This window comes from Salmo salar, chromosome 29 (assembly GCF_965601325.2).
Source record: "Salmo salar chromosome 29, fSalSal1, whole genome shotgun sequence".
NCBI classification, from domain to species: Eukaryota; Metazoa; Chordata; class Actinopteri; order Salmoniformes; family Salmonidae; genus Salmo; species Salmo salar.
The window spans coordinates 18,750,856-18,871,547 of record NC_138319.1 but is presented as its reverse complement, the minus strand read 5'-3'; the positions used below and the strand labels follow the sequence as shown (position 1 = coordinate 18,871,547).

Sequence of the window (120,692 nt, the reverse complement as noted above, 5' to 3'; positions counted from 1 at the left end):
TAAGTGGTTTCATTCGAAGGATACGCCAGGAGTTTTAATGTTGTAAAGTAATGTGTTATTTTGTTTACTAGCCCATAAATAAGTCCGTGCTGTGTTGTATTATGATGGTTTTAAAATGATCAAATAGCTTGAACTGGGGCTAGGCTATAGGCCCTATACAAAGACGCAGCGAACGTAGAACAAATCCAACCAGTCAAGTTCAGTTAGCATTAGGTCGCTGCCAGATGCTAAGAGATTTTATATAGTCTATACTTACATTTTGATTAAATGTATTGCCCCTTTGTGTACACAGGTTAATCATTATGGAAGGCTATATACTGTACAAAGAGACAGGTTGGAGGGTGCAGTAAGAGACTAATTTGCTCCATGACGAATCATTTTAGCTTAATTCAATTGATGTGATTGTCATATTTGCTCTGTATAGGTTTTTTAATCTGTAAAAAGTAAAAAAGTATATTATTATGTAATTGCTATTTTATATTCACTGGTGAGAACTTGACTTTCACCTCATTTGTCATTAATTTACTGTTATGTAACTGGCCTTGATGTGATTAAAATATCTGAAACCAATTTTAATGAGCTCCCATGTTTCTTGTTCTTGACTTATTTTTATCAACACACAAATGTTGTAAATGTTATGCAAAGGGTGTAAATAATACTTTACTCTCTCTCTCTAGCTCACAACACACATGCCATTAATGAATGAAGCAACTGCAAAGTAGATGAACACAAACATCTGTAAAGCAGATTTCAGATTAAAGCTTTATCCTCAAAAGGTTATCTTATAAAACATGGAATCTGACTTCCCAGAAATAGGAAAAATCCTATGTAGAAAATACACTTAGGAAGGCTTGCATGTGGAATCCAAAAAGAGGAAGGAAACACAGAGTGGATGAATGAATGAAGGAAGGATTCATCTTGTGAGGGTTCAACCACCATGTGTCTGTGTGATTTAAGTTAAGAGAGAGAGAGAAAGTGAACTCAAAGAGGAAGCTGGTAGGATACTGTACAAACCATTTAAACAATACAAGCTCACCTACTCTCCAGACAATGGCTTGCTTGACTGTAGTTCACATGGCTGCATATTATATCACCCTGTGGGGTGAGAGTGGGAACCATCTTCATGAAATAAAGATCTGCAACAGGAAGGACTTGGAGTGCAATGCTTGTCTTCTGTGACTTAAATCATGATAGACATTGGCTTCAGGGTGGTTTCCAGATGTTGACAGGGCCGGCTCCAGGCATACATTATTTTTTGTTGTTGAACAATTAAAACATTTTTTTTTCTTTTTACTCAGTCGAGGTCTCAACTTACTGTTCAGAATTAAAATAGTAGAATACACAAGGTGCAAGTTCCCGAAATGTGGTTATGTCAGCCATGTCAGCTAACAATTTTTAGATTGGTAAATTAGTCTTGCCAGCTATCTAAACTTGTAGTAATCATGGCTAAATACTGACCGGGCACGCAGGACACATGCCCAGGGGCCCTGAACTCTATGAGGCCCCTATTGATTTTGGTAGTCAGTCTCAACCATATATCATTAACATTGCATTAGTCATGGCAAAATGTGTAGAATGGCAGGAAATGTGTTATAAAATTGCTAAATGTTCTCTCTGCCTCATGGCAAAATGTGTAGAACTGCAGAAAAATTGCTTTAAACCTGCAACATTTTCTCTACACGCCATGGCAAAATGTGTAGAATTGCAGGAAATTAACTTTAAAACCAAAATTTCCCACCGCCATCATGAGGGGGCCACTAATCTAGCTTAGAGCATGTAGACCTTGCTGTCGCTGGACAGTTTTCCACTGTAGATTGCACTATATAAGGTGCAGTGTCTGGACCACTAAACAAACTACACTTCACTCCCCGAAAGGTTGTTTGCTGATAAGTCTGCCTTAAAGTACACTCTGGGCCCTCTGGCCCTGCTTGTGGTGGCTGCCTGGGCCGAGGAAGAGGAGCTCTCTGCCTCCGATGCTGCTGGAGAAGGCCAACAAGGACGTTGTCAGTATCCACAGCGAGCCCATGGTGGTGAATGACATCGCCTACGACAACGACGCTGACCCCTGCACATCTCGTGGCTGCATGTGGCCCAAGTCCAGCGACAGCATGGTCTACATGCACTACACCGTCACCAACGGGTACTCCTCCCGAGAGAGGTCCATCATCGAGCGTGGTCTGCAGTCTTTCGCCGGCTTCTCCTGCATCAACTTCGTCAAGCGCAACAACCCCAGAGACTACCTGTCCATCCCTCAAAGGGTGTCAATCCTACGTTGATTGTCACGCCAACGCCCAGACGTGTCTCTGGCACGTTCCGGGCTGTCTACCACGGCACCACCAAGGACGAGCTGCTTGCACGCCCTGGGCTTCAACCACGAGTAGACCCACAACGACGTGACAACCACATCCGCATCCTCCTGGAGAATGTCCAGTCTGACATGGCGCACAACTTCAGGAAGATTGCCACTCTGAACCAGGGAACCGGCTACGACTACATTTCCATCATGTAGTAGCACAAGTACGCCTTCTCCAAGAACAAGCCAAATGTGGCGCCCATCCCCAACCAGAATGGGGAGATCGGCAAGGTATACCAGATGAGCCAGAGAGACAACAGGCTATAGTGTTAAATAGACACCATCAGCGCCGGGTGATGACCTTGAAAAGTCAGAACAAACCCAAGAGGACGATCCACATTGAGGTTGTGACAGTGACTCTGTGTTGAAATAAACACAGGGTGATGTTCAGTCAACCGGTATTTATTCCAGTAGGATGCAAATAAACTTGAGTGAACTAATCACAAAAATAAATATATTCTTTAAATATTTAATACGTACAGTAGGAGAAGATCCGCATATTATTACACCAATTTGCATACTAAAAACAGATAGCACATGTTTAGTGATGCTCAGATGGCCCATCTACTGTGTTTTAGCCTGATAACCTTATAACCTACAGTATCTGCCAGTCAATGGGTGATACATCAATGTTGTGGCAGGTGGAGCCAAAGGGCCTCCCAACACAATCAGTCCCTGCCATAGCAGGCTTTAGAATCAATGTACAGTAAATCCCATTGCATCCTTAACCATAGTCCCTTTAAGATTAGTCTGGGCTCAAGCATTAGGAAGCTCGAGTCGTTGTAGCAGAAGCATGCCTTTTGCACACAACCTGGACAGCGCTCAGTGTATGGTTCTATACATGACATTAACCCATCTCATACTGCTGCCCCATTTTAAGCCAGCTGTCATCTGTTTTGAATGGTGAAGGGCTTCATTGATTAAGCCCTCATTTTGCATTGCCATGGATTTCAAGCTGAATGTTGTGACAAAACATTCAGTTCTAATAAACATGAATGAACATTTACTGTCTCATCAAATGCAATGCATTGCAACTGCCATTCCTAGTGACCCTCGAAAGGGACTTCGGAAGTTAACACTCATATTCGAAAACCCTTAACAACCCTGGCATATCACATCCGTGTATGTTTCTAACACACTTTGTCTTGAGATTATGCTGTAAAAGTGTCATTATGTTTCACTATTGTTTGATGTAATATATTCCGTTTTTTTGCAAGTTCTGTCTTCTCCCCCCTTCCACCAATCCAAACAGAGTGTGAGTCAGAGCACAGTGCATTGTGGGTTTTGATCTGAAAGTTGAAGTGTTCACACGATGGCACCCATTGGACAATGACAGTTGTGTAATCCTGTTTTGGAGCGGGTGAAGATTATGTCAGCAGACCAGTGCATGCTGTGACGTGACACACACACACACACACACACACACACACACACACACACACACACACACACACACACACACACACACACACACACACACACACACACACACACACACCCAGGGTACACCTTTATGACAACTTTCATAACCCATGTACAGTAGGGTGATTTCAGGAAAATCCTTTAGCATAATCCTTTTCTGGCAATAGTTTCCTCTCGGGCATCGTCGCGCTGATCTAGCATCACCCTATAGCAGTAGTTCTCAAGCTGTGGGTTGGGGGACAGGGGTCCAGGTGGGTTGCATGCTGGATTACATGTTTTGTGCATTGCAAAACATGTATTTATTTGAAATACAGTTTTGGGATGGAAAAACGCTTTCAGTGTAAACTGCCCTATGGGACTCACATAAGTGAATGCAGCAGCCTTGGGTTTGACATCTATCACTGTCCAGTGTAACTGACTGATTGAATATATTAGATAATCAAAAGTAGTAGGCTGCTCCAATTGCGGGCAGCAGCTAGGTAAACATTCTCTGCAGAACGAGTAAGTCAACATAGCACTATTGTGATGGTACAGGGACTCTATTTGTTATGCAATGTTGACTTACTCATTTGGGAAGTAATTATAAAGCACAGCAGCATCACCTGAGACATTTGCTGCAAGCATAGAGGCGTTTCTTACATTTTCTGAAATGAAAGGTTGACTGCAGCCAGCCAGAAGGCATTGGTGACATTCGCTCGGTTTCCATCCAAGTGGCGACAGATTTTCATGTAAATATTCTAAAATCTGCATTAAAATAATATGCAAATGTGCCCACCAGAGACGTGTTTCCATCAAACGGACTTGTTGCAGATAAATCTGTGCTGTGCGTGATGACGTACCGCACAGAAAAATTAATCTTGTGGTAAAATTAATGCACTGAAAAAAATATACAAGTTAAATCAGTTTCCATCACATTTTCAATTCTACTGATGGGTTTGGTACGCGCGCTCCCTAGCCAACAGCAGATATAGTGCGGGTATAGCCTATATTATGAGATTATTATGGGCAAAAGAGCGAAATCATTTGTATTTGTTAAACGGCATCCAAGAATCAATCATGTCACCAGAATAAGACCCTCAATATTTATTGGAAAGGAGAATCAAGCTCATCACCATACACTTTCCCCACCCGGTGGTTCATTATCATTACATGATTATTATTATGTAATCTGTTGCCTAATAAACTGCATGATTTCCAGAGTCATAGTGGGAGGACCACATAACATATCATCGCGTGACTCCAAGCTTAATTCGATATGATGGTTATTACGGTATATCAATATTTGCGCATAAAAGTGTTTCCACCGCCATTTCTTTCATAAGAAATGTTTAAGACACAAAAATATCCCAACTTGTTTAGCGTACTTCGTTTTTGTCAACATTTGGAAAGTTTACCAACAATTTGCTGTTTCCATCAGGCCTGTCGTGACATTCTTTTATCCAACACGTACTCGCATAAAAAGGTTGGATGGAAACCTGATGACTGTCTTCAAAGAACGTGTTACTAACATATTGTCCTCCAAAATCGAGGTCTTAACCTTTGAACACAAATGTCTAACTTCTGTAAAAATCCACATTTCCAGAAACAACCATTACTTGCTAGCCAGTCATCCACTGGTCAGCGGCAGACTTCAAAATGTTTAACTGGAGCTGAAAGGTCAGCGAGAGGTTGACCACTTCCTCTTCCCTTCATCTCTTTAATCTATTCAGTCACACAACTCAGTAAAAGAGGCCTGTATGCAAACTCACATCAACCAGCACTCTGCAGGAAACAGTTGGAAGAGAATGCACATTATCTTGTATCTTTAGTCTATATAGCCTCTGTTCTATTTCTCAACCTTTTTAGTTCCATTCTGTGTATTTGACCTCATGTCAAAATGAGTAGTGCACCCATGACGTAGAACAAGACAATGATCAAGACTAGAGATTCACAACCAAGGACAACGGACAGCAAAGCAACAAAGAATGACTTGTGACATCTCACAAAGTATTCACAGCCTCAATGATATCCTTTGAAAGAATGAAAGCAAACAAAATATCCACAGTACATTTATAAACTGATATTATATTCTACAGGCTTGTGATTGACCAAATGTGCCAGGAGCAACATAGTGGAAGTAAATCTCTAGATACAAGGTTAATGGGTTCAGTAAGAAACCTCAGGAGGGCATACACAATGTAGGGTCTAGTCTATAGACCAAGACTTTTCACTTCGAATTGACATTGAATAAATACCATTGGAATGACAAAAGAATAACTGACTAAATATGAAGAGAAATAGTTTAAATAGTTGTCAACATTTCACACACTATGTTTGCACACTTCTCTTTCATCTCTTCTTGTGTTGCAAGCCGGTTGCACTCTTTTGAATGGATCTAAGCTTCCCTACCAAAGACCTGGCGCTGACATGTTTTGTCTCACACGTTATCATCAAACAGACCACTGCATGCTGTGAAGTGGTACACACACAAACACACACACACGCTACAGGCTTTAAATATTTTGCTGTACGGCCACTCTCACTTACACACACACGCCACGCACGCACACACACACACACGCACGCACGCACGCACGCACACACACACACACACACAAACACACACACACACACACACACACACACACACACACACACACACACGCCACACGCCACACACACACACACACACACACACACACACACACACACACACACACACACACGCCACCCACACATGCTACAGGCTTTAAAGCTTTTGCCTCAGGTGCCGTGTGGTTTTAACTACATTGTCTAGTCCTGTTAGTGGCAGTCAGGCGTGGTAATAGAGGGGATCTTCCATTCTCAGGGTGTCTGTTTTGACACAGCACCGGGCCAAAATGCTAGGCAGTGCTCTGAGTACCTGGCACAAAGAGTACCTGGAACCTTTCAACACATTACTGTATACTACTGCTTTGAGATTCCAATTTGCTCTGCATGTCACCACCCAAATATTTTGCATCCCTAAAATCACAAAACACCATAACAGTGTGTGTTTGTGTGTGCTGTATATTTTTCTGTCTATCCTGTAGGGTGAGATAATGACTTCAATAAAGAACACACCTCTATTAAATGTGATAATTGTATGTGTGTTTCATGCACACGCACACACACACACACACACACACACACACACACACACACACACACACACACACACACACACACACACACATGGATATGAGCTCCAAGTGGCAGTTTACATTAGGTCATAACTCAGAAAGAAGAACCTAGGCTCCTGGGTCCTGACCCAGACAGACACCCAGTTTCCCTCCATCAGCACATTTTGCACTGACACACAAGACGACTTCCCCTAGTGGGTGACATCTTGGATCAAGTCGGAGGGGTCCTCCTAGTCGTGAAGTTGTAAATCTGGCAAATGAAAAACAAATGTGAGCGAACCATTAGAAAACAAACAAACTCAAACAGGGATGGTAGCAATTAAAGGAAGATCCATCCGGTGATGATGGTTTCTGTTGCTAATCTGCTCTGTTCAAAGCTAGATTTGGAGCAGTGGTTATATGTCTTAATAAACTGGTTTATCAATTTTATATCTGATATACCTCTGGGTTCACTATTCCCTTCAGAAGATCTGTCTCAACCACAAGGAACTTTAGCTAAAACTTAAATGTTAGATTTAAACGGTTGGTGTGTACTATGTCATACTATATTACACAGAAAAAACAACTGGCTCTTAAAAAGTAATGCACTACATAGCAAGAAAATACACTTTGAGGAGTGACTCATTACATTTGTATCCCATATGTCAGGAAGCCCATATGTCAGGAAGCCCATATGTCAGGAAGAAGCTAACTCATTCCAAATGTTTCTGGGCTGTCAATGGGGTCTTACCTCGCAAGATGATTTTGTATCCTAACACACCAGACGCTGAATGCTCAGAAGGAAACATTTTCGACACTAAGTCATTGTTTTCAATCAACACAACAGGCCATAATAGTATCCATGTCGTCTGAGAGTAAGACATCATAAACAATGAGACATAAGTGAAAACATGCCAGTAATCAGTATTAGGGTAACACTTTATAACAACTTTCATAAAAAAATAATTAATAGGCCTATTTCATAAATATTTTATTATTTGTACATATTTATAAACATTTATGAGCATGTATAAGGGTCATTCCACAAAATTTGTGCCTTTTGTGTCCCTTTTATATTTTAAGTAGAAATTGTGCATCAGTATATACTTTTCTAAGCCTGTTATATTAAATGAAGTGCTCTTTAATATAGAACACATGGAGAATGCAATAAAAAATGAATTTGAATAAAGGCTTGCTAAAGTGCCAAAATTCAGCATTTTGGCATGTCTCTCCGTCAACACTGTGTCACTTCCAGGAAAAGTTCAACCCTCTTAATCCAAAAATGTATCCATGTCTCACCATCATTGTAAAGCCCTCGTTATTTTGTTGCTTTGACAAAATCATCTCTGCAGATTATTATTTATTTCATGTTAGTGGAACAACCGATAAGCATTATAAGCGTTGCAATTTATAAGCATTTCTAATATAAAACATGTATAAAAATGTTGCTAAAATTGCATTTTTATGAAAGTTGTTATAAAATGTAACATTATTTCCATATGGAAATCTCTCATATGGCAATGACAAAAAAATTATGTTGGAGGGGTCAGGCAGTGACTAAAGCTATATGTAAGGTAACACTTTACTAAACTTCAACAACTGCAAAGACTATGTTATATCCTGACTACTCTGAATGAAACTCGAACTTCAAGTCAGGTAGAAAAGGTGACTTATGAAACACGTTAAAACTCTCACACATACAGTCGGATTATTGAAATGCCCTTGAAATACATTAACAGTAGCAACAGTGACTGAAAACATGGCTCCCAATCAAGCTGCTTTAGATGCAGAAAATTGCTTACACATCTTATACGGCGATTGGAGCCCAAAATGGACAAACCGCAGAGGATACATTCTCACAAACTGTGTGTCAGAGATTGGGGTATCCACAGCAGTGATGTCTGCACCTTTCCAAAACCAACCATCACGCCCATGCCCATGCTATGCATACTGGCTGCATACACTGGAGAGAATCCAAACCTCTTTTTAGTCAATGAACCACACATACTGTAGGACAAAAGGCATATGATGCCAAGAAAGCATGGCCATAGGCTTAAAGCAATGATTGGCACAGCTAGTGTGACTGTCCTGTCCATAATCCATTGCTATTGTCCTCTAACTAAGTCAGCATGAAGTTCAAATGAAGCCCCATGTTTTCATCGCCGTGCTTTACCCCATTTCACATGTTGAAATGTTTTCAATTTCCTACCAGACCACCTTTTCATCAGAATTGCATCAACTATTTTTCTCTTCATCAACAACTTGCACATGAATTAAGGTGGTGTTTAGCAATTTTTCCAGCTAAAAAAGTAATATCAAGTGAAAGACCCTCGGGAATAATAATGCCTTAGTTACTTTAATAATATTTACATACGGCTTTACTCATTTCATATGTATATACTGTATTCTATTCTACTGTATTTTAGTCAATGCCACTCCGACATTGCTCGTCCTAATATTTATATATTTCTTAATCCCATGATTTTACTTTTAGATTTGTGTGTTTAGTTGTGAATTGTTAGATATTACTGCACTGTTGGAGCTAGGAACACAAGCATTTCGCTACACCCACAATAACATCTGCTCAATATGTGTATGTGACCAATAACAAATTTGATTTGATTTGAAAGGCAAAAGGTTTTATTGATTGAAGTACTCCATCTAGTGGGCATTAATGGCCACGCAGTGCAACGATTAAGTAGGTTTTATCAGTCAATATCTTCAATAAATTCTTCAACCTGAATTCGCCCAATTATGCTTGACTATGAATTAAAGCTACTCGTGCATTTAATTTACATACATTTACATGTAACTTTACAGATAGGCGTTGGCCTACGTCACCAAAGACAGGATGTGATCTCATGAGAAATGTCTGAGCACTTTCATCCCACTCTCTTTAAAAGTCAGACATTAGGAAATATTGGCTTAAATAACCGATATATCACAAGGATATACTACTTCATCATTGTTAGCATGCTAACAGTCCAAACAGGTATCATCATCGAGCCAACTTGTTAAGGGACTTAACTTCAGGTTTGACATATATACTGTCTCTAAGTTATATAAGTCTAACTTGGAGTTAAGTCCCTTAGCTATGAGCCAACGAAACAATACTATTGTTGATTCTTCTAAAGCTGATGACATCCATCATAATTTCCCTCATCCCTACAGGAAGCATACGTATTTAATCTACTGTCCCATGCACAGGCCTATTTATTCAGCCAATTACTACACTACTATAAAAACATAATTTTGATTAATGGAGCATGCACAATTAATGAAGGAAGATTAGGAAACTAAACTGCTTGGAGTAACCCTGGATTGCAAACTGTTATTGGTCAAAACATATTGATGCAACAGTATCTAAGATGTGGAGAGGTCTGTCCATTATAAAGCGCAGCTTTGCCTTCTTAACAACGCTATCAACAAGGCAGGTCCTACAGGCCCTAGTTTTATTGCACCTGGACTACTGTCCAGTCATGTGGTCAGATGCCACAAAGAGGGGCTTAGGAAAATCACAATTGGCCCAGAACAGGGCAGCACGGCTGGCCCTTAAATGTACACAGAGAGCTAACGTTAATAATATGCATGTCAATCTCTCCTGGCTCAAAGTAGAGAAGAGATTGACTGCATCACTACTTGTATTTCTAAAAAGTATTGACATATGGAATGCACTGAGCTGTCTATTTAAACTACTAGCACACAGCTCAGACACCCATGTATAATCCACAAGACATGCCACCTGAGGTCTCTTCACAGTCCCCAATGTCCAGAACAGATTATGGGTGGCGCACATTACTACATAGAGCCATGACTACATGGCTATTCCGCATCAAGTAACTCATGCAAACCAGATTTAAAAAACTGATGAAATACACCTTATGGAACAGTGGAGACTGTGAAGAGACACACGCACACACGCACGCACACACACGTACACATAGATTTTTTTGTTGTAGATATGTGGTAGTAGAGTAGTGGTATGTGGGCACAGACTTAATGTGTTGTGAAATGTATATGTTTAAAAAATGATATCTGCCTTAATCTTTGCTGGACCCCAGGAAGAGCAGCTGCTGCCTTGGCTAATGGGGATCCATATTAAATATAAATATAAATACAACAAATGTTTGGTAGAAAATGTACCTTTATCTAAAAAACTATATTATTTCTATAAAAAAGTGTATTATATTCTTCTTCTTGTTGTTTCTTGTGGCCAGGTATCAGAATTGCCTCATGTCTCGTCAAAATCCAAGTATTGTATTTCCCTGCAACGATTCTATTGGCTAAAATCACCCATGTCACACAGTGACAGCCAATGAAACGTCTGCTTCCGCATTCATCAGAGTTACCTGCTAATGAGTAGAATTTTACTTTCGGCATGCTGTTGAAGCTTGGCTGTAAATCAGATACGAAATATTGGATGCAATTGCGGATGTATTGATTTCAATATAGGCGAATCAATTGAGGATTAAGAGCTCGGAATTATTTCACCACCGTCATTTGTAGCTCTGTTTCGAAATGCCGTTTGGGTGAGTATAGCGGCAATTATTTCAATTTTGTTCTGGCATAGGCAAATTTACTAACTTGTATCTATTTCACAACGAATTGTACCCGACCAAGAAGTACGTATAGTATAATCACTGAGCTGCTTATGTTGTGGAAAATATTTGTGTATAATGTTACATATGTTATCAAAACTGCCATAGCCTGGCTTGTTGGCATATGTGTGGATAATTACCTAACGTTATATTTCTCTAAAGTTAGCTCAACAGTGGTTGGAAAATTGTCTTTCCATTTAAATTCATTATCCTTGTAGGTAGAGTTGTTCCGCACTTCTTTATTATCAGGGGTCCACACCCTATGGCCTACTGAGTCATTGCAGAGGAAAAACGTGATTTCCCTCAATGTCTTAGAAATCTCTTCCGGAGAACATGGTCATCCACAGACAGACTTGATGGCAAAACAGTGCTCATAACTGGAGCCAACACTGGTATTGGCAAAGAGACAGCGCTGGACCTGGCAAAGAGAGGTAGGTCTACAGTGATACATAATCCTTGATATTGTTTCCATACAGGAATGTGTTGTAACAGTTATGCAAGATGTTTCACCATGACCTGTTGAATGTGTCTTGGGCTATTTCTCAATTGTTCTTTTCTTGATTCCTCAAATCCTCTCTCCTCGCTTCCTAGTCAAAACGCGTTGGGAGCCCATATTTGCTCATGTATGTTGGGGTGCCAAGCAGTAAAACACATGATCAACTGATCATAGTTTGCAATTTGTAGAATCAGTTGTATTACAGATTCACATCAATTTGCTGAAGCTTCTATGTAGTCATAATACAACACGTAGTAGTATGTCAACCTTTGTCCAACATGGCAGCAGGAGTGTAGTGCTGCTGGAGCGCGGAGGAGCGGAGCTGGTAAAACTATTTCTGGGAAATGAACTCTGATTCATTGTAAATAAATTATATTAATTACCACACATTTCATGACAAACTATATAAACCAAATAAATATGCGTAGTAGGTAGACGGTGGTTTCTTCTCTCTGGTGTCTGTGCAATGATTTATGTTCACTTCCTTTCAGCACCAGGAAGGGGTGCAGCTTGGCTGTAAAATGACACATGATCGGTTTCCTACTCCTAATAGTCATACTCATCAATTATTATTATTATTATTATTATTATTAATACAAATAGAAGATCATTATTATTACAAATAAATGACCACTTCTAACAATGGTGATCATTTAGTAAAATTAGATTAAAGCTGACTCAATGACTCGCACATAACGATTCATTAGCATTGTACATAACAGAACCAAATACCATAGCATAGTAGGCCTGTAACATTACTGTCACACCAAAAAACCCTCGTTTCTAATGAGATTTTAGGATGGTTAGCTGAAGCTGAATAGTTTTCTCATGTACCTGTTGTGGGGTATGCATGGGTGTCTGAGCTCTGTGCTGGTAGTTTAAACAGACAGCTCAGAGCCACTTGGCAGGATATTCAGTGCATTTGTAAAGTATTCAGACCCCTTCCCTTCCACATTTTGTTACGTTACAGCCTTATTCTAAAATGTATTCAATTATTTTTTTTCCTACACACAATACCCCATAATGACAAAGTGAAAAGATTTTTGTAAATGTTTTAAAAATAAAAAAACAGATACTGTTTCCATTGATAATCCTTGATGTTTTTACACCTTGATTGGAGTCCACCTGTGGTAAATTCAATTGATTGGACATGATTTGGAAAGACACACACCTGTCTATAAAAAGGTCCCACAGTTGACAGTGCATGTCAGAGCAAAACCAAGCCATGAGGTCAAAGGAATTGTCTGTAGAGCTCCGAGACAGGATTGTGTCGAGGCACAGATCTGGAGAAGGGTACCAAAAAATCTCTGCATCATTGAAGGTCCCCAAGAACACGGTAGCCTCCATGATTCTTAAATGGAAGAAGTTTGAAACCACCAAGACTCTTTCTAGAGCTGGCCAAACTGAGCAATCGGGAGAGAAGGGCCTTGGTCAGGGAGGTGACCAAGAACCCGATGGTCACTCTGACAGAGCCCCAGAGTTCCTCAGTGGAGATGGGAGAACTTTCCAGAAGGATAACCATCTCTGCAGCATTCCACCAATCAGGCGTTTATGGTAGAGTGGCCAGACGGAAGCCACTCCTCAGTAAAAGGCACATGACAGCCCGCTTGGAGTTTGCCAAAAGGCACCTAAAGGACTCTCAGACCATGAGAAACCAGGTTCTCTGGTCAGATGACACCAAGATTGAACTCTTTGGCCTGAATGCCAAGCATTGCATATGGAGGAAACCTAGCACCATCTCTACAGTGAAGCATGGTGGTGGCAGCATCATGCTGTGGGGATGTTTTTCAGCGGCAGGGACAGGGAGACTAGTCAGGATCGAGGGAAAGATGAAGGGAGCAAAGTACAGAGCTCCATGATAAACCTACTCTAGAGCGCTCAGGACCTCAGACTGGGGCGAAGGTTTTCCTTCCAAAGGACAACGACGCTAAGCACACAGCCAAGACAACGCAGGTGTGGCTTCGGGACAAGTGTCTGAATGTCCTTGAGTGGTCCAGTCAGAGTCTGGACTTGAACCCAATCGAACATGTCTGGAGAGGCCTGAAAATAGCTGTGCAGCGACACTCCCTGTCCAACCTGACAAAGCTTGAGGATCTGCAGAGAAGAATGGGAGAAACTCCCCCAAATACAGGTGTGCCAAGCTTGTAGAGTCATACCCAAGAAGACTCAAGGATGTAATTGCTGCCAAAGGTGCTTCAACAAAGTACTGAGTAAAGGGTCTGAATACTTATGTAAGTGTGATATTTTATAATACTTTTTTTTTTATATATACATTTGCTAAAATATCTGAACCTGTTTTTGCTTTGTCATTATGGGGTATTGTGTTTTAGCTTGATGCAGGGAAAATACCATTTTAATCCATTTTAGAATAAGGCTGTAACGTGACAAAGTCAAGGGGTCTGAACACTTTCCGAATGGACTATGCTTTGATTGAAACAAAATACAAGAAAGGCTAATAGTTTAACACCATCTGCTCTAATTCACTCGAGAAATAGTCATCCAAGGAGACATAAATGCTTATTCCCATGAAACTGATTGAGATATGTGTGGGCAGAGGATGCATTTTATGCATATTCTTTAATGATATGCTATTCAATTGGATACATCTGTCAGTACAAACTTTGAGGAAATGATGACACATTTACTTTTTTAAACGATTAATTACATCACCTAAAAAAATAGCAATACACCACTGGATAGCATCTTATGCCAGACAGCCTGGTGGTGTGTGTGACTGTCCAGCAGGGGTTGCTAATGGTTATTTTACACAGATATTTGTGAGATCCTTACATTTTTATAATCTTTTTTTTGTTTTTTTTAAATGTAGATATGAATGTTCTGTCCAATATCCTCCTGAAAAGCCTGTATGACTGACATCCTGAGTTTAATTCTGATTGGGCTGGAATAATTTAATAATATTCCCCCCCACAATTTCTTCATAGGGGCCAGGATAATCATGGCCTGCAGAGACATGGAGAAAGCTGAGGGGGCCCTGAAAGAAGTCATAGAAGGCTCTGGCAGCCAAAATGTTGTCATCAAGAAGCTTGATTTGTCAGACACCAAGTCCATCCGTGAGTTTGCAGAGACCATCAACAAGGGTGAGGGAAAATAAGACACGTCTTGAAACTTTTTTTCAGTTTCTTAGTTACTCCTCATGGTATCTCTATAGGGAAAATCCATTTGTATTCAATCACTTTTTGACAGCACCCCTTTTGATTTGAACAAAACCTTCCATACATATTTGCCCATTGTAGAAGTGCTCAGAAAGTGACTTTTTGGACCTGAATGACAACATTCACAAGAGAAAGATTTTCAAAGTTGACCCATTTTGCATACCTCACCATACCATGAGACATCCATGTTTTCATCACTGGAAAATATAAACAGTTCAGATTGGTATAATTTAAAGCTTACAAACAGGGTTGTCAAACTATTTAATAATATCTGGGAAAGAATGTTTTTAATCAAAATAGTAATTCTTTATCTAAAAATGTGTAAACTCAGATAAAAAAAAAAAAAAAATGTTTTTATATTTGCATATGTTGTAGCTTAGACCCTATTTTACATCAAGGTTTTTGTGTTGTGCCTGCCATTGGTTGCTCTTGAATACAGTGTGGGTGTCATGTTTTGACTGAAAAAAAAATGTAATTCCCATTTTAATACATTTTAAACTTTCCAATGGTACCACAATTCAACACTGGTCTGACCAATCGGAATCCATGCTTCAATATTGTTTTGATCACGCGACTGGGATGTGTTCCGGGTAACCTCCGAGAACAACATAGACGAATAAACTCTGTCACCGTATCAGTATATCAGGAAGTGTATAGGAGATGTTGTACCCACTGTGACTATTAAAACCTACCCTAACCAGAAACCGTGGATAGATGGCAGCATTAGTGCAAAACTGAATACGCGAACCATCGCATTTAACCATGGCAAGGTGACTGGGAATTTGGCCGAATGCAAGGCAATCAAACAGGCAAAACGTCAGAATAGAGACAGTGGAGTCGCAATTCAACGGCTCAGACACAAGACCTATGTGGCTAGATCTACAGACAATCGCGGACTACAAAGGGAAAACAAGCCACGTCACGGACACCAATGTCTTGCTTCCGGACAAGCTAAACGCCTCCTTTGCCCGCTATGAGGAGAACACAGTGCCACCGAAGCAGGCCGCTACAAAGGATTGTGGGCTTTCCTTCTCCGTGGCCGATGTGAGTAAGACATTTAAGTGTGTTAACCCTCGCAAGGCTGCCGGCCCAGACGGCATCCCTAGCCACGTCCTCCGAGCATGCGCAGACCAGCTGGCTGGAGTGTTTACGGACATATTCAATCTTTCCCTATCCCAGTCTGTTGTCCCCAAACGCTTCAAGATGTCCACCATTGTTCCTGTACCGAAGAAAGCAAAGGTAACTGAACTAAATTACTATTGCCCTGTAGCACTCACTTCTGTCATCATGAAGTGCTTTGAGAGACTATTCAAAGATCATATCACCTCCACCTTACCTGTCACTATAGACCCACTTTAATTTGCTTACTGCCCCAACAGATCCACAGACGATGCATCGCCATCGTACTGCACACTGCTCTATCCCATCTGGACAGGCGGAATACCTATGTAAGAATGCTGTTCATTGACTATAGCTCAGCATTCAACACCATAGTACCCTCTAAGCTCATCATTAAGCTCAAGGCCCTGGGTCTGAACCCTGCCCTGTGCAACTGGGTCCTGGACTTCCTGACGGGCCGCCCCCAGGTGGTAAAGGTAGGAAACAACATCTCCACTTCGCTGATCCTCAACACTGGGGCCCCACAAGGATGCTTGCTCAGCCCCCTCCTGTACTCCCTGTTCACCCTTGACTGCGTGGCCACGCACGCCTCAAACATTTCCTGGTACCGGGAAAATAACCGCTCACCCAACGTCAACAAAATAAAGGAGTTGATCGTGGACTTCAGGAAACGGCAGAGGGAGCACCCCCTATCAACATTGGCGGGACCACAGTGGAGAAGGCTGAAGAAATTTGGCTTGGCACCTAAAACCCTCACAAACCTTTACAGATGCACAATTGAGAGCCTCCTGTCAGGCTGTATCACAGCCTGGTATGGCAACTGCACCGCCCACAAACGCAGGGCTCTCCAGAGGGTGGTGCGATCTGCACAACGCATCACCGGGGGCAAACTACCTGCCCTCCAGGACACCTACACCACCCAATGTCACAGGAAGGCCAAAAATATTATCAAGGATAACAACCACCTGAGCCACTGCCTGTTCACTCTATCATCCAGAAAGTGTGGTCAGTACAGGTGCATCATCTCATATATACTGTATTCTGTCCTATTCTACTCTATCTTAGTCTATGGCACTCTGACATTGCTCATCTAAATATTTATATATTCTTAATTCCTTTACTTGGATTGTGTGTATTGTTAGATATTACTGCACTGTTGGAACTAGAAACACAAGCATTTTGCTACACCCGCAATAACATCTAAACACTTATGTGACAAATACATTTTGATTGGACAATGATGGTTGGAGGTCCACACATTAGAGAATGTTGATCTGAATGGGAATATTTGTTTTAAATGACACTGTCTATCCTCCATAAGAAACCTATTGAAATATAGACAATAGAATAGACATTACCATTTTAAATTGCTTTTCGACAGTGGGTGGACCGGCGGTCATCTTTGTGGTAGTACTTGTAAATTTAATGTACATTTTCAATGGTGCACCAGCTAAATTACAGTGGTCTGAATGTATAGGTCCATTATATGATTGAAATGACACCCACCCTGTATTCATTTTTGGGTCTCAACTGATGGCGGGGCACAATACAAAAACTTCAGATGTGAAATGGGGTCAAAGCTACAACATATGCGAATATGAAAAATATCTAAGTTTAGTTGTTTTTAGATGTCAATTTGTATGATTTTTTTTTTCTTCAATATATAAAATAGTTTGGCAACACTAAGCTTTTAAATGATGTCAAACTCAATCATTTCTCGTTTCCAGTGATAATGGATGTCTCATGGTATTGTGGGGAATACAAAATGGATCAACTTTGAGCACCTTCTCTCTTTTTGCAATTCTGACCACTTCTTCCATGGACAAACATGTATGGAAAGTTTTTTGTTGTTTAAATCCAAAAGGAATGCTGTTAAAAAGGGATGGAATTCAAATTGATTTACCCTATACTGTTGTTATTTTACCATAGCCACCTGCTTAATGCAAACCTCAGATGCTCTTTTCAACATATACAGGCTTGATTGTATCACAGCTTAATTGATACAATGGATTGATTCATTTGCACTCCTGACCAACAGTTAGATGTTTAACATTTGTAATACTCTTTTCTGTAGAGGAGACACAACTCCACATCCTCATCAACAATGCTGGTGTCATGGTGTGTCCGCATGGGAAAACGGCTGATGGATTTGAAATGCAGATTGGCGTCAACCACATGGGTAAGTGACTCTATGTAGCACAAGGAAGCAGAGTAAAATTCCCCTTCGGGCAGACCACATAATTCTAAAAGGGCACGGACGTACGACATATCATTGATAAATGAGATGAGTGTTTAACTGCGAAACGGCTGTACTAGTAACATTACCCATTCCCATAAGGAAGTGGCAATTTAGCTGCTTACTTCCTTGGGGACAGAAATGTGGTTATGTTTTGACAGACGTCTCACTAAATAAATGTATCATTTACTAATGATTAACCACACAGATGAATGCATGTGATTCACACCAAAGGCAGATGAGCAAAGTTCCATACCACACAGCATTTCATACAAGTTGTGACTTGTACGTACTGATCTCCCATTTATTTATATTTTACTACAGTTTTACACTTTATGTAAATCTCTGTCCAGGAAGCCGTGCAGCTGTAGACAGGTTGGTTTCTTTTTAGTAGCAAAACAGACGCAGGCGCAACTAATGGGGAACAACGAACTGGGTTGGCTTAGATTGTATACAACATGTAAGCTATTTTTCGTCTCCAATGTTTATTGAAAACGTAAATACATTTGCACAATGAGCACTTGTCTCTCAAATACATCGGTACAGTTGTTGGTTAGCTAGCTACTGCAGTGTATTTTTGGGCCATATTAACGTTGACATGAAATAAGTCAAAACGCCTCAAAACAAGTCTTGGTGTCAAGAACAAGATGAAACGAGCCAGTTACGATCCCCCACATGGCAGTTTCTTGCTAGCAACCTGGCCATCCAGAACCACAACAACAGGCTGACTTCTGCCCCGTGGAAGCGCACACATCTTTTTCGGGATGTTGTCAGCTAACCCACCTGTAACATAAGGAAGTGCGATAATGAATTCAGTTATTGTCTTTCTTATGATTATAAGTTCAGTCAACACATTTTAAAGTTTTATATAGAGGAGATGTAGTGAAAGGTCAGATCACAAGTGATACTAACTAATCCACTGGATTGAAGATGACCATCACCAGAACATGATTTTTGCACAATCACAGTTCAAATGCATGAATCCAATACAACTAATCAACATCAAATCTACCAATCAAAAGCTTTCAAAGCACCCCATCTTGTCACTTAGGTCACTTCCTGTTGACCCACTTATTGGTTGACCTGATCAAAAGGTCGACCCCGGCCAGGATCATCAATGTGTCCTCCATGGCTCATTCCTGGGGCACCATCAACCTGGACGACATCAACAGTGAGAAGGGCTATGACAAGAAGAAAGCGTACAGCCAGAGCAAGCTAGCTAACATCCTCTTCACCCGCTCCCTGGCCAAGAAGCTACAAGGTTTGGATTTGTCCACTACTACTGAGGCTTAAACTGTAGCTGTTTCTCTGGGTGTTTGTCATAGTTATAATCATGCAGTCCCAAAGAATCAAACAATAATGAATATTATGTTATTACTGCATGATTACCATTTTACCATGCAAGTTCATAACAAATGCGTGGTCTTATCTGTTACCGTAAAATAAAGTGCTACCACAGGATTTCCGAAGGGTGTTTTGAAGCTGCAACCCTTTTGTCAAAAGAATTGAATTGAATTGTCCTCTATCAGGCACTGGTGTGACGGCATACTCCCTCCACCCTGGCATGGTTCAGACTGACCTGTGGCGGCACCTGAGCACACCTCAGGCAGCTATCATGAAGATGATCAGTCCCTTCACCAAGACATCCGTGCAGGGAGCTCAGACCACTATCTACTGTGCTGTGGCACCTGAACTGGAAACCGAGAGTGGTGGATATTACAGGTGAGTGTGTGTGTGATATATATATATATATAACACAGACCCAGTCCAGCTGGCATCAGCAAGTACTAACACAGACCCAGTCCAGCTGGCTTCAGAAAATACTAACACAGACCCAGTACTGGCAGCTTCAGCAAGTACTAACACCAACCCAGTCCAGCTGGCTTCAGCAAATACTGTGTTAGTACTTGCTGAAGCCAGCTGGACTGGGTCTGTGTTAGTACTTGCTGAAGCTGCCAGTACTGGGTCTGTGTTAGTATTTGCTGAAGCCAGCTGGACTGGGTCTAACACAGACCCAATACAGCCGTCTTCAGCAAGTACTAACACGGACCCAGGTGAAGTACAGGCAGCCTCAGCCAGTACTAGCACAACCAGAGGTGTACAGCCAGCATCAGATACAAGCAGTTCAGACCCTAATAGAACAGTTGCTGCTCCACCAAATGACCCAGCAGACTGGCCCCCAGTCTTAACAGACTTTATGAGGACTGAGTTAGTGCCAAGAGGTCCATTCAAACCAGGACTGGTAAAGACAAGTCTAGAAGAGGTTTCCATTCAGGCTTATTACAGAGACAACTGTCAAATGGGGAAAAGATTACCAGGAGCTGGCTTTCACACTCAATCAAAAACAATGCTGTGTATTGTTTTTGCTGTCTCTTTTCTCCAAAAAGACTACAGAATAATAAAGGAAGGCGTGAATGACTGGTCAAATATCAACGCCATTCTGAAACACCATGAGAGTAGTCCTGACCACACAAACAATTTGATTAAGTGGAGAGAACTTGATCTGTGCCTAAGTTGGGGACAGACTCTTGACCAGATACAAATGACAATTTTGGAGGCTGAAATAAATAAATAAAATGAAAAAATACACGTTTAAGTATCACCCAGTCTCTGGCTGAAGGAAACCTAGCATTTAGGGGTTCATCAGACAAACTCTTCCAACCAGATAATGGAAACTTCCTTAGAGGTTGAATTACTGGCAAAATTTGACCCCGTTATGGAAAATCATCTCAGCAAAATTAAAGATGGAGAGACACATGCTCATTACCTTGGGAAGCGTACACAGATTGAGCTCATACAGATTGTGAGTGACAAGATTCTGGAAGCAATTATTGACTCAAGTAAGAGACTCAAAGTACTTCTCCATTATCTTGGACTGTACACCTGACATTAGTCACCAGAAGCAAATGTCCATTATTCTGAGAAGTGTGGCTTTTAAAGGGAAAGCCAGAGATCAAGGAGCACTTCAAGGAGTCATATGAAATCTGTAGATTGGGGCCTAATGAATTTATTTCAGTTGACTGATTTCCTCATATGAACTGTAACTCAGTAAAATCAATGAAATTGTTGCATGTTATATATGTTATTTTTGTTCTGTATAGGAAGGTATTCCTAATGTTAGGTATACTCAGTCGATATGCACATGCAGGATATTTAGTTTTAAAGAGTACATCGATGAGTGCGATTCTTCCAGCTTCATCAATACATATAATTTCTTCTAATATTATTGCATTTGTATGTAGTATTTTATATTAAACGGTGTTAGATACATGATCGTTTGTCTGTGTGCCCACAGTGACTGCGCACCAGCCAACTGCTCAAGCTCTGCTTCAGATGATGACACGGCCCAGAAACTGTGGGAGCTAAGCTGCCGGATGCTTTCTCTGTCATGGGATTGAATAACTCCGAAATAGTGTATGGTTTGCATTTGAGATGCATGAGCACTGAAGAATATAACAAATGTACAGCATTTTAAATGAAAGTCCTTTGTCCCATGGGTACATTCTAACATATCATATTATGATGTGGTATTTTAATTGAAATGATGTAGTTGACAGTACTTGTAGATGTAACATTAAACATTTTTGTTTTTTTAACATGGTTCATTGCCACTGGCATTTGAGATGGAATATATGGTTGATATTATTTTTTTTTACCGTACTATACATCTATATAGTCATATAATATTGCGCATTATTAGACTGCTTTTTATTGTCGATAAGTAATCACACCAACATTAAATCACTAATCTGTAACTGCTACATCAATTTTGGGACTTTTAAATTAATGATATATATATACCCATCGACATACAGTACCAGTCAAAAGTTTGAACACACCTACTCATTCAAGGGTTTTTCTTTATTTTATTATTTTATACATTGTAGAATAATAGTGAAGACATCAAAACTATGAAGTAACACATATGGAATCATGTAGGTATCAAAAAAGTGTTATTTTAGATTCTTCAAAGTAGCCACCCTTTGCCTTGATGACAGCTTTGCACGCTCTTGGCATTCTCTCAACCAGCTTGAAGGAGTTCCCACAAAAATTATGCTGAGCACCTGTTGGCTGCTTTTCCTGGGTTTAGGTTGGGTGATTGTGAAGACCAGGTCATCTGATGCAGCACTCCATCACTCTCCTTGGTCAAATAGCCCTCACACAGCCTGGAGGTGTGTTTTGGGTCATTGTCCTGTTGAAAAACAAATTATAGTCCCAGTAAGCGCTAACTAGATGGGATGGTGTATCGCTGCAGAATGCTGTGGTAGCCATGCTGGTTAAGTCGGTCTTTCAATTCTAAATAAATCAGACAGTGTCACCTGCAAAGCACCATCACACCTCCTCCTCCTCCATACTTCACGGTGGGAACTACACAGGCAGAGATCATTCACCTACTCTGCATCTCACAAAGACCCGGCGGTTGGAAGCAAAAATCTCATATTTGGACTCATCAGACCAAAGGACAGATTTCCACTGGTCTAATGTCCCATTGCTCGTGTTTCTTGTCCCAAGCAAGTCTCTTCTTCATATTGGTGTCGTTTAGTGGTTTCTTTGCAGCAATTTGACCATGGCCTGATTCACACCTTCTCCTCTGAACAGTTGATTTTGAGATGTGTCTGTTACTGAGGTGCAGTTAACTCTAATGAACTTATCCTCTGTAGCAGAGTTAACTCTGGGTCTTCCTTTCCTGTGGCGGTCCTCATGAGAGACAGTTTCATCATAGCGCTTTATGGTTTTTGCGACTGCACTTGAAGAAATTTGAAAAGTTCTTGAAATGTTCGGAATTGACTGACATTCATGTCTTAAAGTAATGATGGACTGTCGTTTCTCTTTGCTTATTTGAGCTGTTCTTGCCATAATATGGACGTGGTCTTTTTCCAAATACGGCTATCTTCTGTATACCACCCCTACCTTGTCACAACACAACTGATTGGTTCAAACTCATTAAGAAGAAAATAAATTCCACAAATGAACTTTTATCAAGGCACAGCTGTTAAATGAAATGCATTCCAGGTGACTACCCCATGAAGCTGGTTGAGGTAATGCCAAGAGTGTGAAAAGCTGTCATCAAGGCAAAGGGTGGCTACTTTAAACAATATCAAATAGAAAAATTGACTTTGATTTAACACTTTTTTGGTTACTACATGATTCCATGTGTGTCATTTCATAGGTTTGATGTCTTCACTATTATTCTACAATGTAGAAAATAGTAAAAAATTAAGAAAAACCCTGGAATGAGTAGTTGTCTCCAAACTTTTGAATGGTGCTGTATACCCAATATAACTTGAATGCCTAATGAGCTCAGTTCAACTGTCGTACCCCATCAAAACCCAAAATATGAGATTGCTTTACTCTATTGCTTGTAAACAATGTAATTGTAAACAAACACTGTATAGCGTTAAACCATGGTTAAAACTATAATATTGATATCATGGCTGGTCAGTCCTTGCAAATAGCTCTGAATTTGAGAGTGGTGACATTAACCCAGCCCCATCCCTCAGCTCTTTACTAAATTAGTGGCGGGATTGTCGCTTTGTTATTGTTTCAACTACAGATTTCCCCTTTAAGGGTATTTACCAACTCAGCATTTCATAATGAATTTCCACTCTACAGTGGCTTTCAAATAATATTTTTTACATTTAAGAAAAAAAACATTCTAACTAAAACAGTTTTCTAAAATTATACAATAATTTTTCTAAACCCTTACGATTACAAAGGGATGCCTTTAGCATCATGTAATTTCCTTGTTAAATGTGGTCTATTTTTCTATTATGATAGAACATTAAAATATCTATCTACCAACATGATTGTAAGTGTGTTTCCTTTTCTATAATTTATATTTTGTTGGATACAGTAAATTATACAAGTGATCAGATCTGGACAATTTGCAATATTTTGTTTAATTGTTTATTAAAGACCTCTGCTCCATTTTTAACATTCCAATCTTTAGTTTTGTAATATTTGACTGATATTTCATTGCTACTCCACCTGCTGCACACTACAAAAATGATTGAACACAACCAGAATAAACAAGAATAGCATGAGATGAAAGAAGCATTATATAGTACTTATAAGATTATCTAACATTGACTATGATACTCAGAAAGGTTGAAAGAAAAATGGCAGATTAAACTATCATCAAAACATAACAAAAGTTGATTATGTCAGAATAATACATATGTATTTTGTAAAAAATTAAAATATATATTTGAAAGGTTGTCAACGTTTTACCATAAAAGAAAAAGAGTGAAAATAATTCAGCCTGATATAGTATTTTTGTTTCGCAGAAGTATTTTGGACACTGTCTTCTCTTGTAAAAATCTCATATATTGCACTAGTTTTACATAAATCATTTTTATTCAAGTAACAATGTATGCAGAATTTATATTTAATCGTTCAAATAATATGAACATCTCTAAGGTTAGCCTTCTGTATGTCTAAACATCAAGACCAAATCAAGGTAAACTGAATGCAATGAAAGAGCGCTGACTGGGCAGTGCAGGCAAACATTTATATATTTTTTCACACTAAGAGGTCGAAATAACACTCTGAAATTGTGAAAATTATGATAATGTCCTTTTAGTTAAGATCTTTTTGGGGGGGGGGGGGGGGGGGGGACCACCTGGAATTTCAGCCTGTTCAGGTGGGAAGACGTTTTTGGCCCATGCATGACATCACAATCTGATCTGATTATTCCTACCAATGACCAGTCATATTTTATTTGCGTATGTATTCTCCTACTTTGAAGGGGTAAGCAGTCCAGACAGTGCTGTGTATGTAAATATATTTACATTTGTATCAACACGCCTACACAATCTGACTGAGCATTTCAATGGCAAAAGGAGGCTCAGGGAAATCAATGATTAAAAAAATATAAATTTGGAGTTATTGTCGTGAAATAAACACACACTGATTTATTAGACATACAGTGATTCAAAAAATGTAATCATAAAGACTGCATTGGGGCTTTAAATAATTCAAATTTGATTGAATAATCAAATTTGATTGATCTCTAAAGTACAGTAGACATGTAACTTTCTTCCTCATTCTTTTCCATCAGATCCAAAGCAAGGTCATCACCAAGCTCAGATTCCTGGTTTGCACCCTCTTCCAGCATTGCTACCAAAGTAGACAGTGTGCTGTTGGGGTCCAGTAATTTAACCAGGGGAACATTCACACTCCTGTCTTGAAAGAGAAGATTCTGCAAAGTCATGGCTAGCATTGAGTCTATGCCTAATGCGGTGAGAGAAGAATCGTCATTCAGCTCATCATTCTCAACACCAAGCGTTTCCCTGAGCACTGACTTGACGTATTCACTTGGTGACATGGACACGGTAGTTTGGTCATATCCTGCAACTTCCCCTTTTTCTTTTGTTATCCCCTCATTCACCAGTGCACCTAAACGTATGTTTAGAGAGGCATTATGAGCAAGAACATGACGCATCAGGTTTTTGAAACTGAACTTGCAGACAACCTGTTGTGGTCTGTTCAGCAGAAGGCATTGTTCTAGGCTCTCATGGATTTCTGCTACCCCCATGACCATCATCCCCTTTGCTGCCAGAAATCTTTGGAAATGGTCTTTGTCCAGCAAGAGACCAAGGTTCAAAGCTCCCCAGCTTATGGACTGTCCTGCTAGTCCAATGTTTCGCCTATACTGACAGAATGTGTCCAAGAAAGAGTTGGCTGCACAATAGTTTGTTTGTGCTGCATTGCCAATAAAGGCAGAGATGGAGGAGTAACACACAAAGTAATCTAACTTGCAGAGTTTTGTGGCGTGATGCAGATTCAAAGCCCCATTCACTTTGGGCTTCAGGACTTTCTCATAGAGAGATTTGTCAAGAGTTTCAATCAGGCCATCATGCAGGACGACGGCGCTGTGGAAGACCCCTCTGATTGGACAAGAGGGGAAACTTTCCTTAATCGCAATAATGGTATTCACTACTTGTGCAGAGATTGAAACATCACACTGCAAGCTAACAACTGTGGCGCCAGACTGACTCTTAATGTTGCTTATCTCCTGCTGTAAGTCGGTCGAGGGACTGCTTCTGGAAAGAATGACAATATACCCTCCTCCTCGCTGTGCAATAAACTTTACTGTTTCTAACCCTAGTCCAGTTAGACCACCTGTGACAATGTACACAGAGTTTTTCTGGAAAAGCTGGTTTGGTTTAGGCAACAACTTAATGTTGGACAGTGTGCCTTTGGAATCATCTTTACCCAGTGCCACAAAAGGCAGGGTTTTTGAGCTGAAGTACGATTCAGACTCTTCAACAGGCAGGAACTCAATGCTACCGGATGACACTCTCTGAAAGATGCTGGTTTCGAAATCTAAACACTTCTTGTCCAAATGCATTGATTTGAGCCAACGGTAAATGTGAGAATTCTCTGCTCTGATAGATCCCTTTTCCAATGCGCTAGACATTTGAACAGTCTTAATGCGAACATTGTCATTGCCACATCTGAAGCCATTTTGTGAGATGGAGGATTGCCACTCATTTTCACATACAGCAACAATGTGTCTCACACCGGAAACATTGCATGCTTTTTCAAACTGAGATTTGTCAAATGGAGGCAAAAGGACAAATGCATCAAGCTTGTTCACATTTTGAAGCTGATCACTAAACTGTGGCAGAACAATGTTATTCCATCCTGATTTGTTTGCAGTTTGGGCTAAGACCTTTGTCAAACCTGAGTCAGGAACGGATGAGATGATGCCCAACCTCTGTTGTTTGACTTTGGGTAATGCACGATGCAAGACTTCCCATGCAAGTACAAAGTAGGACACACAGGGTGCCTCCTTCAGAAATGTGAGCTTCTTTGTCTTGTAGCACGCTGCTTCAGGAATCACAATCTTAGAAGATGCAGCAGTTGGATAACATGAAACTACATGCTCCCCCACTTTCAGTTTGCTCACATTTTTCCCTACAGCTGTGACAGTGCCACTGAAGTCTAGAGCGAAAAGCTGGTGGTTCTGAGATGTGTGTTTGTTCCAGTACATTGTCGGGCCATAGTTCATATCAGAGACACTGACAGGAAAATAGTCAGAGGAATGAACACAAATCTTACTGAGCTGAATCTCAACTGAATTCTCCTCAATGTTCTTATGCTCAACATCACAGGGAATGGCAGACAAGCTAGTCATTCTGTATGGGTTAGCAGTCTGAAGGATGAACTCCTCAGACTTCAAAGAGTGGACGTTTTCCTGTGAGTTGTCACTGCTTTCAGTGGGAGTGCGTACTATGTAAGGTTTTAGAATCTGTCCATCTTTCACCACCAATTCTGGGTATTGGCTGCAGGGGAATGAGTCAAGAACCTGAGACAGAGCTCTGATGTCCTCTGTAGAGACAGAGCTAATGTCAATCAGCTGGAAGGAAAGATCTGCCATTTCTGCAGCACATGATCTAGTCATGCCTGACAGGACAAAGCCTGCACTGATGCAGTCCACTGTGTTCTCTGCTGACCGGTAGGTTATTGCTCTGATGGAATTTGGAAATTTCATAGCCTTCAGTTCCAGGACTATTTGTCGGAACATCTCACAGCAGTTTACCATGTTCTCCAGGATAGCCTCTGTTTCGTGGGAGGTAACATTGTCATTGCTCCACACAAACAAGATTTCTGCAAAGCTTTTCAATTCTGAGATTTTGAATTTTGACAACAGCGCTTTGAATCCACGGCTCAAGAGATCATTGGCATGTGTGAAAGAGATGTATTGCGACTGTGAGCTCAAATGTTTTTGCATGGCTTCAGATACACCCATCTGGTCAGCGAAAACCAATGCCTTGGGTTTATTAATGGCCTTGTAGTCATCAGACACAACACTGAAGTCATTGTGGAAGAAGTACTCTTCAACAACATTAGATTGGCTCCCAAGATACTTGACTATAACATGCTTCAGTTCAACCAAGACCCGACCTGTTTTGTCGGTGAAACAGCCAGATACTTCGAAATGGTCGGCTGCAACATTTGCGGCTCTCAAATAAAGAACCATTTCAGGCTGCAGGGGTTCGTGAACAGTCAAACTGCCTATTTCTGCAGGGAAGCCAGGCCTTGCCATGAATGCATTCACTATTGTGATTGGAGTCAGTTGTAGCAAGTAGTCTAGCACTACAGGGTGAATGCAGAAATCATGCAACTGAGGCAGTAGTTCTTCAGGGACAGTTACGACAGAGATGGCTTCCATCAAGTCTGCACCATAGTGCACATCTCCCCTGTTTCTGAAAACAGAACCATACTGAAACCCTCTCTTACTTAGGTAATCATAAAAGTAATCAGTACTCATAGTTGATGTGCATCGCTTGTAAACTGAGTCTAGAGAGATGTACTGTTCCTCAGCCAACCTCCTGTGCTTGCATGATATGCTGCCTGATGCATACGTTGCTGTAGGAGATTGTATCTTAAACGTTGTCTCGTTTTCAAAGTGATCCAGTTTGACACTCATCTCAGGAGAATTTGGTGCAATGAGAAATGGACTCTGAAAACTGACACTGAGTTGCAGCATGTTGAGTGGCACCTTTGATTTGGAACTTGCCATGAAGGCAGCCAAACCCAACTCAGCGTAGAGGGCACCAGGGACAATGGCAACATCATTGTTTCTATGGTCCTGCAGGTAAGCCACTGAGGCTGAGGCCAGATCACAACTGAAGGTTTTTCCATCATTGCCTGTCTGAGTTAACACAGGATGACTGCCCGATGTACCTTTCTGTGCTGCCTCAAAGATGACATCTTTCTTCACACAATCAAACTGATACCTTGGGGTAGGTGTTGGGGATGTCTCACAACCTCTGTAGAACTTGTCCCAATCTACCTGAACCCCAGACTCAAACAGTTTGGACACAGTGTCCAGCATTGTCTCATGATCTTTTTCTGGCTGCACTGAGGACATAACTATGGTGTCATTTCCCAGAGTCTCCTGGATGTTTCTTTGTAGAGCCCTTCTAGGACCTATCTCTACAAAGACCACATTCTTCTTGTCTTTGGTTGCTGATCTCACTGCCTGTTCAAATGCAACAGGCTCTCGAATGTTCCTGGCCCAGTACTTGCCTGTGCTGAAGTCTGGCTGCTCTACCTCCTTCCCTGTCACTGTGGAGAACAATTCTGTCTCAACATGATTCACCTGTAAAGAGCCAATACTGTCCTCTATTTGAGAGAGGATGGGATCCATCATCTGGCTGTGGTATGCAGCAGGGACGTCTAGAACATGGAGGAACAGATTCTTACTCTTGACTGAACTGCTTAGCTTTTGATGGAGACTGTCTATAGCATCAGCATCACCTGCAAGGGTGCAGGACTGTGGGCTGTTGGAGGCAGCCAGGCAAACCTTATTTAAGTAGGAGGGAAGGAGGTTCAAGACCTCTGACACGGCCATGTTACTGACCACAAGCATTTTGCCTCCTGTGACTTTATTCTGCAGAGTACTGCGGAAGTAAATCACCTTCACTGCATCCTCAAGGGACAACAGACCAGAGCAGTGGGCAGCAGCAACCTCTCCAACAGAGTGGCCAAGAATTGCATCTGGTTTGATGCCCCAGTGCTTGAAGAGACTGGCAATGCCAACCTGAATGGCAAAGAGTAGGGGCTGGACAACATCTGGTTTTGAAAAGTCGTCATCAACTGATGCACTTTCCAGTCTCTCTGTGATGGACATTCTTTGGTACATTTGAAAAAGTGCCTCAACCTCCTTGATCTTTTCTCTGAACACAGGTTCCTGTTTCAGGAGCTGCTTGCACATGCCTCGGTAGGCGACACCATTCCCACAGAAAACATACACTAACTTTGGATCTAGTTTGGAGGGGGCAATCTTTTTGTTCAAAGCAGATTTCAGCTGGTTTCTCAGATCAACCAGAGAGGATGTTGTGAATGCCTTCCTGTATTTATGTTTCATGTGGCTTCTTCTACAGGCTGATGTATATGACAGACCCTGGAGTTCCACTGTTTTGTCTGCACTTATCTGTTCAACTGTGTCCTGTACCATCATGGTAAGAGATTTTTCTGATGCTGCTGAGAGGATAAAATACTCATAAGACCTATCAACCCCGGCTGTTTGGGTGTGAGTGTTGTTGTACTGTTTGACAATTGTGTGGGCATTTGTGCCTCCAAAACCAAAATTATTGATCCCTGCAATCCGTTCGACCGAGCCTGCATTTCCCCACTTTTCTGCTTTAGTGGGAACTTTTACATTTAAGGCTTTAGCGTCTATACTGGCACTGTCCTCAGAGTAGAACAGTGAAGGAACAATGGTTTCATGCTTCATCATTAGGAGTACCTTGATTAGCCCTGCCACACCAGCTGCAGATTCTGTGTGTCCAATGTTGCCTTTCACAGAGCCGATGCGGAGTGTTTCTGAACCCGGGGGTCTGGCTTTGGCAATGACTTTGGAGATGCTGCCTGCTTCTATGGGATCCCCCACTGGAGTTCCAGTCCCATGAGCCTCTATGTACTGGACAGTTGACAGGTCAGACTGTGAATAGATTCTGCGGAGCAGCTCCTCTTGCTGGACCATGGATGGCTTGGTGATTGGAGTGACTGTGTGGCCATCTTGGTTTACTGCAGTTTTGCTTATGATGCCCCATACATGGTCACAGTCTTTCAAGGCCTGTAAAAGATTTGAAATTCAACGGAACATGTTTGATAGACCAGTGTCTGTGCCAACTTTTTATTGCATGGAACTGTTGGGCTCCACCCTAAATGGCTGTTGGTGCGTCAAATTGTACAGTATATGCAGATCTGCAAATAAAACTGTCAAGTAAAGTCATAAAACTAGAAACAAGAGCTTGTCTATTGCAGTCTAAGTCAAATTGGTGACAAGGGATGGTAAATACAGTATATGTAATATGTTAGTCGTATTCTAGAAGTTTTGACAAAGTTAAAGTTTGAGAGTTCAGTCATTGCATCAAATACTCCCAGACACATTGTATAGCCAACTGTGATAAATGTTTGGCCAGTTTGAATATGTTTGAACTGTACTGCAAAGAGTGAAAACTAAATCAATCGTAAGAACTCACTTGTTTCAGTGGCTTCAGCAGAATAATCCCGCAGCCCTCTCCTCTGCCATAGCCATCTGCTCTGCTGGAGAAAGGTTTGCTGGTGCCTTCAGGTGAAATCATCTTTGCCTTGCTGAGAGCGACAAAGACTTGTGGCTCTATGATACAGCTTACACCGCCACAGAGAGCCATTTCACAGTCACCTGGTAGGACAAACACATTTTTATATAATTGCAGGTGCCATTTTTTCATGTAGCTGAAACTGGGCTAATTAGTCAAACATATGATTCTAACTTTTGCTTTATTGTTTGTACATTTCCCTCTGGGCACAATTGGTAGGTAACAGGGGTAGTGTGCATGAAATCTAGGTTACATATTAAAAGAAGCAATGTAAAATAATATAGCAATCTATAAAAAAAAGATATATAATTTAACCAGGCAAGTCAGATAGGAACAAATTCTTATTTACAATGACGGCCTACCCCGGCCAACACTGGGCCAATTGTGTGCTGCTTATGGAACTCCCAATCACTGCCAGATTCAGCCTGGATTCGAAACCAAGGACTGTAGTGACGCCTCTTGCACTGAGATGCAGTGCCAGACCGCTGCGCCACTCAGGAGCCCATAATTATTAATGATTAGTAAAGCAATTATCTTACGCACAATTTGATAAGATTTGTACCTTGTTTTATGGCTTGACAAGCAAAGTGCAGAGCCACAAGAGATGATGAGCAGGCGCTGTCTATGGCAACTGATGGACCAGTGAGGTTGAAGGTGTAGGATATCCGGTTGGCTGCAATACTCATGGCTTTACCAGTGCCACTCCAATGGTTAGTCAAGCCTGGATTGTACTGGGCGGTTGTGAGATCGTAGTCTCTGTTCATTAGTCCTACAGAGTTTCATAGAGAATTGAACGTGCTATTAGTATCAATCATAGTGTCACGAATCACAACTTCACACTTATCTGTAAAGAAAAAAAAGTAACATTACCTAGGTATACTCCAGTCCTAGTTCCGCTAGCTTTCTCCATTGGAATCCCAGCATTCTCTAGTGCCCTATAGGTGCAGTGCAGCAAGAGTTTCTGCTGAGGGTCCATGTAGTCGGCCTCCGCATCGGTGACACCAAAAAACCTCAGGTCTAGTTCGTTAAAGCTAAGAATAAAAACATTAACCAGTAAACCAGAGTGGAAAATATTCAATACAACAAAGGCAATTAGAAGCTGGGAATTCAGGGACAAGAGCATTTGTTGGTCAACTGCACATGACCAGGAATATAATTCTGCAGTATACTGTAGTATAGCATCTTTGATTATTTGCAGTACATTATTAAATTATGAGTAACCGTAGCAGTGCAACAAAAAAAATGGTGAGGGTCAGGGAAACTTCATACTAACCCGTCTATGAGAGCAGCTTTGCTAGTGTGAGACTTTCCAGGTTTGCTATTGTCAGCATCATACCAGAAAGTACTGTTAAACCTCTCGTTAGGGATTGGCAATGTACAGTTCTTTCCTTCCAGAAGTACATTCCAGAAATTGTCAAGCCCCTCACCTGGAATTGAATATGTGTTGTATCAGAATGGGAAATACATTGGAATTGTTTTAACAAACCTATATATATATATATTATTGTATTTTTTTTAATTTTTTTTTTAACAAAATGTTTTTCATAACATTGTATATCAATTTTGAATCAAATTTCATCAAAAGCTTGTCTATAAATAAAACATAACAAGTTATAGCTACAGATGTTAAAGGTTTTTGATAAAAAATGATCTTTAGGTCATAGATAAACATTTCTACATTCATGTTATTGCATGTATCAATCCAAATTAGCTGATGTTTCGTAATAGTTGTAATCTCTGTAGTCTGGTGTCTTCATTGCTGGCATTGTAACTATTTAATTAATAAACCTAAATTAAGCAGCTTCATATCCCACAGGGCAAAAACTGTTTGAATCTACGTTGTGATGACATTGAATCAATGTGGAAAACTGATTGGATTTGAAAAAAATCATACATTTAACGGAATTTTGTATTTTTTTTCCACCAAACCTTTACCTAAATTCAATGACATGGTGAAATGTTTTGTTGATTTCTTGTTAAAATCAACTTTAGTTGACAACTCAACCAAATGTAAACCAAAACTAGACGTTGAACTGATGTCTGTGCCCAGTGGGATGGTGCTATAAGAAGTGAAAAGTTATTGATTGGAGAACACGTTGGAAGAGATCTTAGATCAAGTGGACCACTTGGCCACAAGTGGATCTTCCAGCAAGACAATAATCCCAAGCATTCATCAAAATCCACAAAGAAATGGTTATTTCAATAGCCATCTCAGTCTCTGGACTTGAAACCCTTTGAAAACCTGTGGTTTGAATTGAAGAGGGCAGTCCATAAGCGCAGACGAAGGATATCAAGGATCTCAAAGGATTCTGTATGGAGGAATGGTCTAAAATGTGTTCTCTAATCTCATAAAACATTTTAGAAAAAGGCTCAGTGCCGTTATCCTCGCAAGGTGAGGTATTGAAAGGTATTAAAAACAGGGGTGCCAATAATTATGACCCCTATCTTAAAATATATAAATATATATATTTAAATATATATGTTTCTTTGAGGAATTGCATTATTATAAAAATATAATGTTCTAAAATGTTTAAGAATGCAATATAGCTTTTTTGCTCATCTATCAAGAGTGCCAATAGTTTTCGACCTGACTGTATACCCATTGATTCTTGAAGAATATTACTTATAAATACCTCATAACCTTAGCTCAGCTGTCGTACCCCATCAGAACCCAAAATATAAGCTTGTTTTACTCCAATGTTTGAAAACAACGTAAATGTATATTAACACTTGTATAGCTTAAAAACATGGTTAAAACTATTATTTTTGATATCATGGTCAGTCCTTGCATCCATAGCTCTGTCTAGGAATTTGAGAGTGGTTACATTTCTCCAGGCACATCCCGCAGCTTTTCACCAATACAGAAGCAGGGTAACCGCTTTGTTATTGTTTCAACTGCAGAATCTAGCTTCAAAGTGATTGAAAATATAAAATGAAATTAATTACAATACTTGAGAGAACTAGCTTCATCACAAAAAAAGGTTAACTGTCAGACCTCCAGGGAAGCTGCATCCAATGCCAACCACTGCAATGGCTCTCTCTTCCTCCTCCATCCTGGCTGTCTGTCACACCAGCTGGACACTGAAATGCATGCAAATGTTTCTAAACTTCAAGTATAAACTCAGCTCAGATAGAAGGTGCTCGATTTGCCTCCTGTTCCTTTGGCTCGTTGTCTCACCTGTATTGCCTTTATATACGCAAGGACTGATAGCAGCCCTCTAAGGAAATGCTGATTCAGTTCCCCAGAAATACCGAAGTGCAATCACTGCTCTGAATGAAAGCCAGGATGTGAATGAGTTATTAATTTTGTCAAACAGTTCCTTGGTAAATTTATAACATTATCCACATTTTTATCACACAGGTTTTCCCTTTTCAGATACAGTTCCTTATTACTCATAACCTTAACTGGAAAGTCATCTCATCGTTCACAATAGTACACTCTACTCTAAGTCGCTCTGTAAGAGCGTCTGCTAAAAATTACTTAAATGTACACTACAGTTCAAAGATTTGGGGTCACTTACAAATGTCCTTGTTTTTGAAAGAAAAGTCCATTAAAATAACGTGAAATTGATCAGAAATACAGTGTAGACATTGCTAATGTTGTAAACGACTATTGTAGCTGGAAACAGCAGATTCTTTTATGGAATATATACATTTATGGAATATGTACTGGCAGCTTCATTAAATAATACCCGCAAAACACCAGTGTCAACGTCAACAGGCGACTCCAGGATGCTGGCCTTCTAGGCCGAGTTCCTCTGTCCAGTGTCTGTGTTCTTTTGCCCATCTTAATCTTTTCTTTTTATTGGCCAGTTTGAGAAATGGCTTTTTCTTTGCAACTCTGCCTAGAAGGCCAGCTTCCCGGAGTCGCCTCTTCACTGTTGGCTTTGAGACTAGTGTTTTGCGGGTACTATTTAATGAAGCTGCCAGTTGAGGACTTGTGAGGCGTCTGTTTCTCAAACTAGACACTCGAATGTACTTGTCCAATTGCTCAGTTGTGCACCAGGGCCTCCCACTCCTCTTTCTATTCTGGTTAGCGCCAGTTTGCGCTGTTCTGTGAAAGGAGTAGTACACAGCGTTGTACGAGATCTTCAGTTTCTTGGCAATTTCTCGCATGGAATAGCCTTCATTTCTCAGAACAAGAATAGACTGACGAGTTTCAGAAGAAAGGTCCTTGTTTTTGGCCATTTTGAGCCTGTAATCCAACCCACAAATGCTGATTCTCCAGATACTCAACTAGTCTAAAGAAGGCCAGTTGTATTGCTTCTTTAATTAGCACAACAGTTTTCAGCTGTGCTAACATAATTGCAAAAGGGTTTTCTAATGATCAATTAGCCTTTTAAAACGATAATCTTAGCTAACACAATGTGCCATTGGAACACAGGAGTGATGGTTGCTGATAATAGGCCTCTGTACACCTATGTAGATATTCCATAAAGAATCTGTCGTTTCCAGCTACAATAGTCATTTACAACATTAACAATGTCTACACTGTATTTCTAATCAATTTCATGTTATTTTAATGGACAAAAAATGTGCTTTTCTTTAAAAAACAACGACATTTCTAAGTGACCCCAAACTTTTGAACGGTAGTATAAAATGACAATTACATTTGTTTGAAAAACGGATTATCCAGCCACATTTGTTCAAAAGAGCTTATCTGAGATCCATTTTTCCTTTTCTTGATATAGAATATGTTAATTACGTTTAGAAACTAAAATATTTGGGGTGTAGTCAAGAACCATAAAGACAGTTCTGGTTAACATATTAACAATGTCTACACTGTATTTCTAATAAATTTGATGTTATTTTAATGGACAAAAAAATGTGCTTTTCTTTAAAAAAAACAAGGACATTTCTAAGTGACCCCAAACTTTTGAACGGTAGTGTAAAATGACAATTACGTTTGTTTGAAAAATGGATTATCCAGCCACATTTGTTCAAAAGAGCTTATCTGAGATCCATTTTTCCTTTTCCTGATATAGAATTAACATATTTTATATCAGGAAAAGGAAAAATGGATCTCAGATAAGCTCTTTTGAAGAAATGTGGCTGGATAATCCGTTTTTCAAACAAACGTAATTGTCATTTTACACTACCGTTCAAAAGAACTGTCACTGATCCCTCCTGTCTCAGCCTCCAGTATTTATGCTTCAGTAGTTTGTGTCGGGGGGCTAGGGTCAGTCTGTTACATCTGGAGTATTTCTCTTGTCTTATCCGGTGTCCTGTGTGTATTTAAATATGCTCTCTCTAATTCTCTCTTTCTCTCTTTCTGTATTTCTCTCGGAGGACCTGAGCCCTAGGACCATGCCTCAGGACTACCTGGTATGATGACTCCTTGCTGTCCCCAGTCCACCTGGCCGTGCTGCTGCTCCAGTTTCAACTGTTCTGCCTGCGGCTATGGAACCCTGACCTGTTCACCGGACGTGCTTGTTGCACCCTCGACAACTACTATGATTATTATTATTTGACCATGCTGGTCATTTATGAACATTTTAACATTTTAACATCTTGACTATGTTCTGTTATAATATCCACCCTGCACAGCCAGAAGAGGACTGGCCAACCCTCATAGCCTGGTTCCTCTCTAGGTTTCTTCCTAGGTTTTTGGCCTTTCTAGGGAGTTTTTCCTAGGGAGTTTTTCCTAGCCACCGTGCTTCTTTCACATGCTTTGCTTGCTGTTTGGGGTTTTAGGCTGGGTTTCTGTACAGCACTTTGAGAATATCAGCTGATGTACGAAGGGCTATATAAAAATACATTTGATTTGATTTGATTTGACTGTAATGATCGAATGAGTCATTACTAATTAGCTGTTCATTCCATTCTCCACGAACCTTTAGTAGTGTTGGTGATAATATGGGTGGTACTATTTTGTACTGAGGAGAGAGACATTTGCTGAGGGCATGGAAAACTCAAGGCGAGGTAATAGGGTGACAATCTGCCAATACCTGACTTACATGGTAGCCAATTTGAGGTTTACTGCTTAAATAGAATGCATCGGAAGGACAGTGCATTCTGCTATGGTCGTAAACTTTACAGGTGTAACACAACTTCCCGTGATAAGAAGTTTGATGCTGAGCATCAGAAAATGGGTGCTATCTGTTCGTAAGAATCCATGATCACATTAGTATGTACTGTAGAATACAACATCCTGGTAAACGGAGTCCTACCTTTTCAACTGGGAACATGCACCAACAAAGCTTATTTTCATGGCTCACATAGCCATAGACTGTAGGCCTAGTTCATGGAAGATGACAGCAAATGATATAAAGCAGTAACACATCAGGTTTAATAGTTAATGATTGGCCTGGTCATTTTCACAGATGCTCTTTACAGTTAGAACATGTTTCCATGACAACAAGTTCCTCTTTTTGAATGAGTATTTTAAGGTTGCAGCTCACAATATAGCTGCCAGTTAGTGAAGGGTTCCATTTGAAGCACCTGTGCTCATTGCAAGATCCTTACAGATCTTTTTCTCGACTATACATACAAAATAGTACATTTTGATAATAACTTCTTTAAATCTTAACCGGTGACCATGCCTTCGTGTCACACAGACTGCATTGAAAAATCGGTGTCAAATTGGTTTCATAAACTTGGAGGTTTTGTTGGGAGAAATCCATGGTGGTTTCTACTTGTCCCTTTGTTCATCTCTGCGGGGCTTGGGGCAGGATTTTACTTCCTCGAAGAGAGAGAGGCGCATGGCATAGAGGACCAGTTTACTCCAAAGGACGGGCCTGCAAAACAGGAGAGACATTTTGTCAAAGAACATTTTCCTCAGAATGATTCAGAGTTCTATCGTTTGCGGCTGTATACCGAGGGGAGCTATGGGTCTTTCATCGCTGTTTCAAAGTCATCCGATATCTTGAGTGAGAAGGCATTTGAGGAGATCATATATTTAGATGGAACAGTTAGAGAGATGGTAGGGCAAAAAGGAAAATCTTATGAAAAGCTTTGTGCCATGAAAAGTAACAGGTGCTTTTCAAATGACTTGTTAGATATCGTTAATGGCACAGCTAGTACAATTAAGAAGGCAAACTTGACCTTTCCTTATCATATTTCAACATCAAACACCATCTTTTTGGGGACAGAACTTGGTGGAGTAGTTTTGAATTCAAGTCTCATCGTTAGTGCAAAGGCTGTTCGACTCTTCTACTTTCTCAGAGAAAACAACAAGGCGGAAAATGATGATTGGCTACATGGGTTTACTCAAGTGTTTTCCAACTTGTCAGATGAATTGAATAAGGTAAGTACAGTTTATTATATTTTACAGATTCAGAACTGTCTGGGCATACTGCCAGGTTTGGTAAAATACTCTTGTCCATATGCACACACGTGGCTTTACTTATTTGAGCCATATATAATTAGAGTGCTCATATTCACTGAAATATAAAAATGTATGTTTTGTAAAATAATCTGTTCCTAAATGTAACCCTCTACAGTTTTCACTTAGTCTCACAGTTCTTGCATTTGTTTTTATAGCGGCAGATTCAAGTTTCATACTTCACATCTAATTCTAGAGAGGAGGAGTTTAAGGAAAACTCAAAATCTGTGATTCCTCTCTTCTCCGTCACATACTTCCTGGCCATAAGTTTTTCTATTATATCTTGCTTGAGGTAATTTGATGTCTTATGTGTCATCTTTTAAATGAATCAAAATCAGCAAATGTGTGCACCGTGTTAAAACACTAATTTAACTTACTATTTATTCATTGCTACATGTGATGTTCCGTACGAAGTAAGAATATTTTCATCTACAGGTTGGACTGTGTGAGGAACAAGGTGTGGGTGGCCATCTTTGGTGCTCTATCTGCAGGCCTAGCTGTGCTGTCCAGTTTCGGGTTGTTGCTGCTCTGTGGAATGCCCTTTGCCATGACTGTTGCAACTGCTCCTTTCTTAATACTGGGTCAGGTTTATTATCAGAAACCTTTCCATAGTAATCTTAACAACCCACAACCAAATCTCACATGATTTTAATGTTTTTGTCAGTCACAAGACTACGTAGACGGTAACACTTATGTTGCCCTTATACCTATGTAACTACACAGTAATAACTGTATTAACAACGTTGCATTAACATGTAGTAACATTGTAACTAATGAAGTTTGGTGATATTTATTACAGTGTTAATTCCCTCTAATGATCTATGATCTACTGATGTTCAATATACTCTATGTTGATCGCAGGAATTGGTGTTGACGACATGTTCATCATGATTTCCTGCTGGCAGCAGACTCAAGTTCATGACAACGTAGAGGACCGAATGGCAGCTACATACAAAGACGCAGCTGTCTCTATCACCATCACAACACTAACTGATGCCCTGGCCTTCTATATTGGTCTGTTAACTCCCTTTCGTTCTGTACAATCCTTTTGTATGTATACTGGTACAGCTGTCCTGTTCTGTTACTTGTACAATATCACCTTCTTTGGTGCATTTCTGGCATTGAATGGGAGTCGTGAAAAGGGCAACAGACACTGGCTGACATGCATGAAGGTTCCAGAACCAGAGGAGAACTCTAAAAAGTACAACCTCTGCTGTGTAGGAGGGGCATATGACCAGGAAACGGGGAAAGAGGAAGTTATGCCAATTAACAACTTCTTTAAGATGTACTATGGGCCATTTCTAACAAATACTTGGACCAAGGTGTTTGTGATCCTGCTCTATGCTGGATATTTGGGCTCAAGTATCTATGGTTGCTTCCAAATCCAAGAAGGCATAGACCTTAAAAACCTAGCAGCTGATAGCTCATATGTGGGTAGCTATTACGATAATGAGGACCAATACTTTTCAGAGTATGGTCCAAATGTTATGGTTGTTGTGACTGACAGTAAGTTTCAATATTGGGACAAAACTGCTCGAAAGCGTCTTGATACTTGTCTTGAACGTTTTGAGAGTCTAACGTTGGATGGTCGATCATTGGTTGCTAAAAATATGACCCTCTCTTGGCTTAATGAATATGTGAAACCAGGTCGAGTTTCAAATCCAAATAACGAAACCATTTTCATGGATAGTTTACCTACATTTTTACAACAATCAGATTTCACACAAGATGTGAATATTTTAAACAAAATCATAATTTCCTCACGTATGTTTATTCAGACAATCAACGTCAGTACAGCTGTTGATGAAAAGAACATGTTGAATAAGCTTCGAGAGACAGCTAATGGTTGTTCAGAAAAGTTGGTTGTTTACCACCCTGCTTTCATATACTTTGACCAGTATGCAGTCATTGTTAGTAATACCATCCAAAACATTGTAGTTGCCACTCTTGCCATGCTGGTGATCTCCCTCATGTTGATCCCCAACCCCATATGTTCTCTGTGGGTGACCTTTGCCATTGCCTCTGTCATAGTGGGTGTTGCTGGTTTCATGGCATTATGGGATGTCAATCTAGACTCTGTATCCATGATCAATCTTGTCATCTGCATTGGTTTCTCAGTGGATTTTTCTGCTCACATTTCCTATGCTTTTGTCTCTAGCAAAGAGGTCACCGCTAATAAGAAGGCTGTAGATGCTGTCTATCACTTGGGGTATCCCATCATACAGGGAGCTGTGTCTACTATCTTAGGAGTGGTGGTGCTGTCTGCTGCTGAGAGCTACATCTTCAGAACCTTCTTTAAGATCATGTTCTTGGTCATTTTGTTTGGGGTACTTCATGGCATCGTTTTCATCCCTGTGTTTCTGACCTTCTTTGGCATATGCAATTTTAATTGACCAAGATTCACACACACAACACACTAATCATGGTTGAAAGGGTTAGTAGAATAGTAGTTAAATTGTTTTAATGAACTGACTTTTTTATCTTACTTCTAATCTTGTGATTATGTCATACTTTGCTTTTATGGAATCAAAATATGTATTTTTATGAGTCATCTTTTTGTTTTTATTGAATAATTGTAGAAATAGTTTCTCATGTAAATGCTGTGTTGATTGTTACTACAGTGTGCTTATATTTACCTTTGTTGTAATTGTGTTTTAAAAAGCTAATAAAATTATCTTAAATTATATATTGTCTTTTATATATTTATTCAAACAGCAGATGCTCTCGGTTGTCATTATGACCACATCAATAATGGGAATTATTATTATGGTTAGTAACAGTGCAGAATTTGCATACTAAACTTATGATGTCATCTATTTATCTGTTCACCTATTCTAGAGAAACCCGCTCTTCATAAACTTTTCAAATGAACCTGTGCGTCAGTGTTCATCAACTTAACAATCAATCATTGCATGGCAATCAGTTTACTTCCTTCATCTTCAGAATACTTTGGGGGGAATACCTAGTCAGTTGTACAACTGAATGCCTCCAACTGAAATGTGTCTTCCGCATTTAACCCAACCTCTGAATCAGAGAGGTGCGGGGGGGGGGGCTGCCTTAATCGACATCCACGTCTTCGGCGCCCGGGGAACAGTGGGATTTTACCTTGTCCGCTCGGGGATTCGAGTAACCTTTCGGTTACTGGCCCAACGCTCTAATCGCTTGACTAATGGATGGACTATTATAAGGAAACCAGAGAAGTACTTTCCATAGCTACAATAAGTAAACTGGATAGGTAACCACCTTATTTGTTAATATGTAACCATATGAATTGCCCTGACGCAGTCATCGTGGTTGTTAAAGGATCACATCCAGTGCTGTCAGCTCTATTACTGATTAGAGCTCTTCAGAGGAACGTTATCGTGTTGCTATGTTCAGATGAAGTATAGTTTATGGCTGTGATATCAACAGAGATGCAGATATATTTCAAGCCAAGTTTTTTTTTCTCATAGTACGACTTGAAAAAGAGAATAGAAAATGGCTAGGTGCAAAACAGACTGCGTTGAAAAGCCTATAGCTAGGGGATTTGAAATACTTGGGGGCTTTGTTGGTAGACACCCCTGGTGGTTTTTGATTCTTCCCATGTTCATTTCTGCGGGTCTTGGTGGAGGATTTTACTTCCTTGCGGACAGAGAAGCAAATGGCATTGAAGAGATGTTTACTCCTATGGATGGACCTGCCAAACATGAACGACAAGTAGTCAAACAGTACTTTCCACAGAGTGATAGTAACTTCTCTCGTCTGCGACTCTATACTGAAGGGACCTTTGCATCTCTCATAATTGTGAAGCCTGGACAAAATATCCTCACATCTACTGCTTTACCAAACATATTTGAAATGGACAGAAATGTAACAGACATGACAATTGGTGCATTCGCTTTTAAAGATCTATGTGTTAAGAAAGGTGGTGGGTGTGTGTCAAATTCAATCTTTGATATTGTAAAAAATCCTGGTGATGTTACCACGACAACGATTAACTACCCATATAATGGCAGAATTTTCATTGCATCTGAAATTGGTGGTGTGAAACTGAAAAGTGGATTAACTGAAATTGAAAGCGCAGAGGCAATTAGACTATTTTACTTCTTAAAAGAAGACAACCAAACTAGAAATACCATGTGGCTAAAGAAGTTTATAGAGACTGCTTCCAAGATGACAAAAGAAGAAGGCGTGAGTACTCTGTTTTAGAGATGAAACAAATAAAGAAAATGGTCAACTTGTGTATGATGGGTGTCTTCTCACCAAGTGACCTGCAGAATTGATCACACTCCACATTAAGCTCCATATAAACCATGTAGTGTCATGAGGATTTGATTATTTGAATATCTTGAGTTGTTTTACTAATATGTTAACTGGATATCTGATATTTGTATATTCGTATTTGTCTTTGCAGATGACAATATCTTACTTTACATCCATATCAAGGGATGAAGAGTTTGAGAAGAGCTCTGACTCAATCATTCCTCTCTTCTCATTGACATATGCCCTGGCCATCAATTTTTCTATCATATCTTGTTTGAGGTAGGTTTTGTAACTTTTACATTTCAATACCATTCAAAATGATCAGTCAACATAGGACACCTCAATTGAAAATCATAATAACAGTGTTCATTAGGTCTAACTGAAGCTAGACTAATCCACAATGTGACTGCATTGCTGATGTTAAGGCATATCAGAGAGCACTAGGACTACTTATCAGCATTTACCTACAGGGACGAATGTTGTGTTTTTCTTCCCTAGGTTGGACTGTGTGAGGAACAAGGTGTGGGTGGCAACCTTTGGTGTCCTCTCAGCTGGTATGGCAGTGCTGTCCAGTTTTGGGTTGTTGCTGTACTGTGGGATGCCCTTCGCTATGACTGTGGCAACAGCTCCATTCCTGATTCTGGGTAAGCTTACAAACTCTCATTGTTATACAATAAACCCAGTTCTTAATTTGAGCCGGTGTGGTGATACTAAGGATTTGTCACCACAGATGGTTTGTTTACATAGCAGGTTAGGAAAACTAATGTAGCAGGTAAGGATAATTAACATGGCAGGTTAGGGGAATTAACATGGTAGGTTAGGAGAACTAACACAGCAAGTTAGGTGAATTAACGTAGCAGGTTAGGAGAATGAGGTTAAGGTTAGGGAAAGGGTTAGGTTTCGCTAGAATCCTACAGTTGTCAATGAAGCGGCCACTAGACAGAGCTGTAAGCCTACTCCATATAGCCACAATGGTAGAAACGTAAACAAACCATCTGTGGCACAAATCATCTATCATAACATCGGCCCGGGCTTATGGTTTGCGCAACATCGTAGCTAGCCTATGTTAAATTGAGACCAACGCATAGTCCTTGCTGTGTTGAGAGAGAGAAGCGTGCCTGTGTCTCTCACAGAACTAGAATGAGATTAACTTTCTATGATTGCTCTCCCTCTCTCTGCTCTGATAGACACGAGTCTGCAACATTTATCTCTCCAGTGTAGCACTTCATCATTTATTTCCTTATAGAATCATAGCCGCAGGAAGTGTGCTGGAAGTGCTACAGCACCCCTGATAAATTGAAATACATTTCCCAAAGTTATAGAATTACTGCTGTCTGTTCAGGAAGAAATGTAATAAATCATAATACTACTAATACTACAATACTAGTAGTATTAATAGTAGTAATAATAATACTACTAATAATAGTAACAATAGTAGTAATATTAGTAATACTACAGAGTAAAACTACAGAATACTACTAATAGGCCTATAATTTAGCCATAGAGGAGCAATAGCTTCTTTTTAAAAATAGCCTAGCTGTGAATTGTGTGTAGCCCAATCACAAAGCATAGCCTACAGTCAGGAACGTGCAGCAAATCTGTCAGTGAACAGCATACAGCCTAAACAGGCCTTTCGCAATATTTCAAATACAATTGCAGGAAACACAGGTTGGAAAGCAAATGGCTCCTGCTGAAAAGAGAAGACACTAATCTGTCTGTAGGCTACTAAAATATTTTAGCAACTTCCAAATAGGCCTATTGAGCAAACAGTAGCCTAGGTACAAAGTAAAACAAGAGGAAGATCCCACTGGGCACACACTGGTTGAATCAACATTGTTTGAACAGAATTTGTCTACATATTGTGATGTGGAATCAACGTGGAAAATACATTGGATTTGAAAAAAGTCATCAACCTGTTTTCATCTCATTTCAACCAGCGTTGTAAACATTGAAAATTCCACAAAAATCTTTTTCATTCTATATTCAAGATATATTGTGTGGTTGAAATGATATCGAATTTTAGATTTGATTAGACACATTTTATTTGAATCAACGTCATTGTTTCAATGTCATGCTATCAACCTAAATAATGAGGTATATTGAAATGAAACATGAAGCCACAATCCAATGATTTCTGCCTGAACATTGACTCCTACTGGTATATTTAAGTGCGGCAGGTAGCCTAGCGGTTAGAGCGTTGGGCCATTACATTAACCAAAAGGTTTGAATCCCTGAACTGACAAGACTTTTATCTTTGGATATTGTCTTGTATATGAAGGATGGTTGTTTGATTTCACATTGAATCTACAAGTTATTCACATCTCCATCCCAACCAATAATCTAAGTTGAAGAATAGGACTAAATAAAATCACATTTTAGGTTAAGATGGAGACATCAATCCAACATGTCAATCATTAATCTGAAAAACTGGATATTGAATTGTGAACGCAGCCAAATATCAATATTCAATATATTTGAAAGAGATGTACCTTCTGTTTGGATAGTGTACTGCATATTATTAATAACATATTAAATATTCAAAGGTAAAAGTGTATTGTTTTTAATATCTTGAATTTTGGGATCTTACTAAACTTCCAAATATCCAATAAAGCTTCAATATTTTAATGATGGTGTCCTTTGAGCAAATCAGATGTCAATGTAGCCTACAAAAACCCATCCTCACTCCGAATTTACTGAGCTTGATCAATTATGACAAAAACAATGAATATTTGTTTCCCTAAGAGTTGTGCAAGGTTGGTAGAATTTTATGGAAAACGATTCACAGCTGTAATGGCTGCCATTTGTGCTTCCACCGAGTATTAACTCTGGGGGTGTGAAGACATACGCAATTAATCTTCTTTAAAAATATATATTTTATGTTCTGTAGATTCTCTAGATCGGTAGGATCGGCAGAATTTTAAGACAGCAAATTGAAGAATGTGCAAGGAATGTTTAGACTTTCACTATTTAATATAGGATGAAAACAATTTTTGAAGTCTGTGTAATTTTCAACTCAATTTCAACATAAGTGCCATCCCAGTAAGTAATATTTCAACGTCTCCAGCGCCCACTTGATCGCTAGACATTCTTTCTCCACAGTGGAATATCTTTGTTCCCGTAGCAACAGCTTCCGACTAATGTATACGACTGGGTGTTCCTCTCCTTCTTGTAGCTGTGATAGGACGGCACCCACCCCTGTTTCGGACGCATCGGTCTGTACCACTAGTGGTTTGGAGAAGCCCGGGGTCACCAGCATGGGTCCAGAACACAGGGCTCCCTTTAGGTCCTGGAAGGCTTTCTCCGACTCCTCAGTCCACGTCACCTGGGTGGGCAGATGGCAACCTAGTCAGATCTGTCAGAGGGCTGGCTCGGGAGGCAAAGTGGGGGATAAACCTCCGGTAGTAACTAGTCAACCCCACAAATGTGCGTATCTGCTTCTTGGTGAGGGGGCGGGGCCAGTCCCGAATCACATCCACTTTCTTCACCTGGGGTTTTACACATCCCCTCCGGATCATGTACCCCCGGTACTCAGCCTCCCGTAGGCCGAGCCAACATTTCCATGGGTTGGCTGTTAGCCCTGCCCCTGTAAGGCCTGCAATACCACGTTCACCTGGTTTAGATGGGTCTCCCGCTCGCTCCCATGGATTACAATATCAACGAGGTAGGCCACCGTGTACTCGCGATGGGGACGGAGAACCCAGTCCATCAACCTCTGGAAGGTGGCCGGGGCCCCGTGCAACCCAAAGGGCAGCTTCCTGTAGTGGAACAGCCCGTCAGGGGTGGCGAAAGCAGTTTTCTCCCTTGCCTTGGGAGCTAAGGGCACCTGCCAATAACCCTTCATCAGGTCGAGCGTGCTGATAAATCGGGAGGTCCCTAGCTGTTCTATTAGTTCATCAATTCGGGGCGTGGGGTAGGCGTGGAAACTTTGATATTTCATTTAACTTTCTAAAATCATTACAGAAGCGAATGGTGCTGTCTGGTTTCGGCACCAACACTATGGGGCTGCACCACTCACTATTCGAGTCTTCGATGATTTCAGCTTCCAACATCGTTTTTACCTCGGTCCTGACGGTCTTTCTCCCTGCTTCTGGTATGCGGTAGGGTCTCAACTTCACCCTTTTCCCGGGTTTGGTGATGATGCTGTGCCAGATAGGTGTGTCCCGATTCATTGGAGAACAAACACATCCTGGTTCCGGCCGAGCAACTCCGTCAGCTCCTGCTTCTTGTCTCAGCTGCTCCCCCAGTGGCACCTCAGCCGGCTTGGTCTCTGTGTTGGCCTTCGGGAGGATAGAGTAGACTACATCACATGCATTCCATTTCTTTAACAAATTCACATGGTAAATTTCTCCCTATAAATAATGATTTTTAATTTAAATAATAATTGTGTCCTTCAAACTTTGCTTTCGTCAAAGAATCCTCCATTTGCAGCAATTACAGCCTTGCAGACCTTTGGCATTCCAGTTGTGAATTTGTTGAGGTAATCTGAAGAGATTTCACCCCATGCTTCCTGAAGCACCTCCCACAAGTTGGATTGGCTTGATGGGAACTTTTTACGTATCATACGGGCAAGCTGCTCCCACAACAGCTCAATAGGGTTGAGATCCGGTGACTGTGCTGGCCACTCCATTATAGACAGAATACCAGCTGACTGCTTCTTCCCTAAATAGTTCATGCAAAGTTTGGAGCTGTGCTTTGGGTCATTGTCCTGTTGTAGGAGGAAATTGGCTCCAATTCAGCGCCGTCCACAGGGTATGGCATGGCATTGCAAAATGGAGTGATAGCCTTCCTTCTTCAAGATCCCCTTTACCCTATAGAAATCTCATACTTTTACCACCACCAAAGAACCCCCAGACCATCACATTGCCTCCACCATGCTTGAAAGATGGCGTCAAGCACTCCTCTAGCATCTTTTCATTTTTTCTGCGTCTCACAAATATTCTTCTTTGTGATCCGAACTCAAACTTAGATTTGTCTGTCCATAACACTTTTTTCCAATCTTCCTCTGTCCAGAGTCTGTGTTCTTTTTCCCATCTTAATCTTTTATTTTTACTGGCCAGTCTGAGATACGGCTTTTTCTTTGCAACTCTGCCTAGAAGGCCAGCATCCCGGAGTCGCCTCTTCACTGTTGATGTTGAGACTGGTGTTTTGCGGGTACTATTTAATGAAGCTGCCAGTTGAGGATTTGTGAGGCATCTGTTTCTCAAACTAGACACTCTAATGTACAAGTCCTCTTGCTCAGTTGTACAACAGGGCCTCCCACTCCTCTTTCTAATCTGGTTGGAGCCAGTTGGCGCTGTTCTGTGAAGGAAGTAGTACACAGCGTTGTACAAGATCTTCAGTTTCTTGGCAATTTCTCACCTTCATTTCTCAGAACAAGAATAGACTGACGAGTTTCAGAAGAAAGTCTTTGTTTCTGGCCATTTGTAGCCTGTAATCAAACCCACAAATTTTGTTTAACTAGGCAAGTCAGTTAAGAACAAATTCTTATTTACCAGGGAACAGTGGGCTTACTGCCTTGTTCAGGGGCGTAACAACAGATCTTTTACCCCGTCAGCTCAGGGAATCGATCCAGCAACCTTTCGGTTACTGGCCCAACACTCTAACCACTAGGCTACCTGCTGCCCTGAAATGCTGATGCTCCAGATACTCAACTAGTCTAAAGAAGGCCAGTTTTATTGCTTCTTTAATCAACACAACAGTTTTCAGCTGTGCTAACATGATTGCAAAAGGGTTTTCTAATGATCAATTAGCCTTTTAAAATGATGAACTTGGATTAGCTAACACAATGTGCCATTGGAACACAGGATTGATGGTTGCTGATAATTGGCCTCTGTATGCCTATGTAGATATTCCATAAAAAATCAACTGTTTCCAGCTACAATAGTCATTTACAACATGAACAATGTCTACACTGTATTTCTGATCAATTTGATGTTATTTTAATGGACCAAAAAAATTGCTTTTCTTTCAAAAATGTCTAAGTGACCCCAAGCTTTTGAACGGTAGTGTACATAGTTCTTCTGACGATTATGTTGCAATTGAATTGATGTAACAACCTGTTAGTCAGGTTAAATCAATGTATTGAAGTTGAAGTTTTACCCTAATTTCAATGTTTACAACGCTGGTTGAAATGAGCTGAAACAGTACTGGTTGATTACTTTTTTCAAATCCCATGTATTTAACACGCTGATTCCACGTCACAATACGTTGGCGAATTGCGTTGAAACAACGTTGATTCAACCAGTGTGTGCCCAGTGGGATAGGTTTTCGGCATGAGCGCATCGGCCATCGCCGGTGAGTGAGCTGCACATCAGTGAGTGAGTCAGTGAAACTGGAAAGCTTTTTCAGGACTATATTTTCCTCCTCATATTGTACAATATGTGTGTATCCACACACCAATGCATTGGCTATTGACGGATTCAAGATGAGGTTGTTTTTATTGATCTCAGTTTGTCAGTATCAAAGTAGCCTGTCATTTCCATCCTTTGTTTGGCATAAAAAATATTCTGCTAAAGTCTCCAGTCATGTAAAATTATTTAGAATTGGATGAAATCCTTTTATTAAATGCTAATTCTTTTCCCGGACTTTATAGGCTTAAAATGTTCCCCATATGTGCCTCTACTCTACTGCTCTTTACGAAAATGCAATGATATGCATGCAATGCTTTATTATACAATAAATAAATATTTATGCATTCCGGTACCTCACTTTCTGTTCCGGCACCTCCCGATTTACCAGTACTCTGATGTGATCACAGGAGTGAACACCGGTATAAACTAGGTTTGACATTTTATAAGAGAGTGCATTTTCTCCACAGGAATTGGTGTTGACGACATGTTCATCATGATTTCCTGCTGGCAGCAGACTCAAGTTCATGACAACGTAGAGGACCGAATGGCAGCTACATACAAAGACGCAGCTGTCTCTATCACCATCACAACACTAACTGATGCCCTGGCCTTCTATATTGGTCTGTTAACTCCATTTGGTTCTGTACAATCCTTTTGTATGTATACTGGTACAGCTGTCCTGTTCTGTTACTTGTACAATATTACCTTCTTTGGTGCATTTCTGGCATTGAATGGGAGTCGTGAAAAGGGCAACAGACACTGGCTGACATGCATGAAGGTTCCAGAACCAGAGGAGAACTCTAAAAAGTACAACCTCTGCTGTGTAGGAGGAGCTTATGATCATGAAACGGGAAAAGAGGAGCCAATGCCCATTAACAACTTCTTTAAGATGTACTATGGGCCATTTCTAACAAATACTTGGACCAAGGTGTTTGTGATCCTGCTCTATGCTGGATATTTGGGCTCAAGTATCTATGGTTGCTTCCAAATCCAAGAAGGCATAGACCTTAAAAACCTAGCAGCTGATAGCTCATATGTGGGTAGCTATTACGATAATGAGGACCAATACTTTTCAGAGTATGGTCCAAATGTTATGGTTGTTGTGACTGACAGTAAGTTTCAATATTGGGACAAAACTGCTCGAGAGCGTCTTGATACTTGTCTTGAACGTTTTGAGAGTCTAACGTTGGATGGTCGATCATTGGTTGCTAAAAATATGATCCTCTCTTGGCTTAATGAATATGTGAAATCAGGTCAAGTTTCAAATCCAAATAACAAAACCATTTTCATGGATAGTTTACCTGCATTTTTACAACTATCAGATTTCACACAAGATGTGAATATTTCAAAACAAGTCATAATTGCCTCACGTATGTTTATTCAGACAATCAACGTCAGTACAGCTGTTGATGAAAAGAACATGTTGAATAAGCTTCGAGAGACAGCTAATGGTTGTTCAGAAAAGTTGGTTGTTTACCACCCTGCTTTCATATACTTTGACCAGTATGCAGTCATTGTTAGTAATACCATCCAAAACATTGTAGTTGCCACTCTTGCCATGCTGGTGATCTCCCTCATGTTGATCCCCAACCCCATATGTTCTCTGTGGGTGACCTTTGCCATTGCCTCTGTCATAGTGGGTGTTGCTGGTTTCATGGCATTATGGGACGTCAATCTAGACTCTGTCTCCATGATCAATCTTGTCATCTGCATTGGTTTCTCAGTGGATTTTTCTGCTCACATTTCCTATGCTTTTGTCTCTAGCAAAGAGGTCACCGCTAATAAGAAGGCTGTAGATGCTGTCTATCACTTGGGGTATCCCATCATACAGGGAGCTGTGTCTACTATCTTAGGAGTGGTGGTGCTGTCTGCTGCTGAGAGCTACATCTTCAGAACCTTCTTTAAGATCATGTTCTTGGTCATTTTGTTTGGGGCGGTCCATGGTATAGTGTTTATCCCAGTGTTTCTGACCTTCTTTGGAATCTGCGGAGGCAAAGTCAGTGATAAAAAAGATGATGGTAGGTCTAACACCTTGTCTCAAAGTGGTCACAGGTGGGTCACCCAAACCACAGGTGATTTCAACATGAAGAATACGCATGAATTAAGGGCTGTAGCAGCTAATTCAAAAGTATGGTCAATCAGTTCTAACCAAAGCTCACATTATTCTTCACATTGTGTCAACGGGAAAGCTAATAGTGTTTACGAAAACATTGAAGACTGCCCCTAAAACTGTTGTCTTGAGGCCAGATTTACAAGGCATTTCCACTGTACCTGTTTTTTTGTTTTTATGGAATTAATTAAATATTAAAGGTAGAACAAATGGGTTAAAAACTGTACAAATAACGTTTACAAGAGGGAATAACCTATTATGGTCAAGTGTAAATGAACACACATTCATGTTTTACCTTTGTTTTATTTCATTCAGCTCTATGCTGATGGGGCCAGTACAGTAGTTCAAATCAAATGTTAATTGTCACATCCACCGAATACAACAGGTGTAGACCTTACAGTGAAATGCTTACTTACAAGCCCTTAACCAACAATGCAGTTTTAAGAAAATCCCTAAAAAAGTAAGCGATAAGAGTAACAAATAATTAAAGAGCAACAGTAAATAACAATAGCGGGGCTATATACAGGGGGTACCAGTACAGAGTCAATGTGGGGGGGTCACTGGTGTCGAGGTACAGTAATTTAGGTAATTATGTTCATGTAGGCAGAGTTATTAAAGTGGCTATGCATAGATAATAACAGAGAGTAGCAGCAGCGTGGGGGGGGGGGGGGGGGGGGCAATGCAAATAGTCTAGGTAGCCATTTGATTAGCTGTTCAGGAGTCTTATGGCTTGTGGGTAGAAGTTATTTAGAAGTTTCTTGGACCTAGACTTGGCGCTCCGGTACCGCTTGCCATTCGGTAGCAGAGAGAACAGTCTATGACTAGGGTGGCTGGAGTCTTTGGCAATTTTTAGGGCCTTCTTCTGACACCACCTGGTATAGAGGTCCTGGCGAGCAGGAAGCTTGGCCCAGGTGATGTTCTGGGCCGTACGCACTACCCTCTGTAGCGCCTTGTGGTCGGAGGCCGAGCAGTTGCCATACCAGGCAGTGATGCAACCCATCAGGATGCTCTCGATGGTGCGGCTGTAAAACCTTTTGTGGATCTGAGGACCCATGCCAAATCTTTTCAGTCTCCTGAGGGGCAATAGGTTTTGTCATGTCCTCTTCACGACTGTCTTGGTGTGCTTGGACCATGATAGTTTGTTTGTGATGTGGACGCCAAGGAACTTGAAGCTCTCAACCTGCTCCACTACAGCCCCATCGATGAGAATGGAGGCATGCTCAGTCTTCCTTTTCCTGTAGTCCACAATCATCTCCTTTGTCTTGATCACATTGAGGGAGAGGTTGTTGTCCTTGCCCCACACGGTCAGGTCTCTGACCTCCTCCCTATAGGCTGTCTCATCGTTGTCGGTGATCACAGTGTTGTGTCATCAGCAAACTTAATGATGGTGTTGGAATTGTGCCTGGCCATGCAGTCATGAGTGAACAGGGAGTACAGGAGGGGACTGAGCACGCACCCCTGAGGGGCCCCTGTGTTGTTACCTACCCTTACCACCTGGGGGCAGCACGTCAGGAAGTCTAGGATCCAGTTGCAGAGGGAGGTGTTTAGTCCCAAGGTTCTTAGCTTAGTGATGAGCTTTGAGGGCACTGTGGTGTTGAACACTGAGCTGTAGTCAATGAATAGCATTCTCACATAGGTGTTCCTTTTGTCCAGGTGGGAAAGGGCAGTGTGGAGTGCAATAGAGATTGCATAATCTGTGGATCTGTTGTTGCGGTATGCAAATTGAAGTGGGTCTAGGATTTCTGGGATAATGGTGTTGATGTGAGCCATGACCAGCCTTTCGAAGCGTTTAATGGCTACAGACGTGAGTGCTATGGGTCAGTAGTCATTTAGGCAGGTTACCTCCTTGTATGTGACAAATTGAGCAAAGTTATATGAGAAATGATCATATTTATGGAAAGTACATTTTAATTGCATTAGCCTATATTTATTGGCCAATTCATTTTTCTCAGTCTTCAAAGGACGTACATTCCCATTATTCCACACCCAGGTTCTTAGGTCTTATAGTCAGACTTTTGCAGAGGCTTTTTTTTATACCTTGTGTTGTTTTGATTTTAAGTGTCATTTTATGTGTAAATATATGCAAAATATGCATCCGTCATACATGTGAATAGTGTTTTTTAAATAATTCCATGAAATGACAATATTTTGATGAACTGATCTGTAAAAGTCTGACCATTGAGTGTCTTATCACAATAAAAAAATAAAAAACATTCTGCCTTGAAGCAATGTGTTGAAAAACAGATTCTCATAATATGCAAATAATATGCACACACAACAGATTCTCATAATTAGCGCACATTTAAGGACGGTTTACCTAATTTGCATATTTTAATTTTAAAATAAATAAAACTTGTAATACAATAATATATTGTATTTATGTATACTTTCAACTGGTAAAGTTTCAGTCTGATGAGAGTAAAGGAAAAAATTATCCCTATTAGCCTGTGGTGCCTGGCCTTAAAGGTCTTACTCACATCGGCTGCGGAGAGCGTGATCACACAAGTTGTCCAGAACAGCTGATGCTCTCATGCATGTTTCACTGTTACTTGCCTCGAAGCAAGCATAGAAGTTATTTAGCTCATCTGGTAGGCTCGTGTCACTGGGCAGCCCTGCCACATCCGACGAGCATCAGAGCCGGTGTTGAACGATTCGATCTTAGTCCTGTATTGATGCTTTGCCTGTTTGATGGTGCGTCGGAGGGCATAGCGGGATTTCTTATAAGCTTCCGGGTTAGAGTCCCGCTCCTTGAAAGCGGCAGCTCTACCCTTTAGCTCAGTGCGAATGTTGCCTGTAATCCATGGCTTCTGGTTGGGGTATGTACGTACAGTCACTGTGGGGACGACGTCCTCGATGCACTTATTGATAAAGCCAGTGACTGATGTGGTGTACTCCTCAATGCCATGTTGTAAAGTGATGAAATTAATCTACAAAGTAACCAATTATAAATTACATCAATCATTGATGATTTACTGTGTTTCAAATCCCTAAATCATTGCACAACATTTCCACATGAAGTAATCGTAAATTGAAAAGGTAGGAAATATGTTCACTGATTCTGTCATTCATTTTTTCATGTAGAAGTACTGTAACATAAAATTGACTGTTAATTTGTTCATTTTGTGAAATTTCATTTTTATTTAGTTGACTCTAATTGTGAAATGTTATTGTAATATGTTTAAGGATAAAGATGTTTCTGTTGTGTTTTTAATAAAGAAATGAAGGAATTCCTCATTCTATGTTTCTTCTTTTCCTGTATTACCTACAAGCAGGTAGACTTTTTGATGATAGATTTAGGTAGCAAGAATGACTAAAGTCTTCTCAGTGACAGAGTGTTGCCAACATCCACACCATACGGCCTATACATTAGATGCAAATGCAGAATAATTTCATACACTTTAAATAAAGGTATTGACCATTAGGCCTTTTTTTTAAGGTAGATCCTTCCACACTTTCTTTAAAATGTGTAGTGAGGACAACATTTTTGTTTTATAACCAAAAGTTTTGTTAATCAAGGAAATGCATGATGATGTACGGTTGTATTTTGATCCAGTCTCACAAGTTAGTCAGCATACCACAGCAGGTCAAGACAGTTCACTCCAAAATCAAAGTCTTTCAGATGTTTTCAGACATCTGCAAAAGTGATGTTAAAATTAAAGCCATTCCCAAGGCCATCTGTATATTTCAATACAACATGAATGAAATGTTAGTAACTTACAACTTCCTGTTTTGAGTTTGTGCTTACCTTTTCCATTCATTTTGGGGTAAGGCATATTGATGAATTTACACGCAACCAATGGTGTGGGATGTTTATTCGTCTTGAGTATTTGAGGTTGTTAGACAAAAGCATCTGACTTTTTTGGATGTTTCAAAATGACAGAAAACAAACATTCCTTGTAACTAGTAGTTAGAGAAACTGAAGTTAGGGTTATATTGTGTGTGTGAAATAAGAGAGTAATGAAGCATTAAAAATAATGTGGCTTCACAGCAAAGTAGTTTCTAATTTGGACAATGACAATCACGCCAATACTTATAGAATGTAAATCCTTTATTGACTCATAGAAATACAACATTTACTCAAATCTGAAAATGATTCCAATTCCCAAAGTTGCAGTATCATATCACGTTCCATGTGTTTCCTATAAATACCAATCCTTATTGCCTTTGCATTGATATCATGTAATGTGGGTCAATAGAGATTAATAGCATAAACATAAATAGCATAAATGTCTAGATTGTATCATTTTTATTAATTACATCTCAGGGTATTCAAGCCACTGGGAAATGGAGGGATACATAAAACACTTGGTTAAGGATGTTACGCTTGTCATACATCCTCTAAAGACATCAAACCAACAATGATTCACTAAGGACAAGGACCTCATGTACTTTTTGGTGTTTGTGATAATACAGTGCCTTCAGAAAGTATTCATACCCCTTGACTTATTCCATACCTTGTTGTATTACAGCCTCAATTTGAAATGAATTAAATAAATAAAGATTCTCACCCATCTACACACAATACCCCATAATGGCAAAGTGAAAACATGTTTTTACAAATTTTTGCAAATGTATTGAAAATGAAATACAGAAATATCTTATTTGCATAAGTAATCACACCCCTAAGTCAATACATTTTAGAATCACCGTTTGCAGCGATTACAGCTATGAGTCTTTCTGGGTAAGTCTTTAAGAGCTACAATCTACATCTGAAGGCCTGGTACAAGCGGAACACCTCTCCAACTACAGACACCAGTGTTTCAGGTCAAGCAGTTTCTATCAAAAACACCTTTTAAGCCCAAGTCCACCTTTTGTCCCATTGTCAAGAATGCCACATTAAATACATTTGCCAAGAAGATTAATTTTGACGTGGAGAATCTGTTTAAGGGTAAAATGGACTGAGCGCCTCGTGATGCACCAGAGAGAGTGTATTTTGTTACAAAATACAGCACTGAAGCAGAGAACATTCAAGTAATCATTAAAAAGAACTGGGGAATCATCCAAAGTGATACGCTACTATGCAAAGTCTTCCAAAGCCACCAGTCATAAGCTTTAAGAGATGTCCTACCCTAAATTACAAATTAGTCCACAGCCATCTTCCTGGTGACTCTTTTAAATGCAACCAGTCCAACCATTGCAGAAAGTTTGCACAGAAAAAGTATTTTGTTGACACAGCTTCTAAAACGGAGTATCAAGTCAAGCATTTCATTAACTGCAAAACCACTTATGTCCAGCGGCGATTTTAGCATGTAAAAAAATGTGGGATGCATGCCAGCAAAGCCACTAAACAATACATTAATTGCACTATAACGGTGACAAATGGTGCCCACAAACTGTTAGGGCCTACACGAGTCCCAACAACAGTCCCAACACCTTACCACTGCTACACCTGGCTATCAGCGGAGCCTTGTCTGGCAGCGAAACAGTTCATTCAGCCTCGTTTACTGCATTTAAAAAAAACATAGCTGATATGGCTGACTTGCTTAAACAAATGTGGTTTCTACTGACAGTTGAAATGTACAAACTATGGCATAAGGGAACGACAAGCAGATAAGAGGCAATCCGTCATTTCGATTAAGACATTAATGAGCGAGCGACGACGGACGTAGTCATTATAACTATTTGTTCAGCACTTTTGAAATGTACAGTGATATAATTCAGAACTGGGCTGTTCTTACAGTGTACTCCCTGTACACCAAGTCAGAACCATAGGATAAATAAAGGGGGTATCTAAGCTGACAATGAAAGCTTTTACAATATTCAATTATTACATTTCTTTAAAACAGGATATAGGCTACATGTGCACCACCAACTTGGAACAGTAGGCCAAATTAAAATAGACCAAATTATTAGGGTGAGGCACATTGAACGCCGTTTGGGTCTTTGTGTTTAATAAGCTTTTAATTTGACACGTCAAATAACACAATTCTACTATAGAATGTTGTGTGTGCTGAATTTGCACGTGCAAGTCAAGCACCACCACTACTATCAGTAGCACTGTCAAAGCTGTACAAAAAAAGTATGCAAACAAGCACACACCGGCCACGAACGATGTGTTTACAATACCGCGTTGGTGAAAATAGACTAAATTATTAGGCTGAGGCACATGGGCTAACAGCTTACTACACAACATACACATAGTATATACATATCTCCCTTGCATATTACATCATTTATGCAGCAGCATAACGTTACAAGACATTTTTGGACTCACCTTGTGCTGTGCCCACTTAAACAGGAAAGTGGAGCGGCGGTCCTGGCGTTGGCAAATTTTGTCATCAAAGTCTGGCATTCTCTGGATTTATGGTGGGAACTCTGGAAAAAAACACACAGCCACTCCAATGACTAGCAGACTAGTGGTTGCTTTGCAATTCTAGCAGTTAGCCACTGATTCCTTCCAAATCACTCATTGTTGAATTTGCGATTTCCAACTTGTTGTGTAATGTTTATGTCCAATAGCCGATGAGCACCAATATGTTTTATCTATAATTTATCTCCATTATTTCTCTTCATATGACAAGGATTAAAAAGGATTTGCCAGTAGATTGTCGGCTTGATTCATGATGATGACTGCTAGCTAAGATTTTGAAATTAAGATGTTTACATGATCAGTCCAATCAAAGCTACTGTACATATAACATGATTTGACGTCATTTTATCTGTGGCCAATGACCTTGAGCCTTCTTGGAAGGGCTCTTCTAATGTAACTCTATGGTAGGATCCAAAGGGCTTAAATGTTCGATGTCTACCCTTACTAAGGAATTAGACTTGGCCTGTGACGTAGTGTCCCCATAAGTGACAGAAAACTGAGCCAATCACGGCGCAATGTTCTTAATTTCTCCTGGCTTGCCCCACCACCACAGAAAGCACTGAGCTAGGCTGAAACACCTGCATTTTGGAGTTGCCTTACTCTAGAAAACAAAAAAAGAGACCATGTTTGTATGCGGCTATATTAACTCAAATGAGTTATATATTTTTTACATTATTTGCAAACTGATATGTGACACGTATTAATGCCAAAATAACATGCAAAATAGGCAAGCCTCCACCCCCCCAAAAAAGAAAAAAAATATATATATAGATACATTTTTTTTGTGCTAAACATGTGGGGCTAAAAACAGGTGGGGCTCTGCCCTGAATGACGGGTCGCCACTGCTCATGTCATCTACAGATTGGAATGTCCACAGTGCAAGGTGTTCTACATTGGATGGACAAAGAGACCCCTTCAAGACCGCTTAGCGGAACACAAGTACGCCATACGGGTAGGCAATGAAGACTACCCCATGGCAAGGCACTACAAGTCCTTACACCATGGCAACCCTGCCTCCCTACAAGCTATGGGTATTGATCATGTTCCGGGCTCAATTAGAAAAGGGGACTGTCTTAAACAGCTAACCCAAAGGGAACATTTTGGGATTTACAAACCAGGCCACTAAGTACCCTGGTTGAAATCATTTCTCACCTTTCCTGTAGGGGCGTGAGAGGTCCATTTGCTCTAATCTAGTGGACATATTTCTCTATTGCCCTCAGCTATGTTTAGACTGCTGTGGTCCATGTCTGCTGTGATCTAGTGTACTGTAAAATAGATGGCTCTCCTGTTCATACCACTTTGCCCAGTCATATTCAAGGTTAGAACTACTTTTCTAGGGGTTCTTATGCTTCTAGCCTTGATTTGCATTTTGATAACATATCTACAGTACTTCACTTTTTAATGTGTATAGTATTGCTTATCAGGTTTGATTGGAAAAAGCTGTTCAAAAGAGGACATTGTATTATCATATCTTTGTAGACCCTGATGAAGGCCATGCAGCAGAAACGCGTCAGATCTTTGTTGTTTTAATCTTTGTTTCCATTGAACTTGCCATGAAGACATTTTTATTAAGTATATGAAGAGTGCCTTCTTAATATTTGCACATGATTCATTTTTAAATTCTTTAAGCTCTGTGAAGTTGGTTGTTGACCATTGCTAGACAGCCAATTTTAAGTCTTGCCATATATTTTCGAGCTGATTTAAGTCAAAACTGTATCTAGGCCACTCAGAAACATTCAACGTCATCTTGATAAGCAACTCCAGTGTATATTTGGCCGTGTGTTTAAGGTTATTGTCCTGCTGAAAGGTGAATTTGTCTCTGTGTCTGTTGGAAAGCAATATGAACCAGGTTTTTCTCCAGGATTTTGTCTGTGCTTAGCTCTATTCCACTTCTTTCCATCCTAAAAAACTGCCTAGTCCTTGCCGATGACAAGCATACCCATAACATGATGAAGCCACCATCATGATTGAGAATATGAAGAGTGGTACTCAGTGATGTGTTGTGTTGGATTTGCCCCAAACATTACATAGGTTTTAGGACATAAAGTTATGGTAGTTTTACTTTAGTGCATTTAAATAAAAACAATAAAAAAGAGCACATAAAGAACATGTACCATACATACACAACATATCTTTGCTGTCTTTACAAAGGAGCGTAATTACATTCACATGTTTTTTATTTAACCTTTATTTAACTAGGCAAGTGAGTTAAAAATTAAGAACAAGTACTTCTACCCCGGCCAAACCCAGGCCACGCTGGGCCAATTGTGCGCCGCCCTATGGGACTCCCAATCACGGCTGGTTGTGATACAGCTTGGAATCGAACCAGAGTCTGTAGTGACGCCTCTAGCACTGAGATGCAGTGCTTTAGACCGCTGCGCCACTCTGGGTAAATTTAGCCTGTATAGAGCAAATATTTCAAGAGTCTGAATAAGAATACAATTTGGATAAAGCCACAGAAAAACAACAGAAACAAACAATAAAAACAGAAATGATAGAATAAGACCAGTAAGATATGTCAGGAACTCTGACCAGACACCATACCTATGCTATCTTTTGAGGGTGCATGTTAATTATTCCAGCATTTTGTTACACATTTCCTTGCTGCTGCTAAAAGATAATCTACAAATTTAAGTGGAGAGGACTGGAGTGTATTCACAGGAACAATACCTAGGCGGAGATTCCATGGGTCTGGATGAATAATAATAGCTGTGATGTCCTGTATAACATGGAGAATTTTAGACCAAAAAGACTGGATTTTCAGACCTAGCCAAAATATATGTGATAAAGTACCTATTTGTCCACACTGCCTCCATCACGTAGCGGATATTTCTTCTTTCATTGTATTAAGTTTATCAGGGCTCATAAAAAAACAATGCAGTACTTTGAATTGAAACTCCCTTGTTCGGATACATGTCTTTATATAGGGTTTTCCATATATTCCCCCAACTCTCCTCTGATATCTGCACATGTAATTCAACCTGCAATGAGTTCCTAAGATTATCTAAAGATAATATTTGCATGTTAACAGGGTGATGGTTGCTTCACAACAGGTATCTGGGTATTTATCGTGCTCTATCACCTCATGAAGAACCCCTCTGATCAGTGGTATTAGTTATTTACTGAAAGTTTTATAGAACTCGCATGGGAACCGGTCAGGACCTGGACACTTACTATTTTGCATGCTTCTGGTGGGTACTTATATGTCTGAGTCAGTAATTGGAGCGTCTATCATTTCCTTACCTTCACGCGATAGCTCTGGAAGCTCCAAATGTGTGAGAAAGTCCTTCGGAGAAGAAGCATCTTTAGTTTTCTTATATTGGGTCTCGTAGTACTCGGCAAATGTCTTATTAATTTATTTGGGACAAGAAGTAACTTTGCCCAACACTGTTCTGATATTGGGAATACATTGTTCAGCTGCATCCTTTTTAAGTTGCAGTGCAAGAAGCTTCCCTGGTTTGTCTAGGGCAAATCGTATAGAACCCTCAGCTTTATAAGTAAGAAGCGTATTAAGCTCCCCTTTCGCTGCAGTCAACTAAATTAGAGTGTCCCCATCCCTTTGTTTCTTATGTCTTTCTTCTAATTGGGAGATTTCCCTCTCAATCTTATCTTGTTTTTGTATACTTATTTTTTGGAGCAGAGATGAATAGGCTATGATTTGACCCCTAAAATAAGCCTTAACACTCTCCCATAAAAGGGTTGGGCTAATAGCTTCTGTGGAGTTAAATTCCAAAAACGTAAGTTCAGCTTTAATAACCTTTTGAAAACAAGTTTCTCCAAGAAAAGAAGTGTTTAGCCTCCACCTGTATATATCAGGTTGTCAATCTTTTAACGTTTTAGGGATACCGGATTAGGATCTGAGATGGTGATGTTATTAATAATACTGTTTCTACCTGATGAGCTAAGAGATAAAAATATATCCTAGAGTAAGTGCCATGAGGATTTGAAAATCAAGTTTAATATTTTGTTGTTGGGTTTAACTTTCTCCTTTAAACCCCTGTTCGTCAGAGTGAAATTGAACTGCTCTAGACATTTTTAATATGGGACTACCTGGCCGTGACTTGTCCAAATGTGGAGATAATGTGCACTTTAAGTCACCTCCAACTACACAATGTGTATTTGAATGCTTAGCAATCTCTAAGAAACATATAATAAGAAATTGTGGGGAATCATCATTTGGTGCATACAAATTAGCAAAAGTACAATTTATGCCAAATAATAGGCACTGAATAATAACAAACCGACCCTCTGAATCAGTTACCTTAATTTTCGATGTAAAAGACAAACTCTTATTAACCAGTATACAAACACCATTTCTTTTTGAGGAGGAGTGAGAGGAGAAAAAAGTCTGACCTACCCATTCCCGTTGAACCTTTTTGTGCTCCTCATCTGATAAGTGGGTCTCCTGGAGGAGGGCAATGTCACAATACATTTTTTCAGCTTTATTTATCTAGGCAAGTCAGTTAAAAACAAATTCTTATTTACAACGACGGCCTACCAAAAGGCCTCCTGCAGGGACCCTCTGGGGCTGGGATTAAAATAAAAAATAAAATACAAAATAAAATACAAAATAAAATAAAATTATAGGACAAAACACACATAAAGAGAGACCTAAGACAACAACATAGTATGGCAGAAACACATGACAACACAGCATGGTAGCAACACAACATGACAACAACATGGTAGCAACACAACATGGCAGCAGCACAACATGGTAGCAGCACAAAAGATGGTACAAACATTATTGGGCACAGACAACAGCACAAAGTGCAAAAAGGTAGAGACAACAATACATCACGCGCAGCAGCCACAACTGTCAGTAAGTGTCCATGATTGAGTCTTTGAAGGAAAAGATGGAGATAAAACGGTCCAGTTTGAGTGTTTGTTGCAGGTCGTTCCAGTCACTAGCTACAGCGAACTGAAAAGACAAGGGACCCAGGGATATGTGTGCTTTGGGGACCTTTAACAGAATGTGACTGGCAGAACAGGTGTTGTATGTGGAGGATGAGGGCTGCAGTAGGTATCTCAGATGGGGGGAGTAAGGCCTAAGAGGGTTTTATAAATAAGCATCAACCATTGGGTCTTGCGACGGATATACAGAGATGACCAGTTTACAGAGAAGTATAGAGTGCAGTGATGTGTCTTATAAGGAGCATTGGTGGCAAATCTGACAGCAGAATGGTAAAGAACATCTAGCCGCTCGAGAGCACCCTTACCTGCCGATTACGTCACCGTAATCTAGCATGAGTAGGTTGGTCATCTGAATCAATATTCTTTTCTGTTTAATCACATGGTTTAAGCCCTTCATGTTATAAATCAAAATATGAAGTCATTTCATTGTCAGTATAAAGTGTCAATATAAAACACGACAGACCTTGATTTGAATTGACCTTTTCCTTGTACCATAACTGCAGACAGAAATACTCCTTTGTTTTTCATTTCAACACAAAACACATGCAGAAACAACAAGAACATCAATACAAATATAAGCGTCTCCACTAGAACGAAGGGAGCCCGAACAGTGAAATTAAAAGTAGAACACACAAGACTGCACCCTGGGTGGCAGATCTTGGTGGTGTGGTGATCTTTAAACAATGGGGTTTCCTCACAAGATCCAGTAGCGGGGAAATTGTGGAAACTAAGTGGTATTTCGGCATATATATTTTAGTATATCTGACCTAATATTTATCACTAGACAATTTCACTTCGGCGACCTATCATTTAATAAAGAGTAGCCTGGATTCAAAAATAAATAAATAAGAAAGAAAAAAGGGGAGGAGCCCAAAAACAAACCCGCATGGATGAGACATTCCCTGCACTCTGTTATAAACTAGGAAATATAGCCCCATAGCCTATTAAATGTTTTCCCAACTCAGATAATATTAGGCTATAAGAAAACGGAACGCCCCCCAAAAAAATACAAGCATATACGGGCAGGCATAGTAATAGGCATCTCATTAAAAACCAGGCAGTTTTTTTATTTTATTTCACCTTTATTTAACCAGGTAGGCTAGTTGAGAACAAGTTCTCATTTACAACTGCGACCTGGCCAAGATAAAGCAAAGCAGTTCGACACATACAACAACACAGAGTTACACATGGAATAAACAAACATACAGGCAATAATACAGTAGGAAAAAATGTATATATACAGTGTGTGCAAATGAGGTAAGATAAGGGAGGAAAGGCAATAAAATAGCCCATAGTGGCGAGGTAATTACGATATAGCAATTAAACACTGGAGTGATAGATGTGCAGAAGATTAATGTGCAAGTAGAGACACTAGGGTGCAAAGGAGCAAAATAAATAAATAAATACAGTATGGGGATGAGGTAGTTGGATGGGCTATTTACAGATGTACAGGTGCAATGATCTGTGAGCTGCTCTGACAGCTGGTGAGGGAGATATGAGTCTCCAGCTTCAGCGATTTTTGCAGTTCATTACAGTCATTAGCAGCAGAGAACTGGAAGGAAAGGTGGCCAAAGGAGGAATTGGCTTTGGAGGTGACCAGTGAAATATACCTGCTGGAGCGCGTGCTGCGGGTGGGTGCTGCTATGGTGACCAGTGAACTGAGATAAGGCGGGGCTTTACCTAGCAAAGACTTGTAGATGACCTGGAGCCAGTGGGTTTGGCGACGAGTATGAACCGAGGGCCAGCCAACGAGAGCGTACAGGTCGCAGTGCTGGGTAGTATGTGGGGCTTTGGTGACAAAACGGATGGCACTGTGATAGACTGCATCCAATTTGTTGAGTAGAGTGTTGGAGTCTATTTTGTAATTGACAATCGCCGAAGTCGAGGATCGGTAGGATAGTGTGTTTTACAAGGGTATGTTTGGCAGCATGAGTGAAGGATGCTTTGTTGCGAAATAGGAAGCCGATTCTAGATTTAATTTTGGATTGGAGATGCTCAATGTGGGTCTAGAAGGAGAGTTTACAGTCTAACCAGACACCTAGGTATTTGTAGTTGTCCACGTATTCTAGGTCAGAACCATCCAGAGTAGTGATGCTGGACGGGCGGGCAGGTGCGGGCAGCGATCGGTTGAAGAGCATGCATTTAGTTTTACTTGCATTTAAGAGCAGTTGGAGGCCACGGAAGGAGAGTTGTATGGCATTGAAGCTTGTCTGGAGGTTAGTTAGCACAGTGTCCAAAGAAGGGCCAGAAGTATACAGAATGGTGTCGTCTGCATAGAGGTGGATCAGAGACTCACCAGCATCAAGAGTGACATCAATGATGTATACAGAGAAGAGAGTTGGCCCGAGAATTGAACCCTGTGGCACCCCCATAGAGACTGCCAGAGGTCCGGACAACAGGCCCTCCGATTTGACACACTGAACTCTATCAGAGAAGTAGTTGGTGAACCAGGCAAGGCAGTCATTTGAGAAACCAAGGCTGTTGAGTCTGCCAATAAGAATGTGGTGATTGACAGAGTCGAAAGCCTTGGCCAGGTCGATGAATACGGCTGCACAGTATTGTCTCTTATTGATGGCAGTTATGATATCGTTTAGGACCTTGAGCATGGCTGAGGCGCACCCATGACCAGCTCGGAAGCCAGATTGCATAGCGGAGAAGGTACGGTGGGATTAAAAATGGTCAGTGATCTGTTTGTTAACTTGGCTTTTCGAAGACCTTTAGAAAGGCAGGGTAGGATAGAAATAGGTCTGTAGCAGTTTGGGTCTAGTGTGTCTCCCCCTTTGAAGAGGGGGGTGACAGCAGCAGCTTTCCAATCTTTGGGGATCTCAGACGATACAAAAGTGAGGTTGAACAGGCTAGTAATAGGGGTTGCAACAATTTTGGCAGGTAATTTTAGAAAGAGAGGGTCCAGATTGTCTAGCCCGGCTGATTTGTAGGGGTCCAGATTTTGCAGCTCTTTCAGAACATCAGCTATCTGGATTTGGGTGAAGGAGAAATGGTGGAGGCTTGGGCGAGTTGCTGTGGGGGGTGCAGGGCAGTGGACCAGTGTAGGGGTAGCCAGGTGGAAAGCATGGCCAGCCGTAGAAAGATGCTTATTGAAATTCTCAATTATCATGGATTTATCGGTGGTGACAGTGTTTCCTAGCTTCAGTGCAGTGGGCAGCTGGGAGGAAGTGCTCTTATTCTCCATGGACTTTACAGAGTCCCAGAACTTTTTTGAGTTTGTACAACAGAATGCAAATTTCTGTTTATAAAAGCTAGCCTTAGCTTTCCTAACTGCTTGTGCTTGGTTCCTAACTTCCCTGAAAAGTTGCATATCACGGGGGCTATGTGATGCTAATGCAGTACGCCACATGATGTTTTTGTGCTGGTCAAGGGCAGTCAGGTCTGGAGTGAACCAAGGGCTATATCTATTCCTGGTTGAACATTATTTGAATGGGGCATGCTTACTTATTAAGATGGTGAGGAAGGCACTTTTAAAGAATAACCAGGCATCCTCTACTGACGGGATGAGGTCAATATCCTTCCAGGATATCCGGGCCAGGTTGATTAGAAAGGCCTGCTTGCCGAAGTGTTTTAGGGAGCGTTTGACAGTGATGAGGGGTGGTCGTTTGACCGCAGACCCATTACGGAGGCAGGCAATGAGGCAGTGATCGCTGAGATCTTGGTTGAAGACAGCAGAGGAATATTTGGAGGGTAAGTTGGTTAGGACGATATCTATGAGGGTGCCCGTGTTTATGGATTTGGGGTTGTACCTGGTAGGTTCATTGATAATTTGTGTGAGATTGAGGGCATCAAGCTGAGATTGTAGGATGGCCGGGGTGTTAAGCATGTCCCAGTTTAGGTCACCTAGCAGCACGAGCTCTAAAGATAGATGTGGGGCTATCAATTCACATATGGTGTCCAGGGCACAGCTGGGGGCAGAGGGTGGTCGATAGCAAGTGGCAACGGTGACAGACTTGTTTCTGGAAAGGTGGATTTTTAGAAGTAGAAGCTTAAATTGTTTGGGCACAGACCTGGATAGTATGACAGAACTCTGCAGGCTATCTCTGCAGTAGATTGCCACTCCGCCCCCTTTGGCAGTTCTATCTTGTCAGAAAATGTTATAGTTTGGGATGGAAATTTAATGGTTTTTGGTGGTCTTCCTAAGCCAGGATTCAGACACGGCTAGGACATCCGGGTTGGCAGAGTGTGCTAAGGCAGTGAATAAAGCAAACTTGGGGAGGAGGCTTCTAATGTTAACATGCATGAAACCAAGGATTTTACGGTTACAGAAGTCAACAAATGAGAGCGCCTGGGGAATGGGAGTGGGGCTAGACACTGCTGGGCCTGGATTAACCTCTACATCCCCAAAGGAACAGAGGAGGAGTAGGATAATGGGTACGGCTAAAGGCTATAGGAACTGGTCGCTTGTGCGTTTGGAACAGAGAGTAAAAGGAGCAGGTTTCTAGGTGCGATAGAATAGATTCAAGACATAATGTACAGACAAAGGTATGGTAGGATGTGAATACAGTGGCGGTAAACCTAGGCATAGAGTGACGACGAGAGAGATATTGTCTCTAGAAACCTAATTTAAACCAGGTGATATCACCGCATGTGTGGGAGGTGGAACTGAAGGGTTAGCTAAGGCATATTGAGCAGGACTAGAGGCTCTTCAGTGAAATAAGACAATAATCACTAACCAGAACAGCAATGGACAAGGCATATTGACATTAGGGAGAGGCATGCGTAGCCGAGTGATCATAGGGGTCCAGTGAGTATTTAAGCTGGTTGGAGACACGGCGATTCAGACAGCTAGCGTGCTGGGGCTAGCAAGCTAGCAGAAGGGCCTTAGAGGGACAACGCGACGGAAGAAGTCTGTTGTAGCCTCCTCGTGCGCTCCCGTCGGCAGACCAGCCGTGATGGATTACTAGGGTTCCATGTAGTAAAGGTGCCCAGTCCAATTGGCAAAATAGGTATAGTGTCCCAAGAAATTGGCCGATGGATCGTTTCAGCTAACAGTCCGATATGCTCTAGACGGTTAGCAGGCTAGCAGATGGGCATTCAGGGGACGTCGCGACGGAGGGGCCTGTTGGATAAAGAACCCTCGGGCAGATTACGTCGGTAGTCGTGATGGATTAGCAGGGCTTTGTGTAGTAAAAGTGGTCCAGGCCAATTGGCAAAATAGATATTGTAGCCCAAGGAGTGGCTGATGGACCTCTTCAGCTAGCCGTGAGATGGGCCTAGCATGCGCTAGCTCCAGGCTAATTGGTGCTTGCTTCGGGACAGAGACGTTAGCCAGGAGAAGCCACTCGGATTGCAGCTAGCTAGCTGCGATGATCCAGGTGAAAAGGTTCAGAGCTTGCGGTAGGAATCCGGGGATATGGAGAGAAAATAAGTCCGGTATGCTCTGGTTTGAATCGTGTTGTGCAAACTGGCGAGAGATTTCCGAGCTAGAGGTTAGCTGATGACCGCTAGCAGTGGTTAGCTGACTACTAGCCAGTAGCTAGTTAGCTGGCTAGCTTCTGTTGGGGGATTCTGGTTCGAATGTAAAAAAATTAAAAAAAACTTTTGAAAATAGCAGATCTATACCACATTGGGTGAGGCGTGTTGCAGGAGAGTATATTGAAGTTGAGGTTTAGGAAAAATATAAAAAAGATATGCGAAGAAAAAGATATAAAAAGATATATACACGGGACACGACAGGACGAGAACAAAAAGACGTCTGACTGCTACGCCATCTTAGATAAGCTTAAACAGTAAGGGTTAAATGCTGGAAATTAAATGTAATCCTAAAGCATTGTCTAAATCAATAAAGGATCAGCTAATTTTAGGCTAATATGTTCAGTAACCTACACTTGGGTAGCCTATATATAATTGCCATAAAACAAAGTAAAAAACAATATCCTACTAAAAGAGAAAGTGGGAATGAGGAAAGGGGGTCGCTTCAGTAGTCAAGGTGGACTGGACAATGTTACGCGGTAGATTTAGGCTACTTCTTGGGTCTCGAGTCCTTCTGTCTCTCACTCCTTCAGGGCCCAACAATTTGCCACATATTTTTTCGGACCCTGTCCTCGGGTCTGGAGGGTGGTGTAATCCCAATGGAGCACAGGTAGGACTTGGCATCAGGTACAGAATCAGAGGGAACGTCAGAGAGTATGAGATGTTTTTGGCTGCGAATTCTCTCTTGATCCCGTCGTAATCTTTTCTCTTCCACAAGAGCTTTGCAGAATAGTCATTGAAGATACATATGCGCTTGTCTTTGTAGAATACTTCTACCTTGGTTCTCGACAGCTGCAGTATCTTCTGTTTCGTTTCGAAGTTGAGAAGGTGCACGATGATAGCGCAATCCCATGTGTCCTTCGCTCCGGGCATGCTCTGGGCTGCAGGTGCGATTCTGTGGGCCCTCTCCATGACCAAAGTTGAAGCAGCATCGATTTCCAAGACCTCCCTCAGCATCTTGTCCACAAATGTAGACATTTTATGCCCCCTTTCTGCATTGGTTTCGACCACAAAAATCAAATCAAATCAGATGGGAATATTATTACTACGCGAAAGGTTTTCCAACAAGTCTCCCTTATTTTGTAATTCCTCTACTTGGCCCATCAGGTAGTTAATAGCTTGGTCTTGTTGTATTAGCTTTTCGTCATGTTCCTAATTTTTCTTTCAATGTGGGTCATCCGTTTATAATGTTTCTCTAGCGTAGCCTTCATGCCATCGATAGAGGTTTGCATTTTGCCAAGTGAGGTGGCTGTTTCTCATTGAAATAACTTCAGTTCTGCCATGAGAGAGGAACCTCTGCCATCTCTGTCTTTGTTTTGAGTGTGATGGCAGCCTCTACCACCTCGTGGAGTTTGGCTCGGTGAGCGCCTTAAACACAGTGAAGATAGCAGAGTATCTTCTCTTGATGCCGTCTTTCACTTGAATACTTATCCTTATGTCACGTCCTGACCATAGAGAGCTCATATTTTTCTATGGTAGAGTAGGTCATGGCGTGACTGGGGTGTTTTGTCTAGTTTAGATTTTCTATGTTATGTTCTAGTTTCTTTTTTCTATGTAGGGGTTTTCGTATGATTCCCAATAAGAGGCAGCTGGTTGTTGTCTCTAATTGGGGATCATATTTAAGTAGTTGTTTTTCCCACTTGGTTTTGTGGGAGATTATTTTGAGTTAGTGCCTGTTGCACCTCTTTGTCACGGTTTGTTGTTTTGTTTATAGTTTATTGTATGTCTTGCATAGTTTCACATATATAATAAAGATGTGGAACGATACGTAGGCTGCGCCTTGGTCCGTTCCTACACACACATGTGACACCTTACTCATTGTCCATCCGATTTAGAAGGTCAAATATTTACTTTTAACTCGTGAAGTTCAATTTAGGCTAAAATTGTCACAGAACTTAATCAGCACTCAGGCTTTCCCCAGAATTCCATGCAGGATCCTCCTTTAGTTCCTTATTTCAAACAGGACGAATGTTTAGGAATATTTGTATTCTGTACAGGCTTCCTTCTTTTCACTCTGTCATTTAGGTTAGTATTGTGGACTGACTACAATGTTGTTGATCCATCCTCAGTTTTCTCCTATCACAGCCATTAAACTCTGTAACTGTTTTAAAGTCTCCATTGGCATCATGGTTAAATCACTGAGTGGTTTCCTTCCTCTCCAGCAACTGAGTTAAGAAGGACGTCGGTATCTTTGTTGTGACTGGGTTTATTGATATACCATGCTCAAAGAGATATTAATTGTCTGCTTGTTTTACCCATCTGCCTATAGGTGCCCTTCTTTGCAAGGCATTGTAAAACTTCCCTGGTCGTTACGGAAATGTTTACTCCTGAATTTATTTTGGCATGCCAAAGGGGTTGAATACTTATTGACTCAGCGTTTCATTTTTCATTAATAGGTAAAGCATTCTAACTTTAATTCTAACAATAATGTCCACTTTGACATTATTGTGTATTGTGTGTATGCTAGTGACACACAATCAAGATTTAATCCATTTTAAATTCAGGATGTAACATACCAAAATGTGGAAAAAGTCCAGGTGTGTGAATACTTGCTGAAGGCGCTGTATGTGGGTACAATAACGAGTCAATCATCTGATACTGAACTACACAACTGGACAAGGAAGTCCTCATGACACATGCTTCACAACATGACAATAAGGATGTATAAAGAGGATGTATATACTTTGAACTTATCTTTTTTTTATGTTCTCTTTATGTATACCCTGCAAACAATAATGAGTCGTTAGGACGTCCACATGACATCAGGAAATGGTCTCCTAAAGTCATCAGGACGTTGTGTCATGGTCCCAGGGATGTCCCTGAGGACATTTTTAGGTCATTCTTGGGACATTGTGTCATGGTCCCTGAAGGTTTTGTCAAGTTCCCGGTTTGTCCAGTGGACGTCCCCACTGACTTTCTTGGGACGATGTGTCATGGTCCTGATGACAATGTCCCAAGAACAAAGCGGGAACTAGAAAAAGGTCCCCCCCAGGGAACTATTAAAATGAAAGTCCAGAGAACATGCTAAAAAGCTCACGACATGGTCCTCTGTGATGTCCTGGGAACTTACAGGGAACTAGATAATGGTCCCCCATAGAACGTTCCCTTGGGACCATCTCATGACGTCCTAAGGACTAATAAAATGAACATCCTAAAAAGGTCCTGACATGGTCCTCTGTGAAGTCCTGGGAACTTACATGGAACAAGACAAAGGTCCCCGAGAACGTTCCCTTGGGACCATCACGTTACATTCTTAGAACGTTCTCAGAACATCAGACGTGTGTGTTTATAAGCCGGTATATCACTAGTTTAGAGTAATATATCACCATGCGTTATCACACTGGACTTCACAGGGAAGTCATCAACACAGGCTCAGCCTGTACTGAAATAGTATTTTGTAACATTATCCAAACAATGGCAATAAGGATGTAACCTTGCATCCTTAAAAATGAACAGCAAGACAAAGAGTATTGAAAATAGGCCAACAGATTACAGCTAATGATAGACTAGCTAAGTTCAACAAAGCGGCATCATATCATTCTAACACAAATATTTGCGAATATACAGTACCAGTCAAAAGTTTGGACACACCGACTCATTCAAGGGTTTTCTTTATTTTTACTACTTTCTACATTGTAGAATAATAGTGAAGACATCAAAACTATGAAATAACACATTTGGAATCATGTAGTAACCAAAAAAGTGTTAAACAAATCAAAATATATTTTAGATTTTAGATTTTTCAAAATAGCCACGCTTTACCTTGATGACCTATTTGCCTAGAGAGTTTTCAGCTATACTCTTCGTGGCTGTTTATTTACCACCACAGACGGATGCTGGCACTAAGACCACACTCAGTCAGCTGTATAAGGAAATATGCAAACAGGAAACCGCTCACAAAGAGGCGGCACTCCTAGTGTCCGGAGACTTTAATGCAGAGAAACTTAAATCAGTTCTATCTAATTTCTATCAACATGTTAAATGTGCAACTAGAGGGAAGAAATTTAGATCACCTGTACTCCACACACAGAGACGCGTACAAAGCTCTCCCTCGCACTCCATTTGGTAAATCCGACCACAATTCTATCCTCCTAATTCCTCCTTACAAGCAAAAATTAAAGCAGGAAGCACCAGTGACTCAGTCTATAGAAAAGTGGTCAGATGAAGCAGATGCTAAACTACAGGACTGTTTTGCTATTACAGACTGGAACATGTTCCGGGATTCTTCCGATGGCATTGAGGAGTACACCACATCAGTCACTGGCTTTATCAATAAGTGCATCGAGGACGTCGTCCCCACAGTGACTGTACGTACATACCCCAGCCCGGAAGCCATGGATTACAGTCAACATTCGCACTGAGCTAAATGGTAGAGCTGCTGCTTCAAGGTGCGGGACTCTAACCCGGAAGCTTATAAGAAATCCTGCTATGCCCTACGACAAACCATCAAACAGGCAAAGCATCAATACAGGGCTAAGATTGAATCCTACTACACCGGCTCCAACGCTGGTCTTATGTGGCAGGGCTTGCAAACTATTACAGACTACAAAGGGAAGCACAGCCAGAAGCTGCCCAGTGACACGAGCCTACCAGATGAGCTAAATCACTTCTATGCTCGCTTTGAGGCAAGCAACACTGAGGCATGCATGAGAGCATCAGCTGTTCCGGACGACTGTGTGATCACGTTCTCCATAGCCGACGTGAGTAAGACCTTTAAACAGGTCAACAGGTCAACAAGGCTGCGGGGCCAGACGGATTACCAGGACGTGTGCTCCGGGCATTTGCTGACCAACTGGCAGGTGTCTTCCCTGACATTTTCAACATGTCCCTGATTGAGTCTGTAATACCAACATGTTTCAAGCAGACCACCATAGTCCCTGTGCCCAAGAACACAAAGGTAACCTGCCTAAATGACTACAGACCCTTAGCACTCACATCCGTAGCCACTCCAATTTGCATACCGCCCAAACAGATCCACAGATGATGCAATCTCTATTGCACTCCACACTGCCCTTTCCCACCTGGACAAAAGGAACACCTACTTGAGAATGCTATTCATTGACTACAGCTCAGCGTTCAACACCATAGTACCCTCAAAGCTCATCACTAAGCTAAGGATCCTGGGACTAAACATCTCCCTCTGCAACTGGATCCTGGACTTCCTGACGGGCCGCACCCAGGTGTTGAGGGTAGGCAGCAACACATCTGCCACGCTGATCCTCAACACTTGAGCCCCTCATGGGTGCATGCTCATTCCCCTCCCTGTTCATCCACGACTGCATGGCTACGAACGACTCCAACACCATCATTGAGTTTGCAGACGACACAACAGTGGTAGGCCTGATCACCGACAACGACGAAACAGCCTATAGAGAGGAGGTCAGAGACCTGGCCGGGTGGTGCCAGAATAACAACCTATCCCTCAACGTAACCAAGACTAAGGAGATGATTGTGGACTACAGGAAAAGGAGGGCCGAGCACGCCCCCATTCTCATCGACGGGGCTGTAGTGGAGCAGGTTGAGAGCTTCAAGTTCCTTGGTGTCCACGTCACCAACAAACTACAATGGTCCAAATACACCAAGACAGTCGTGAAGAGGGTACGACTATTCCCCCTCAGGAAACAAACATTTTTTGGCATGGGTCCCCAGATCCTCAAAAGGTTCTACAGCTGCACCATCGAGAGCATCCTGACTGGTTGCATCACTGCCTGGTACGGCAATTGCTCGGCCTCCAACCGCAAGGCACTACAGAGGGTAGTACGTACAGCCCAGTACATCACTGGGGCTAAGCTGCCTGCCATCCAGGACCTCTACGGTGTCAGAGGAAGGCCCTAAAAATTTTCAAAGACCCCAGCCACCCCAGTCATAGACTGTTCTCTCTACTACGGCATGGCAAGCGTTACCGGAGTGCCAAGTCTAGGACAAAAAAGCTTCTCAACAGTTTTTACCCCCAAGCCATAAGACTCCTGAACAGGTAATGAAATGGCTACCCGGACTATTTTCATTGTGTGCTCCCCCCAAACACTCTTTTACACTGCTGCTACTCTCTGTTTATCATATACGCATAGTCACTTTAACTATACATTCATGTACATACTACCTCAATTGGCCTGACCAACCAGTGCTCCCGCACATTGGCTAACCGGGCTCTCTGCATTGTGTTCCACAACCCACCACCCGCCAACCCCTCTTTTACGCTACTGCTACTCTCTGTTTATCATATATGCATAGTCACTTTAACCATATCTACATGTACATACTACCTCAATCAGCCCGACTAACCGGTGCCTGTATATAGCCTCGCTACTGTTATAGCCTCGCTACTGTATATAGCCTCGCTACTGTTATTTTTCACTGTCTTTTTACTGTTGTTTTAATTTCTTTACTTACCTATTGTTCACCTAAAACTTTTTTATGCACTGTTGATTGGAGCCTGTAAGTAAGCATTTCACTGTAAGGTCTACACATGTTGTATTCGGCGCACGTGACAAATAAACTTTGATTTGATTTGACAGCTTTGCACACTCTTGGCATTCTCTCAACCAGCTTCATGAGGATTGCTTTTCCAACAGTCTTGAAGGAGTTCCCACATATGCTGAGCACTTCTTGGCTGCTTTTCCCTCAACTCATCCCAAACCATTTCAATTGGGTTGAGGTTGGGTGATTGTGGAGGTCAGGTCATCTGATGCAGCACACCATCACTTTCCTTCTTTGTAAAATAGCCCTCACACAGCCTGGAGGTGTGTTTGGGTCATTGTCCTGTTGAAAAACAAATGATAGTCCCGCTAAGCGCAAACCAGATGGGATTGCGTGTGCCTGGACACAGCCCTGGACACAGCCCTTAGCCATGGTATATTGGCCATATACCACAAACCCCCAAGGTGCCTTATTGCTATTATAAACTGGTTACTAACGTAATTAGAGCAGTATAAACAGACAATCAGCATTCAGGGCTCGAACCACCCAGTTTCTATTTGAAAATAAGTTTCTTAATTGAAAGCAGGGGTGTCAAACTCAGTTCCTGGAGGGTGGTGTGTCCGCTGGGTTTCACTCTTCCCCTGTATTTCATTGACCAATTAAGGTCCACATATTTCATTATAGTCATTGTGTTCCCCATGCTCTATATAATATATATGTTTATAGATATGTGTTGTGTATTTGATGTATTGATGTAGGGCTCTTCCGTAAAAGTATTGATGCAGGGCTCAACCCCTGCTAAAATAAAGGTGAAATAAAATACAGTGGGGGAAAAAAGTATTTGATCCCCTGCAGATTTTGTACGTTTGCCCACTTACAAAGAAATTATCAGTCTATAATTTTAATGGTAGGTTTATTTGAACAGTGAGAGACAGAATGACAACAAAAAAATCCAGAAAAAAAACGCATGTCAAAAATGTTATAAATTGATTTCCATTTTAATGAGGGAAATAAGTATTTGACCCCTCTGCAAAACATGACTTAGTACTTGGTGGCAAAACCCTTGTTGGCAATCACAGAGGTCAGACGTTTCTTGTAGTTGGCCACCAGGTTTGCACACATCTCAGGAGGGATTTTGTCCCACTCCTCTTTGCAGATCTTCTCCAAGTCATTAAGGTTTTGAGGCTGACGTTTGGCAACTCGAACCTTCAGCTCCCTCCACAGATTTTCTATGGGATTAAGGTCTGGAGACTGGCTAGGCCACTCCGGGACCTTAATGTGCTTCTTCTTGAGCTACTCCTTTGTTGCCTTGGCCGTGTGTTTTGGGTCATTGTCATGCTGGAATACCCATCCACGACCCATTTTCAATGCCCTGGCTGAGGGAAGGAGGTTCTCACTCAAGATTTGACAGTATATGGCCCCGTCAAATGATGCGGTGAAGTTGTCCTGTCCCCTCAGCAGAAAAACACTCCCAAAGCATAATGTTTCCACCTCCATGTTTGACGGTGGAGATGGTGTTCTTGGGGTCATAGGCAGCATTCCTCCTCCTCCAAACACGGCGAGTTGAGTTGATGCCAAAGAGCTCCATTTTGGTCTCATCTGACCACAACACTTTCACCAGTTGTCCTCTGAATCATTCAGATGTTCATTGGCAAACTTCAGACGGGCATGTATATGTATTCTTGAGCAGGGGGACCTTGCGGGCGCTGCAGGATTTCAGTCCTTCACGGCGTAGTGTGTTACCAATTGTTTTCTTGGTGACAATGGTCCCAGCTGCCTTGAGATCATTGACAAGATCCTCCCATGTAGTTCTGGGCTGATTCCTCACCGTTCTCATGTTCATTGCAACCCCAGGAGGTGAGATCTTGCATGGAGCCCCAGGCCGAGGGATATTGACAGTTCTTTTGTGTTTATTCCATTTGCGAATAATCGCACCAAATGTTGTCACCTTCTCACCAAGCTGCTTGGCGATGGTCTTGTAGTCCATTCCAGCCTTGTGTAGGTCTACAATCTTGTCCCTGACATCCTTGGAGAGCTCTTTGGTCTTGGCCATGGTAGAGAGTTTGGAATCTGATTGATTGATTGCTTCTGTGGACATGTGTCTTTTTTACAGGTAACAAGCTGTGGTTAGGAGCACTCCCTTTAAGAGTGTGCTCCTAATCTCAGCTCGTTACCTGTAAAAAAGACACCTGGGAGCCAGAAATCTTTCTGATTGAGAGGGGGTCAAAGGCCATCTAGAGGTGTGAAGAGGCCAGCCCAGAAGCGGAAGAGGGCCAGTCCACCAGCGGCAACTACCACCGAGGGAGAGGACCATTGCCACACTGTACTAGAGGATGAAAGCCAGGACCTCAGCTGGACATGACTGGAAATTACAGCCCCCTTCATCTTTTCCAGATGTTTTTCTCCTTGTCAGTTATTGGTTCGCTGGTGTCTAACATCAACAGGTATGGAGCTAAGAAGCAAGCAGGCAAGAAAGAGGCATAGAAGCCCATTTCCATCCAACACCATAGTACCCTCCTGGTGAAGGTAGGAAACAACACCTCAACTTCGCTGATCCTCAACACAGTGGCCCCACAAGGGTGCGTGCTTAGCCCCCTCCTGTACTCACTGTTCACCCATGATTGTGCGGCCACGCATGCCTCCAACTCAATAATCAAGTTTGCAGACCACTCAACAGTAGTAGGCCTGATTACCAATAATGACGAGACAGCCTACAGGGAGGAGGTTAGGGCCCTGGCGGAGTGGTGCCAGGAAAATATAATCCATAAGGCGAGGTCAGTGCAGGGGCATCAAAGCTGGGACCGAGAGACTGAAAAACAGCTTATATCTCAAGGCAGTCAGACTGTAAATTAGGTGTATGTGACCAATAAAAGTTTATTTTATTAGATGGGGCTTGTGAAGTTGAAAAAAAGCTATATTATTGCCATATTAAACTGGACTCTTCACAGGGAAGTCATTATCACAGGGGCAGCCCCTGAAATAGTAACAATGGCAATAAGGATGTAACCTACGCAAGGCATACAGTATTGAAAATTGCCCAACATTTTATGGCGAAGGATAGACTAGCTAAGTTTAACAAACAGGCATTATATCATTCTAACATTGTCTTACATATTTGAGAATATATATACAGTATCTGCTTAGTTTCAACTTCATGTTTTATACAAATGGTAGATTTGAAAAGAAGTTTCTTAATTCAAAGCAGGGGTGTCAAACTCAGGTCCTGGAGGGTGGTGTGTCCGCTGGGTTTCACTCTTCCCCTGTATTTGATTGACCAATTAAAGTAATTAATTAGTTAGAAATTCCCCTCACCTGGTTGTGTCTTAATTGTCAACCTCTCACCTGGTTGTGTCTTAATGTCTTAATTCAACACCAATGGAATTGAAATAACAAAAACCAGCAGACACCACCCTCCAGGAATTGAGTTTGACACTGCTGATTCAAAGGATCAATATGCTATATAATTCAACAATATCTCAACAGGGCGGAACATATCAAATTATGCTCAAAATTACAAATATACATTGGAAAATAGCAACTACATACATCATACAATTTAAAGACTTTAGAGTTAGTAGTATGTGTCTACATACTACATTGAGTGTACAAAACATTAGGAAAACCAGTTCCTACTATTGAGTAACACCCGCTTTTGAACAGCCTCAATTTGTCGGGCATGGACTCTACAAGGTGTTGAAAGCGTTCCACAGGGATGCTGGACCATGTTTACTCCAATGCTTCCCACAGGTGTGTCAAGTTGGCTGGATGTCCTTTGGGTGGTGGACCATTCTTGACACACAGGAAATTGTTGAGCTTGAAAAACCCAGCGGAATTGCAGTTCTTGACACACTCAAACCAGTGCGCTTGGTATCTACTACTATACTCCGTTCAAAGGCACTTAAGTCTTTTGTCTTGCCCACTCACCCTCTGAATGGCACACATACACAATCCATGTCTCAATTGTCTCTAGTGTTAAAAATCCTTCTTTAACCCATCTCCTCCCCTTTAACTACACTGATTGACGTGGATTTAACAGGTGACATCAATAAGGGATCATACTTTTCACTTGGATTCACTTGGTCAGTCTATGTCATGGGAAGTTCCTAATGTGTTGTACACTCAATGTTAAAATTACTTAGTTTTTCAGCAAAAAATGTCCAGCTACATATTTGGTTATTACAAGACAAAGTTGATGATACCCAACGTATTTACATCTGACAAATAATTATTGGCCAAAGGCATATATTCACAATTCCTCTGTATCTTTTGTTCTTTAAAGGTTGAGTAAGTTATCTCAACCACTTCAAATTCCAATAAAACTATATCACATTTTGAAGGTGACTTTCCTTTCTTTGTCTAAGACAGTATCATGAATCTAGCAACTAAGTTTTATGTTTCAGAGTGCAGTATTTATTTTGTTTCAAAGCGCAAACGTTTGCTAGCAAGTTTCTCACACTGGCTTTAGCTGTGGAGGGAGCAGGCATGCCCGAAGGAAGGCAACGTCTGCATATGACAAATCCATGATTCTACGTTAGATTCGGAGTGAACAATTAGCACAACAGCTAAAATGGCTTTGAAAAAATAAGATTTCATCTAATATTTCAAATCAAATCAGACTTTAATTGTGACATGCGCCGAATACAATGCTTAACCAACAGTGCAGTTCAAGAAGTTACCAAAGAAAATATTTACCAAATAAACTAAGGTAAAAAAATTATAAAAAGCAACACAATAACATAACAATAACGAGGCTATATACAGGGGATACCAGTACTGAGTCAGTGTGCGAGGGCACAGGTTAGAGTTCATTTGTACATGTAGGTAGGGGTGAAGTGACTATGCATAGATAATTAACAGTGAGTAGCAGCAGTGTACAAAACAAATGGGGGGGGGTCAATGTAATAGTCAGGTGACCATTTGATGAATTGTTCAGCAGTCTTATGGCTTGGGGGTAGAAGTTGTTAAGGAGCCTTTTGGTCCTAGACTTGGCACTCTGGTACAGCTTGCTGTGCGGTAGCAGAGAAAAGAGTCTATGACTTGGGTGACTGGAGTCTCTGACAATTTTATGGGCTTTCCTCTGACACCGCCTATTATGTAGGTCCTGGATTGCAGGAAGCTTGGCCGTACGCATTACCTTCTGTAGCGCCTTACGGTCAGATGCCGAGCAGTTTCCATACCAGGCGGTGATGCAACCGGTCAGGATGCTCTCGATGGTGCAGCTGTAGAACTTTTTGAGGATCTGGGCACCCATGCCAAATCTTTTCAGTCTCCTGAGGGGGAAAATGTTTTGCTGTGCCCTCTTCACAACTGTCTTGGTGTGTTTGGACCATGATAGATCGTTGGTAATGTGGACACCAAGGAACTTGAAACTCTCGACCCGCTCCATTACAGCCCCATTGATGTTATTGGGGGCCTGTTCGGCCCGCCTTTTCCTGTAGTCCACGATCAGCTCCTTTGACTTTCTCACATTGAGGGAGAGGTTGTTGTCCTGGCGCAAAACTGCCATTTCCCTGACCTCCTCCCTATAGGCTGTCTCATCGTTGGCGGTGTCGTCAGCAAACTTAATGATGGTGTCGGAGCCGTGTTTGGCCACGCAGTCGTGGGTGAACAGGGAGCACAGGAGGGGACTAAGTACACACCCCTGAGGGACCCCAGTGTTGAGGATCAGCATGGCAGATGTGTTGTTGCCTACCCTTACCACCTGGGGTGGCCCGTCAGGAAGTCCAGAATCCAGTTGTAGAGGGAGGTGTTTAGTCCTAGGATCCTTAGCTTAGTGATGAGCTTCGTGGGCACTATGTTGTTGAACGCTGAACTGTAGTCAATGAACAGCATTCTCAAGTAGGTGTTCCTTTTGTCCAGGTGGGAAAGGGCAGTGTGGAGTGTGGGCGGTATGCAAATTGGAGTGGGTCTAAGGTATCCAGGAGGATGCTGTAGATGTGAGCCATGACCAGCACTTCATGGCTACCGACGTGAGTGCTACGGTGTGGTAATCATTTAGGCAGGTTACCTCCGCTTCCTTGGGCACACGGACTATGGTAGTCTGCTTGAAAGATGTAGGTATCGCAGACTCAGTCAGAGAGCTTCCAGTGACGGTCAACGGCCCGGAGCTTCCAGTGACGGTCAACGGCCCGGAGCTTCCTGCGCCGGTGCCCAGTCCAGGCACGGCGTTCAGTCCCACTCCATGGCAGGAGCCTTCCTCTGCGCCGGTGCCCAGTCCAAGCACGGCGTCCAGTCCCGCTCCAAGGCCGGAGCCTTCCTCTGCGCTGGTGCCCAGTCCAGGCACAGCGTCCAACCCAGCTCCATGGCTGGAACCCTCCTCTGCGCCGGTGCCCAGTCCAGGCACGGCATCCAGTACCGCCCCAAGGCCGGATCCGGGTTCTGGGTGGGGTCTACGACCCGCACCGGAGCCGCCACCGACACTAGTCACCCCCCCTACCCTCCCCACTTGGTTTCAGGTTTTGCGGTCAGAGTCCGCACCTTTGGGGGGGGGGGGGGGGGGGTACTGTCACGTCCTGTTGTAGGTCAGGGCGTGACTAGGGGGTGTTCTAGTTGATATATTTCTATGTTTGGGTTTGAGTATGGTTCCCAATTAGAGGCAACTGATTATCGTTGTCTCTAATTGGGGATCATACTTAAGGTGTCCCTGTTCCCACCTGCATTTGTGGGTTATTGTTTTGGTGTGAGTGCATTCAGCACCACTTAGTTCACGTTTCGTTGTTTGTTTATTGTTTTTGTTTAAGTTTCACTTTAAATAAAGATGTGGAACTCAACTCACGCTCCGCCTTGGTCCGCTCTGTACGATGATCGTGACAACAAAAATCTTACTTTCTAAACCTTTAAATATAATGACAATATTAAGCTTTATTAAAGTTCAGTCAATATTCAGCAGATCACTTTTTTTTACCATGTGTATCAACTACATGCCAACATATATAGAATCGTAGGAAATTAGCTTAAAAACTGCAAGATTTTCTCTCAGTTCCATGGGAAAATGTGTATAATTGTTGGAAATTAGCTTTAAAGCAGAAACAATTTCTCCCATCTCCATAGATACATTCGTAGAATTGCAGGAAATTGGCTTAAATATTCAGAAATGTCTCTACACCGCCAAGATGGAGGCTTCAAACATGATCTTTCAAATCCAGCCCTGCCATGCCACTTTTTTGTTTTAATCTATTTTTTTTTACCCCCCTTTTCTCCCCAATTTCGTGATTACGATCTTGTCTCATCGCTGCAACTCCCCAACGGGCTCGGGAGAGGCAAAGGTCGAGTCATGCATCCTCTGAAACATGATCAAACCCCAGGCTGTAGTGACGCCGCAACACTGCGATGCAGTGCCTTAGACTGCTGCGCCACTCGGGAGGCCCCTAAGCCCCTTTTTGATCCAGAAAGAAACCCTGTCATCTCATCAATAGGGAGGAAAGAGTCCAATGTATCAAACAGATGACCAAGTAACAATCATTAATACTATTATACTTTCTCTTAGCCTGTTCTGTCTTAAAGCATTTTGCCCATTAACCATTTCTTAAGGTATGCCTTAAAACTCCCTAGCAAAAGGATGACTTTTAGTTGGTTGGTGCACCATTCCATTCCTCTGCACCAGTGTTAAGGAAAGAGCTTTTTCCAGCCATGCTCCTTAAAATAACCAGACAGATAACTCGGGGATGTCGGTGCCCCAAATGCAGTAGTCCGGCCTTGCTTCCCAATGACCTTCAGAGCAAAGAATTCACCTGTAGTGTGTTGGTCCAGATCATATCCAACGTCTTACTTGCATGTAGCAATTATTAACAAAGATAAAATCCGAATTCACATCAGTTCTCTTATCTAAAATTGCACTTTCCTTGTGTCCTAGGGTACTTTCCCACCATTTGAAGGAAGCAATGTAAGGGTGAAAGTTCTAAATCTTTTAGACATTTAGGTAATGATTAACCTAAGATGTTATGAAAACGACTGAAAGAAAAACTATAAAAAGTTAAACTGAGACATTGATTTTATTGCCAAATGAAGATTCAAGACTCATGAGGTAGGTGCATGTTAAAGTAAGTTCATTGATCTGAATAGTACTATTTTAATACAATTGGAAGGCAATGTTTTTATATTTTATTGCAAGAACATCAACTATTTTTTGTTTGATCGCATAGTCAATAACATTTTCCTGAAGATCATGAACTCATGCCAGTTCGCTCTTTGCAGTTTCTGACAGGTGTAAAGATGGGAGATGATGAGGACGACATTGCTGTAGTCGGTATTGGCTGCAATTTCCCAGGAGGTAAAACTTTACATTTTTGCATAAAAAAAGGGTTCTGAAAAAATATCTAAATAATCTTGATGTGTTAAATCACTACAGGACATGCAATGTCACATTTGGCATTGTCTGATTACTTAAAGTTGTTCCCTCTATTTCAATTGAGATTGATTTGACAAAAACAGACAAAAATCTATTAATTTGAGACATCAAAGTGATAGTATGTAATTAGTATGTGTTAATTATTTGTCTTACTGTTTTGGTGTGCATGTTTACAACCAGTGGAGGGTAAATGTAAGTAAATGCAGTTTACCCACCTTTATTGATTGCATAACAGTTTACAGATGAAGGTTTCTTAATTTGAGCCAGTTTGCTACAGTAGGAAAATAATCCTGCAGCAACAGGAAATGTGAATTATTATGTGGATTATAAAGTCAAACATTTCAAAGTTGAAATTACACACGTTAGAAGCTTACAAATACACTACAAGTTTACAATTCTCACAACATAATAGTGATCAAATTAAGATCCTACATCTGTACCCACATGTTGCGGAAAAATGAATTGATGGTATTGGTGTGTTTTTTAGGTGTGACCGGGGATCAGAGTTTACCAACCGATCACTATTTACAATTATATCTGAATTTAATTTAATCCAAATTCTGTCCAAAATGTAAAGATCTCTTGACTTTGGAACACTAACTTGTGCCAGCTTTCCATCCGGCTGCATCACTGGTGCAATAGTAGTTCTAATGTGAAATATGAAATAACTATCATGATATTAACTTTCCAACTTTGAATGAAACATTTATGTGTCTGTACAGGAGAGGGGCTTGACAGTTTCTGGAAGGTTCTATTGGAGGGGAAGAACTGTGCAGTGCCAATCCCAACTGAGAGATTTGACTGTTCCCAGTGGTATGACCCTGATGACAACAAAGTGGGGAAATCGCGCACAGCGAAGGCTGCACTTATTGATGGGTATGCATTTTTGCCTTGTTCCTTGCATTCAATAAATAAGAAATCATTTTCAATTAACTAGGTAAGAGCAAATTCTTATTTACAATGACGACCTACCCCGGCCAAACCCTAACCCGGATGACGCTGGGCCAATTCTGCGCCGCACTATGGGACTCCCAATCACAGCCGGCTGTGATACAGCCTAGAATCAAACCAGGGTCTGTAGTGACGCCTCTAGCACTGAGATGCAGTGCCTTAGACCACTGTGCCAACTGAGAGCCCTTAAAATAATTAATGCTTAGCTGGAGCAAATTTCATTACAAAAAGTGCATTTGTCCCCAGGATCAACATTGAAACACAGTTCTAGCTACTCTTTTTGTAATACCTCAGAAACTCAATTTCAATTTCCCCCAAAACATCAGTTATAAGATAAGACATTAAAAATGTCAAATCAAATTTAAAAAATGATGGCTTCATTTGTAGAGCAGAATTTGAAAATGGCTGTTTAGATTTGATTAATCAAAATCTCTAATAAAACAGGTTCATGTGCAGCAACCCCACATGCAAAAATGTTGACATTTGGATATTATGTCATATTGAGGCGTATCTATTTATTATGGCAATTGAAATACTTGGTATTAAGATAAGGCATCATCCTAGATACCATTTCCTGCCGTTGTGCTCTTCAGGAAGCAACTTAACCCTCTATAATTAAAGTTTTAATGTCACGTGCGCAAGTACAGTGAAATGCCTTTCTCGTAAGCTCCAAACACAACAATGCATTAATCAATATCAATGTAGCACTAAAAATAACATAAGGTAGAACAAAAACACGTGAAATAAAAATAAGAAATAGGTAGAACACAAGAAAGTAAGAAGCTATATTCAGAGTCAGTTCCAATACTATAATTCCAATGTGCAGGGATACTGGAGTGATAGATGGTAGATATAGTGTTTTCAGAAAGTATTCACACCCCTTGACTTTTTCCACATGTTGTTGTGTTACAGCCTGAATTTAAAATGGATTAAATGTTTTGTCACTGGTCTACACACAATACCCCATAATGTCAAAGTGGAATTATGTTTTTCAAAATGTTAACTAATTCAAAATGAAAAGCTGAAATGTCTTGAGACAGTAAGTATTCAACCCTTTTGTTATGGCAAGCCTAAATAAGTTCAGGAGTAAAAATGTGATTAATAAGTCACTTAAGTTGCATGGACTCACTCTGTGTACAATAATAGTGTTTAACGTGATTTGTGAATGACTACCTCATATCTGTACCCCACACATAAGGTCCCTCAGTCAAGCAGTGAATTAAAAAAAAAAGATTCAACCACAAAGACCAGGGAAGTTTTCCAATGCCTTGCAAAGAAGGGCACCTATTGGTAGATGGGTAAAAAAAAAAAGCAGACATTGAATATTATCAGAAGTAGGTAGCAGTGGCTAGTCCCAATTATGTTAGCAATCTGTCACCAGAGGCTTAAATCAAACTAACTTTACATTTCCAATCATTTTCACAGGTTCAATCAGTTTGATCACAAGTTCTTTGGCATCACTGAAACGGAAGTGGAACAAATGGATCCCCAGCAAAAATACCTTCTTCAGTGTACGTACAGGGCTCTAGAAAATGCTGGGATGCCAATGGAGAAGGCCAGTGGGACCAGGACAGGGGTGTTTTTGGGTAAGGTGAACAATATTCTGTTCTCTTATACAACTGGCATTTAGTCATTTTAAAAGTAAATCACACTCTTATAAGAAAGGGTTCCAAAAGGTTTCTTTGGCTGTCCCCATAGGAGAACCCTTTTTGGTTCCAGGTAGAACTCTTTTCTCCTATGGGGACAGCCAAATAATGTAACGGGATGCGTACTGGCGGCAGAGAAGTCAGGCGCAGGAGAGCGAAAACTGATTTACAACGGTGTCGTTTAATAAACATAAAAACCACCGTAAACAGAACAATCAATGAATGGGTCAAACAAAACCCGGTATTCACCAGCATAACGTACATAAGCACTACAAGAAACAATTCCGGACAAGGACATGGGGGAAACAGAGGGTTAAATACACAACATGTAATTTATGGAATTGAAACCAGGTGGTAGGGAAGACAAGACAAAACAAATGGAAAATAAAAGGTGGATCGGTGATGGCTAGAAGGCCGGTGACATCGACCGCCGAACGCCGCCCGAACCAGGAGAGGGACCGACTTCGGCGGAAGTCGTGACAAATGATCCTTTTAGGTTCTAGCATATTTTGTTTTTTAAGAGTGTAGTTACAATAATTGTAATGTTTAGTACTGCTACTATGAACCACGGTCATTATATGCTCAATAATAACATTTGGAAGTAATATGTAAATCATTAATTATCATGGCAACTATAGTAATAGTAATTACACCTACACTACCGTTCAAAAGCTTGGGGTCACTTAGAAATGTCCTTGTTTTTGAAAGAAAAGCACATTTGTTGTCCATTAAAATAGCATCAAATTGATTAGAAATACAGTGTAGACATTGTTAATGTTGTAAATGAATATTGTAGCTGGAAACGGCAGATTTTTTATGGAATATCTACATAGTCGGAAATGCTCAAATGTGCCCCGGTGCACAACTGAGCAAGAGGACAAGTACATTATAGTGTCTAGTTTGAGAAACAGACGCCTCACAAGTCCTCAACTGGCAGCTTCATTAAATAGTACCCGCAAAACACCAGCCTCAATGTCAGCAGTGAAGAGGCGACTCCAGGATGCTGGCTTTCTAGGCAGAGTCCCTCTGTCCAGTGTCTGTGTTCTTTTGCCCATCTTAATCTTTTCTTTTTATTGGCCAGTCTGAGATATAGCTTTTTCTTTGCAACTCTGCCTAGAAGGCCAGCATCCTGGAGTCGCCTCTTCACTGTTGATGTTGAGACTGGTGTTTTGCGGGTACTATTTAATGAAGCTGCCAGTTGAGGACTTGTGAGGTGTCTGTTTCTCAAACTAGATACTCTAATGTACAAGTCCTCTTGCTCAGTTGTACACCAGGGCCTCCCACTCCTCTTTCTAACCTGGTTGGAGCCAGTTGGCGCTGTTCTGTGAAGGAAGTAGTACACAGCGTTGTACAAGATCTTCAGTTTGGAATAGCCTTCATTTCTCAGAACAAGAATAGACTGACGAGTTTCAGAAGAAAGTACTTTGTTTCTGGCCATTTTGAGCCTGTAATCGAACCCACAAATGCTGATTCTCCAGATACTCAACTAGTCTAAAGAAGGCCAGTTTTATTGCTTTTTTAATCAACACAACAGTTTTCAGGTAACATAATTGCAAAAGGGTTTTCTAATGATCAATTAGCCTTTGAAAATGATAAACTTGGATTAGCTAACACAACGTGCCATTGGAACACAGGAGTGATGGTTGCTGATAATGGGCCTCTGTACGCCTATGCAGATATTCCATAGAGAATCTGCAGTTTCCAGCTACAATAATCATTTACAACATTAACAATGTCTACGCTGAATTTCTGATCAATTTTATGTTATTTTAATGGACAAAAAATGTTATTTTCTTTCAAAAACAAGGACATTTCTAAGTGACCCCAAACTTTTGAACGGTAGTGTGTATTTTCATACTTTTAAGACAGAACAATAATAGTTTTTTTACTGATTGTTTTACACAAAAAACAAACATGCAAACACCAAAAGTCAACACTGCATTATGTGACATGCACAAGTATTAACATACCACAGATAACTTTATGTTTCCATTTAGAAAAATATTAAAATATGTTATTATTTTCAACAAACTGTAACAAAGTATGTCTATTTTCATTGAAGGGCTAATGAACAGAGATTATGAACAATCTGCTGGAAGTGTCAACCCAAATATAATCAACCACTGCACCGGCACTGGACTAGCTATGAGTTTAGCATCCAACCGAGTCTCCTACGTCTTCAACTTCACTGGACCCTCAATGTCCATTGACAGCGCATGCTCTTCATCCCTTGTTGCACTTCATTTTGCTTGTCAAGCCATAAGACAAGGTTGGTAATGTATCATATTTACATTGCACGTGCATGGGACCTTTTGTCAATAAAATTATACCTGACATAATTCAATACTAAAAGAACATGGTCGGTATCTCATTACAAATTATAAAGCGGGGAGTTTGGGTCCTGGATGACTGTCTGAAACAGCATTTCAGCCGTGTGTAAATCAGACAATATACCACGGGTATGATTCAAAAATAATTATTTACTATTCTTTTTATGTTAGTAACCAGTTTATAGCAATAAGCCACTTTGGATTTTTTTTTTTTATAGCCAATATACCACGGCTAAGGGCTATATTCAGGCACTCTGCATTGAGTCGTGCGTAAGAACAGCCCTAAGCTGTGCTATATTGGCCATATACCACACCCCCTCGTGCCTTATTGCTTAAATATACCATAACCTCTTGGGCCTTGTTGCGTAAATATAATCTTAGGTATTTTATATGCTTTCATTTATCAGGTGATTGCGAGATGGCCCTTTGTGGTGGTGTCAGCTGTATCATACAACCACGAGTCTTTGTCGCTCTCAGCAAAGCAAAGATGATTTCCCCTGAAGGCACAAGCAAACCTTTCTCCAGCAAAGCAGATGGCTATGGCAGAGGAGAGGGTTGTGGGGTTATTCTGCTGAAGCCACTGAAACAAGTAAATATTTTATGTTTAACTGTCACAAAATTGCTGTCAATGTTTCTGACAGGCTACACGTGATATTTCACACTGATTATGTATTAATTACCCAGGCTCTCAAAGAAAATGACCATGTATGGGGCATCATAAGAAAAACTGCTGTAAACCAAGATGGCCGCACAGTCACTCCAATCACCAAGCCATCCATGGTCCAGCAAGAGGAGCTGCTCCGCAGAATCTATTCACAGTCTGACCTGTCAACTGTCCAGTACATAGAGGCTCATGGGACTGGAACTCCAGTGGGGGATCCCATAGAAGCAGGCAGCATCTCCAAAGTAATTGCCAAAGCCAGACCTCCAGGTTCAGAAACACTCCGCATCGGCTCTGTGAAAGGCAACATTGGACACACAGAATCTGCAGCTGGAGTGGCAGGACTAATCAAGGTACTCCTAATGATGAAGCATGAAATAATTGTCCCTTCACTGTTCTACTCTGAGGATAGTGCCAGTATAGATGCTAAAGCCTTAAATGTAAAGGTTCCCACTGAAGCAGAAAAGTGGGGAGATTCTGTTGAAAGGGTTGCAGGGATAAATAACTTTGGTTTTGGAGGAACAAATGCACATGTTATTGTCAAGCAACACAAGCAGTCACAGGTTTTTAGAAAGAGTGGTAGAAAAGCACACAAGTATTTTGTCCTCTCTGCGAGTTCGGAAAAGTCTATCAGTATGATGATGGAGGACACAATTCAACAGATAGACAAAGACAACAAAGTTGATTTAGAAGCTCTTGCATACACATCCGCTTGTAGGAGAAGTCACTTAAAACACAAATACAAGAAGGCTTTCAGAACTTCCTCTCTGGTTGATCTAAAAGATCAACTCAAGTCTGCCTTGAGTAAAACTCCCTACCCCTCATACTCAGATCCAAGGTTAATATTTGTCTTCTGTGGTAATGGTGTGACCTACCAAGGCATGTGCAAGGAGCTCCTGAAACATGAGCCTGTGTTCAGAGAGAAGATCAGGGAGGTGGAGATACTTTTCCAAATGTTCAATAACATGAGCATCTTAGAGCGACTTGAGAATGAGTCTGAGAGTAAGGACTTTTCAAAACCAGATGTTGTCCAGCCCCTACTCTTTGCCATTCAGGTTGGCATTGCCAGTCTCTTCAAGCACTGGGGCATCAAACCAGATGCAATTCTTGGCCACTCTGTTGGAGAGGTTGCTGCTGCCCATTGCTCTGGTCTGTTGTCCCTTGAGGATGCAGTGAAGGTGATCTACTTCCGCAGTACTCTGCAGAGTAAGGTCACAGGAGGCAAAATGCTTGTGGTCAGTAACATGGCCGTGTCAGAGGTCTTGAACCTCCTTCCCTCCTACTTAAATAAGGTTTGCCTGGCTGCCTCCAACAGCCCACAGTCCTGCACCCTTGCAGGTGATGCTGATGCTATAGACAGTCTCCATCAAAAGCTAAGCAGTTCAGTCAAGAGTAAGAATCTGTTCCTCCATGTTCTAGACGTCCCTGCTGCATACCACAGCCAGATGATGGATCCCATCCTCTCTCAAATAGAGGACAGTATTGGCTCTTTACAGGTGAATCATGTTGAGACAGAATTGTTCTCCACAGTGACAGGGAAGGAGGTAGAGCAGCCAGACTTCAGCACAGGCAAGTACTGGGCCAGGAACATTCGAGAGCCTGTTGCATTTGAACAGGCAGTGAGATCAGCAACCAAAGACAAGAAGAATGTGGTCTTTGTAGAGATAGGTCCTAGAAGGGCTCTACAAAGAAACATCCAGGAGACTCTGGGAAATGACACCATAGTTATGTCCTCAGTGCAGCCAGAAAAAGATCATGAGACAATGCTGACCACTGTATCCAAACTGTTTGAGTCTGGGGTTCAGATCGACTGGGATCAATTCTACAGAGGCTGTGAGGCATCACCAACACATTTCCCTGTGTATCAGTTTGATTCCACTCAGAGAGATGTTATCATTACTGCATCAAAGATAAATACAGCAGGTACTCATCCTGTGCTAACTCAGACAGGAAGTGAGGGCAATAGCTTTAGCTGTGATCTGTTTTCTGACTCAGTATCTTACTTGCATGAGCATAAACACAATGGTGTTGCCATTGTCCCTGGTGCTTTCTATACTGAGTTGGGTTTGTCTGCTTTCATGTTAAGTGCCAAACCAAAAGTACCACTCAACACACTGCAAATCAGCATCAGCTTTCAAAGTCCATTTGTTTTCACCAAAAATGCACCAGAGATGAAAGTGCAACTTGAACCAGCAGAAGATGAGACACATATTAAGATACATTCTTCCTCTTCAACCTATGCATCAGGCACAATAGTGTGCAAGCAAGAAAGACTAGTCGAAGAGCAGAACATTTTGCTAAGCTCTATCTACAAAAGGTGCAAGTCAGTGGTGAGCTCTGAGGAGTTTTACAACATAGGTCATGGCGGGTTTCAGTACGGCACTGTTTTCCAGAACAAGGGTGATGTACACTATGGTGAAGAGTTTAAGGAGGCTTTTTCAGTTGTCACAGTTCCAGAGGAATTGCTGTCTCAGTTGCACGACTACTGTATTCACCCTGTAGTTCTAGACTTCCTGATGCAACTCGCTCCTGTTACAGTAGCACACGGATTCTCTTCCAGGCCTGGGTTTCCTGCCAAAATAGGCAGCTTGACAGTCTTTGAACCTCTGCAAAAGGAAATGATTGTTTATGTGAGAGCAATTGATGTAGGAGTTGATCACTTTGAAGTGTGTGGTTGCTTTACAGACAAAGAGGGAAGAATATTGGTTGAGCTTAAGCATGTGATGATCAAGTACCTTGGGAGCCATTCTCGTGTTGTTGAGGAATACTTCTTCCACAATGACTTCAGGGTTGTCTCTGAGGACATCAAGTCCTCTCGGGCACGAAAGGCCTTGGTCTTTTCTGACCAGGTAGGAGTTTCCAAAGCCATGCAGCCACACTTGAGCTCAATGTCTAAATACATTCCCTTTGCACATGCTAAGGAGTTCTTAAACCATGGATTTCCAACACTTCTGGCAAACCTTAATATCTCAGATATCAAGAAAAACTTTCAAGAGGTCTTGTTTATGTGGGGTGAGGAAGAACTCACTTCAGTCAAAACCGAGACTGTTCTGGAGAATATAGTAAACTGCTGTGAGATTTTCCGTCAAATAGTCCTGGAACTAAGGGCTAGTCATTTCCCAAACTCCATCAGAGTAATTACTTACCGGTCAGCAGAGAACACAGTGGACCGCATCAGCCCAGGCTTTGTCCTCTCAGGCATGACTAGAGCATGTGCTGCAGAAATGGCAGATCTTTCCTTCCAGCTGATTGACATAAGCTCTGTCTCTACAGAGGACATCAAAGCTCTGTCTGAGGTCTTAAAGTCATACCCTTGCAGCAAATACCAGGAGTTGGTTGTGAAAGATGGGCTGATTTTGAAATCTGATATTGTGCATACTCCCATGGAAAGCATTGAGAGCTCTGGGGGAAGTATGTCCTATTCAATGTCCGAGGCATGTATCTTTCAGACGGCTGACCCCTACAGAATGACTAGCTTGTCTGCCATTAGCTGTGAGGTCAAGAAAAAGGACATCCAGCAGAAATCAGTTGAGATTCAGCTCAGTATGATATCTGTTCATTCCTCAGACTACTTTCCTGTTAGTGTCTCTGATCTGCACTTTGGCAAGACAATTTACTGGAACAAACACACATCTCAGAACCACCAGCTTTTGGCCCTTGACTTCAGTGGCACTGTCACAGCTGTTGGGAAAGATGTGAGCAAACTGAAAGTGGGAGACCATGTTGTCTCATGCTACCCTGTACTTGCGTCCTCTGCGATCATGATTCCTGAAGCAGCATGCTACAAAACAAAGAGGCTCCCATTTCTGAAGGAGGCTCCATGTGTGTCCTACTTTGTGCTGGCATGGGAAATATTGTACAAAGCGTTAACTAGAGTCAAAGAACAGAGAAGGTTGGGGATCATCTCCTCTGTTCCTGATTCTGGTCTGCTCAAGGTTTTAGCCCAAACAGCAAACAAATCAGGATGGAATGTCATTGTAGGGACACAGTGCAATGGGCTGTTTGTAAAAGCTGATAAAATGGATGCATTTGTCCTCCTTCCGCCATTTGACGAATCTCTGTTGGCAAAAGCAGGCAATTTCCCTGGTGTTAGACACATTGTCATTGTCTGTGAATCCCAGTCCCAGTGCTTACTGGCACAGAGCGTTTTCCAAAATGTGAAGGATAGTGTTCGAATGCAAACCCTTCAAATGTCCAGCATCATACAAAGGGGATCACTCATTGCCCAGAAGCCACACATTTATCGTTGGCTCAAGTCCATGCATTTGGACAGGAAGTCATTTGTTCTAGAACACTCTACCTTTCAAAGGTTGACATCAGGAAGCATCGACATCTTGCCTGTTGAGGAGTCTGAATCGTATTTTAGCTCAAAGACCCTGCCTGTTGTGGCACTAGGTAAAGATGATTCCAGAGGCACACTGTCCAAAATTCCTTTGTTGCCTAAACCAAATCAGCTTTTCCAAAAGAATTCTATGTACATTGTCACAGGTGGCCTCACTGGGCTGGGATTTGAAACTGTGAAATTCATTTCTCAGAAAGGTGGAGAGTACATTGTCATACTCTCCAGAAGTAGCCCCACACCTGACATACAGCAGGAGATCTGCAATCTGGAGAAGCAATACGGTGCCCATATCATATGTATGGGATGTGATGTCTCTGTCTCTGAGCATGTGCTCAAAGCGATTGGTCTCATTGGCAAGAAGTTTCCCTCTTGTCCAATCAGAGGAGTGTTCCACAGTGCAGTTGTCCTGCACGATGGCCTGATTGAAACCCTTGACAAATCTCTGTATGAGAAAGTCCTGAAGCCCAAAGTGAATGGAGCTTTGAATCTACACCATGCCACGAAACACTGCAAATTGGATTACTTTGTGTGCTACTCCTCTGTTGCAGCTTTCATTGGCAATGTCTCACAAACAAACTATGCAGCAGCCAATTCATTCCTGGACATATTCTGTCATTATAGACGGAATATTGGACTAGCTGGGCAATCCATCAACTGGGGGCCTTTGAACCTTGGTCTCTTGCTGAACAAGGATCATTTCCAAAGGTTTCTTGAGGCAAAGGGATTGATGGTGATGGATGTTAGAGAGATTCGCGAAAGTCTGGAACAATGCCTCCAGCTAAACAAACCTCAACAGGCTATATGCAAGTTCAACTTCAAAAACATGAAGTACAATGTCATGTCTCAAAATGCCTCATTGACCATGCGTATGACTGCATTAGTGGAAGAGGCAATGCAAAAAGCCAAATTGAAAGAGTCCCGGTCTGGACATAATGCTGCTTCCTCCTCCCCAAGTGGTTATATCAGATCTATACTCAGTGAAACAATCGGTGTTGACAAGAATGAGTTGAATGACGATTCTCCTCTCTCTGCCTTAGGCGTTGACTCAATGTTAGCCATGACTTTGCAGAACCTCATCTTTCAGGAGAGGGGTGTGAATGTGCCACTGGTTAAATTGCTGGACCCAAACAGCACACTGTCGACATTGATATCAAACCTGATGGAGGGCACTGAGGGTGAATCGCAGAATGATGACCAGAAAGAGGGCATGATAGATGACATGTTCACAAGACTATAGAGATTTCAAAAGCTGAATATTGACAATAAAGATGTAGATATCAGATTTTCCCATTATATTTGCATGTTCGATCAGATAACATTTAGAAACATTACACATATCATGAAAACAATACTAGCACAAGACTGCAATTACCTTTGGCATGACCTGGTCCTCACATAACATTGAAACAAAGGTAAATATGTTGTTAATTATCACTAAATTTAATAATATTTGTTGAAGATGTTATGCAATGTTTTGGTAGTATTACAAAATATATTTTTTTTTCAATTTTAGAATGTGTTTTTTTCATGTTTATAAGTTTGGATCTTGTTGTATTCTTATATTAATCTTAACCACATGTGCTAATGTGTACTGTATTTCATTGTATTATTGTAAAATGTCAAATAAAATTGTATTTCCAATGAACCAGTCACCAGCCCCTGGAAATTCAATTTTTTGGTGTGCTCAATTTCCTGCTTTTGGATCAAACACTATTCAAAATTGTATATCTGGGAAGGGGCACAATCATGTAATGACAATGTTATAGGCCTGACCTTTGTCATACTGTAGATATCTTTAAGTAGTCTGACAGAATGTTTCACATAAATCATCTGAAGTTTTTTGTTAAAGTGGCAATCTGGGATTGGTATCAACTGTTTGACTTTAAAAATAAATACTATTGATTCTTAAAGAATACATTTAAATGCCTCATGAGCTTCATTCGCTTGTCTTACCACATCAGAACCCCAAATATATGCTTGTTTTACTGAATTATTAGTAAAGAATGCAAGCAAACACTATAGCTTCAAAACATGGTTAAAACAATACTTTTTATGAATTTGAGGGTGGCCAGCACCATCCCTCAGCTGTTTACCAACAAGTGACGGGGTTGAAACAAAAACCGTTCTTTGGGATTGTTGTTATTTACATCCCAGATTGCCCCTTTAAACGAAAGAAATGTGTTAATTGTGTTATTTAGTGTGCCTATAATGTGTATGAGAGGCCTATATTGAAACTACATCCATGTAGCCCTATAATTTAAGAGACGACTATGTGTTATACTTTCATGTATCTTATAATAACGTATTATTTAGTGGAATCTATTATAGATGATTCGTGAGTTTCTATTCAGTGATGGCAAGCACTTGTTATCCACAAGCAAACTATGCTTGGCCCAATGAATTGATTGCCAAATCACGTTGCTGAAAATAATTATTGGCCTTGCAAACTCCAGTTCACCGTCATAATTGAATCACATACTTTGTAGCCATGAATGAGTTATTCTTCTCATTAATGTTCCTGTTCAGAATATTATGACCCTACCATCTTCCATAGCATTTGGCTGGAGTGAGGACAGACGCGTCAAGATGCGCTGGCGCTGTGAGTATATCCTCATTGATTTCTATTAGCTGCTGATGTCTTAAGATAAATATATACATAGTAAAATATTATATATAACTGACATAACCTCTGAAACAGGGACATCTCTTGACTAAAGGCCTACTCAAAGAAATTACACATTTGTCCTTGTCCCTGCTGTCGAAAGGTTTTAAGAGAAAAAAACAACCTATTCTTTTGCATATTCAAATCGTGAAACCGGATAAATTAATATACATAATTTATTAATTATGAGTGTCTAATCAGTGTAATAAATCAGTGTATATGCTATGATCATATAATCATAGCATAGCATATACTGTAATATCAGTATATGCTATGTAGGCCAATATTTGTCCACTTTAGCTAGTTGTGATGAGGATGATGATGATGATAATAATAATTATTATTATTATTGTTATTATTATGGTTAGTCCGACTCTAGTCTATCTAGGAATAGCCAACTTCAGCATGGTCATATGAATGTTATAATGAACTGGGAAAGATTTTTCTCGATTAAAACAATGATTATTTTCTATGTAAAACTGGGTATCGTGTGAATTTCACACCCTCAGGGACACTTTTATGAGCTCCCAAGAGTGGTCGCTCTAGGCTGATTTCACAGTACTTTCATAGGCTAGTGCGTCAGAAAATGCTAATGTCCGAATCTATTATGAATTCAAGCCTCTGGTAAAATGAAGTTTTCGTCGGGAATAAAGTTTGAGTAGCCTAAAATCAGCTATTGGAAACCAAAACTGAAGTCGCGTCTTGTTGGGAGTGTAATTCATTCCTTATGTCAAACAAGACATCAAACTAATAAGTTTTGCCTCTTTTCTCCCTCTCCAAAATGCCGGTATTTAATATGGCTGGGTGTCGGACAGACTGCGTTGAGAAGCCATTCTCCATTGGATTTCAGAAATTCGGCCGTTTCGTGGGAAGGCATCCTTGGTGGTTCTTTATCTGTCCCCTGGTCATCTCTACGGCGCTCGGGACTGGGTTTTATTTTCTTGAGGACATGGAGGCCAACAACATTGAGGACCAATTTACACCAGTAAACGGACCCGCAAAACTTGAGAGGAAATTTGTAGAAGAGAACTTTCCGCTGAATAACTCGGTGTATTCAAACCAGAGACTGTACACCATGGGGGAATTTGCATCCTTCATAGCGGTCTCAAGAGATCCCAACATCTTCACCGATGGAGCCATCAAAGAAATATTACGTTTAGACAAGAAGGTCCGGGAAATAAAACTTTCGAGAGGTCATGAACAGCTTACATATGAAGGACTTTGCGCCAGAAAATCCAATAAATGTATTCCCAATAAAATATTAGATATCATGAATCATTATGGTAGCAACATTGACCAGACTGAACTCACCTTTCCATTTTTCCGTTTTGGATTCACAACAATATTTCTAGGATATTCTGTCGGTGGAGTTAATGTAAGCTCAACAGTCATAAAGAGTGCTAAAGCAATACGACTTTTTTATTGTCTGAAAGAAGGTAACCGCTCTACAACAGATCTGTGGCTAAACGAATTCCTCAAGGTTTTCCCCTCCAACCAGTCACTGAATTTCATCACGGTAAGTAGGCCTAGGCCATATAACAATGTAGCCAGACATGGATTTAATACATAATATAGAATGTATTTATTTATTGGCGGAATGTTGAATCTTTTTGGTCCTCCTATATCTACCTCCTAATTAGTATGTCTTCGTTTTTATAGAAATAAAATGTCGAACATGAGATTGTGCACCATTTGTAAGATATGCATCCCCATCTCATAGTCTTTCACACAGATTAACACATGGGACACACAACAACGAAAAAAAAAAACGCATTTGTTTTGTGGAATATTTCCTCTTGAGTTAAAATGATCCTGCACCAGAATTACTCCACCGTATGATGACGAGTACCACAGAAACTCACACAGATTAGTCTGCTTGTGGCTCGTTTAGAGGGTAGTGCTGACAGAATTCCATGGGCCATGAAGCATGACTAATCGCACACTGAATAGCCGTTATCTTTGTCTTTGAACTGCTTGCACATAAGCGGTCTCTATTGCATGATTGTGGCTCATTCAGCACGGCCAAGTCTTACATAAATCAATAGCCATTGTTCTTCCTTCACTTGGATGGGTCTCTTGGCGGCAGGCCAGAGATGAGAGAAGATGGTAGGGAGATCCGCCAGTTCACTTGCTGAAGAGAGCAAGCTAGTGCAGCGTCTATTGACCAGTAGTGTATACTGTTATTGAGTACATTGCTTTTCAGCACTATACTGTACTGTACTGTATGGAAGAGTAATCCTATGGCACGGGTTTATGTCTTTGTGTGTGTGTGTGGTGTGCGTGCGTGTGTGTTTGGATGGGAAGGTTGACAGCATAAATGATGACATGCACTAATTTTGCATTTCATCTTCCCCAGGTTACACATTCTACATCACTGTCTAGGCAGGTGGAATTCGAGGCCAACACCAGGGACGTTATCCCCTTGTTTTCCATCACATATGTTATCGCCATAGTCTTTTCCATTGTGTCTTGCTTAAGGTATGTATGTGTTATATACATACTATATACATACAACACACAGCAAAACTATTATGGCGTTCATCAGTGACTGACCTTTGAGGATTCTTTGATTCACATAGGCCCAAGGTCTGACCGGTATGTGGTTGTTTTTCAACAGGTTTGATTGTGTGAGGAACAAGGTATGGGTGGCCACCTTTGGAGTCTTATCTGCAGGGCTTGCTGTGCTGTCTGCCTTCGGGATGATGCTGCATATTGGAGTGCCTTTTGTAATGACTGTGGCTAACTCCCCTTTCCTGATATTGGGTAAGGAGCTATGGATACTTTTCATATTGTTTTGTTCAAATCCTGGGTGCATGACTCTTAAGTCGGTTTGGATAAAAGCTTCAGCTAAATGGAAGATATAATAAAACTGAACGCAACATGCAACAATTTCAAAGAGTTACAGTTCGTATAAGGAAATCATGCAATTGAAATAAATTCATTAGGCCCTAACCTACAGATTTCACATGACTGGGAATACAGAAATGCATTTGTTGGTCAGAGATGCCTTAAAAAAGGTAGGGGTGTGGATCAGAAAACCAGTCAGTATCTGGTGTGTCCACCATTTGCCTCATGCAGCGCAACACATCTCCTTCACATAGAGTTGATCAGGCTGTTGATTGTGGAATGTTGTCCCACACCTCTTCAGTGGCTGTGCGAAGTTGCTGGATATTGGTGGGAACTGGAACACGGTGGTGTACACGTCGATCCAGAGCATCCCAAACCTGCTTAATGGGTGACATATCTGGTAAGGAAGCAGGCCATGGAAAAACTGGGACATTTCCAGCTTCCAGGAATTGTGTACAGATCCTTGCGTCATGGGGCCGTGCATTATCATGCCGAAACATGAGGTGATGGCGGTGAATGAATGGCATGACAATGAGCCTCAGGATCTCATCACGGTATCTCTGTGCATTCAAGTTGCCATCGATAAAATGCAATTGTTTGTTGTTCTTAGCTTATGCCTGCCCATACCATAACCCCACCGCCACCATTCACCACTCTGTTCACAACGTTGACATCAACAAACGCTCGCCCACACGACACCAGTCTGCCATCTGCCCGGTACAGAAACCGGGATTCATCCATGAAGAGCACACTTCTACAGCGTGCCAGTGGCCATCGAAGGTGAGCATTTGCCCACTGAAGTAGGTTATGATGCCAAACTGCAGTCAGGTCAGACCCTGGTGAGGACGACGAGCACGCAGATGAGCTTCCCTGAGACGGTTTCTCACAGTTTGTGCAGAAATTCTTTGGTTGTGCAAACCCACAATTTCTTCAACTATCTAGGTGGCTGGTCTCAGATGATCCCGCAGGTAAAGAAGCCGGATGTCCTGGGCTGGCGTGGTTACAGGTGGTCTGCGGTTGTGAGGCAAGGAGTGAGGACGTACTGCCAAATTCTCTAAAACGACGTTGGCGGTGGCTTAGGTCGAAAAATGAACATTTAATTCCCTGGCAACAGCTCTGGTGGACTTTCCTGCAGTCAGCATGCCAATTGCACACTCCCTCAAAACTTGAGACATCTGTGGCATTGTGTTGTGTGACAAAACTGCACATTTTAGAGTGGCCTTTTATTGTCCCCAGCACAAGGTGCACCAGTGTAATGATCATGCTGTTTAATCAGCTTGTTGATATGCCACACCTGTCAGGTGGATGGATTGTCTTGGCGAAGGGAAAGGCTCACTAACAGGGATGTAAACAAATGTGTAATAAGCTTTTAGTGCATATGGAACATTTCTGGGATATTTTATTTGAGCTCATGAAACATGGGACCAACACTTTATATGTTGCATTTCTATTTTTATTCAGTATATATTATATTTTGTATACATTATATTTCCTCTGCAGGTATTGGTGTTGATGACATGTTCATCCTCATATCCTGCTGGCAGCAGACCAACGTTCACGCCCGGGTGGAAGACCGCTTAGCAGACACATACAAGGAGGCGGCCATTTCTATTACCATCACCACCCTGACGGATGTGTTAGCGTTCTACATCGGGCTCATGACTCCATTCCGCTCTGTGCAATCCTTCTGCCTGTACACCAGCACGGCCATCTTGTTTTGCTTCCTTTACAGCATCACCTTCTTCGGGGCGTTCCTCGTACTGAATGGGAGGCGTGAGAACAGCAACAAGCACTGGCTGACGTGCAAGGAGGTCCCAGAGGATTGCCCCGTGGGTCGCTCAAAATGGTACGACCTGTGCTGTGTGGGAGGAGCTTACGACCGCCATACTGGAGCAGAGGAAGTACAGCCCATGAATCAGTTTTTTAAGAAGCACTACGGCCCTTTTCTGGTAAAGCCCTGGACCAAGGTGTGTGTAATCCTGCTCTATTCAGTTTATTTGTCCATCAGCATTTATGGATGCTTCCAGATACAGGAAGGTATTGACCTTCGCAATTTAGCTGCTGATGATTCATATGTGAATAGGTATTATGATGACGAAAAAGCCTACTTTTATGAGTATGGGCCAAATATCATGGTAATCATAAGGGGTGAATTTGCATACTGGGAGGAAAAGAATATGTTGGATCTTGAATCTTGTGTAGAGGACTTCAAAAACCTGTCCTTTATTGAGAAAGATATCTTTACATCCTGGCTGAAATCGTATAAATATTATGGGCACCATACAAATCTGAATTTGAGTGTTGAAAATGTTTTCAAGACAAACCTAAGTTCGTTTCTGAGATCCTACTCTGACTTCAAGCAAGATGTAAACTTCACGAATAATTCCATCCGCGCCTCACGCTTCTTCATCCAGACTGTCAATATCACTACTGCCCTTGATGAAATGAACATGTTAAACAATCTGCGAGACACTGCTAGGAGATGCTCTGTCCCTCTACTGGTATATCACCCTGTCTTTATATACCATGATCAGTATGCTGTCATAGTGAGTAACACCGTTCAGAATATCTCCGTCACCACAGCAGTCATGTTATTGATCTCCCTCCTACTGATTCCAAACCCTCTCTGTTGCCTGTGGGTGACGTTCTCCATCGCTTCTGTCATTGTGGGCGTCACTGGTTTCATGGCATTGTGGGATGTTAATTTAGACACCATATCCATGATCATTCTTGTTGTCTGCATTGGATTCTCCGTGGACTTCTCCGCACACATTTCCTATGCCTTTGTTTCCAATAAGAAGCCGACTGCAAACGAGAAAGCCGTGGAAGCGCTGTTCCATTTGGGCTATCCCATACTTCAGGGTGCTTTGTCAACCATACTGGGCGTGATAGTGCTGTCTGCTTCCAAGAACTACATCTTCAGAACCTTCTTCAAGATCATGTTCCTTGTCATCTTTTTCGGACTGTTCCACGGCATAACTTTTATCCCTGTCTTTTTGACATTCTTTGACTTTTGCAGCAGCAATGCAGGCAATGTCAGCCCTCAGGAGAAAAGGACGCTGGAAAACCAAGCCATGACCAACTGCCAGCCCAAAAACATCCAAGAGAAAGCCATTGATCATGACAAGCAAATCTATGACAATCACACCTTCCTGCCAGACAATCAACAATTATTCCCGACACAGCCCTGTCCCTCAGTCTGGACACTGACTGTCAACACCCATCACACCCAAAGTGGTCAGATGTGCATGGCAAGCACAGTTCCCATGTTCAGAGTTGATAGTCAAACATATGAAGTTCAGATGTACACAGATAGTAATGACGCTGTCACGGTCAACTGCAACCAAAATCTAGGGTCTGGTGAACATCATTGTGTGATTGGAAATAACCAACCACCAGTTTTACAGGAGTGTAATGCCCCGGTTATCAACTGCTCTGATTCTGCAGATCCTGTTCCTTGAACACCCCACTGTGTGATAAAGCACGTGTTGTTGTTTCATGCGGCGTATCTTACAAATGAGGTTTATGTCAATCGTAAAGCCCTAATCACAATGCTTTATGGTTTAAACCTTTTTGACTGGATTTTTGTTGATGGCACTCATACATATAAGCTTCAAGTGGCCATCATGTAAAATATATCCATACAATTTGGTTAACTGTTAAAGTTCTACAAAACACATTATTTAACTTCGCAGCAATGCATCGGTGTTGATGGGTTACTATATATATGTGGCATTGTTGATGGATTTTAAAACCCCCATGAGCATGTTCATATTTGTATTTAAAGAATCCCAAGCTTTACTGATACATTAGAATAGTGTTCATGATCTGTACAATTTGAGATTGTGTACTATTACCAATATATTTGTATAAAATGAAATTGATTTAACTTTCTTCTCTCAATGTCTTTAAAGGATATAGAATGTTAAAATAACTACAATAGCACTTCCTAGAAACATTATCAGTTCTGTTGGGTTTGCAATTGATAATTAATATTGTCATCTGTTAATTATTGATACTGTTAAAACACATACTATACTATGTATTGAAACCTAATAAAACAGTATTTACTCATTTTCACATTTATTCAATTTCTAATGTTAAAATAAATGATGTTGTCCTTGCTTACCCTTGGTTTAGGTAGTTGATTTCTACAGGTGATGTTTGTAAACCACAAGGTGGCAATGTGAATACATGCAGTGAAGAAAACTTGTGCTGATATCTAATTGTTTGATATTTGTTTTGTTCACCATGTAATTTATTACCTAGGAGTTTATATTTTGACCTCATAATACTCAATGGCTTCTGTAACACCTCTTGTAAACAACATTTGTGGAGTACTATACTATGCATTTGAAATAAAAATCATCTCACTTGCTTTCAGACTATTTCCAATAAACCATATCCTTTACGGATATTCCTCTGCACTTTTTTTGTCTCAAATGACAAAATGTGAGTACTTCCTTTAATGTTCTACTTATTCTGTGGGTTTTGCATACTTGCTAACGCCTCTGTTTAGAAGAATGACAATGGCACGGAACTTTTCATTATTTATGCAGCAAGGTTTACAGCTAAAGACTATGTAAGCAGCTGCAAAATGAGCTTAATGATCTAAAATGAAAAGAAAACAGGAGCAGACTGAAAATGTGCCTTTATTCTTGGTAATATAGTATAATATAGTTGACAAAACCTCAGGCTTTGATTATGTCACTGGATAATTCAATGAGCTTTTCGTATCAATGGAGTAGGGGTATTTTTGCAACTTAGACTTTAAGCCACACTCAACAAAACTCTAAACCTTCTCCATTTCACAAAATGTTAACATACAGTGCCTTCGGGAAGTATTCAGACCCTTTAACCTTTTCCACATTTTGTTACGTTACAGCTTTATTCTAAAATGTATTAAATCGTTTTTTTCCTCATCAGTCTACACACAATACCCCATAATGATAAACCAAAAACAGAAATTGTTGCTAATTAAAAAAAATAAAAAAATAAACGGAAATATCACATTTACATAAGTATTCAGACCCTTTACTCAGTACTTTGTTGAAGCACTTTTGGCAGCGATTACAGCCTCAAGTCTTCTTGGGTGTGACGCTACAAACTTGGAATACCTGTATTTGGGGAGTAAACCTTCGCCCCAGTCTGAGGTCCTGAGCGCTCTGGAGTAGGTTTCATCAAGGATCTCTTTGCTCCATTCATCTTTGGCTCGATCCTGCCTTTTCAAATCATGTCCAATCAATTGAATTTACCACAGGTGGACTCAATCAAGTTGTAGAAACATCAAGGATAATCAATGGAAACAGGATGCATCTGAAATCAATTTCGAATCTCATAGCAAAGAGGCTGAATACTTATGTAAATAAGGTTTTTCTGTTTTTTATTTGTAATAAATTTGCAAAAAATTCTCATTTCTCATTATGGGGTATTGTGTGTAGATTGATGAGGGGAAAAACAATTTAATACATTTTAGAATAAGACTAACGTAACAAAAAGTGGAAAAAGTCAAAGGGTCTGAATACTTTCCGAAGGCACTGTATCATCCTTTAAAATAAACTGAACATTTACCAATACAAATGATATTAGACAGTGTTATAATCCAGAATACTCAGTCAAATATTTAAATGTTGCTAGTACACTTTGCTGTCTTACCCACCCTCTTTCAGAAGTGTTACCAATGTAGACAGTGTGGTGTTTGGATCCAGTAGTTTAACCAGGGGAACATTCACACCGCTCTCTTGGAAGATGTAATTCTGCAGAGTCATAGCCAACATTGAGTCAATACCCAGTGCATACAGGGCAGTGTCGTCATTTACCTCATCTATGCTAACATTGGTGATTTCACTTAGCATAGCCCTGACATTCTCATGTGCTGGTGAAAGCTGTTGGACCATGGGTTCTGTCATGTTGGTGTTCTCAAGTTCTTGCTCGACCAAAGCTGTCAGCCTGCCTCTGAGAGATGCGTTTTGGGAGAGAACGTGGTTGCTCAGATTTCTGAAGTTGAATTTGCAAATGACTTGCTGTGGGTTGTTCATCAACAAACACTTTTCAAGGGCCTCATGGACTTCTGAAACCTCCATTATCATCATGCCCTTTGCCTCAAGAAACCTTTGGAAATTGTCTTTGTTCAACAAGAGACCGAGGTTCAAAGGCCCCCAGTTGATGGACTGTCCAGCAAGCCCAAGGTTTCGCCGATAATGAGAGAATGTGTCCAGGAACGAATTGGCTGCTGCATAGTTAGACTGCGAAGCATTGCCAATGAAAGAAGAGATGGAAGAGTAGCACACAAAGTAATCCAATTTGTTGTGCAGTGTTGCATAGTGAAGATTCAATGCCCCATTCACTTTGGGTCGAAGAACTTTATTGAAGTGTGATCGGTCAAGGGTTTCGATCAAAGCATCATGCAACACAGCTGCACTGTGAAACACTCCTTTGATTGGACAGGAGGGAAACATTTGTACAATTGCTGTGATTGCATTCACAACCTGCCCTGACACTGACACGTCACATTGGACACTCATGATAGACACCCCACATCTCCTCTGGAGAGTGTCCATCTCAAACTGCATCTCAGCTGACAGAGGACTTCTGGAGAGGGTTGTAATGCATCCGCCACCCCTGTGAGCAATGAACTTCACAGTTTCAAGTCCCAAACCCGAGAGCCCTCCGGTCACAATGTACACACAACTCTTCTTAAAGAGCTGCCGTGGTCTCATTAGCAAAGGGATATCAGATACTGTATTTTCTGAATCCGCATGACCCAAAACTACTTGAGACACAGCCTTAGCTCTGAAGTAGGACTCACAGTGCACAGTGGGCTGAGGATCTCTTGTGTCTGTCGATTGAAAGGTAATGGTTTGCAGAGATTGCGATACACCATCCAAATGTAATGACCTCAGCCAATTGTGGATCTTTGTTTTCTGTGCCTTAATATTGGCTCTCTGGAAAACATTTGACACGTGAAGTGTTTGGATGTGTGTATGTTCACTCTCATGTGCAAAAATGTTTGCTGAGGATGACACCTGGTTGTCACAGACTACAACAATATTCTTTGCTGTGGCTCCGCTGCTTATTCTTACCACTACAGATGGATCAAAGGGAGGCAATACAACAAATGTATTACACTGATCAATGTTCAGGAGTTGTCCACTAAACTGGGGCAGAACGATGGCATTCCATCCTGATTTGTTTGCCGTTTGGGTTAAGACCTTCAGCAGAACAGAGTCAGGTACAGAGGAGATGATGGCCAACCTCCTCTGTTGTTTGACTCTGGATAACGCTCTGTACAAGATTTCCCATGCCAGCAAAAAGTAGGACACACATGGAGCCTCCTTCAGAAATGGGAGCCTCTTCGGGTTGTAGCATGCTGCTTCAGGAATCACAACCTTAGAAGATGCAGCAATGGGATAACATGAAACGACATGCTCTCCCACTTTCATTTTGCTCACATCTTTCCCTACAGCTGTGACAGTGCCACTGAAGTCAAGGGCCAAAAGCTGGTGTTTCTGAGATGCATGTTTGTTCCAGTACATTGTCTGGCCAAAGTTCAGATCAGAGACGCTGACAGAAAAGTAGTCTGAGGAATGAACACAAATCTCACTGAGCTGAATCTCAACTGATTTCTCCTGGATGTGGTTATCCTTTACATCACAAGGCATGGCAGACAAGCTAGTCATTCTGTATGGATCAGCAGTTTGAAGGATGAACTGCCCAGAACTCAAAGAGTAGACAGTTCTCTCAGAGCTGGCAATCCCTTTTATGGGGGTACGGACTATCACTGTTGAATATATCTGGCCCCTGCTAATCATGACCTCTGGGTGTTTGCTGGTGTTAATCACATGAACCAATGCCTGAATGTCTTCACTTGACACAGAAGCAAGGTCAATCAGCTGAAAGGAGAGGCCTGGTATCTCAGCAGCACAGGCTCTTGCCATGCCGGACAGGACAAAACCAGGACTGACATGGTCTACGGTCGTCTCTGCTGAACGGTAGGTTATGACTCGGATTGTGCAGGAACACTTGTTTTCTTTCAAGGCAAGAACAATCTGACGATAATGCTCACAGCAGTCAACCAAGCATTCCAATGCCATCTCAGTCGACAGATGACTGAGGTCTTGTATACCCCACATGAACAGTACCTCCTGTAAATCTACACCAGCATCACCTTGAAGAGAGTGAGACACTAAGTCTCGAACTTGTGGGTTGGACCCAAACTCTCTGTTCAAGACAAAAAATGATGTTTGGTGTAGGTATGGCCTCAATGCTGTGCCAACTCCCAGGATGTCCTCAAAGATCAAGGCTTTGGGTTTACAGCTTACACGGGTATTGTCAGTGATGGTGAAAAGTTCATTGTGAAAGAAGAATGACTCTGCAACGTGTGAGCAATTTCCTAAAAACGAGATCCTCACATGCTTTAGTTCCACTAAAACACGTCCGTCTTTATTGGAAAAGCAACCACATACATCTAAGTAGTCTGAGGATTCTTGAATTGCTCTCAGATACATAATCATGTCCTCCTGCAGAGGTGCTGCTATTACCACACTGCCAATGGCAGATGGGAAACCTGGCCTGGTAGTCAGTCCTCCAACAGCTACCATAGCAGTCATTTGCAGAAAATAGTCCAACACCACAGGGTGAAGGAAGTACTCATGAAGCTGTTTCAGCACCTCACCTGCGACCTTAATTGCTGACACTGCCTCCTTGAATTCACCGCCGAAATGTACATCATCCAGCTGTCTGAAAATAGGACCATACTCAAAACCTGCACGGGAGAGGAATGAGTAGACCTCCTCCCTCTTTACCACTGATTTGCACCTTTTGAAAATGACATCGGGGCAAATGGTTTGTTCCTCAACCAATGTTCGCCCACTTCGACAACAAATGGTGCCTGATGCATGTGTTGCTGAGGGAGACTGTATCTTAAACATGGTCTCATTCTCTGTTGCCTCCAGTACCACTTTCAAATGATGAGAGTTTGTGCTGAGTGTAAACAAGCTCTGAAAAGTTACACTTAGCTGCATCGAGCAAATAGGCATCTTTGGTCTTGAACTTGCCATTATTGAGGCAAAAGCCAGTTCAACATACAATGCACCTGGAGCAATGGCAACACCATTGTTTTTGTGCTCCCAGAGATATGCTGCAGTATCTGATGAAAGATTGCATTTGTGCTCTTTGCTCTCATGCTTTGTCTGAGATATCAGTGGGTGTTGAGAGGAAGCTGTCTTTTCGTTTCCTTGTCTTACAGCCTCAAAATACACCTCTTTTGTCAGATTATCAAACTGATATCTTGGAAGAGGTGTTGGTGATGCCTCACAGCCTTCGTAGAACTTGTCCCAGTCTACATGGACCCCCTGTTCAAACAGTTTGGACACAGTGGTCAGCATTGTCTCATGATCTTTTTCTGGCTGCACTGAGGACAGAACTATAGTGTCATTTCCCAGAGTCTCCTGGATGTACCTTTGCAGAGCCCTTCTAGGGCCTATTTCCACAAAGACCACATTCTTCTGGTCTTTGGTCGCTGCTTTCATTGTATGCTCAAATGAAACTGGCTCTCGGATATTCCTAGCCCAATATCTCCCTGTGCTAAAGTCTCCATGGGTGTACATGTCTCCGGTCACTGTTGAGAAAAGCTCACAATCCATTTTGTTCGCTGTCAAAGAACCAATACTTTCCTCAATATGGTCCACTATGGGATCCATCATATGGCTGTGGTATGCAGCAGGTACATCCAGTACACGGAGGAACAGATTCTTACCTCTAAACAAAGCTGTCAGCTTTTGATGGAGATTGTCTATAGCGTCTGCATCACCTGAGAGGGCGCAGGACTGTGGGCTGTTGAAGGCAGCCAGGCAAACCTTCCCAGAGTAGATTGGAAGGATTTTCAGGACCTCTGACACAGCCATGTTACTGACCACAAGCATTTTCCCTCCTGTTACCTTATTCTGCAGAGTACTGCGGAAGTAGATCACCTTCACTGCATCCTCAAGGGACAACAGACCAGAGCAGTGGGCAGCAGCAACCTCTCCAACAGAGTGGCCAAGAATGGCATCTGGTTTGATGCCCCAGTGCTTGAAGAGACTGGCAATGCCAACCTGAATGGCAAAGAGGAGGGGCTGAACAACATCTGGCTTGGTATAATCATCATTGTCAAAATTGTTTGCTATCTTTTGTGAGATGCCAGTACTTTTGTAATTCTGGAAGAGATTCTCAACCTCTCTGACCTTTTCTCTGAAAACTGGCTCCTCTTTCAGAAGCTGCTTACACATTCCTCTGTAGGTCACTCCATTCCCACAAAACACAAAAACCAACCTGTTATCTGACCTTGATGGTTCAAGCTTCCTGTTCATCGCACACTGCAGTTGATTCTCTAAGTCGGGGACAGAGGATGTCATAAATGCTTTCCTGTATTTGTGTCTCAAATGGCTCCTCCTACATGCTGAGGTAAACATCAAAGTGAGTATGTCTGTTTTCTTATCTCTGCTAAGTCTTTGATGTGTGTCTGTGATAGACATTGCCAATGAGTTCTCTGAGGCTGCAGACAAAACAAACAACTTGGGACAGTCATAAGTAGTCAATCTGGTGTTGTTGCCCTGCACATACTCCTTTACTATCGCATGGGCATTTGTCCCTCCAAATCCAAAGCTATTAATGCCAGCTAGCCTTGCCATGGGCTCTGTTTTTTCCCACTTCTCTGCTTTGATCGGAACTCTTACATTGAGCGCTTTAGCGTCAATACTGGCACTGTCCTCAGAGTAGAACAGTGAAGGGACAATTATTTCATGCTTCATCATTAGGAGTACCTTGATTAGACCTGCAACTCCAGCTGCAGATTCTGTGTGTCCAATGTTGCCTTTCACAGAGCCGATGCGGAGTGTTTCTGAACCCGGGGGTCTGGCTTTGGCAATGACTTTGGAGATGCTGCCTGCTTCTATGGGATCCCCCACTGGAGTTCCAGTCCCATGAGCCTCTATGTACTGGACAGTTGACAGGTCAGACTCTGCCGAGTAGATTCTGTGTAGTAGCTCTACCTGCTGGACCATGGATGGCTTGGTGATTGGAGTGACAGTGTGGCCATCTTGGTTTACTGCAGTTCTTCTTACTATGCCCCATACCTTGTCAAAGTCCCTCAGAGCCTGTTCAAGGACACATTTTGGTACCATTAGCTGTAATGTTACTATTTATTTATGGTACAAAATGGAACTTAGTGATTTATGTGGTTCAAAATTAAACAACTTCAAATTAGTTCAATTTAAAACATAGTAAACATTATACTCTTACGTTTTTCAGTGGCTTCAGCAGAATAATCCCGCAGCCCTCTCCTCTGCCATAGCCATCTGCTCTGCTGGAGAAAGGTTTGCTGGTGCCTTCAGGTGAAATCATCTTTGCCTTGCTGAGAGCGACAAAGACTCGCGGCTCTATGATACAGCTTACACCGCCACAGAGAGCCATTTCACAGTCTCCTGAGTAAAGCAGATTGAATAACAGTTAAGTGGTAATAATATGACTGAAATATGCCAAAAAATGATATGTCCTTCTGATGGTAATTATGAATACAACTACCTTGCTTGATGGCCTGGCAGGCAGAATGGAGAGCCACCAAGGAGGAGGAACATGCACTGTCTATGGCAAACGAGGGACCAGTGAGATTGAAGATGAAGGATATCCTGTTGGCCGCCACGCTCATAGCCGTCCCTGTGCCGTTGTAGTGGGTTATGGTGCTGGGTCTGTTGTTCAGGAGGGTCTCATAGTCCCTGTTCATGAGACCTGTGAGAACACATCCATTGCAGAGTGTTATTCACTGTCCTCCCACATTATATTGTGTCACTGCAATTAAGTGTGCTTGCTGAAGACAAAGCAAAACTGTAGATTTCTTACATACTTATTATTATTTGACTTCTTCCGCCCGCTCAGGAGCTTAAAAGATTTTAGCTATAAACACGAAACCAACTTCCAAATGCCCAGACTGACAACGTAGTCTGCTTGAGAAAATATTTTTGGTAGCATTTATACTTTTTGTACTATAACAATATGCTTTTTGTACTATAATAATATTTAAATGAGCTCCCAATGCATTTCAATGGAAAACTAGGCCCATAGACCGTTTAAGCTATCAACTCCAAATTAATATTGAGATGTTGAGACTGACCCTACTTAGATTGATTGCCAAAATATTTTTGATACTATATATACTTTTCCAACTATAACCATTTAAAATGTGTATAATTTAACATGGGTTTGAATGAGAACCATAGAAATACTGCACATAAGTAGCTAATCAAAATGGTCCTGCTCCTTGGCCAATAGAGCTACAAGACCATTGAAACATTAAGGCTATCCTAACTTCAAATCCTTCTATATTTTTTTGCAACTATAAATAAATAAATGTCCATTAAATAACTTGCCAACAGTAAGTCTTGAAACGTTCAAGCTAGTGAAACCAAACCAACTTTCACATGTTCAGGCTATCCTATCTTATCCAATCAATCAATCTTTCAATCTACCAACTTTTTCCACTACTACTGCAGTCACTACCACAATTTATTTCACAACCCTAAATACTTTAAAACAAGATAGAAAGCACAACATTTTCTTATGGATATGTACTTTTTTAGTGACCAATTTTTTACATGATGGTTACCTATGTAAACACCTGTTCTGGTCCCACTGACTTTCTCCATTGGTATTCCAGCATCCTCTAATGCCCTGTATGTACACTGGAGTAGGAGCTTGTGCTGAGGGTCCATGAAATCCGTTTCAGCCTCAGTGATGCCAAAGAACTTGTGATCAAACTCATTAAACCTGGGAGATAAAAAATATTCCCATTACAGATTTCTACTTTACCTTACCATTAAGACAAGCCTCAATGTAAAATATAACAAACACTTTGAAAGTTACATTTTTCAATATTATTCATGCAACTTCACAACTATTCAAGTGAATAGAGCAAGAATGTCTTAATATCTTACCCATCTATGAGAGCAGCTTTGGTTGTTTGCGTCTTCCCAGGTTTGCTATCATCAGGATCATACCAATAAGTGCTGTCAAACCTCTCGCCTGGAATGTCTACTACACAGTTCCTCCCTTCCAATAGAACCTTCCAGAAATTGTCAAGCCCCTCACCTAAAACAAAAGGGCAAAACTTGGAATCACTCTGGCTTGTGTTATCTTTAGACAAACAAAATGTATCAACTCCTTATCTGATCCATTCTTACCTCCAGGGAAATTGCATCCTATCCCAACTATGGCAATTTCGTCTTTGTTGTCCTCCATCTTTGCACCTCATTACAACCGACCTTCTTTGACAAAATGTAAAATCATCTGACCTTGAGAACAGTCTTTCATGCGTTTTACCTCCTATCCAAAGACTGATGAATGGAGGATGCCATTTCAAAGTCCCTCAAAGTTTTGTCGAACGCAATTTTTTTTGCAAACCAGTCCTTACTGGCAGCTGAACCATTCCTGTTGGAGCTGTGTTTGTCCTCTGGCCACAACTTTCGTATTCTACCCCTGGTCCTCTTTATAAATCAACTAACGTCTCACTGATCACAGTCAGATGCATCAAGACAAAGGGAGCAGGGGCCCCAACAATAGATTGATTTGTTAGAGAAGCTTTTGAGCAATTTTTAATTAGGGTAGTTTGAAACAGAAGTCACTAATTGCAGGCTTGAGATGAGGTTAAGTTGTTCAGGTGCATACAATGGATGCTTATGTTCTCTTCTGTTGCCCAGACTTTTTATTGAAATCTCTTTGTTCAGTTATCATTATTACAAAACCTAGACAGACTACACGGAAAAAATGGATGTGGTGACTAAAACGGTTTATACGGTTCCATCGTCATCTATAGAATATCAGACCAATTGCATCTAACGAGGGGAAGGAGAGCTAGGCTTCTCCCTCAAGGGGAACCAATACTAAGATGACAGGAAGTGATGGTAGACATCCAAGATTGTTTGTGATTGAGGGCAATTTGGCTAACAGAAAGAGTGCAGTCTCAGGTCAGTATATCCAACATCAGTTTGTTAAAGGTCAAAGAATAGAAAGACAATGCACTCACAGTACATGTGCACTCCGCTGCAACATGATAACTGCGTGACCAAAACACCCGAAGTTCTGCTTTGTGCTTCGCACCGAGTTGTTTACAGAAGTCCAATATTGCGGGTTACTTCCTGCATCGCCAACTCTACCTTCAAAGTTTGCACTTGAGCTGAAATCCACAGTGTTGACCATGAATGCAAACCTTAAGGAAATTGTGAGGCACATGAGCAGCGCAGTGCTGCAACAATGGTTTGAATTAATCCCGGCCAAAATCTCACAACCAGAGCTGAGAAGTCAGTCAAGAAAAACAGCATGATTTTAGAATAACTTTTATTCAACATCCACAAGATCCATTTACAATGACGAGAAAGAGATGAAGTATATCTACCTTACACACACATATATACACAGCCCCCTTCATATTTCCTTTACATATTGGGCTCAGAAGAGGGCACGTGGGCCTAAAACAGCTGAAGAGGGCAAATCTGGCACACTTTGGGTACATACATAAATGAAAACTACATAAAGTGAATGCAGATGAATTACTTCACATTCAGAGAGTCAACCATAGCAGTTCCACATTTCACTGAGGCATCATAAAGGGGTCAGAACACTGTTACAGCCATTCTGTATTTACATTCTATATGTATATGAAAGTTTATTTTTTTAAACACATTTTTAAGGGACAATCTGCAGTTTTTTGGACTTTTAAATTAATTATACGTACCCATTCATTCTTGAAGAATTTAGCTTCTAAATGCTTTGTGAGCTTAGTTCAACAGTCATACCGTGTCAGAACCCAAAACATAAGCGGGTTTAACTCCAATGTTTGTAACCAAAGTAAATGTAAACAAACACTATAGGCTGATAACATTGTTTAAAGTAGAATTTTGATACAATGGGATGGTCAGTCCTTGCATCCATAGCTCTATGAATTGGAGCAGTTACACTTCAGCCCCATCCCTCAGCTTTTTACTAAAACAGGGGCGATGCTTGGTCGTTTCAACTGCCGATTGTCACTTTAATGATACCACCTACCACAAAACATATGGGTTTTTAATACCACTAATATTCTGCAGTGAAAAGGCTATAGGTCTAGTAGGATAAGATCTGCAACTAGTGGTGTAGTGGAGGGTGAACGCAGTTTAGGCACCTTTTTATTTTGGCCAAGCATTTACCCACCTTTTGCGGAAGAATGCATTGAAAGTATAGGGAGCGTTACTTTACTCACTGCGATCAGAGTTCGCCCACCACTACATTCTTGACTGCGACCAATAGCAACCATTTTTCCCCTCTCATAACTTTGATAACATATCAAATGCATGAGGCTTCCATGCCCAAAACTGCTACAGCACTTTCTTGATTGAAACAACTTAGACTTTTAAAGGGGGCGAACTCACAATCTCAGACTGCAAGTGTGTGGGGGGGGGGGGGGGGGCATGGACAATATTTCTCAAATAAATGGCAACAGAAGGGGGGCACTGAGTTTGGGGTGTTAAAAATAATCTATCGACAGGCGTTTGTCTCTGTTGACCAAGCTGCCATATGGGAATGTCTGCCCAACATTAATGTCTTTGAGGTGTCAAAATCAAGATGGATAAAATAAAATGTGATTTTTGGCTAAAACACAAATTCAGTGTGTCATTTACATTGAGAAAGAGAAAATACTACAAAGGCCTCCACTCCATTGCACATTTTCATATTTATATAATACATATAATTTGTCCAACAAGGTTTGGGTCAATTCCATTTTAATTCCAGTTAATTCAAGAAGTACACTGAAATTCTAATTCTTGTCAATGCTTTTCATTGAGGAAAAAAAAAATGTGGAATTAGAATTTGGTTTACTTTCTGAATTAACTAGAATTAAACCCAACCCTGATGTCTAACTGACTCAGCCACAGAGTCATCTAGGGTCCAGGGACTTGCCCTCTAGGACCAGCTTGATCTCTTTGGCGTCCAGCGTTTCGTACGTTAGCAGAGCCTCAGCCAGCGTCTTGTGCTCGTCACTGTATGTCTTCAAGAGGTTTTTGGCTCGCTCATACGAGTCCTGAATAAGATAGAGAATGATCATTGAATGTGGACAGAAAATCTGAGCAGCCTATAAAATCTACATTTTCAAAAGAAAGAGTGAATATTGAATACTACTCTTCAGAATGTGGAATGATTATTGATGGGTAAATACGATCCTTAACTAAATAGAATTTAAAATGTGGTCTTACATGAGCAGTGGGGGGAGGTTGGGGAAGCTTACCTTGAGCAGGACCCTCACTTCCTTTTCGATGGCAGCCTGAGTCTCAGGGCTCTGTTTAGTCAGGTCAGCATAGGTCATGACACCAAGCTGAAACAATGGAGTTTAGTCTTAGGTTATGGGCAACAACAACAAAAAATCATAAACGATTTTGATTTTCTTGCACTTGTCTTTTCTTACTAGCATGGACTTTGCTGATAGCATCTTTACTGGGGGAAAATTGACTTACTTTGACATGTGGTTGTCTCACTTAGCTGCCTTTAGATGAATGCACTAACTGTAAGTAGCTCTGGATAAGAGCGTCCACTAAATGACTGAAAAGTAAATGTAAAAACGAACACTTATGCAACAGCTGCTCCGTTATGAACAGTGGATAAACAGCGGAGGGCGGCGTGGGTTGCCAGGTCTGTGGCACAGTAAATAAATCCCTCATTTAATGGTCGGCGGAGAAGGTTAAGTATATGATTGGAACAAAAGAGTTAGACGGCTGGAGGAGAGTGATAAATGACCCGCGAAGATTTAGGCTATCGACAAAAAACAAGTCTGTCCCGCTTACGAAATTGATCCCCCTTATGTGCTTCAAAATTAAATTTGAACCAAGAATTGGGCTGTTTGAGCTGCACATAACCTCAGTAGACCTATGGACTGTGGATACGAGGTGGGTAGTAGATTAAATCTCTCCGTTTTGAGTCGGAACACAGGGCTGAGGAAAGGATTAGGACGAAAGTCTGGAATGTGTGGGCACATACACACCAGCCACATCACTGAGATCCCTCCAATCATGTGCAAAGCCTGAGAATGGCATTTCTGCACAAAGGCAAATGCTACCTTCATGGTTTACAGATATGGGCCTTAGGTGAATTGGTGAAAAAGCCTTGTGACGCGATATTAAATGCATTATCTAATATGCAGACTACTAGAATAGTTATGAACGATTTTTGTCTTCAATAACTGTCGTCAATCCAACATTTTATGCACATGAGGTATAATCCCTTACCTTGTCACTCATTCCGAACCTGGTCACCATCATCTTGGCTATTTTAGTTGCCCCGTCGAAGTCACTTGATGCTCCTGGAAAACAGAGCCACCACAATACAAGAGTAAGGATGAGATAGCAATTTTTTTTAAATGGTTGAATCATAGAAATATCGATCATGCAAAAGGTATTTTCATAGCAGACTTAGCAATACATTTAACAACTGCTCTAAACTGTAGTTCAGTTGGTATAGCATAGCGGTTGCAACGCCAGGATAGTGGGTTCGATTCCTGGGACCACCCGTATGTAAAATGCATGCTCGCATGAATGTAAGTCACTTTGGAACAAAGCACCTACTAAATGGCATATATCAAAGCTTTTCCTCACCGGTTGTGATGTAATCGTCGCCGAAGATGAGTTCCTCGGCCACGCGGCCGCCCATGCTGACGTCCATCTGGGCCAGGAGCTGAGCACGTGTCTCGCTCCATCGGTCATTCTCTGGGAGCATGGACACCTGAACAGACAGATGAGGACAAATTCGTTTTAGAGACAGACCATCCATCTTAGGTAAACCATTGCTTAATAGTACTTCTCTGTTCCTCCTGAAATGTTTTAAGGCAGGCCCGGAAGCCCCCCGGAGCTACAAACAGTGCTGCCAACTTCGAAATATAGTGGTTCCCAAAATTTGCCCACAAATTATTATTATTTTTTTTTTAAGGGAACTCAGTCCAGCTATAAACTTACTCTTGACAGTTGTAATAGTAGAATGCACAAGGTGAAATTTGGAAATTGGGTAGTACATCATCAGTTCCTCTTGTCATGTCAGTCATTGCATACCTTAAAGAGCTATTTATAACTTGTTTATAACTTTGCAGCTTTAAACCTGCAAAATTCTCTCCACCAACAAGAGGGGTGTGAAAAGTGTATGTCATGAACATTGATTATGCCCATAGAAACATTCATGGCGCGGGATGTTAATCAATGCTGGAAGGGGGGACCCAAGTGAAAAAGTTTGGGGAGCCCCTGGGCTAAGTAACAGTAGAGGGACAATGCACCTACTCTGCAAGGTATTTTCCTGTACAATGGAGCACATTCTGGGATCCTTGTATATAAAGAAAATGGCTTAGCAAATCGAAACACGTATGAAATTTAACAATCAACATTTTTCTTTTGATCTTACATGCTGGTTGTTAATTTGTCAATGGCATCGCTAATCAGAGAAGTCATGTCAGCGCAGGTGCAAGCATTTCATGAAGACATACCAGGGCGTCAAACACTTTTGGCCAATCAAAATGCAATGCCCAGTCCTACTCACATGGCCGAGAGTGGGTCCTCGGGGCATGATGGTGGCCTTGTTAATGGGCATGGCATCTTTTGTGTAATACGCCACAATGGCGTGGCCTGACTCATGGTAGGCTGTGATTTGCTTGTTCTTCTTATCGATTTCCACACTCTTGCGCTCAGGACCTTCAGTATACAGAGAGAAAGCAATTTAGTCCATCATTAACAGTTCAAGAGTCCACCTTTGATTAAGTCAAACACTCAACATCACTCACATTACTGAGGTGCAGGTTTACTCCAGCATGTTTAACTGAATTCCAACCAGAGAGATAGGACTGCTCCTAATCCTAACAAGCATTATAGTTATCAAACTGTAGGTCCTATAACAGTATGGAACAAACTGAAGGAAAGCCCACCTATCCCTCAGAAAATATCTGTCCTAGAGAACAAGGGGGATCCTGACCGGACGTTCATTGACCTGACATTCTTACTGTCTAGATTAGAATGTCTCTAACGTTAAGCGCTCTCACATGGCAGGGTGTGTGTGTGTTTCTGAATCTGTATTTCTGTGAGTGAGTGAGTGTCTACATGCATGTGTGACTACCCACCCATGAGAATCTTATCCTTGGAGAACTCCAGTTCCTTCATGGTGACCAGGTCCAGGCCATCCACCGCTGCCTTCAGGGCCGCCTGGTTCACCAGGTTCTCCAGCTCCGCCCCAGTGAACCCCACCGTCCCCCTAGCAATGATTTCTGCGTTCACGTCTGAATGAACAGAGACAAAAGGAGGCTAATGTCAGTCCCAAACAGTGGGCTCTTTCATGCAGGAATTCAGGGGGGCAGCCGTGACACCAAGTGATTGGAACCTCTCAATGAGGTTGCTAGGTTTACCATGGCTAAAATACATGAGTCAGTTGATATACTGTCTAAGCCAGGGGTTTTCAAACCTCTCCTCCGGGACCCCCAGCCACTCCATGCATTTTAACTATTCCACAGCTAGCACACCTGATTCAACTTGTCAACTAATCATCAAGCCCTTCACTAGGTGAGCTAGTTCAGGGCTACAACTAAACTGTCAAACATCTTGGGATCCCAGAAGAGAGGTTTGAAAACCGCTGGTCTAAGCAACCGACAAGAAACCTACTAGGATCCACTTTGATCTTCTGAAGGTACCAGTTGAGGATCTCCGTGCGTCCTTTCACGTCGGGCCGAGGGACAGTCACCTGCATGTCAAACCTCCCTGGTCTTACCAGCGCACTAACAAAAACAGGAGTAATGGGTTAATGATTCCATTGCTGACAGGTTGTATACATTTAGAACAAAGTAACTGCTCCAATCTGAAGTGTGTCAATGACAAACGCATTCTACAATCAAATGAAAAGCTTCTCTGTCAATGGAGCAAGCTTAAGAAATCTATTCAATCTGTAAAGCTTAACGGTTACAGATTCCACTATAAAAATGTAAAAGGTCATTTTCGATTGAGCCGACATATGCAACCTTTACCGTGAATGCAGTCTCTGCTAAGACGGGAACATTGTCTTTAGAATTTAAATCACGCTGTAGAGCTGAACTTCAGCGATGCGGATTGAATAGAGCCCTAGGAGCGGCTCTATTTTCGACTCCATTCAAAATGGGTTTGTTCCATTTACACCACTTTTTTCCGGCCCTGTGACCAGCTCTCAAGGAGAGAACTTTGAGGGCGACTTTTCCAGTAATCTCACCAACAACATCATTCACGTCGAGGAGGATCATGGCCAAAGGCAGCATCTGATCTCCGGCCACATGGGAAGTGTAGTTCCCGCTGTGCAATTTGCTTCAGTTAAAAGGTGCAAACCGCAGCAGCTACATCCATTTTTGGACTCATTAATTCAATGTATCCATTGATTATTGAAGAATATAACTTATGCCGCTTAGTTCAACTGTTGTACCCCATCAGAAACCAAAATATAAGCTTGCTCGGGAGAACGCTTTGTTATCATTTCAACTGCTGATTGCCGCTTTAAAGAGATACTTCAGGACTGCCAATGAAGCCCTTTATCTACCTCCCCAGAGTCTGATGAAATCGTGGATACCATTTTGATGTCTCACCGTGGACTTTGAAGGAAGTTGCTAGCTAGTTTTTGCGCAATTGCTAACTAGCATTAGCACAATGACCGGAAGTCTATAATAACTGTTAGCACTGGCTCGCAAACCCCCAACTTCCTTCAGACTGGATGCAGACATAAAAATGGTATCCATGAGTTCATCTGACTGGGGAAGTAGATAAAGGGCTTGATTGCCAAAATCCCAAAGTATCCCTTTAAGCACCAGCCTTATTCCCATGTGACCCACATTTCATGTGTGATTTTGCATCTCTGAGCTGCTGAAATCCAGCAGTGTAAAAGCGACCCGTAGAACCTTTAAGACCTGGCGGCCAGCCAGTCAGCCAGATCCTGACAAAGGGACCAAGCCGACTGGCTGGTGAAAAGCCCATAGAAACACCAGTTACTACACACTGTAAACATACTTATCCAAAGCCTCTGCAAAGTTTGTAGCGCCAATAACGATGACCCCTTCATTTGGTTTGAACCTGTAAAATATCAACACATTGAATAACGACAATGCGAGTCTTGTGATTAGCAACAGGGAAACTTAAGTCCAACTTAATTTATCAAATTCTCCGATGCAACACACACACATACACATACATACTATATATATATATTCAGAATTTTTCTTACCCATCCATCTCTGCCAGTAGCTGGTTGATGGTCTGTCTGGAGTAGGGGTGCATTGGAGACTCAATCCGCTTTCCCCCCACACTGTCAAGCTCATCAATGAAGATAACACAAGGTGCATTGGCTTTTGCCTCTTCTGCAGACCAAACAGCGGGAAAGAGATTTAGGTGTCTTGATAGCTTCCTTTGCTCAATTCTTCTCGTTCGTGGACACTGATCAGAAAGGACTTGATATGTGAAAGTAATGTGGTGGAAACCTATCAAGTCCTTTCACCAATCAGCTATCATCAAGAGTGACAGGGTGAAGGATGGTCAGTCAGTGTATTGACACAGCTTTTAACCTTTTCTGGGACTTACTGAAGAGGTTCCTGATGCGGCTAGCTCCAACACCAACAAACATTTCGTCAAATTCAGATCCCGAGGCGTAGAAGAAGGGGACGTCGGCCTCTCCGGCTACAGCCCGAGCCAGGAGTGTCTTCCCTGTGCCTGGGGGGCCGATCAGGAGGATGCCTGACAGAACGAGAGAGGCCACAAATGAGTGCAACATGGACACATTGAAGGAATGAAACAATGGGTAAAGGGAAGGACCCTACAGATCAGGATGCAATAAATAAGTAGAAGGAAAGAAGCTTGTGTGAGCTGGCGCTGGAGCCCGTTTCTGTAGAGTGAGGCAGCTTGATGTACAAGTACACCCCCTGGACAGGACGCTAGTCTATCGCAAGGCCTTACCCCAAAACATATCTCCTTAATTCGGAGTGCCAAGCAGAGACGCACCAGGTCCCATTTTTATTGTCTTTGGTAAGAGCTGCCGTCTGTGTTTCGTTCTTGGCCTCAGGCGGGGATCGAAATCCCAACATTACAATCTTAGGGCGGACACTAACC

General features: G+C 41.4%; 8 protein-coding genes and 1 pseudogene across 10 annotated transcripts in view; 6 read left to right on the top strand and 3 right to left on the bottom strand.

The window, feature by feature from the left end:
• The first annotated feature begins 1,074 nt into the window (after window positions 1–1,074).
• Window positions 1,075–2,620, top strand: LOC106590242 (low choriolytic enzyme-like; annotated as a pseudogene).
• An 8,628-nt stretch (window positions 2,621–11,248) lies between these two features.
• On the top strand, window positions 11,249–22,097 carry rdh12l (retinol dehydrogenase 12, like). Its single transcript, NM_001141104.2, has 7 exons — window positions 11,249–11,423; window positions 11,808–11,923; window positions 14,931–15,086; window positions 18,355–18,459; window positions 19,568–19,777; window positions 20,046–20,238; window positions 21,812–22,097. Exons 1-7 carry the CDS (start codon window positions 11,413–11,415, stop codon window positions 21,912–21,914), a joined length of 894 nt encoding a protein of 297 aa, NP_001134576.1. The 5' UTR covers window positions 11,249–11,412; the 3' UTR covers window positions 21,915–22,097.
• A 2,352-nt stretch (window positions 22,098–24,449) lies between these two features.
• LOC106590295 (mycolipanoate synthase) lies at window positions 24,450–34,823 on the bottom strand. Its single transcript, XM_014181144.3, has 6 exons — window positions 34,612–34,823; window positions 32,890–33,043; window positions 32,487–32,647; window positions 32,179–32,385; window positions 31,518–31,699; window positions 24,450–31,108 (listed from the first exon to the last, which is right to left on the bottom strand). Exons 1-6 carry the CDS (start codon window positions 34,667–34,669, stop codon window positions 25,529–25,531), a joined length of 6,342 nt encoding a protein of 2,113 aa, XP_014036619.1. The 5' UTR covers window positions 34,670–34,823; the 3' UTR covers window positions 24,450–25,528.
• A 3,197-nt stretch (window positions 34,824–38,020) lies between these two features.
• Window positions 38,021–41,626, top strand: LOC106590246 (patched domain-containing protein 3-like). The gene is made up of 4 exons (XM_014181049.3): window positions 38,021–38,862; window positions 39,099–39,232; window positions 39,376–39,521; window positions 39,802–41,626. Exons 1-4 carry the CDS (start codon window positions 38,155–38,157, stop codon window positions 41,331–41,333), a joined length of 2,520 nt encoding a protein of 839 aa, XP_014036524.1. The 5' UTR covers window positions 38,021–38,154; the 3' UTR covers window positions 41,334–41,626.
• Window positions 41,627–42,072: 446 nt separating this feature from the next.
• Window positions 42,073–54,876, top strand: LOC106590296 (patched domain-containing protein 3-like). The gene is made up of 4 exons (XM_014181145.3): window positions 42,073–43,110; window positions 43,334–43,461; window positions 43,681–43,826; window positions 50,000–54,876. The coding sequence occupies exons 1-4, from the start codon at window positions 42,418–42,420 to the stop codon at window positions 51,757–51,759; spliced, it is 2,727 nt and encodes a 908-aa protein (XP_014036620.1). The 5' UTR covers window positions 42,073–42,417; the 3' UTR covers window positions 51,760–54,876.
• Window positions 54,877–82,735: 27,859 nt separating this feature from the next.
• LOC106590247 (phthioceranic/hydroxyphthioceranic acid synthase-like) lies at window positions 82,736–94,693 on the top strand. Of its 2 annotated transcripts, none has more exons than XM_014181050.3 (7): window positions 82,736–82,787; window positions 82,958–83,033; window positions 83,834–83,987; window positions 85,488–85,648; window positions 87,771–87,977; window positions 88,446–88,627; window positions 88,723–94,693. In XM_014181050.3, the coding sequence occupies exons 2-7, from the start codon at window positions 82,976–82,978 to the stop codon at window positions 94,276–94,278; spliced, it is 6,318 nt and encodes a 2,105-aa protein (XP_014036525.3). In that variant the 5' UTR covers window positions 82,736–82,787; window positions 82,958–82,975; the 3' UTR covers window positions 94,279–94,693. The 2 variants fall into 2 exon arrangements, with proteins under 2 accessions (XP_014036525.3, XP_045566824.2); XM_045710868.2 differs by having other exon boundaries at window positions 82,782–82,803.
• Window positions 94,694–96,267: 1,574 nt separating this feature from the next.
• Window positions 96,268–102,967, top strand: ptchd3a (patched domain containing 3a). Its single transcript, XM_014181147.3, has 4 exons — window positions 96,268–97,219; window positions 98,060–98,181; window positions 98,321–98,466; window positions 100,051–102,967. The coding sequence occupies exons 1-4, from the start codon at window positions 96,485–96,487 to the stop codon at window positions 102,009–102,011; spliced, it is 2,964 nt and encodes a 987-aa protein (XP_014036622.2). The 5' UTR covers window positions 96,268–96,484; the 3' UTR covers window positions 102,012–102,967.
• A 1,166-nt stretch (window positions 102,968–104,133) lies between these two features.
• On the bottom strand, window positions 104,134–111,822 carry pks1 (polyketide synthase 1). Its single transcript, XM_014181150.3, has 6 exons — window positions 111,765–111,822; window positions 111,519–111,672; window positions 111,191–111,351; window positions 110,113–110,316; window positions 109,831–110,012; window positions 104,134–109,685 (listed from the first exon to the last, which is right to left on the bottom strand). The coding sequence occupies exons 1-6, from the start codon at window positions 111,820–111,822 to the stop codon at window positions 104,202–104,204; spliced, it is 6,243 nt and encodes a 2,080-aa protein (XP_014036625.3). The 3' UTR covers window positions 104,134–104,201.
• A 2,448-nt stretch (window positions 111,823–114,270) lies between these two features.
• The window catches only part of LOC106590300 (ATP-dependent zinc metalloprotease YME1L1), a 20,872-nt gene continuing 14,450 nt past the window's right edge, over window positions 114,271–120,692 (bottom strand). For both annotated transcript variants that reach the window (XM_014181151.3, XM_014181152.3), the window contains exons 9-18: window positions 120,168–120,320; window positions 119,815–119,947; window positions 119,601–119,663; window positions 118,239–118,351; window positions 117,704–117,859; window positions 117,130–117,281; window positions 116,202–116,328; window positions 115,836–115,909; window positions 114,842–114,928; window positions 114,271–114,637 (exon numbers count right to left, since the gene is read on the bottom strand). In XM_014181151.3, coding sequence (XP_014036626.1) covers window positions 114,494–114,637; window positions 114,842–114,928; window positions 115,836–115,909; window positions 116,202–116,328; window positions 117,130–117,281; window positions 117,704–117,859; window positions 118,239–118,351; window positions 119,601–119,663; window positions 119,815–119,947; window positions 120,168–120,320 — 1,202 coding nt within the window. In that variant the 3' untranslated portion in view covers window positions 114,271–114,493. The remainder of the gene's footprint in view (window positions 114,638–114,841; window positions 114,929–115,835; window positions 115,910–116,201; window positions 116,329–117,129; window positions 117,282–117,703; window positions 117,860–118,238; window positions 118,352–119,600; window positions 119,664–119,814; window positions 119,948–120,167; window positions 120,321–120,692) is intronic.

Excerpts from the sequence above, each read along its gene's own strand:
- rdh12l (NM_001141104.2), top strand. Across the intron at positions 11,924-14,930 it reads GCTGGACCTGGCAAAGAGAG|GGGCCAGGATAATCATGGCC; the intron begins GTAGGTCTACAG and ends ATTTCTTCATAG. Across the intron at positions 18,460-19,567 it reads GATTGGCGTCAACCACATGG|GTCACTTCCTGTTGACCCAC; the intron begins GTAAGTGACTCT and ends CTTGTCACTTAG.
- LOC106590247 (XM_014181050.3), top strand. The coding sequence starts at position 82,976 with ATGGGAGATGATGAGGACGACATTGCTGTAGTCGGTATTGGCTGCAAT. Across the intron at positions 87,978-88,445 it reads TTGTCAAGCCATAAGACAAG|GTGATTGCGAGATGGCCCTT; the intron begins GTTGGTAATGTA and ends TTCATTTATCAG. Across the intron at positions 88,628-88,722 it reads TGCTGAAGCCACTGAAACAA|GCTCTCAAAGAAAATGACCA; the intron begins GTAAATATTTTA and ends TTAATTACCCAG.
- LOC106590246 (XM_014181049.3), top strand. The coding sequence starts at position 38,155 with ATGCCTTCGTGTCACACAGACTGCATTGAAAAATCGGTGTCAAATTGG. Across the intron at positions 39,233-39,375 it reads TCTATTATATCTTGCTTGAG|GTTGGACTGTGTGAGGAACA; the intron begins GTAATTTGATGT and ends TTTCATCTACAG. Across the intron at positions 39,522-39,801 it reads TGCTCCTTTCTTAATACTGG|GAATTGGTGTTGACGACATG; the intron begins GTCAGGTTTATT and ends TGTTGATCGCAG.
- pks1 (XM_014181150.3), bottom strand. The coding sequence starts at position 111,822 with ATGGAGGACAACAAAGACGAAATTGCCATAGTTGGGATAGGATGCAAT. Across the intron at positions 111,352-111,518 it reads AAAGCTGCTCTCATAGATGG|GTTTAATGAGTTTGATCACA; the intron begins GTAAGATATTAA and ends TTTATCTCCCAG. Across the intron at positions 110,317-111,190 it reads CAGAACAGGTGTTTACATAG|GTCTCATGAACAGGGACTAT; the intron begins GTAACCATCATG and ends GTGTTCTCACAG.
- ptchd3a (XM_014181147.3), top strand. The coding sequence starts at position 96,485 with ATGCCGGTATTTAATATGGCTGGGTGTCGGACAGACTGCGTTGAGAAG. Across the intron at positions 98,182-98,320 it reads TCCATTGTGTCTTGCTTAAG|GTTTGATTGTGTGAGGAACA; the intron begins GTATGTATGTGT and ends GTTTTTCAACAG. Across the intron at positions 98,467-100,050 it reads CTCCCCTTTCCTGATATTGG|GTATTGGTGTTGATGACATG; the intron begins GTAAGGAGCTAT and ends TTTCCTCTGCAG.
- LOC106590295 (XM_014181144.3), bottom strand. The coding sequence starts at position 34,669 with ATGGAGGAGGAAGAGAGAGCCATTGCAGTGGTTGGCATTGGATGCAGC. Across the intron at positions 32,386-32,486 it reads TAGGACTGGAGTATACCTAG|GACTAATGAACAGAGACTAC; the intron begins GTAATGTTACTT and ends GAAACTCTGTAG. Across the intron at positions 31,109-31,517 it reads TGCTGAAGCCACTGAAACAA|GCCTTGAAAGACTGTGACCA; the intron begins GTGAGTTCTTAC and ends AATCTTTTACAG.
- LOC106590296 (XM_014181145.3), top strand. The coding sequence starts at position 42,418 with ATGGCTAGGTGCAAAACAGACTGCGTTGAAAAGCCTATAGCTAGGGGA. Across the intron at positions 43,111-43,333 it reads AGATGACAAAAGAAGAAGGC|ATGACAATATCTTACTTTAC; the intron begins GTGAGTACTCTG and ends TTGTCTTTGCAG. Across the intron at positions 43,462-43,680 it reads TCTATCATATCTTGTTTGAG|GTTGGACTGTGTGAGGAACA; the intron begins GTAGGTTTTGTA and ends TTTCTTCCCTAG.